General features: G+C 48.9%; 1 protein-coding gene across 2 annotated transcripts; it reads right to left on the reverse strand.

Moving 5' to 3' along the window:
• Window positions 1–14521: 14521 nt before the first annotated feature.
• WSCD2 (WSC domain containing 2) lies at window positions 14522–116602 on the reverse strand. Of its 2 annotated transcripts, none has more exons than XM_081036651.1 (9): window positions 116254–116602; window positions 61082–62011; window positions 53188–53302; window positions 48930–49114; window positions 39633–39754; window positions 37450–37624; window positions 31968–32132; window positions 23520–23720; window positions 14522–16604 (listed from the first exon to the last, which is right to left on the reverse strand). In XM_081036651.1, the coding sequence occupies exons 2-9, from the start codon at window positions 61461–61463 to the stop codon at window positions 16252–16254; spliced, it is 1698 nt and encodes a 565-aa protein (XP_080892777.1). In that variant the 5' UTR covers window positions 61464–62011; window positions 116254–116602; the 3' UTR covers window positions 14522–16251. The 2 variants fall into 2 exon arrangements, with proteins under 2 accessions (XP_080892777.1, XP_080892778.1); XM_081036652.1 differs by having other exon boundaries at window positions 116111–116336.
• Window positions 116603–144179: the final 27577 nt, after the last annotated feature.

The raw sequence follows: 144179 nt of genomic DNA on the forward strand, positions 1-144179 counted from the left end.
AAGTCCTGGTTCTGGTAAAAAAGCAGCTTTTATTTTCTTCTCCCCACGTTACGTCCTCCTAGCACCTGGTGGTAAGCCTCAGCGTTGTAGAGGGAAGGGGGTCTGCACTTCATCTGGCAGAATCCAGGAGTGGGGCTTCTGGGCACAGTATTTTGTGTGTGCTGAAGAAATTGAAAACTTCTCCCCCAGGTCAATCGCTTGGCTTCAGCCCCTAGTCTTGCTGCACAGTCCCATTTCTCCTGTCGGCAGAATACCACATCATTCTTCCCCTCCTATAACAGCTCCTACTCTCCTCCCAGGCACAGGGGCTCATGGGGCCAATTGGACAAAGATCTTGTATTCAGAACACCAACAGCTTCCTAAGAATTTCCAGAGGAGTCCCCTGATTCTTGACTTTTCATGCTGCTCCCGAGAGACTTTGGCTCTTAAAAACTGGAATGAAAGCGTCATCATGATCACGCTTAAGATCAATACGAACAATTCTTCCGTAATGATTGACAATGATTCTGCCTCTCACAGAGGAGCAAAGCAGGCTCAGAGAGGTGAAGTCGCTTGTCTAAGGGGACCGGGCTGGCGAGACAATGGTGAGGGGAGTTGAACCCACCTTGGTCTGACTTCAAGCTGATTATCATTGAACCATGAAGCCCAGGAGGGTTTGGTGGTGCTGGAATCAGGCTCTTACGTACAGTCACACGTGATTTTTCAGCTCACTCATGTGAAGTTGCTTCTCAGATTTCTGAGAACCTGGGGATCAGCTAGCCATGGGGGTAGAAAAGCTCCATGGTGTGGGTGGGGTGTGGGTGGTGCTTCGTGCGATCCCCTGAGGTTGCTAATGCATCTGTAATAGGATTGGCATTGCCCGGAATCCTGGGTCTGGATTCCTGCTCTCCCTGAGCTGTGTCCCCTGGGTCTGAGCATTGCCAGGAATTAGAAACCCATCCTGGGTCGTTACAGATGACGAGAACAGACGCGCATGCTGTTCCCCAAATGTTCCTTGAAGAGTGTTGTTTATAGGTGGTCCTGGCTTCCAGAAGACTTTTCAACTGCTGGACCTCACTCCACCCCAAACGTTCACTTGGACAGGGCTGAGAAGCCCCATTTTTAAAGAAGAGGAACCAGGGGTTAGTTTAAGACATGTGCTCAAGCAACATAGCTAAAGAACCGCGGTGCCAAGATCTGAGTCCAGGATGTGGTAGCTACTGAGATGGGGGCCCTGGCCACTGAGTGCCTCTTACACATTGTGCCTCAGTTTTTTCATCTGCAAAATGGAGAGGCAGTGCAGGGTCTGACACAGAAGCCAGACCAGGAGACAGTTTGAGTCCTGTGTTCAGTTTGTGTTTGAGTCCTAGTTCTGTCAGTGTCTCTATAACCTTGAAGAGGTCGTGTTGCCTTTCTGGGTCTCAGCTTTCCCCTCTGAAAGATAGGAAGGGGAAGGAGTTGGGTTTTGACAGCAGTATAGTTACCGGAAGTTAGCATATAACAAGTACCTACTGTGTGCCAGGTACTTAAGACACACATCATTTCATTGACTCCTACCCAAACCCTGGGAGGCTGGCATGGTTAGGTTTTAAGGATATGGAGACTCAGGTTTGTGTGTTTCCAGAGCCTTCCTTTTGGCCAGATGGCCTCTAAGGACACTTTAAGCTCTGAGAGTGCAAGATTCCAGGCAAAGGGTTTAGACAGACCAAGGCTCAAATCCTGTCTCTGTCACTTCCCAGTTCTGTGACCTTCTGGACAAGTGGTTTCACCTCTTGGAGCCTCAGTTCCTTCATCTGCATAATGGGTCCAATTGCGCCCACCCTGCACACTCACTGAGATAATTTAATGACACACCATAGGTCCCGCACATGGCAAATGGCATCTCTTTTCCTACCCACACTTGCAATGCTTTGAGGGGAGCTGGCTAAGTGAGGAGACTAGATCTCTTCTCTTCCTGGCAACATCCTGCCCTCCCCTTTCTGGCTTCTGTTCTGCTCTACCACACTCAAGTTCCAGCAGCTGCATTTAATTTGATTTAACGTAATAGTTTTATGGATGCCTTTAGTTCAGGGGACAAAGAGGCCTCTGGGTAATTTGCATGTTTTTAACAAACCAAATAAAGAGCTGATAAGCATAAACAAGTCCGTTTTAATTGGATTAAGGGGAGGCTTGGCTTGGGGACTGCAAACCACAGAGGAGCTGGAGAAAAAAAGGGCTTTTAGAGATTTCAGATTTTCTGCTTCTTTGGACCCCTAGAGCACTCAGCACGAGGCGCTGGCTTCTAATAAATTGTGCACTGGTGTATTTGTGTCCGCGTCTTATTTCATACATGACATATTCCTCCACCCTCCTTCCCCACCAGCAGGAGCCATGGGAAACAGAAACATGGTTTAATTCTCTGGCTTTGGTCTCAGACCCATTGATGTTCCAGTCTCAGCCCTGCCTCTTCCATGCTTCTCTTTTTTTTGGGGGGGCGGGGGGAAGGCAAACAGGACTTTGTTGGGGAACAGTGTGTACTTCCAGGACTTTTTTTTCCAAGTCAAGTTGTTGTCCTTTCCGTCTTAGTTGTGGAGGGCGCAGCTCAGCTCCAGGTCCAGTTGCCGTTGTTAGTTGCAGGGGTTGCAGCCCACCATCCCTTGTGGGAATGGAGGAGTCCAACCGGCAACCTTGTGGTTGAGAGCCCGCGCAGCAACCAACTGAGCCATCTGGCACTGGCCCATGTGGGAATCGAACTGGCAGCCTTGGGCGTTAGGAGCACAGAGCTCCAACCGCCTGAGCCACCGGGCCGGCCCTGTTAGATGCTTCTCTTGAGCAATTCATTTAATCCTCTAAGCCTCAGTGTCCTCAGCTGTGAAACAGGAACTAGTGGGTTTTATCCTGTAGCCAGTGTGAGGATCTCATGCTGGTAAGTTGCCTGCTGGTTGATAAAGTCACCAAAATGGTAGCTAGGAATAACAGGAGTCAGGAAGAGGGATTACAGTTCCTGCTCCCATGGGGGCTGTCATCCTTCAGGGTCCCACCCAAGTAAAGAGGCAGCTGCCAGCAGGTGTGATACTTGCTAAGTAGACAGGTCCAGAGCCCTCTTCCCAGAGGAAGAGGGGCTAGAAGAATGACTAGGGGTTGGCGAGAGCTCTGCTTCCCAAACTTGACTGTGTGTGCAAATCCCCAGGCATCTTCTTAGAATGCAGATTCTGATTCCCTGGGTGTGAAGGGGGAGCCTGAGATTGTGCGTTCCTAACCCCCCAGGGGCCATGGGAGGTGGAGAGCGGAAATTGACTGCAAGGGGCATGAAAGAACTTTTTCGGCACATGGTAATATTCAATAGCTTGATAGTGATGGTGGTCACGTGATTGCATCATGACTGTTAAAATTCATCAAAACATGTATCTGACGTTGGCAAACTTTGTTGTATGTAAAATATATTTTAATAAAGCTGGTGAAAAAACAAACAAGAAAACCCCACTAAGCTCATAGTGGAGAAAATACGAATATTGACAATCATAATAATTAAATCCCTTCAATGGGTCTGGCACTCCACACATGTTTGTCTCCTTTTTTAGACTAGGAGAATGGATACTTAAAGACGTGAAGCAACATTCCTAAGGCCACACACCTGGGAAGTGGTGGAGCTGAGACTTGAACCTGGGAAGGTGGAGGCACAGATTTTCCCCTTTCCGCAGCAGCCCTCACGCAGCTTCCCAGGCCAACCAGCCTGCCATCTTGTGGCTCGGAAACTGGGTGAATTGCTGGAGAAAGATGCAGCCCTCGCACCTCGTTTGCTTTTAAAGGTGTATTTAAGAATGAAACACTTTTCACAGCCCTGGGTGGCAAGAGAAGGGTGGCATGGCTGGCTTTCCAGGACAGCCAGCAGAGGGGAGAAAGTAGGTGTGCTTTTCCCCAAGGACAGGTTCCTGCCAGCTTCCCGTCAGGACCCAGTGGCCTCATTCCATGTAGTCCACATACAGAGAAAGAATGAGTGACTGTTCTCTGAACCACCATTTTGACGACAGGGAAAGTAGGTGCGAGATATGGAGAGCCTTGGGCCCTTCCCCTCTCTCGGCCTGCTCCCCCAGGGGGGTTGGTTTGTGTAATTCTAAGTCCTACCCATGCCCCCAGTCTTCCCACTCTGGGGGTGATCGAACCCTTAAGGGTGCTTCAGGTGCAGCACCCTGGTTGTATAGAGGGAGAGACAGAGCCCTAGAGAGAGCGGGGCCTTATTCAGGTAGGCTTTCTGAAGCAAAGTTCAGTTCTGTGATGAGGAAGGGAGAATGAATGGATTTGGGATGAAGGTGGAGTTGCTGAAAAAACCACTCTGGTTCAGCCTTCATGGGACAGCCTGGTTCTGAGGCAGGGGTGTGGACTCACTTGTGGAGTATGTGAGCTAACCAGCGAGTGAGTGAGATGTGGGGATGGGTAAATGGGTAAGCCAGTGAATTGCCAAGGAGTGGGTGAACGAGCGAATGAATGAATGATGGATGACAGACGAGTGAATTAATGAGTGAGTGATATTGGAGAGGCAGCTGGCAGTCTCAGGCTCAGTGAGAATCCGTCAGTGTCTCAATAGGAGGTTAGGATATTTGGAGGAAGGTTTCATTGTAAAGGGATATTTACACAGTGCTTACTGGGATGTGAGGACCCACAGAACAGTGGGGTAACCTGGGACTGGTACCCGAGAAGCTGTTACCACCTTCAGGCTCAAAAGAAGGAAGGAACAGGGCAGGTCTCGGAACCTGGCAGGAGAGTCATTTGAAGAAGCAGAAGTCCTGTGACCTAGAGATTAGCCAGCCTACAGCCATTCCAGGGGAAGGGGCCAGGAAAAGTAATTCCTTCCTCCTTCTCCTCCCTCCTCCCTCCACTCCCCAACCCGCATCACCGTCTCCTGCCAGTGCTCTGCTTTGGTTAACCCAGATAGGGGAGCCTCTAATGCACCCCACACAGGTCAGCCTCCAGGGCTGACAGCAGGAAAGAGACGCAGGGGAATGACTCTGTAGGGGCAGACAAATGGCACCCAACACCTCCTGGAAACTGGCCACCACTTCCAAGCCTCCTCCGCCTCTGATTTTCACTCCTACTCCTTTGAAGTATCTTGAAGCAAATCATAAGCCAAGCCAAGGGTGAACGCAGGAGCCTTGCCCCAGCGGGGATAGGCCAGTTCTCTCCCTCATTCAACAGTACAGATTCTGGCAGTCAAGATGCTACCTACACCATCATCTCCCATCCCACGTGCTATTCCAACCATGTGATGTTGATGCTCTATTGAGTGGTAGGGTCTATGTCCCCTCCCTTTGAATCTGGGTGGACCTGTGACTGCAGAAGAAGCGACAGTCTGTGGCTTCAGAGGCACACAGTCATAAAAGTGGAGACAGCTTCTGTCTGGCGCCCTCTCTTGGGACATAGCCTTAGAAGCCCTGACGGCCATGGAAGAAGTCCTGTTCTGAAGCTGCTATGATGGAGAGACCACGTGGAAGGCCACAAGGGGACAGAGAGATGCTTCACATGGTCCAGCCCTTTGACATGTGAGGGAGTGAGCTTTGCGAAGATTCCAGCTCCTAATGCCTAGTGGGACAGAGGTGAGCTGTCCCTGCTCAGACTAAAAATTCATAAGCTGATAAGGGCACAGATCTGGAGCCAGCCTGCCTGGGTTTGAATCCCATTGTTGCTGTGTATTCCCTTTGGTTAAGTGACTTCACTTCCCTGAGCCTCAGTTTCCCCACCTGCAAAATGCCATAGGGTTGTTGTGAGTCTTCAGTTCATTCATCGACACAAAGTGATGAGCAGAATGCCTGTACTGGTTCAGTTCTTGATTAATGTCAGCTATTCTTTATTCATTACATTCACTGATTTTCCTCTGAGCAAGTTCTTCCCGTTTTTAGGACGCCAGTCTCTCCCCATAAAATAAAGGGTTTGAAGCCAGTTTCCCAGTTTCCCTCTGGCTTTGATTTCCTGGCTCTGGGGACATTCTCCATGCTCACCTGCCTGGGGGTGGGGGACTACACCCAGACCCCACAAGTCCCTCCCAGTGGCCACATTCCAGCCCCTATGACACGTTTTTGCAAAATACAAAAGGCACTCCTTCTTCAAGACATTTCAGTGCTATTTCCCAGAAGAATGTCCAGGTGCAGGCAGCCTTGATGTCTTTTGAGGACTCTCTTCCTGGTTTGCAGACGCCTGCCTATTTGCTGTGTCCTCACAGGTGCAGAGAGACAGAGAGAATCTAGTTTCTCTTCCTCTTTTTATAAGGGCATGAATCTCACCCTGAGGGCCCCACCCTCATGACCTAATGTGATCCTAAACACTTCCCAAAGGCCCAACTTCTAACACCATCATATTGGGATTCAACACATGAATTTGGGGAGGACACAAGCATACAAGTTCTGACAATTAAGTTCACAAACTGGTTGCAACGATGCTGCTAACCTATTTTGATATCAGAGGGATTATTCATTATGAATTTGTACCCACTGGACAAACAATTCACCAAGTTCACTATTTGGAAGTGCTGAAAAGGCTGCGTGAAAAAGTTAGACGACCTGAACTTTTCACCAACAATTCATGGCTCTTGCATCACGACAATGCACCAGCTCATCCGGCACTGTCTGTGAGGGAGTTTTTAGCCAGTAAACAAATAACTGTATTAGAACACCCACCCTATTCACCTGACCTGACCCCCAGTGACTTCTTTCTTTACCCGAAGATAATGAAAATACTGAAAGGAAGACATTTTGATGACATTCAGGACATCAAGGGTAATACGACGACAGCTCTGGTGGCCATTCTAGAAAGAGTTCCAGAATTGCTTTGAAGGGTGGACTAGGCGCTGGCATCAGTGCATAGCTTCCCAAGGGGAGTCCTTTGAAGGTGACTGTAGTGATATTCAGCAATGAGGTGTGTAGCACTTTTTCTAGGATGAGTTCATGAACTTGATTTTCCACCTCACATCACGCATAGCAATCCTTGATCCCTCAAGTTAGCCAATGGCAGACACTTTCCTGAGTTATTACAAACTGAATTCCTCATTTGTGAAATCTTCCACAACACCATTAATAAGAATAGTAATGATAATAAAGACAATAGCTTTGCTCTTTTTCCCCCTGTGTGTGTAGTAACTGTGCTCCGTACAATCACCCCAATACTTATATTCCATGATAATCTTGATGTTAGAGGTGAGGAAACTAAGGTTCAGAGATGTCTGGCAGCTGGCCCTGGGTCACACAGCTGAGTCCAAATGTAAGTCAGGTCAGTCTGACGCTGGAGGAGCTCCATCCTCCACTCCTTGCCCATTTTACCGGATAAATGAACGAATGAACGAATGAGCAGCTCCCCTTTTATCATATCACATCAGGGTTTGTCAGCATTGGCACTACGGATATTTTGGGTCAGACTGTTCCTTGTGGTGAGGGCTGGTCTGTGCTTTGTGGGATGTTGAGCAGCGTCCTTGGACACTGAGCACTAGGTACAGTAGCACCTCCCTCTCCCCTAGTTGGGAAAACCAAAACTATCTCCAGACATTGCTACGTATCCTGGGTGCAAAATCCCCCAATTGAGAGCCAATGTATTAGAGGTTAGGGTTTCACATTCGGTTTTGATTGAACATATGGTTCTGCTGCCCTAATTTTGAAACCACTGGATCAGAGGGGTTTTTAATTTCCTACTTTTGGTCCCAAGGGGTCTAAATATTCCTTATAACTATATGCAAAGCTCTGTGTGCATGGATATTTGGACACATATACCCAGCTGTGGACACTCACATTTTTCTGGGGAGACAGTTCATGGTTTTCACAAGATTTTTAAGCTGATCTGAGAACCCCCTTGTGCAGTCCTTTCCCGGTCTGACGACTGGACGTTTGAGGTTTGAAGTCCCCTTTTCTCTTTTTTCTTCGCCCACGCCCCCCAACTCAAATTTCCCTTTTCCATTGTCATTCTGAAAGGGACTTAGGTCATCTTTTCTCCTCCAACACAGTCTCTCCTGGGGAAGAAACTGTCACCTTGCCTCCACTGGCTGGGAAGAGTGGCAGTGGAAGCAAAAAGGAAAGAATTTCTAGAGAGTCACTGAGCTGTGGAGTAAGAGGTCATTGCTTGGCAGTTGCCATGGCAACCTATAAACCAACCTTGCCGCTCAGAACCCAAAGTCACTGGAACACCAGCTCCCGGCCTGCTTCATGAGTGATGGCATTGTCGCTACTTTCACCTCACTCCATGGGTCCTCAGCCCTGGAGAGACCAACTGTTTGCATGATTATTTCCTTCCCTACAGCAGCCTTCTCCATGTTGCTTTGCCAGACCCACCCTTTCCTTCTTGTCTCTGGGTTCATTTCTCTCCCTGGGATGCAGGGTAGTGATTAAACATACGGACTCTGAAGCTAGACTGCCTGAGTTCAAAGCCCAGTTCCATCATTTCCCAGCTGTGTGACATTTGGTGAATTACTTAACCTCTCTGAGCCTTGGTTTCCGTGACTGTAAAATGGGGACACTAAGTGTCCCTGTCTCCCAGGGTTCTGGTGATGATTTAGTGATGTGATAGATAGAAAGCTCCTAGCATAGTGCCCGGCTTATAATTAGTACTTAGTAAATACTAGCTGCTATCATCACTGTGAGTAGTTTCTCATTTCCCTTTCTTCCTGGCCATTGTCTGGGTAGGTAGATCCTCCTGCCCATTCACCCCAAAGTTTGTGAGAGCTAAGAGGTTGGTGCATGGTGTTAAATGTAATTGATGCATTCATCCTTTCCTTGCCTAACCTTTGCTCATCACCTACTCTGAGCCAAGAGACATAAGGAAATCTAGAAGTGAAGCTGTGGTTTCTGCTCCAACATAGCTCCTGCCCTGGTGACAGAGACACACACCAGATTACCGAAGTGACCACAACAATGGCCTTGTCCAGAGCTGGGATTGAGGAGGTCACAGAAGTCACTGAATTTAGTCTTTGTGGATGGGGCACGGGGAAGCTGCCTGGAAGAGGAAGAGCCGGAGTCTTAAGGAGATGAAGACGTTAGCCAGATGAAGACTTTCCAGGTAGAGGGGACGCTATGAATAAAGACACGGAAAAGAAGAAGGAGCACAGTGTGTGCCTATGTGCTTTGGGCAGTCGTGTGCTGGTAAACAACAACTGGCTCTCTGAAAACCAAAAACCAAAAAAAAAAACAAAAAACAAAAAAAACCAAACTGCCTTATTTGTAGCATTTGCCATTTTCCATGGTGTAAATTTTCTCACCATGACCAATTTCAAGCTACCCATGTGACATCACTGAATGTGAATTTGAGAAGAGATTGGCTCTCGAGAACCAGTATGAGGGGGGGCTGCACCACACCATTGGCTTTAGAGGTTTAAGCAGGAGGTGAGGGATAAAAAAAACAGGACAAAACGAAACAATTCAGTCTTACTGGAGAGAAAATTCAGGGCAGCAAAGAGAATAACTCAGGCCTACTTCAGTGGATGGCTTGTGGCTTTTCTCTGAACATCCTTTAACCGTCCCAGTTCACTTCTTCAGAAAATTGACAAGCATCTCCTTGGCACCTACTATGTACGTGTCAGGCCCTGTGCTAGAGCTAGGGAGGCAGAACTCATAATGCATGAAAAGCCATACTAGATGCAGGGAGGCTATTGACAATCCTTTGCAGGCTTCCGCCATAGAGGTGCCTAGACCAGAAGTTATCAACAAGGCAAGTGTGTAAACACACTTTTGTCTCACAGTGGGCCCACAGGATCTCTCCCACCAATTCCTGAGCTCCATGTTTTGGAAACTCTGATTCAGAAGGTCAAGGATGGGACTTGGGCATTCCCGGTTGGGGAAGTTCAGGTAACTACGATGAAGGGTTGGGTGCCTAACTCAGGTCTCGGAAGAGAATTTGGCCCCTGAGTTTTCTCCTTGTCCCTCTTGCCCCCCACTTTAGGACACACAAAAGTCCTACCCATATCGACCGACCGTCTCTCTCCCTTCTGGCTGACTCTTCATTCCCCATAATTGTTTAGTAAATGACTCAGAATACACAAAAATCGTTTCGTTGTAACATATTCCATTCCATAATGGCTGTTCATTTCAGTTAGCTCTCGGTGGCCTGAAACAGAGGCGCAGGGCCCCACTCGATAACTCACCACCTTTGTTTGAAATTGGATTTAAGGCAGCCTGGGTATTGGGGGTAGACTGAGGGGATAAATATTTTATCATTTCTTCCTCCTCGACGTTCTGCCGGATTGTTCTCATTTCCATGTTTCTCCCCCTGCGCACTGGCAGATTGCAGACTGTAAATTTGAGGGGAAATTATAAATGTGCAAACATGATAAATAAACATGTTGCTTTTACGAGGATGGATATTATCACCCAGATTTACAGCTCTCCTCGCCTGCACGTTTTATTGCATTTTGGAAAAGCTGAGCGAGGTTTTCGTGTGTTAACGTTGATCAACTTTCTGCCCTTCACTCGTCACCCCCTCTGAGTCATTTAAATATCAACCTGGAATGGGACACAATTCGTCTCCCTGGAAGTGAATTCATCTTGACAGGTGTTTTCCTTGGGGACAGTTATTTATAGCTGCAAAAGCTATCATACCATAGGGCGCTTTTGTCTCCTCCTCCCCCTTTCTCCTTTCTCTAAAATTGAACATATTTTTGTTTTCCCAGTGGGAAAAAGTACCAAATCAATGGTTTAAATCTCTCCTCTCTCTCTTTCTCTCTCTCTCTCTCTCTCTCTCTCCCCACACACCCTCCCTCTCTCCCTCTCTGTCTCTCTCCATATTTTCTACCCTCTTCTGTCTTCCATCTTTGGGACCAGCTGTGGGATTTTCTTAGGTTCAAATGCCAAGTGTTGCCACCGACTCTTGTGTCACCCGAGCCAAGGACGTGCCTTCTCTGAGCCTGTCACCATCCTCAGGGCTGTGCTTGCTCTCCCGTGTTCCTTGTCACCAACTGATAGGGAGAATTGAATGAGATATTTCTGTGTCTGTCTCCACCTTCCTTCCCCCAATGTCTCTCCAACTAAATGGTGACTGCTTGGGGACAGGAACCTATGTTGGCTTCCTAGTTGGAAGGACAGTTGGACAGGAACCTATGTTGGCTTCCCATGGTTTCTCCCTCCCTCACCTGCTCCTCTGACCCAGGCTCTCCATCTGCCAAAGGATCTCCTCCCAGGAACTGCACAGGCAGACTCTTGGTGGTCCCTTTACCTTCTCTGTCACCTCCCCCCACCCCCAATCCAGTCTGTCACCAACTCCTGTGAATTCCTGCCTCAGCTCTCTCCATGCTACATGCCTCTCTCTGACCCCATAGCCCGCCACTTCTCGGATTTTTGAGTGTCTTCAAAGTGCCAGGTACTGAGCTGTCTCAGACCACTGCCCCCTCTCAAGAGGGTCACCGTAGCAGTGTCTTTACTGATTTTCCAGTTGCCGGGCTTGCAACTCCCCCTGGCCCCTCTCAGTACTTACTGTAATAGCTAAGGATGGGGCAGTGCAGCGCGTGCCTGCAGATTCTGTTGCTAAGGAAACCACTTCCTTGGTTACCAGCCTGGGTAGCATTTGTCTCACTGTGTCTGGATCCTGCTGAGTGGCTCCCACTCTCCAGGAAGATGAGGAGGAAGATTCAGAGAAGACAATAGGGGTGGGGAGGAAGGGAGGAAGGGAGGGAGCAAGAGATAGGCGGAGAGACAGAGAGCTCACAGATCATGAGATATAGAGAGATGTTTACACAAGCAGAAGCAGAAATCAAGAAAGAGATAATGATGAAATGAGGGAGGGAGAGGAAGGGAGGGAGGGAGAGAGAGAGAGAGAGAGAGAGAGAGAGAGAGAAAGAGAGAGGAAGAGAGGGAGAGAGAGAGAGGGAGAGAGAGGGAGAGAGAGAGAGAGAGAGAGGAAGAGAGAGGAAGAGAGGGAGAGAGAGAGAAGGACAAGAAAGAAAAGAGGTTTATGAGCAGCTGGAGGAAATAAAAGAGACCAAGAAAAGGGAAATTGAGAGCAGGAGGTAGTGTGAAGAAACAGTGAGAAAGGGGAGAGGGATGGGGAGAGAACAAGCCAATGCAAGAGAGAAGGGGGAAGGGAAGAGAGACTGGGCCTTGGGGAGGAGAAGGGTCCAGGCAAGACCTGCCCCCAGCACCCTGATTCGCCCCCCCATCCCCACATTGCCTACTGGGAATGTGTTGGCGGCTGCTTCCAGGGTTACTGGAGAAATCAGGAGGAAATCCCAGGCCCTGCCTGTTATCTCCGCGTTCTGGGGCCACAGTGCACTGGAGACAACCGCAGGATGAGGGCCAGGTGTTCTGGCTTCCATGCCAGCCGGGCACGGCCCCATCACCGGGATCCAAATCTTTCCTTTCTCCTGAAGTGCAGGGTGCTGGCACTCTCTGTGTGTGGACGGGACCTCTTGGAGAGGGCACCAGTCGGCCCCAGTCTCTGTGTGACTCAGGCCAGGTAGCACTAGTCTCTGCGAACCACTGTCCCTGCTGAAAGGAGTGACTAACCTCCTGGGGGTGGTCAGGGGCCACCCAAGTCCTTTACCTTCTTTGCCCCACCATCATCTTCCCAGAAGCTTTCTGATCATGTATAAGTATCTGCTCGGTACTTGACAAAATGCAAACTCTGCAGGAATGGGGCGTTTCATCTGCTTTGTTCCTTTTTGCATCTTTAGGATTCGGGGCAGTAGATGCTCAATAAAGATTGTTGAAGAAATGGAAATGAAGGCGTGGAGCCTACTTTGAATGAATGAACATATTTAAATATATTTCTTCTGGGCCTGAAACATAAAGATTTGATTCCGGAGGATGGCTAACGTGTGGATGAAAAGGGCCAAGATGGGCCAACGAAGAGGCGGCTACACTGTCCATCTCAAGCCAAGCTCTGGTCTAAAGGACGTCAGGTCGGTGGTGAGCAGGAGGATATGGCACAGTCTGTGAGAGCCGAGGAGGACAGTCCAGGGGAGCTTGGAGCTAGATGTTCCATGGCTTTCCTCACTTCTGGTCTGGGAGGGTTTGGTTAGAAAGATACTATTTGGAGAAACGAAAGGATATTGGCATATTGGTTCACCGGTGCCGCTCAGCCTGGGACCGGAGTCAAGGCTTGATTTGAGGTCAGGCAAGGGTTCAGACTGAGGCCAAGTTCAGGGCTTATCCAGGGTCAGGACTGGGGCTTAGTCTGTGACCAGAATCAGAGCTCAGTCTGAGTCCGAGATTTGGGCTCAGTCAGGAGACACCCTCAGTATTTGTTTTGGGCAGGTCATGGCTCAGCCTATGGCCCAGGTTGGAATATAGTTAACGACCAGGGCAAGTCTCAGTAGACAGATGGCCAGATGTGGGCCAGATGTGGGCCTCTGGCTAGGGTCCGGGTTCCATACAGGGCTGAAATCAGGGGTCAGTGTGAGGCTAGGATCACGGTTAAGTCTATTCCAGGATCAAGGCTCAGTTTGTGCTCAGAATTAGGGCTTAGCTGTGACACAGGCTCAAGATTCTAGGATTGGGGCTCAGTCTGTGACCAGGTCAGACGTGGCTTGAGGTTGGGGTCAGAGTTGAGCCTGGGGTCCAGTGAGTCCCCGGAGAAGGATTTCTGGAGCCACCACAAGCCGCCAGAGGAGAACGCCCCTGCCCTCGATCCTGGAACAACCGCACGCTCTCCCCTTTCTGAGCCCTTTCTTTCCCATCGCTACTTTCGTAGACCCAGGACTGGAGGAAAGAGCTTCCCTGCCACGAGTCCTCCTGAACTGTGTCGTTGGGTGGGGAGGAGCCCCTCCCTTCCCTTCCCTTCCCCTACCTGTACCAGCTGTTTACCTCCCCTCTCCCCTCTGCTGTCCACGTGGCTGTATGTAAACCCATGTCCCTCCTCCCGCATCCCTCCTTCTGCTAACACTCCCTGAGGCACCACAGAAGCCCCTCTGTCGTGTGAGCAGAGAGGACACAGGGCCCTCCGGTGGGGTATTTGAGATTCACTCCACCCACCAGGGGACAGAGGGGCCTTCTCTGTCCCCTTGTACTCTCACTGGCTGCCCTTCTGCACACGTGTGTGCCCAGCACCACACACTCAGGGACTCTCTCTCTCACACACACAGTCACAAATATACACAAAAGGAACACTTCTGATAGATAACCTCTTCCATACCCATGCACAAACCCAAGCAGGGACCCTTACACCTCACCCTAGTAATCCCCCACACCCACACCCCCTCCACACACGCGCGCGCACACACACACACACACACTGGCCCAGGACAAAGGCATAGAAGACATCTCTCCACAATAAACAGGCACCTTCTCATGCATGGGGTTCATACACACCACCATCTCCTCCACACGTGCACAATTCCACACACGAACACACACAGACACAGCAGAAATGGGACGGTATCCATGCCAGTGTGGGGGGGACAGTCTTACGACACAGAAGGGCAGTTGGACACAGAGACGATTTTACACACAGAGGCACACAGTCCTTCACAGGCAGTTAGAGTTACCAACACAAAAGCAATTAGGTACCCCAGAAATGCTCTGTCTCTTACACACACACACACACACACACTCCAGAGTAACATCCCATTTGTGAATTCGCCTTACACAATACTCAGCCTCAGTGGTAGAATTATCAACAAAACTCACTTTTAATGATGGTGTTGACCTGAGGAATCTTCAGACAGAGGCTTGTGGCCTGAGGGGACCACCAGTGAAGAACTGGCCCAGGTCTTGGACCAAGAGGCTCCCAGAGAGAGCTGGCCTCTGAGTGGGAGGGGAGGCCAAGCCCTCTACTGCTTTGAGAAAGACTAGAAATCAGCCTGGGGGAAAGTAACATGGTACAAAATACATTCAGAGCCCCCTGGCTGGGCGCTGGGGTGGCCCAAATCCTACAGATGAGGGGATCAGGGGGAGAACCACAGGCATGATTCCTGGGCTCTTCTCTTTGCATGGCCAGGTTCCAAGGGGCGGAATGTATTAGTCGTATTCCTCTTAAAAAAATATATCTCTTTATACTCGCCTTCTCCATAGTCTCTTGGCTGTTTGGGAACGAGCATTTACCTGCACCCCAAGGCTTCAGAGGGGATGCTTGGGGTGGAGGCGGCTCCAGACAGAATATAAAGAGCTGTGACCTATGGCTTTTGTGTCTACATGGTGGGGCATGGTACAGGAGCACAGGTGAGGGCTGGGTGTGACGCCACTGGTCTCCAAGGTGGGGGAAGCAATGGGATCCCGGATCAATGCTTTCTAAGATCCATGATCAGGGAATCAGGTCCTCAGGAATCCTTTGGTTTGATATCTCAGCATCAAGGGAGCAGCGTTTGTATGGAAATGAAGAGCCATCCCATTCATTTCACTCCTTCCCCAAGGGAAGCTGGCTCCGCTGGGCTGTGACCAAGGGAAGGTCGTGGGGGTCTACTTTTGGGTTTGGTTCCACCTGATTTGGGGCACCCTTGCTCTCTCACCTAGACAGCAGAGGATCCATTCGTAGGGGTCAGAGGGCAGTGTGAGACCCATGTCGGACCCCACAATGGAGAGATGGGTTACTGGGGCTCTCATTTTTGACTCCGATTCTGCACATGGTGTAATGGTTGGTGTCTTGAGGAACCCTGGGAAGTGGGGTCAAGCATCCCAAGGTCACCTCCTGGATACAGCAGGGGAAACAAAGGGCAGAATTCCAGCCCTGGAAGTGGATGGGCAACCGGATGGTTCCTCAGGAGCAGTGTGACCTGGGGGTGAGCTCATGATGCCAGGGACCCCACATGGTGCTGACAATGAACGTACTGTGAGCACCAGTGCTTCCCCACCCCACACAGAATGCCAGCAACCTAAGGCCACAGAGAGACTTCCCAGCAATCTTCCTTCACACAAGCGGCCTGCACCAACCTTGGTGCCAGCGCTTCCTGGGGGCGGGGGGCAGAAAAGGGGAGGCTATGAAAGCTCAGCCCAGGCGGGAAGGGCGTCTCGGGCTACTTTTTTACAACAGTCCCTTCAGCTCTTGCATGGAGGTCCCCAACACCTGCGGTGAGGCACCCATGTCTCAGGGACACCCAGGAGCCCTCCCTCCCCCAAGGGGAACCCAGAGTGGTGGGGGCAGGGACATGGGAGACAGAAGAGGGTCCACGTGGCTGGAACTCCCCAAATCAGTTGCCTCTGCCATCTCCACAGGGGGCTGTAAGCAGGTGGGGCGTGCTGGACAATCTCTCCCCGCGAGCCTCCTTTGTCATGCGGGAAATTTACTGGAGGCCAACAGCAGCCAAGGGGACTGTCCCCTACCAACGAGGACAGGTGGGCAGGGGTCCCGGGGTCTCGAGTCTCCTGCTGGGACACGCCTCCCAGAGCCGCCCCCAGTGCATCATCTGGGGTAGTAGTCGTCGGGGACGCCCGTGAGGTTCCTGCCTTTGAGGGCCACATCCACCATCTTGATGTAGGCGGAGATGGTCTTCTGCATGTCCGCCGTGTAGGGGTCGTACTCCAGCTTCCGGAGCCCCGAGCGCTTGAAGTTGCCATCCTTCTGGCTCTCCACGCACAGCAGCCGGTCCTCCCGCACGGCCACCCCCAGCAGGCTGACCATCCGGCCCAGCTGGACGAAGAGGTCCTGCTTCAGGTCCTCAAAATGTACCACCAGCACCTTCTTGCCAAACTTGAGCCAGTCGAGCGTGTGCGTGGCCCACCACGGGGCATAGTTCCTCACAAACTCGGGCCACTCTGTGGAGAGGGGAGGGACGGCACAGTCAGAGGGCGGAAGGCTCCAGGGACACAGGTCAGAGGGCGCTGGCGGTGGCTGCAGGGATTCACAGCATCTCCAGATTCCTCCCACCTCAGGGCTGCGACTCCTGCCTGGAATAGTCTTAGCCCTTCCTTCTCTTTGGGGATAACAGTGACATCTGTTTGGTGCTTTACTACACCAAAGACAGACTAGTAACATACAGAAATGTATGCTACTAACATTTTATATTTTAATATATACTTATACAGAGGGTGCCAAAAAAAGTCTACACATTTTAAGAAAGGAAAACACTGTATTAAAATTGTAATACTCAACATATACTGATAATAAAAGGTGAATACAAGGCACGTATATACGTTTTTTGGCACCCCGGTATTAATATATAATACAAGAAACAGATTAATATAGCTATTAATTTACTTATTCCTCACAACAACTCTATGAGGCAGGTATTATTTTCTTCATTTGTTAGAAGAGGAAAGTGAGGCACAGAGAGGTTAAGTAACTTGCTTAAGGTCACACAGCTAATAACTGGCAGGACCAGGATTTGAACCCACACAGTCTGTCTTCAATGTCTGGACTTTTCACTACCAAAGTATCCTGTGTAGTAATAGTTGTCCTGTGTAGTAGTAGTAGTAGTATCTGCTTATAGGATAATAATAGGGCCACTGTACAGAGTTAGTGGGTAAAGCATATCAAGTTTTTAGCATGGTACCCTGTAGCCAGAAGGTGCTCAGTATACATTGGCTCTTATTACTGTGAGTATTCTGGTCGCAGGTAAAATGTTATCTTTCCTGACTCCCCAGCCTCAGGCAGGTGCCTTCTCTGGACTCCGCTGTACCTCCAGGCATGTTATCTGTCTCCCCAACATACTTTGGAGCTGTGCATAGTGAAGTCAGATTATTATTTATATTGTCATCTTTCCACCTTTCTGTTCTACCTTTTTTTGCTTTGTATTGGAGAATCATGTACTGTTTCTTTCTGTTGTTTGTTACCTCGCTATGGTAAAATGACAGGAGGAATTGTCACCAAAATTGGGAGGGTGTGTTTGGGATCCTCTGACTTGAAAGACAGGCTACAATAGAATTCGGGAGATTCCTCGGGGAGCCATGGAGAGGAACTTGAAGAGACAGCTGGTCTCTTTGGAACTGGGCTGCTGGAACTCGACAGAAGCCTAAAAGCTGGGGTTACTGGGGGGCGGGGGCGGCTGGGAAGATGGTGGGGACAGAGAAAGAGACTCCTGCTTCAATTCTGAGCCTTAGCTGGAGAATTATAGGGCAGGCACACCGAAATCCTGAAGCCAGACCCACTGCTTTTCATGGGGACATCACCACCCTCCAGAAGGTTTTGTTTATTGAACGAGGGGCTGTGTGTCACCCCAGCTAGGCTGGGGAGCCCAGCTGGTTCTTAATAACTAAATCCCCACGCCTTGCTGGGTAATGGATACCCATGATTTCATTTAATCCTTACGACCACCCTGAAAGGAAAGGACTAATGTGCACTTATCCCCAATGAAGAAACTGAGGCTCAGAGAGGTGAAGTGACTTGCCCAAGGCCACACAGCCAGGAAGCACTATCCTGACCTGCCTGACTCCAGGTCCTGATCTTTCCCAGGCACCAGCAGCCTCACCCCCACTTCTTCCCACTGCCTTATACCCAGCAGGGCCTCAATAAATGGTTGTTGAACTAAATTGAAATTCCCAACTGCCAAGTTGCAATGTGATAAAGGACTCCTCTTTCTTGGCAGAACATATCGAAATCTGTGGTGGGGCTCCTGCTCCCCCAGGGGCCCCCTGGAACACCATGGCTGCTTGGGAAATATTTATGCTGGTGACAAGGATTTTTTTTCTCCTTAAAATATATTATTTACAATGTATCTAGCTAATTGGGCCCATACTGCTATAATGGGTTAAGACCAGATGTATCTGTGTGATCAGAAAAAATTTAGCATTGTACACGGATAGTCTATTCTATTATTTTTTAATTTTTTGTTTTTTAGAATTTCTCCACTACTGAGTCACCTTACAACATTCCTGGTGATTCAGGACAACTGCTCCTCCCATGGCAGATGGTCGGGTGGATGGATATGGTGCTCAGACACTCAGTGAAACACAGATCTATCTGTACCCTTCTAGGCCTGGCCCCTTCTGACCATCGCAAATGGTAGCTGGAGGAGGGCTGCAGGGTGGTCCTCAAAGACAGGGAAGGCCCCTTCTGCATGGTGGTCGGCGTCCCCCAACTGGTATCCCTAGCCCTGGATGCAGGTGGGATTGAGATGACAGGCATCCTGCTGACTGCAAACCTCCCTGGGATGGGAAAGTAAGTTCCCTGAGCACCTACTGTGTGTCAGGGCTGTGTTGGGCACTTTGCATGCGTTATCTCATGCAGTGCCCACAAGAAGACTGGAGAGTAGGAATTCTTAGCCTCATTTTATCCACAGGGGGAAAGGAGGCTCAGTGGCATGAAACCACTTGCTGAAGGTCACACAGTGGGCATCCAAAGCAGGATTTGAACCCGTCTATCCCAGACTGAGCCAGGCTCCCACCCTCCTAGCACACCCTTTGAGAGCTCCTGTTCTGATCAACTCAGGCACCCTTCTTGCTCTAGATCCTACTCTACGACTGCTCACATCGTCTTCGGGTGTTGTCTAAAACCTGGGGTCTGTTCACAGATGGCTTTAGAGTCCGACTGCCAGTGTTCGAAACTCAGCTCCCTCTCTACATTTGCTGTGTGACCTTCGGGACATTAGTCGATCTCCTTGAGTCTCAGTTACTCATCTGCAAAATGGTGACTGTGCTAAGAACTGCACCCTAGAGACTGTGCAGATGGAATGGAATCAGATTTGCAAAGACCCTGGCACAGGGCCTTGGATACAGGAGGTGCTTGATAAATGCTGGCTCCAGTTACAATTATTCTTGATGTTGGCCCCCCAGCACCTCCGGGACGTCCTGCAGGCCCCACCATGTTGGTCAGAGCTTCCCTCCAACACCATATTTGATATCCAGGATATTTCAGCAGCAGATGTTCCTGCCCCCACCGGCACAGATTCCCCACTTGAAGCTCCTCAATTACTTCATTGGAAAGGAGAAGAATAAAAATTAAAAATAAAAGCCCTCGATTAGCTCAGGATTTCCGGGAATTGATTGCTGCCTTCAAATTGGGTAATAAAGGCAGCTGAGCTGAGACCACCGCTAACCATGGCTGGTTCCACCGGAACTGTCACCCACGTGGGCCTGGCAGGGCACAGGCTGGCCACTCTTCGCTCCATCTTCCTGCCCATGGGAGGAACTGGGGTCTGATTAATAGCTTAACTGTACTTAATTCCCCACGGAATCACTAAGCACAGTCTCTGTTTCATTAAACAGATCCAGGACAATTCACCTTGTGTAATCATATCACATAAAACTTTGCTTTGGACGCACTCCAGGGAGATTGTAAAATTAACGTTATGGAACAAAAAGTCGGGGTGGGGGAGGCCAGTGCAGGAGCCTCGACCCACCTATAACTGGGAGAGGACCGGGCAGGGTGGGTAGACATGCTCAACAGCTGGGAGACCTCTGCTCTGGTGGTGGTGGGGCGACCCTTACATTCTAGGTTGAGGGCTTCCAAAAGCAATTCTCAAACTTTCAAGTGCACACGAAGCTTCTGGGGGAATCTTGCTAAAATGCTAATTATGATCCAGTGAAGCCTGGGGGTGTGGGGGCCTGAGATTTGCTTTTCTAGAACTCTCCCTGGTGAAGCCCATGCTGCCGGTCTACAGGCCACACTTGGAACAGCAAGGATTTAAGCGAGTGGTTCTATTATAAAACTGGAGGTTGCGTCAAAAATACCTGGAAGGATTGCTAAAATACAGACTATAGGGCCCCCTCCTAGAGTTGCTAAGTCATCAGGTCTGGGTGGAGCCTGAGAATTTGCATTTCCTACTAGCTCCCAAATGGTATTGACATTGCTGGTGCAGCGGCCTGTCATGCGAGATGTCATGCAGGGTCTCTGCTCCCACTCCCCACGTAAGAACGCAGGACATGGCGAGGCCAAAACGGAACACCCACGGAGCCATAGGTAGGGGAGTCACACCACTATAGTCTCACTGGCAGCTGGGTTGGAGACACAGGAAGCAGGAGTCACACTGTTCGCAACCCTCACTGCACCGCTTGCTGGCTCAGCCACCATCTTCTTGCTAGCCCCCGTTTTCTGCTAGCGTAGCCACAGCAGTTATATTAGTAGCCAATGGTTCACTGGTTACAGCTAACAGCCCACTAGCCACAGCGGATGGCCATCCAATCACAGTTGATGGCCATTTACTACCCGCGTGAGCACCTTTCCATGCGAGGGCGAGAGCTTGGAAACTGTACTCCTGGCTCTGTCCCCACAGGGCCCTACAGCAAAGGTCTCAAACTTAAGTGCCTACGGGATCCAGATGTTAACAAAATGAGAGGAACGGGCTGGGTGGGGACGGCGGGGCTTGGGTTCTTCGGGGAAGGCTCTCAGCCAGAGCACTTGAAGACTTGGGTCAGGCCCGGGAGGGGGCACTGGGAGAAGCACCCCCCCATCCCAGATTAATGTGGGGACCCCCACTATGACATGCCTATGCTGGAACCCCCTCTCCCCCATCCCCTGCAGCCTCTTGGCTCAGCCTGTTCTGGCGCCTCCTTTATCTTTGGTTTTAAAGCTCCCAGTAGTCTTGAAGAAGGAAAAAGAGGTAAGGCAGCTCCCAGGAATTAAAATTGTCTGAACATGAGACAAGGGGCTATGCCAGGAGAGGAGAACCTCTGAATGGATGCCTCAGAAAGTCAGCGACACCCCCAGGTAAGAGAGAATAGCTAATGCCTGAGTTTGAATCCCAGCTGTATGGGGCTGGGGCTTTAGCCACGGGACTTGCTCCCTTCCTGGGATGGTTTTCCCACCTGGGAAATGGAATGGTAGGATGGTTGTGGCCACTTTCCTTACCTCCTTGGTAATTGGAGGGTTTCAATGAGATAATGAAGGCTAAATGCCTGGTCCCCCATGAACTTCCTGAGTCCCCTTCCTTTTCACTTGGGGCAGCAGGATGCCTGGGAAATGGAGAGCTGGGTTCTAGTCCTGCCACTATGGGCCCAAGTGACCCTGCCCTCTTTATGGGCCTGTTTCCCCACTAATAAACAGGATGAATCAGTGGTTCTCAGTCCTGTGTGTACACTGGAAGAAGCTGGGAGCTTTAAAAAATACTGATGCCCGGGCTCCACTCCAGTAATGGTCCAAGGTATGGCCTGGGCACTGGGATTTTCCCATACTGCTCTGGGGACTCTGATGTGCAGCTGGGCAGAGGACCACTGGGTTCAGTCATTTCCCAGGTCCTTTCCAGCTCGACAAGCAGAGTCTCTGCTCCCGGGACTGGCTCTTGCCATTTGCTTTTGCAGAACTTCTCTGCCTGCCCCTGACTGGTGTTCACTGTCAGTTGTTCTACAAATAAATAATTCAGAGGCCGGTTTCTTCCTGGGAACAAGGGAACAAATGTCACCACCTGTCCAACTTCCACCTCCTCAGAGAGGGGGAGCCAGGCAGTGGAGGGACAGATGGGCCTCCTTGAGTGACAGGAAACCAGAGCACAGTTGGTCAGGCAGGCCCAAGAATTTTAATCAATGACATCAGTGTTGAGGGTGTGATTGGTGGGTCGCCGAATTAACATCATCCTGCCATGCTCAGATCCTCTCTGGGGAGGGGCTGGAGCTTTGGAGTAGCTGGGAGCCGGGGATACGGTTTGAAGGAGCAGGAAAGACCCCTGGGCTTGAGGCTGGATGAGGTGGGAGGAGCTCACATTTACAGAGCACCTCCTGGGTGTCAGAGGCTCTGGGCTGGGTGATTCATATCCATTGACATTTCACCTACTCCATTATTATGGGTTTGCACAGTGGTTAAGGACATGGGCTCTGGAGCAAGACTCCCTGGGTTCAAAACCCAGCTCTATCACTTTCTAGGAAAGGTCCTTTACTTCCCTGAACTTAGCTTGTACATCAACGTAGCTTGTCTCTTCTATTTAAAAAATGTGTTAATTTGGGGATTTAAAATACTCATGGGTGTTTCTTGTGATGGTGATAATTGACATAGGCTTTTACGACCTAGGGGGCTTAAAGGTACCCAAGATGGCAGATGGGTCAGATTCCAAAGTTTCTCACCACCACCCTGGGCTGCCAGCCTGCCTTGAGACATTCATTCACACAGCAGTCATCTATCAATAAGTGTCAGAGTTGAATCTCAAACCTAGGTCATCTTAATGAAGTTCAGTGCTCGGGGGCCATCACTGTCACTTCCCAGCTGTGTGACCTGGGACAAGTCACTTAACTTCTCTGAGCCTCCCAACCCACAGTTTTTGAGTTTTCATTAAAATGATGCTCTGTTAAGTGATCATTTGGGACCTCACAGGTGCCCTCAGGGCCACTCAGCTGCTGACCTTGGGCTGGGCTGGATTCAGGTCTCCTGACTCCCTCCCAGAAGAGGGCTCTTGAACCTGCTTCAGTCAATCCCACAGGAGGGTCTCCATTTCCATAATGAATCACATCTACTGACTTTAAAGGGTTAAACCTTTAGAGCCCCACCCCAGTCATTATCCCCTACTCTATAGGTGGGACAATCTAAGTCCTGGGAAGTAATGGTGCTTTTCCTGGAAGTGGTAGAGCTGGGGTTTGAACCCACATAGCCTTGCTGGAGGGCCGTGTTCGTTACCACTGTGCTACCATAACAGCCCAGCTCACAGAGGCTGATGCTGGGATGTGGGAAGTGCACCTCCTTGGCTACCAGCTGATAAACCGGAGCCTGACACACGTGCCTGCAAGGAAGCGCTCCTGAATTCCGAGAAGCCAGCTCTGGGCACCGCCCCTGCCCCTCCCAAGGCCGTGCCCACCCCGCCCCAGCAGTACCTTTGCCCTTCCAGTGTGCATGTGCAGCAAAGCCGATGTGGCCACCGTATTTCCGGTTGAACTCCGCCATGAGGGCCTTGTAGGGGTTACGGATGAGCAGGATGGCCGCGTCGAAGGCCTCGATCTCCTTCTGGCCGCTCTCGTGTGTCTTGATGCAGATGGTCCTCCCGCTGCGCCAGTGGTCCCGCTCACCTTTAAACCCTTCCCACAGCCAAGGGGGTGGGCAACATGGCAGGTAAATTGGGGGAGGCAAGAAGTCCAGCCCACCCCCTTCTGAGCCACTTCAGGAGTCCTCATATGTTCACTCGCCAACTCCTTCATTTACTCACGTATTTATTGAGCACCTACTATGTGCCAGGCACTGTGCTGGGAGCTGGGGATAAAATGATTTGCATAAAGTTCCATGGTTCTTACTGATTTTGAGAGTCAGATTATTCAAATAGTGACACAGATGAATGTTGGCTGAGGCATGATTGATTTGTCTTTGGGTGGAATCTACATCCCTCCCCCCCCCCCACTGATGTTGGGCATGGCCATATGACTTGCTTTGAATGAGGGTGGAGGTGGGTCTTTGCCAAAGTCTCAAGTTACAGCACATGTTTCTGTTCACTCTTGTGTGCTTCTGCAAACACGCTGAGGGCATGCCAAGGAGGGCTGTTGGTCTCAGATGGCGAGAGACACATGAAATTGATGTGGATTCAACCTGGAGTCTGGAGCTGAGCAGCCTAGCCCAGATCACAGCCCTAGTCAGGTGACATCCAGAAAGGTTTTCTGGGGGGAAGAAGTGCTTAAACTGAGAACTGAAGCATGAGGAGGAACTTACTAGCCCAAGAGAGAAGCGATAGGTGGTGGGAAGAGCAGGTGCAAAGGCCCTGTGGTCAGTGGGAAGAGCAGTGTCACCTCGGAGTGACTGCTAAGTGAGAGCAGAGAGCAAACAGGGAGTGTGAGGCTGGGAGGGTTGTGGGGATGTGATGAGGAGTTCACTCCTAGACAAGAAAGAATGGGCAGCCCCTGAAAGGATTTAAGCAAAAGGGAGGAGGGACATGATCAGGTTGGAGAGTAGGGGAACGCTTCAATTGCACCAAGTCTGTGCTGGACACTGGTCTGAGCCCTTTACATGTATTAGGCAACTCAATTCTCTCAACAATCCTATGAGGAATTTTAAAGATAAGGAAACTGAGGCATAGAAAGATCAACAAACTTGCCCAAGTTCCAGAACTAGTGAGAGGAAGAGCTGAGATCCAAACCCAAGCCATCCAGGCACCCAAGACTGTGTTCTTCACCATCAAAGCCTCCCACTCTCGTGAAAGCTAAGGCATTTGTATGGTATCTTGAAAGGCAAGTAGAAATATCATAGCACTAGTCGTTCAAGAATACTGACTTTGTTCTCAACTCAATGAGTGATCCTGGACATGATGTCATCTCTTTGGACTTCAGTTTCCTCATCTGTAAAATGGAACCATTCAGCTTCTCCTTCACAGGGCTGATGTGAGAAATCAGGGAGGTACACAGTAAGATTTTAATAAATGGCAGTTAGTGTGGAACAAGTCTCGAGGTGAAATCTTGGGCTGAGACTTCATCCTGCCTCATCAAATCTGGAGTAGGTTCTTCCTTCCTTGCCCACTCACAAGAGTTTCAAAGGCTTTGTGCTCTGGCTTTTAATGTGGATTAAGGTGAGGTTAGCATGGAACCTCCTCCTGTTCCTGGAGATCAGGGTTCAGAGAGGTGCAGCCCTCCTTGCAGGGCCACAGGGCAGAAGAGCCAGGAATGGAATGTGATTTCCTGAGTCAAATTTTATCCTGGGACTTGCCACGCTATAATACGTTGAAAATTAACACTGCAAATTAACACTGGCCCGTATCCATGAGAGAACATTAACCTACAATCTTTGAGGCCTGTAGGAAGCACAGTATCATGGGATAAATTGCTGGGGGAAAATTGCTTCCTGAGGGCAATGAGGAGTGGGCTATGGGAGCTTGAAAGAGAGCTTGGGATATAAATGTTTACCCACAAGGCAGCACTGGAAACAATTTCATGTCATGTGGTCATGCATTCCATTGGTGGAGCTCTTCATGACATAGACAAAGGACTTCCCATCTATGATTTCATTTTATCTTCACCAAAATCCATTTCACTATGAGCACAGCAAGGTAAAACATAGGGAGGGTGTACACAAGAACCCATGCGGATTCTCAGAGAAGGAAAATAGATACATGACAGATTAGTCAAACTAGTTTAAACGGGTTCCATGCGTTGTGAGAATCACTTCTCTTTGCTCCACGATGGGGTCAATCTAGCACAGCATTTATCAAGATAAAAACAGAAAAACTGCACACCGGGAGAGATCTGCTCCAGATTCTAGATTTTGGTTGCCTGGGGAGTTAGTCAATAGCGAGCACTGGAAATGTAGGGAGGTAAGGAAAATTCCATTTAGCAGATTGTCTCCCAGGAAGAGAAGAGTCCCATGTCGGGAAAGCAGGCTTTGAGAAGCTACATGGAATGAGCTTGCCTGAGAAACAACAGAGGGTTGTTCAACTGTCCCCTAAGCAGGCCCTTCTAGGTGACTGCAGTGGAGTCAGGTATGCAAACTTGGGGCCAGAGCGGAATCGCTGAACCCTACCACCAGGGGGCTGCCATCTCCACTTTTCTCTGACACAGGACCCATCACCTCCTTCACATAAATGTGGCATGTTTAAATCATTACTTTGAAGGGTCACAAAGACACAGCTTATCTGGGGCACCCACATAGCCCCCAAACTCTAGGGACTAGACAATTCTCCTAGGATTTGGAGAAATGACCTTGCAGGTTTAGGCCACAGGAAGAACAAGACAGGTTTTCTCCTTCTCTTCTCCCCACCCCCCAATATTATAGTTGCCTATGCATTTTGCAGTTAGGGAAACTGAGGCACAGAGAAAGGCAGTGGCAAAGACTCCACATCTCTGCATGCCCTGGAGTTTACTGGGGCAGGAAAGGCCCACTCCTGGTTTTGGACATGGGCATGCTGGGGGCTGGTGGTCTTCCAGGAACAATGGGGTTTGTTTTGAGGCAGTCCTCGGAAATTCTTGTCCTGTGTCAGCTGAGAAGCTGCCTCATCTATCCCCTGCCCCATCTGTAGGCATCTGGCAGCTAAGAAGGGCCCTGCCCAACTCTGGGCTGTTGTCCCAGCCCCTTCCTATTCAGACATTCGGCTTCTGAGACCTGACAGGCCAGAGCTTGAGCCTGGACTCAGGGATGTGGGGTCCCCAAGATGCGGAGGGGGACAGAGAAGGGATACAAAGCCCAGGGAGAGGGGGAGAGGGAAGCGGAGGACAGAAACAGAAGGATGTCTGGAGAGACGGATGGTTGAGACCAAGCGAGGGAGTAGAAGGGGAGAGAGAAACAGACACAGAAACAAAATAAGGAGACAGGACAGAGACACAAGATAGAAGGAAATAGAGGGAGACAGAGGTACGTATAACAAGACAGAGAGACACAGAGAAGCGGGGGAGGAAGAGAGGGGGAGAGAGAGAGAGACAGACAGTCACAGAGAAAACCGTGCTTTGCACATGGCCAAACTCCCTCGGTCAGGGAAGAGAAGGCAAAACTCAAGTGGGACACGCACCTGGATTCTGGGAGGGAAGGGTTCTTTCGTTCGTTCATTCATTCATTCAACTCCCTCCCTCTTTTACTCAACAGCCCTTTGGTGGGGTGGGTCTTTTGCCAGAATGAAGCAAGAAAAGGTTGCCGAGAAAGTGGAGGAACAGGAGGACGTCAGCAGCCCTGCAGACCTAGAGGGCCCTGAGGGGTCACCCCAATGACACATGCTTATAACAGAGGAGGGAATGGAGGTCTCAAGTAGAAGGGGGACATGACCCCAGTTCTCCAGCTAGTTGGTAGCAGAGATGAGGGAGGAAACTCTAAAGGGCTTATATAAATCAGCAAGAATCACTGGAGGATCAGCTCATACAGAACCACCCTCCCAGGCCCATCACTGAGGCCCCCTCACTTCTAATCAATGACCTAAGTGCCCCTCCCCACTGTCCCCTCATCCCCACCATGTTGTTCCCCTAGATGATCTTGGAGGCTAAATGTCCCCTATCCTACCCCTGTGACCAGACGGGTTATTTCACACCACTTTTCTGCTTAAAATTCTCTATACCCTTCTCCCCACCCCCACCCACCCATTGCCCCCAGATAATGTGCACAGCTCTCAGGAGAGCATTCCAGGGGCTTTGCGTGTCCAGCCCTGGCTGCCCCTCCTGCCTCATGCCCCAGCCCCCACCCCCTTCACTGCCCAATATCGTCAAACTACTGCCATTCACCCATCATGCTGTGTTACTCCCCCTCTCCTTGGCGCCCACACCATGGCCTCTGCCTGGGACTCCCTCCTGTCCTTTTGGGTAAGTCCTACCTACCTTCTGTGCACACACCCCAAGACTGAGTTACAAAATATATAAATCACCTGTCACAGCGCTGGGCCCATCACAGACATTCAATAAATGCCTGCGATTATTAGTATTATTAACAGTGACATGAATACAGGAATAATAAGAACGGCCGTGATGCTGGAGTGCCCTGGGTCCAAGGACGATAAAAGAGAAGGACACCTAAGTCCGCCAGAGACTTTGCAAAGGGGGCCGTGACCTGCGGCTGCGGGAGCAGGTTCCAGGCAGATGAGTGAGAATTAGGGTGGGGACAGGGCTGATGTCCCAGGGAGAGGAGACAGCAGCTGCCAATGTCTGGTGTGTTTTTCAACTACAGATTGCTTATTATGCCCAGAGTCTGATGCATGAAAGGGGCAGAACTGCCGCCCAGTGGGGGCAAATTACCCCTCCCTCTGGCACCACCTCCCGCTTCCCCCATGCTCCAGGACCCATCAGTTTGAGGATTTCATTACCTTAAGCATCTCTCAGCTGCAAAGGGGATGGCAGAGGGATGTGGGGGTCGGCCAGATTGACTGAAGCTACTGGGGGGGCAGGAGTCCCTCTTTGCCTGCTCCCCACTGTCAGCCCTGAACTCCCAGGGAGAGCTCATTGTTTCCTGCCAGGGTTCAGGCCACAGGAAGTATTTTTAAACCCCTAGTCAAAAGGCAGCTCCACTCAAAGCTTCAGGTGCCTGTGACCTGCCCGCAAACCTCCGCCTTTCCTGTGGGACTTAAGGAAACATTACACAGCCTGAGCCAGGGGAATGGTCAGGGAGGGTTGATGCTTGCTTTTTCTCTTCCTTTCTCTTCTTTCCTTTTTCCCTTTCTCCCTCCGTCCCTCCTTCCCTCCCTCCCTTCCTCCTTTCCTTCCTCCCTCCCTTTCTTTCTTGTTAAAATTTTAGTAAACAACTCACTCGATTAATTATTGACTCTTGATATTCCCCAAGACTTGAGTAGTAAAAATATAGAACAAAGACCAATTTTTTGAATGTTGTGGGATACTGGGTTCCTAGTCTAGGGCCAGGGGTCTCATTTCGACTTTGCACCAAAGTCACCTTGGGGTGATCACCTGGGAGCTTTGAAAACATACCGATGTGCTGACCACTCCCAAGAGTCTGATGGAAACAGCCTGGGCATCAGGACGTCAAAAGCTCCCCGATTCTAATGATGGGACACATGTGATTCTAATGTATAGGGACACATTATAGAGACCGACCCCCTTGGACTTTGACAGAAAAGTTGCCTGTCCTGGTTACATGTCATTTGAAAAATCATGTATATTTTATAACACAGAATCACACATTATCTTACTATATTTTTTCAAAATCTCTGTAGCTTCTCTAATCTCTATATGATATCCCCATATTATAGATGAGGAAACTGAAGCTCAGAGAGGTGAAGAATCTTGCCCGAGGTTCCACAGCTCATAAGTAAGAGAGTTCAGATTGAAAATCTGATCTGATTTCATCTTGAGATTCCCTGTCTGAAGTTAGGGGGCTGCGTTAGGTGAGAGGTGTTAAAGACCTGGCCTGTAGGCTACCATTCCCCCTTCTACACCCGCCACTGGTGTCACTACTATAATAGATTAAGGCACTTTGTTTCTGAGGGAGAACAGAACCTCAGAATCCTTCTTAACACATTATCCTGAGGACAGATAAGGGGACACAAGTTAAACCTGACAAGGGGACAAGCTCAGGAGACTGAAAATAACCACATAAGATGGCGTGAGCATAAAAAATTTCATAACTAGGTGAGCCATGGTGGGAAGTCACATCGTTAGCTTCCTTCATAAAGTTAATCTGTGCCTTTCAGGGGGCCAGTCTGTTGTCGTTTTGCACCCAAGATGACATCCTTGGAATGTCAGTAATCCCTTTTTCTGGGCCAGAGGAGGAAAGTGCAGAATCCCTCATTATTATTCTTGTCCCTTGATTACCATCTCTGTGTGAACTATTAACTATCCTGTACCCTCCTATTGAAAGAAGTACCTGTTTCTCCTGTTTACTTTTATCCAATCCCAGAGATTTCCCCGCTTTGTTTTCTCCCACCCCCTTAATCTATCACCAAGGATTTCATGTAACCCTCCTCCTTTGATTTTCTGTATAAAATAAGCTGCAAACTGCCATTTCGCAGAGCATTTTTTCAATCCATTGTGATTTTGCTTCCCGGCAATTGTCGTCAGTTAGGCTCAAATAAACTCTTACATGTTTTCTCTTAGGCTGGATGTTTTTCGTCGACAAGCCTAAGCAAGAATTCATTGGAACTGACACACGACATGGAACTACTTTGGATCCCTGAACTAAATGATCCTTAAGGACCCTTCTGTGTGTGACATTCTAGGTTTCCATGAGGAGGGTGGCAGCAGCCACAGCCAGGAAGGTTAGACTGTAGACCAGACACAGGACGCTTTCTGAGCCTGCTTTCCCCAGCCACTGCCCCAGGACGTGCCAGAGACATTCTAGAACGTGATTGGGCTGCTCCCATAAAGCCAGCGCAGCTTAGGTTAAGAGCAGAAATACTGTTGACAGCCAGGCCTGGGTTCAAATCCTGATATAAACATGCAAAACCTTCAGCTAGGAGCCTCGTACACAAGAAACGCTCCACGAATGATTGCCTAATTCAAAACTGAAAACTAATAAATATACAAAAAGTCAGGACTCTAAGGTGGACCCTATACCCCACCCCTTGCCAACTCCATCCTTTGACCCGTTCCTTTCCGCCTTTCTTGCCTTTTCTCCCTTACTCTCTGTCTCCCGCCTGCTTTTCACCCTCAGATAAACATAACCCGTGGCTCTCCCTGAGCTGGGGTTCGGGGATGCTCTTTGTCAACACCTGCTCCTGGCCAGTGCCTGGCATCCAGACCATAGAATTCACAGCCTACATTTATGGACACTTACTAGGTATTAAGCATGTTACATATACCAACTCATTAACTTTCACAACAACCTCACCAGGTACATACTGTTATACCTAATTTGTGCATGATGACACAGGATCAGAGAGGTATAGTAACTTGCTCAAAGTCACACAGCCGAGAAGTGGTCATTATCTAGTTTGCAGACACAAAGACTCATGGCCTAAGGCTGCTCCACATGGAGACTCAAAACTCCTCCAGAGTCCCTGCTTCCCTGATAACCCCTACCCCCCCCCACCTTGTCCGGAAGAGGGCTTCACACCTCATGGTCATTTCATCCAAGATTTCCACTTCCCCAGTAAGAAACTCCAGGGATTTCTTGCCTGTGTGGTGGAGTAATAAGAGTGTGGGCTTTGAAACCAGGAAATGCTAGGGTGTAACTGTGGATCAGCCCACTGAAAAAGATCTGTGTGACTCTGGGTAAGTGACTTCTTCTCTCCAGGCCTCAGTTTTCATATCTGGGAAATAGTACTATCACCCTACCTCCCTACTGTGCAGGGTTAAACAAAAATGGAGCACCTGGCACAGCGCCTGGCACGTCGTAGGTGGCCAAGAGAACACCTGTGGCAATCTGACCTACACAAACTACCATTCCACACAATCGGCATTCCATAAATGCCTGCTGGGAAGCCAAGCTTAGGAAGTGCATCAGAACCCAGCAGTGCTCAGTGAACACCTGTGAATGGAGTGAAAATAAAGCACCCGCATAACAACTATCATTGGCTTAAATGTAAATTAAGATACCTGATGAGCAGTAGTAGGTACTCAATAAATGGCCCCAAAGTGACCACAGTTATTGGACCTCTGTGTACAGCACAGTTGCTGGTCCGTAAATGTCTGTGATGAGATGTCTGCACAGGGGCTCAAGGAATGTCTGTAGTGATCTAAATGGAGGGCAGGTACCAGGTGCATAGCAGGTGCGTGATCAATGTCCATTATTGAACAGATGCCAGTGAGGTACCGAGGACAATGCTCAGGAAGATGTTTGTGGATAGAAGCAAAGAGAAGGCACCAAGCACATAGTAGGTCTCAATAAACATGCCCAGGCGAGTTGAGCAGCACACAGTAGGTGCTCAGGAAGGGTATCCCCATGCCCTCGTAGTGCGTCCTCCCTGCTGCCCTCCGCCTCCTTACCTTTGTTGTAGAGAGAACCGTCGAAATAGTAGCTGCCAGTGTAGAAGCCGGTGGCCAGCTCAATCAGGTGGCGAGCCCACGTGTTGCCGGCACCCGGGAAGCTGGCCAGTGCGATGAGCTGCTTGGATTTGGCTGGAAGGAACCTTCTGTCCATGCAGCGATTGTCTGCAAAGGGCAGGACACAGACAGGGGGCAGGGGCAGATGGAGTCTGGGTGTGAGTCCCACCCCTGCCACTACCCAGCCATGAGACCCAGTGCTCATGACGAAACCTCTTCTGGGCCTCAGTTTCCCCATCTGTAAAATGGCGGAAATGGTTCCTCCCTTACAGAGTCGATGTGAGGATTAAATGACATAATATTTGAAAAAGGGATACGCACATAGTAGGGATTCAATAAAACTCAGCTTGGAGGATGAGTCTTCTCTACTGTCTCCATTTTCTCCCTGGCACCATGAGTCACTTTCTCATACCCCCACCCCAGAGTCAACCCTCAAATGGTGTCCATCTACATGAGATGCAATCCAAGGTTCCTATTTTGGCCTTCAAGGCCCGCGTGGCCCAGCCCTTACATCCTCCCAGGCTCATCCCACCTACCTGCTCCATCCCACCCCCACCGACCAGTTACCTGGTATCCCTTTACTTCCTCATCTGTGCTCTGTTCCTTCCTTTAGGCCTTCACTTTTCTCAGCCTTCACTGCCTCCAACCTGCCTTTGCCAGGTAGATTGCCTCTTATCCTTCTACTCTCAGCTAAACTGGTACCTCCTTCCTTCCTTCCTTCCCTGACTCTCTGGGGCTATCGTTAGTATACTATATCGTCTCCTTCATGTCGCTTATCACAACTGTAATTCAAAGAATAATCTGTTTAGTCAGAAACCCTGCCTGTATTGTTCTTTGCTGATTCCCCAGTCTGGCATGTAGCAGAGATAATAAAGGTTTCTTGGATGGATGGATAGATGGATGGATGGATGGGTAGATGGGTGGGTAGATGAACGGGCGGGTGACAGATGGGTGAATCGGTGGATAGATGGATGCAGTGGTGGTTGGATGGATGGGTAGGTAACAATAATATCTACTTTGTAGAGTGCTTGTAAGGATTAAATGAAATAATGCATGTAATATATTAATACACTAAAGTATTCAAAAGGTGTAGATATTATTTTTCTCTAGCCCTCAACTTCCACATCTGTAAAATGGGTTGGGCAGATGAATACTCTTCTGATATTCTTGATTCTCTGCCTTCACAGAGACCTCAGGATGCCTCTACTATCAGAGCTCATGGAAAGTATGTGCCTTCACACCTCCCACTGCAACCCATCCTGGAGCTGTGAGAGCACAGTGGTGATTTCTTTTGGTCCCCACAGATGTAAGGGCGGCTGAGGGAAGGCCCTGTGTAAGTTTTACTGTGGAAAAGGAAGAGGGAATCCTGGACTTTTGGTCCCAGCCCTGCTTCTTCATTCTGGGCTGATGACCTCACCTTATTCACCATGCTGGTGATGCAAGCAAACCTTCTTCCTCTCCTGCCCTTTGAGCTCCCAACACTGCTCTGCATCCCATCCTCTTCCATGGAAGAAAGGGCCATCCCCCGCTCTAGTGTCTTCATCCTTTCTGCTCCCTTCTCCCCAGTCTCCTTGCTCCATTGATTTCCCTATATCTTCTCTCTCTCTCGGCAGGCTCCAGCACATGAGTATTTAAACATGAACAAATAGCGCCATCATTAACTCCCCTACCTCCAGCAACCACTTTCTCTCCTCACCCATTCCCAGGTGTACTTCTGGCAGAGCTGTCCACACACCCCATTCCATGTCCTCCCACTTGCTCTCAACCCTTGCACTCTGGGTTCTTCCCTGCTCACTATACAGAAGCAGCTCCTGCTAAAGTCACTGGCGTTCAATTTGGCCTCACCTCGCAGAACTACTCAGCAGCATCTGATACCACCCATCACTCTGCCCTGCTTACAATTCCTCCCAAGACGGCCCCCCACTATGTCCTGTTCTGCGTGATCTGCCATTTTTGAAATCTTACTTTGATTACATTGATTTCTTACAACAGTCCTTTGGGGGAGAAGTTTAAACTCCTAGATTTAAATGACAATTCTGCCACCTGCTTGCTGGGCGACCTTGGGAAAAATGATGGACGGAGCCTCAGTTTCCTCACCTGTGAAATGGGACTATTGACAGCGATCGCATCCTGGGTTTGTTAGGAAGGTTAAATGCGAGAATGTGTGTTGAGTGTTAGTGCAGGGGTCACTTGCTGTGAGTGCCCATCAACTGTGGCTACCAGCCAGAGGCCCAGCTCTCCTCCCACCTGCCATGTTTAATCTGTTGGACTGATGGATAGATGGATAGATGGATGGGAGACAGGTGGGTAGATGAATGGGCGGGTGACTTTGGAAATAAGAAACCAAGTCTTGGTCTTTGTTGGAACCAAGTGCTGTCTGGGAATGGTTTTCATGGGAACACACTGCAGAAAGGAGCCTAGATGTAAAACCTTCTGGAGTATGGTTATGTGTTTTATTTTGTGCATTTTTTGCTCTATTGTAAATGTGACTTCAAACAATCATAAGCGAATATCAAATTGTAATTAATGATACGCACACTGGAGTGTAACAATGTTTGCAACTTACTTCGAAATGCATAAAAAAATAAGGATGGAGAAATGGAGAGATGTATGAAAAAGTAAATATAACAAATGTAAAATCTATGGGATAGTATATGGGTGTTCACTACGTCATTCTTTCAAATTTTTCTGGAGGTTTCACATTTTCTCATAATAAGATGCTGGGAGAGAGAAAGAACCTAGCATTTCAATTTCCCTGGAAAACAGAATTCTCCGTTGAAATACTGCCTGGGAGGCCAAGACCAACTTCAAGGTAAAGGCAGCTGTTTTCAGCATGAAAAAGAAAGTTTATTTGGTTCTGAAGCTCCACAAATCAAAGCAGATGCTGGAGACAGTAGTGTGTATAGCTTTGGAATCAGACTGACCTAGGTTTCAATCCAGGATAAGTATCCAGGCCTAGATGTGTGACATTGAACAAAGCACTTCACCTCCCTGAGCCTCAGTTTCCCCACCTGTAAAATGGGGCTAAACTCTTACAGGATTAAATGGATAGTGTGTGTGAGGTGTTTGTGGCATATGTTGAAAAGCTGTGGGTAAGAGTACAGTCTGAAGACCCAGATTGTCTGGGCTTGAATCCCAACTCTGCCCTGTTCCAGCTGTATGATTCTGGATGAGCTACTCAATTCTCCATGCCAAGTTGCCTCCTTTGTTAAATGGTAATAAAACCAGCACCTCTATCATTGGGTTGTTGTGAGGGTTAGGTGAGTTAATTGGGTCTAAAGCGTTTAGACAGTACCTCGCACATAGTAGTGCTCAATAATTACTTAGTTCTTGGAGAGAGCATCTGGGCTTAGCACACAGTAGGTTTTCAATAAATGGCAGCCATGGGGGACCAGGCTCTTGGCAGCATGACTCTCAAACCTCCCGGGTGTAGAGACTATAAGCGTGACATGGAAAAATTGAACAGCAGTAATGGCCTGGGGGCAGGGCACAGGGGAGAGCAAACCAATCGATTCGGCGCTCTTTATTGGCTATTGAAAAGGCTCGGGGTGGCCGGTTTGCTCAGTGGTCGGAGCACAGTGCCCTTAACACCAAGGTTGCTGGTTCGATCCCCACATGGGCCAGTGAGCTGCACCCTCCACAACTAGATGGAAAACAACAACTTGACTTGGAGCTAATGGGCCCTGGAAAAACACATTGTTCCCCCATATTCCACAATAAAAATTAAAAAAAAAAAAGGCTCCGGTGTCTGTTTTGCCCACATCACAGCCGTTCACGGCCATGGGATAATTAACCTGTGCGTGACCCACCCTGTAGGTTGAGACAACCCAGTTCTGCACAGACTAACCAACATTTCCTGAAAACTAACAAACACTCATCCGTCCTCACTGGAGTCTAAACAAAGCCAAGGGCTGCACTTGCTAAGAGCATTCCCACTCCCTGGGCGCTTAGCAGGACTTTCGCCACCAAGGCAGCAGCCATATTTGGCCACCACTGCTATGCCCATCAGGCCAAGCAGGGGATGGGCTATCGGTGGGGCTGCCACTAGCTCTTACAGCACCTTTGTGCAAATCAGAAAAAGGTGCCCTCCACTTCCTCTGGGCAGATGTGCTGCCATCCAGCGTGCGTGGCATGACAGGCAGAGCATGGGCTGGCTTTCAGGCACTATTTTTCCTGTTGGTTGTGCCTGTGCAGTCAGTGCCCAACCTGCCCAACCATACAAGGCAGCCTGGTTCCTGGGAGATGAAGAAGAAAAGAGGTCTACCCCATGGTGGTTGTTGGCTCTCCAGCCTTCAGAGGGTATGGGGGCGTGTTTTTTACACTGTGGGCAGAGGTTTCTAGCAGGGGCTTTGGAGTCAGAGAACTGAAAGCAAATCACTCTAGTAGGTGTGTAATTGTGGGCAGTTCCCGACCTCGCTGAGTCTTGTTTCCCCCATCTGTAAGATGGGGACGATATTGACCCAATCATAGGCTTACTGTGGGCTTCACACCATTAAATGAGGTGAGGCTTGGCATAAGACTAGTGCATAGTTGGTGGTTGGTATATTCACATATTGGGTAATCCTTCCAGGGACCCTTTGGGCTGAGTGTCCCAGCAAGGCCCCTCTCAAATGCCACCCGCTTTCTGCAATGCCTCCCTCAGGAGAAAAGATTTTCATCTAGAAACTTTATAAGCAGAGTGACCTCAGGCAAGTCCCTTAAGTGTCTGAGCCTCAGGACCCCCACCTGTAAAGTGAGCATAATGACTGTTACCCCCTCATAGGATTGCTGAGGGTTTCAGGCAGAAAATGCAAACAAAGGACTCCACGCCCAAGGAGTCTGGCCCAAAGAAAGTCCTTGAGAAACCCCAAGTGCCACTGCCACCACCACCAGCACCATCATCTTTATCACGGTCTGGTGCCCCAAGAGACGGAAGAGGACACAAACAGTGAGTGTGGGTTCCACTAGCAAGAGAAGGACAGAAATGATGACTGAGATGGAAAGAGAAGAAATTACAGATAAACACACAGAATCCTAGAATTGGGAGGGCCCTTGGAGGTCAACAATCTATAGGTGTATTTTACAGATGGAGAAACTGAGGCCCGGAAAAGAGAAGTGACGTGTCCAGAATCATACAGCGAGTCTGGTGATCCCAGTCCAGATGTCCTTCCACTCAATCTCAGTGCCTCCCTTACAGGAAAAGAGCCACTCAGGGGGTCCTCCGTATGAGGGAGAGAGAGGAAGGTCTTTAGCACCCAGACCCATTGTCTGGGTCCCTCTCTGTTGCCTACCTAGGATCGCTAAGCTTGGCCAACTTCACCGGCCCTGCCCTTTGCCCTCTGCCCTGCAAGGCATGGGCTGTATGTAATGGACTGACTGGGGCTCCTCTGGGAGAGTGGCCACTGGGAGAACATCTGGGCATCTGCCCGGGGGAGGCCTGGCTTACCTTGGACCTGTGTCTGGTACACGATGAAGTAACTGGGGGTCCCGCAGCTCTCAAACTCTTCTGCGCTGCACTTCTGGGCACAGAGTTGTTCATCTTCTCTCTCGTGGAGGGGGAATCGCGTGGTGGGGAAACCACAGTGGCAGGCGGTGCCTGCAAGGGCTGCCAGCGGGTATTCCTGCGGATGGAATGGGAGACGAAGAACAGTCGCTAAATCCCTGGACTGCCCAGACTCTCCATCACTGTCTCCAACTTGAGGATCCCCAAACAGTGAACCCTCCTCTTATGATTTTGCCCCATCTGTGTACCTCCTGCACTATTACACAGAGGGTGCGAAAAAAATGTATACACATGTTAAGAAAGGAAAACTGTATTAAAATTGTAATATTCAACATATACCGATAACAAAAGATGAAATCAGGTCATGTTTGACCTCTACAATGACAATCAGTGTCCAGATACTTCTGATTACGGCAAACTACTGCTTGAGCAACGTTGACCAAAGTGTCCTCTTGTATACATTTTTTGGCATCCCCAGTATATTTTCCAGCTTTATTGAGGTATAATTGACAAATAAAAATTGTGTATATTTGAGGTGTACAACTTGATGTCTTGATATGCAAGTATGTATACACTGTGACTTAATCATCACAATCATGCTAATTAATATACCCATTGCCTTACATAGCTACCATTTTCTTTTTCATTTTGCTATACTATTATTTGTTGATTTGTTTCCTTTAACTCGCCTTTTGGGACTTAAGTTTCAAAGGAAACGTTATATCACTCCCACAAGTAGTACTTATGGACAAGTAGCACTTCCATACATTTCCATACTGGAAATGCAAACACTATAGAAGCCAAACAATGTAATTACATTCTAACTAAGGTACTCTGCCTGCCAAGACTCTGAACTCCGTGGTAGGCTCCATTTTTCCTGCAAAACAGAGATTAGTTGAGGGTAGAGAAGTGTTAAAGACAATTTAGCACTGAGATGAAGCTTTCCCCTAGAGGACTTGAAAGAAAACTGAAAAAGAAATGCCTTTCTCACACTGTGTAACTCACCACGGTCAACACCCCCTGGTCTAACATTGAGACGAAGCCCCCGCTTTGGGAAAAGCCGTCTGAGTCCGTTCTTTTAAGCCAAGGAGGATACTGGGATCTACATGCCTCCACAGTCTTTGTTGGGAGAGCAGCTTCTAATTACTTTGTTTCATGGAACAGCTAAGTGGGAGCAGGATGGACCTGAGATTTCAGGGCAGTGGACTGTCCTTTGTCCAATCGGCTTCTATTCCAGACCCAGAGCCCTGAATTCTCCCCGCGGCTGGATTGGGAGGAATTTGGTAACAAACAAGGTCACACCTACATGCCTGGATCCAGCAGCCTTTGCCAGAGTAGGTTTGATTTCTTTCTTAAGAGGTATTACCGTGTTTCCCTGAAAAGACCTAGCCAGACAATCAACTCTTAATGCGTTTTTTGGAGCAAAAATGAATATAAGACCCGATATTATATTACATTATATTATATTATATTACATTACATTATATTATATAACATCCAGTCTTATAGTAAAATAAGACTGGGTCTTATATTCATTTTTGCTCCAAAAGACGCATTAGAGCTGACTGTCTGGCTAGGTCTTATTTTTGGGGAAACACGGTAGCTCTGTCCTGAGTATTGGGGGGTGGCACAGAATGTTTAAGGCACAGTCCTTAGTTTTGTGGAGTTCACTGCCTGGCCAGGGAAGAAAGATACACATAGTCAGCCATCAAGGATCTCGGGTTGAGAAAGGACCCACAGATCATCCAGTCCAACTGCTATCTAATGCCCAAAGTTCTGGACACCATGCCTGCCTCAGCTTGCACACCTCCAATGACAGGGAACTCACTCCGTTCCAAGGTGGAATTGTCCTTGCCTTTATTTGGCAATCTTCTACTTATCTTTTAGCCCCAGTTCAAGGGTCACCTTCATTCCTGAGCATTCCTCACTACTGGAACAAACACACTTCCTCAGAGGGAGAGAACTCGACCCTGTGTAACTCCTATGCCTTGGATCCACACCGAACAGGCATACCCCTCCCCCATGTCATGGATTATAGTAATGACCTCCCTCATCCCCTCTGGGCTGCTGCTTCTCCAGCCAAGCATCCTGTTCCAAACTGCCCCTCCCCGGAGTTCCGGGCTCACCTTCTCTGTGCAGAGGTCCACACACTTGTCCACGGACATGTTCGGCATGGCAGCCGTCATGGGCAGGGCCAAGGAGAGGTTGTCGGGCCTGCGGAAGCAGCCTCGGAAGACCGCACTTCCATCTGGAGAGCCAGCGGGAGAAGGAGTCATCAGATCCAGGCTGAGAGAACCACCTTCTGATGGAAGCACTTTCACACTGAAGCCCAGAGAAGGCAAGAGTCTTGCCCAAGAGCACACAGTGAATCAAAGTGGAGACTAACGGAGCTATGTCCTTCGATATTCTCCTCAATGCTGGCATCTCTGTCAGCCATCCAGGTCACTGAGATGTCCCTGCTGGGCCACATTTCCCCCTTCCTGTGTCACCTTCCTATATCTGGTTTCCTCATTCTCAACAGTGGCAACTCCCCATGCCCGCCGATGAGAGACACCATGGAGGGTTTTCATGATCTCATCAGGAGAGGGCCGAGCATGTGGGGATTGTGAGGATGGAGGTAGACAAAGGGCCCAGGGCTGTCCTGCCCTTCCTCCCATCATCCTGGGCTTTGGGGGAAAACTCTGGGCCCCAGGAGTCTCTGCCCACCCCGCACTGAGCACCTTCAGGCTAAAAGGGACCGATGTGTCGGAGGGACTCCTTTTAGAGTCATCTAATTTGGAAACATTCCGATTGTTGACGCTAAAGAGCCAAAGGAGACTTCCTGCCAAGATGTGGGTGGGCCTTGCCCAATCAGTTGAAGGTCTTCAGGGCAAAACTGAGGCTTCCCAGAGAAGGAATTCTGCAGCAAGACCGCAGCAGAAACTCCTGCCTGCATTTCCAGCCTGTTGGTCTGCCCTAGAGATCTCAGACTTACCAGCTTCTACAACTGTGTGAGCAAATTACTTACAAAGATATACCTCTTTTATCTATCTATCTATCTATCTATCTATCTATCTATCTATCTATCTATCTAATTTCCTGATTCTGTTTCTCTGGAGAACTCTCAATTGACAGAGTAGGATTATCAACAATTTCTATTTCCATCATTTTTGTAACGCTTTTCTAGCTTTTTCTAGAATGAATATGTAGTTTTTTAATGTAATGAAGACACATTTTTTTTTTTTTTAAAGTGGCTCCTGTCACATCTATGAAAGGCTCATAAGGCTCGTTTACAATTGGGTTCCGTTGTTCTCCAATGTGAGTTGCACATACCTTTCGAGAGGCACAGCTTTCACAGAAAACAAAGGATGCTCTTGGCACCGCATAAATCAAAACCAGGAGCACTAAACAGGTACATTTATTGAGCACTACGTGTGATCAGCTCTGCTGAGAACTCTACAAACATCATCTCATTGACCTTGAAAACTCCCCAAGGTCTGTAGTCAACTCTCATTTCACAGATGAGAGAAGCAGGGCTGAGAGAGAGGCGGTTACGTGACAAACCTGAGGGCTCCCCGTTAGCAAAAAAACGTACTGAGGATTATCTCAGGGGGAAAAAAAAAAAGTTAACCTTTGGGAAAAAGGAGGGGGCAGAACGAAAGGAGTTTAAGAATGACAATTTTACATTTCAGCTGTCAAAAGCATCCCAGTGATTACTTCTACCACCTGGTACCCAGTAGCCTGCAGTTGTTCATTCTGCGAAGGCCAATCTAGCAAACTAAGAAGACATCTGGAGTTTGGGTAAATGGCTAATTTCCAGAACACGCTGCAGGCTTGCACACACCCAGTGCTATCTTTCCCCACTGTCCCCATCTCTGGCTCCAGCCGGGTGAGGGAGGCAGTAGCAATGTTGGTGGTGGTTGGGGGTGGTTAGGAGGTTGTTGACTCGCTGTGGGGTCCTCCAGGCCTCAGTTTCCCCACGTATAAATGGCGAGGAGCGGGACTTAGACTATGCAGCGATTCTCTTCTGTACAGAACAGCCTTGACCCCCTAAGTGAGGAACTGACACACTCCAAATGCCACCAGTGCCACCAGTCTCCTGTCCCGTGGCCGGGGTGCTCAGAGGGAAGCCCTGTAAGTTTATCAGCCACCCCAAAGAAGATTCAACGATGCTCACAGAAGGTGCCATACAAGGTGAGGGCAGGGAGGGGATCGAGCATTTGAGCTAAAGATTCCCAGCAGTGAGGGGGGGAGGCCTGAAACAGTGTGGGCAAACCTTTACTTAATCAGAAAACTCAGCCAGATGCCAGCTCTGGTTACAGAGTGATGAGATGCTGGCTTTGCTCTCAGAAGACCAGCAGCCGGCAGCCAGGAGCTCTGGTCCTGACTTTGCCTCTCTTCCCTGGAATGCAGTGTCTACATCTGTCAAACAGGCAGCTCTCCTCCCCCTTTGACCCTTTTGATCTTGGGCAAGTTTCTTCTCCTTTTAGAGCCTTCGTGTTCTCATCTCTAAAATGGAGGCATGAATATTAGGTGGCTCATTCAGAGATGGACAGGGATGAGCCTTGTGAGCTGTGAGTACAATGGAAGGGGCAGGCAAAGGTCTGCGGATCTGTCTGTCTCCTTGCCGGCTGCCTTCAGACTTCAATGGAAAGGAAGGGAAGGAGGAAGCTGAGTCCGTACCCTGGCATCTCCTCATAGGATTTTTCTCTTGCTTTCCTGGACGTCAGGAGGCCAGGCTGCAAGGATGGGAAGAGGAAGGTAGACTTCGTAAGCTCGCTCTGCTGAGGTTGGTCTTCCTGTGACATTTCAGCATCTGCTAATGAGTCTCTGACCCTCTCAGTTGAGAGAGGAGGACTGAGCTGAGTGCCCTGAATACCAAATAAGGTGAGGTTTTTCCGAGGCCTTAGAGGGCCAGACAGGAATCAGGAACTACTGTTATGAATCTCTCTTTGGCCAAGGTGTATGCTGGGGGTGGGGGTGGGGAAGGAAACAGGTTTGGGAAGTTGGTTCCAGGAGCAACCAATTTGACCTGCGGGATGTGGGGTCTTCCTCTAGTCCTGCCTTTTCTGCTTTTGAGGGAAACCAGAAGGTCTCCGAAGACTCCCAGGGATCTGAGGAGAGCTCTGAAGCCCATTTCTTTTGGCAGGTTGATCTCCATTGTGGCTTGGTGATCAAGACACTGAGAATATACATGGTGGCCAAGATACTTCATCTTTCTACCCTCATTTTCTCCATCTGTAAAATGGGCCACCTGGCTCTCCCCATCAGTGGTTAGAGGCTCTCTCATCTCTTATGTCTGAAAGAGAAGTGGCCAGCCTGGATCCCTTGACCTTCCTAAGGACAGAAATAATTTGAGACTTTCACAGCAGTGGGAGACACCTGCCTGTTTGCAGAAAGCCCAGGTGCCCAGTGGAAAGGGAGTTGGTTTTAAATTCAGATAAGATCCGGATCACCCACTTAGTCAGCGGTACGTCCCCGGCGGGTGTCTTCACTTCCTGAGCCTTGGTTTCCTCATCTGTAAATGCGGATCATTATATCTACCCTGCACAGTTGGGCCGGAAGTTCTTGCGATGACATTTACAGTGCTTGAGACCTAATCAGGACTCAGCCAATGTCTCTTCCTGCTGCTTTCTCCATCATCTGTCCGTGATATGTGAAGGGTGGCTAAATCCTACGTGGTAGACACTGTCAGTGCCCCATCAATATGCCCCTGGCACTCACCATCCCAGTATAGCTGACAGTGACCTATAATAAACACCCAGGACGCCGCCTTAAGGTCCGTGAGGGAGTTCATCTCCCTGGGAGCCACCTTCAGCCAATGATGGGTAAGAGCGCAAAGATAAATAGTGCAGCTTCCTGCCCCTCCTGTGGGATACCTCTGAAGTGCGGTCTCCACCTAGGGTTTCCCAGTGGCATTAAGCTTCAGTTGTCCTCTGTAGTGACCTGCTTTTTAAAGACCTTGTATTGGCTCCTTCGTTTCCCTGTCTCACTTCCCCAGTCCCTTCCAGGTGTATCCTGGGGTCACCTCCCAAGCAAACCAAGGTTCACGTCCTTGGCTCTGGGAGAACCCAACGCACAGTATCTCGGGTCTTTGAGCATTTTGAATCCACAAGGGAAATGCTGCACGGAGTTCAGGGCCACTGTTCTTCACATGCAGGGTCTGAGAATGGTGGTGGTCCCTGGGATCATGCAGTCCACAGCCCGTGGACAATCACAGTGACCCTGGGTAGTCTTTCTAATGGCCAACACTTACTAAAGAAGAACAGCAATGGTAATGTCATCAACTGTTTCCTGCATGTCTTTAGTGCTAAGTATGTTATACATATTGTATGTCAATTAACCTCACCACAGCCTATGAGGGAGACGATACCTATTATCCTGTTTTGCAGGCAGAGACCCTGAGATATAATAAGATTCGGTCATTTCCAGGCCACGCAGCGGGGAGCAGAGTTGGGATTTGACCCCAGTCGTGTTTGACCTTGTATCCTAGTTTCCCACCTCTCTGCTAGGCTACAGGAGGCCTGCCCAATTCTAACACGGTTGAGCTCCAGAGACCCCATGCCAGCCACCCAAATTTCCCAGAATCCCTCTCAGGCCCCGCAGTAGGGGGTCCAAGGATCACAAAGGCCCATGCCCCACATTCTGACAATGTCAGTTCTCCATGGCCAGGCCAGCTGAGGTGGTGCATGACCTCAGCAGCTTGGGGCTTTTATCAGCAAGAGGCGAGCAGAGAAACTGCTCATCAACTCTCTTTGCTGGGGGCAGATGAAGAATAGCCCAGAATAAGCCACAAGTAATCTCTGAAGTTCTATCATCTCTTTATTCTGGGGCTTCACAAAAAGGAAGTAAGTGGCATCGGGCCTCAGCTTAAAGGCAGGTGTGGAAGAGTTCTCCTTGGTTTGAAAGAGCCCCCCCAATCATCCCCCCGGTAATTAGGCCAAGCTCCACTGCATTCAAGATGCCAGTGAGGAATGAAAGCAGTGAGCTGGAAGCTGTTAACAGCTACCTATAATCAGAGAGAGGCTGAATTACACAAAGAGCTGAACTCTCTGAAGAGAATTCAAACCAGCCATTTTTAGGCATCACCAAAGCCTCCTGTGGACTGGTGGAAATTCAGGCAGCTTGAATTAGGTGCTTCTCAGAGTAAATTGAAGAGTTTTCATCTTAGGAAGAAGAGGGCATCACAGCTACTCTGTAACAGGCACTGTACTAAGTGCTTTCTCGATTTTATCTCACTGGGAGGCCATAGCCACGTTTAAAGGTTAGAATTGTCCCCATTTTACAGATGAGGCACTTGAGGCTCCGAGAGAATGTGTAGCTTGGTCAAAGGCAACACAGCAAGTAAGTGAGAGAGCTGACATAGAAACAATGTCTGCCTGATTTCAAAACCCACATTGCTCCCACACCCTTCCTGGACTTTCTTAGGAGAGAAGAGCAAACCAATTCTCCCCCATCATCATGGAGGAGAAAAAAACTTCTAGCTATCATCTTCTTGGTTCTACCCAGCATAATTCATGAAGGTCCATATGTATTATAAAATTCAGCAATCCCAGACATATATCAAGGGCAAGGAGAGGCCTCCAGGCCTGGCAAAGAAAGAGCTAGAAATGGTCTATCCATCAAAATGTGACTTTCCATGATCATCTGAGGCTCCCCTCAGCAGAAGTGGTTAGAATGGAGTATCGGTGAGCTTAAAGAACAAGCATTGAACAAAATTTCCGTCCTAACCTTTGAAGACAAAAAAAAAAAAAGTGCCAGAACTAACAATGGTACACAAACACTACGTGAATTGTAAACCATAACTCAAGGATCTATTTTCTTCAGTGATAGTGCAAGCTTCATAATACTTTCACAAAGATAGAAAAGAAACACGAGGATAAAGCGTTGGGCCCTGGGAGAGACTGGTCTGCAGTCATGGGGCTTTAGGCAGCGCCAAAGGCCGGTCAGCACCATGGACAGCCACCCACGGGAGCGGTGTGTATACGTGGCTGTAATGAACCGTGCAACACAAATCTTGTAAAAATCTTTCAGGCAAACGACATGTCTTGCAACACCCTTTAAAGCCATAATGCTCTCAAATCTCTGGCAGGTCTCTGGCCCTGGGAGGAGAGCTACACTTGCCGACACATTTAACGAACTGCTGTGAAAAATGTAATCCAACCAAGAAGGAAATCCGTGTCTCGGTTCTTTTGTAACAAGAGCAATGAGTGCATGTGCCTGAGAGTCTGTGTCAAGGCAGAATAGCAGGGTGCCTGCAGACACTTGCTCTGCCAACTTTTTTAACGCTCTGGCTACTGTCGGGGCATTTCAGCACCTCAGAAACACGAAGGCTGGCTCCCTACACAAGGTGGATCTCCCCACCTGCCCGAGTGATGCTTGGGAGATAACAAACCTCCTTTGAATCTTCAGTCTTTGCTTCAGTGCCACTGCTCAGGGAAGCACAATTAGGCACAGTGTTAATACCAACTGAAGACACTCCAAACGGAACCTGGTTTCCATCCCATCTGCTTCTTGGGTGGCTTGCTCACTTCTCTGCCTGGTGGAATATAGGCGAGTCTCATGTGCCAGTGACTTGGAAGCCTCCTTTTTGGATTTATTTGTGTATAAATCAGATCCCAGGAATGGGAAGCCAGGGAAGCCACTGAGTCAGAGCAAAAACATTGGACATTCTGTATTGTTTAGTCAAGAAACAAGGCAGAGGAGAGGCCAGGGGTCAGGGAAGGAAGGAGGTAAGCTGGAGACAAGGAGCTGCCCCAGAAGAGAGAGGATGGGGTCCTGAATCCGGTAGAAGCGTGTCTATCGCACTGTAGTGAGTGAGCACCCAAACCAGGAGTCAGACACCTTGGGTTCCAGGCATGCTCGGTCCCTAAGAGGCACCGTGGTCTTGGAAGAATCATGCCTGCCCATCATTTCCTGAAATTACACCTAGGCTTTTGCACACACTATTTCCTTTGCCAACATCTCTCTCCTACTGCTTAGTGACTTGTCTTGCATCTGGATAACCTCCTCTTCTACACCAGGCAAAATCCTACGCATCTTTCAAGCCCCAGTCCAACAGCCTTCCCCAGGAGGCTCAATTTAGCCACTTCTGCTCTCTGGGCCTCCGTTTTTAAAACTGTAAAATGGAACATCAGCAAGGAAGGTGCTTCCAACACGGCATTCAACACATGACCTTTGCTGACCCTGGGCTTTTGCTCATGGCTGGATTACATGGCTCTCCCTTTCACCTAGACATCTCCTTAGAGTAAGATTCAGCGCCAGTGTTGCTCCCTTGGCTCCTGCAGACAGAGATCCCACAACCCCTGTACATACTCCCCATGCTTGAACAGATCCCACAGGCCCTGGGTCTGTCTCTCCACTAGACACCACAGGGGCTGCTCACGAGCAACCACCCAGCCCTCCCAATGCTACAAGGGCAAAACACACCCTATCGTAACAGGTCTAGGGGTCTTGGGTGTTGAGAGATATATTTCAGCTGATTGAAAAATCTCTGATGGTCCATGGGAGTATTATTATAATAGATGATATGAAGTGTGTGTGTGTGTGTGTGTGTGTGTGAGAGTGTGTGTGTGTGTGTCAGAAAGGGAGAAGGGGGAGGGGCGGGGGAGGAAGGGAGGCTGGGAGGGAGGGCTAGAGAGAGAGAGACCAGATTATCTAGCCAATCTGAACCTTAACCAAAAGGACGCCTGGCTAATATCTGGCTAATGACATACACAGCTCAATTCTTCTCTCACTCATCCTCATCCACTAGAATGTTTTAGTGGCAGCAGCTTTCCCTCAAAATACCCTGACTCTAAAGCCATCTCTTCACATGGTAAAAGTCACCATCAAAATAACATAAATATTGGCATAAAGGGATCAGTGATGAGGATGATAAATCTGCCATCAAATTAAAACCTCATTGCACTAACAGCCAAACCAGGAACCCTCTGTGTGAACCTTCTCCAGCCTGGATTTCACACACCACCCCTGTCCTCTGCCAGCGAGGCCTTCAGATCCATCGGGAGGGGGATAGGGCATCTCTTTGCGGGCATTAGCCCCTTCGCACACTGGCAGCCCTCTCAACCCTGTTGCAGAGCAAAGCTTGAATGGGGCTTCAAAAATATGGCATTGGCTAAACAGAACACATTAGTAAGCAAACCAATGGCGAATTTTTATAAATAATGACATCCACAGGTCATGGATGAGGTCTCTCTCTACCTGCAGATGGAGTTAGTTTCTGCCAAATCCACCTGTGTGGACAGGCTTACTTTCCAGGGGGGCCTTGTCAGTGTCACTGAGATCTAAGGGCTTCTTATTCAAAGTGTGACCCCTGGACCAGCGTCACCTGGGAGCCTCAGAAATACAGAATCCCACCCCAAGCTGCTGAATCAGAACCTGCCTTTTAACAAGATCCCTGTAGGGTTCACTGGCACATTCAGGTTTGGGAAGCGCTGGCCTCAGGGTGAGAGATGCAGTTGCCAGATTCCTGTTGCTGCCTCTGGATTGCATCCAAAGGGTACTCAGCCCTCCACCTTTGGTCAAAGCCATTAGCTCTTTATGTAGGTCAGAAGGTCACCTTTGATTAGACTGTGTGGCCGTGGGCAGGCTTACTTAAATTTGTTAAGCCTCAGTTTCCCTACTAAAATGGGAATAATTCACAACGGTAACATCCCCGCCTGAAAAAATTGTAGGGAAAATAAATGAGATCAGGCCTTCAGTGGGCTTAGCGCACAGCAGATTTGTGATAATCAGATATTAACTGCTATTAGACCCCCAGAGAGGGGACAAAGGGACAGTGTCCACAGAAGAGGGCTAGCTCCTGGCCTTTCCTATTCATCCCCCTTCCTCCCTTAGTTTGGAAACTAGAGAATTTTTTCAACAAGACTGAAGCACTGACAAGTGAGAGATAAATTCCTTCTATAGGAACATTAAAGACATAGGCGCTGGAATTGGTTTCAATCCTGTTGTTTATGTGGCATTGGGCCTCAGTTTCCTCATCTGTGAAATGGGAGTAGGTAAATAACAGTGCCTATTTCGAGGGTCAGTGTGAGCATTCGATGGACAATTCCCCATAAGGCACTGGAAAAAGGACGCATTGTTTGCTGTTGTCATTGTCATTCTGTTAGACACAGTCTGCTTTCAGAAAGGACAGGCTGAGCTCAGGCTCTAGCTTCGCTTGAAGGAGGAAGAGGGGTGCAAATGAGGACTGCAGGTGGTCCAGGAGGCAGCTGAGAAGGGGAGAAAAGAGGGCATGTGGAAACATGCCAAGTAGCTGGAGCCGAGGGCCCTACACGGGGTGGGGTGGGAGGCGAAGCTGGGGCAGGATCGTGGAAGGCAGCCAAGGGCTTGGGAGTGATGGGGAGCCATAGAAGGTGCAGGGCAGGTGTACAGGTAGGGGAGGGCTGTGACCGGCTGGCCAAGGGAGGAGCAGCGGAGAGGGCAGGGGCCAACTCACGTACACCTGCGGGCCGACTCCTGCGCCAGCTGCAGCCGGTAGACGGAGAGGCGGTTGGCACCGCCGCACAGGCTGCCCCTCTCGCCCTTGCATTCCATGTCGCACTCTGCTTCGCTCACGTTTGCCGCCTGGATCTTGTGGCCGCAGTAGCACTCGGCGCCGAACTCCAGCCCGGCATACAGGTAACCCCTGGGGGAGGCTGGTGTCAGGCCAGGGCAGCTGCCATGACAGACATCCCTGCGACAGGGAGACTCACGCAGCGTGGAGACCTGGGGGTGGGAGGGGTCTGGGGACCAGGACCACCAGGGACCACCCACCTGCCTTCATCCCTGCCTGACATCTTACACCCTCATACACCTATCCATATGTCATTCACGGTGTCATACAAGGTCTCTTCTGGGGTCTCTGGTCCCGCTCCCCGCATAAGAACACAGGACATGGTGAGGCCAAAAAGGAACACCCACGGAGCCATAGGTAGGGGAGTCAGACCACTAGAGTCTCGCTGGAGGCTGGGTTAGAGACACAGGAAGCAGGAGCCACACGATCTGTAACTTGCTGTCCACTTCTCTGCCAACCAACTAACTTCACTTGCTAGCTGCAATCTGCCCTGCTAACTGCAATCCGTGCTTGCTAGCTCAGCCACCACCTTCTTGCTAGCCCCCATTTCCTGCTAGCATAGCCACAGCAGCCATATTAGTGGCCAATGGCTCACTGGTTACAGCTGACGGCCAAGTAGCCACAGCTGATGGCCATCCAATTACAGTTGATGGCCATTTACTACCCGAGCCAGCACCTTTCTACGTGAGGCCGAGAGCCTGGAAACTGCTCTCCTGGCGCTGTCTCCACTCCATATTTAGACACACCATGTCCATATTGACTCCCATCTGTATACAACTTCCGTACATGGCACACTTCACACATACACACACACCCCTCACATCCCGTGGTACCCCCACCCGACCCCACTGTCTTGCTCCTCCCTGTCTAGAGCCATGAGCCAAATATCTCCCCAGAATCCAGCCCTTTATTCCAGGAAGCATCCTCGGGAATGACACTATATGTCCCTTGGGAGAAGCTGAAGCAAGAGGCGGCGGCAGGGGCCCTCGTATCCATGGAAGATGGCAAAATCGAGGTCACTTATCCAGCCAACAGTAAAAAATTCCTTCCCCTAAAACAAAAAAGTCCAAGCACTGCAAAGTTTTCCTTTTCTTTCCTTTTTTTTTTTCATAGCCATGGAATCTTTTCCTAAACAGGCCTTTTAGGGGACACTCTCCCTGTAAACAGGTGAAGAGGGTGTTGCTTGCTCTGGCTGCAGGGAGTGGGACGGAGGGCGGGGAGGAGGATAAGCCCAGCTCAGCCCTCACACCCGCCAGCCTCTTCGGGACCTCTGAGAGGTTCTCCAGGACCAGGAGGGCTCCTGAGGGAGCAGCAGCGGGACACGGGGCACACGAGGCAGAACCAAGGGGCTGCCAGCTCACACCTTCACTTCTGGGGGCCGGCTGGAGAGACAGACCCAGCCAGACTCAGACCTCTCCCCACCCCGGCTACTGACCGTCATGCTGATAGCTTTGCCAGAAGAACCTCTCAGAAATGAAAACCGGTCACAAAAATAACACCCCCGTGTTTTGCACTGCACTCAGAAAACACCCAGATGGCTTGGCCTGGCCTACGAACCCTCTGACAGGGGTTCTTTCACCTGGATGGCTGCTAGAATCACCTGGGGAACATCTATTTAAATGCCACACCTGGGTCCCATTTCCAGGGGGGTTTAGTTTAACGGACTCAGGTGGGACCTGGGGGGGGCAAGAATTTTTAGTTTCCCAGGTGATTCTGTTGTGCAGCTGGGCGTGAAAATCACAACGGCGATGCTCCGTCCATCTTCCCAGGACCCTTAGGGTCCAGATCCCCTGGGAACTTGTTAAAAAGGCAAATTCTCGGGCCCCACCCCAAACCTGCGGGATCAGAAAGTGGGGGTGGGGCCCAGCAATGTGTGTTTCGAAAAGTTCCGCCGCGGTGATGCGATGTACAGTCCAGGTTCAGAGGCCCTGTTCTCGGTGATCTGGGCCCCTCCTTCCCCCACCTCCCACCTGCCTTCCTCTTCATCCTCATCTCCCACCATGCTGTTCTTCCTCTGCCAACTCCGCCACCTGTCCCGGGCTTTCTGTTCCTTCCACATGCTGAGCTGAGTCCTGCCTTGGGGCCTTTATCCTTGCTGTCTCTGCCTGGACTCTGACTCTGCTCGTCACCTGGTTGGCTCCTTCCTGCCTTCTGGGTCTGAGCTCAGTGTCCTTCCTACAGAAGGACACCCACCTAATGTCACCCTGCTGCCTGGCACTCTCCCATTGCCCGGTTTTATTTCCTTACAGCTCTTATCACTTTTAAAATGATCCAGTTTATGTCTTCATTTCTCTTGTAAATGGCCTGTCTCCTGCTCTCGAATATCGTCTCCAAGTGGGCAGTGACCTTGTGGTGGTGTTGACCTCCCCATCCTGGGACAGGGGGCTTCTGGGGAGACAGACCCACCCAGGCTGATAGCACACCCCCTGGCTACTGGCATATAATGGGTGTTCTGTAAATATTTAATGAATGAGTAGTACACTCACCCGATTAATAACCCCTCCCAGTGGTTCCTCATTGCCTTCAAGGCCAATCCAGATGCTTTGGCTGACATTCGGACCCTGGGTCTGTGGACTTTAGCCAGCTCTGCAGCTTCCCCTCTTGACGACTCCCACTGGGCCTTCTGTGCACCCCCAAACTGCCTACCTGAGGACACTGAGTAGTTAGGACGTTCCCAGAGTTCTGGTCTTTGAGCATGCTGTTATTTCTGCCCTCCATGATTACCTAGGAAACTCCTATTCATCCTCCAAAACCCAGCTCAAGATTTCACCTTTGCAACTCTTCTTGAGTCCTCCTCGTGGAGCCCTTCATTCCTTCCACCTTCACAACCCCCTGCACATCGTACAGCACTCCCAGCTCAGCACCCATCACTCTTGATATCTCCATATCCCGGTTTCCCCCTCTGTGGAATGTGGATCCTATAACATTCCTTTCTCACAGGGGCCCTGTGGGGGTTAAATAATTAATCTTTGCAAAGTGCTGAGAACAGTGCCTGGCAGAGAGCAAGCACCCACTAAGTGTAAGCTGCTGCTATTCTATTGCCCAAGCCTGTTCATGCCTCTGTCTCCCCAGAGAGCTGGGGCTCCCCCCAAGGGCAGGGCTGTGGCAGACTCATCTCTGCGTCTTCAGCACCTTTCCAGGTCCTGGGCTCAGGACTTCAGTGGTGGATACTCTCGAAGCTGATTATAGAGGGGACAGCATTTCCTAATAAGGGGCAGAGGGAAGAGTGCCTTGGTCACCCACTTGCCCATTTCCTCTCCAGCCATGGAGCCGAGGTCCTTCAGAGTTTGTGACCTCTGGAGCCAGACAGATAGAGTCTGAAAGTAAATATGTTAGAGGCCTCTTCACAAGTCACATAGGTTAAGGGACCCAGGACACAAGGGAAGGAGAAGGTCAGTGTCGCCTCACGGTGCCCCCAGGGCAGCAATGTGGGTGCCCAGGCCTGGATGGAGGGTTCCGTCCCTGCTCGCCAGTCCTTGGGGGCCTCACCCACTCTGGGAAAGTCAGCTCCCTTCCCCAATGCACATTTGAATCCAAAATATCCTTTTCTTCTTAGGTTAAACAACACAATCTATAAGGTGAGTGTTTCTCCCTGGGAGAACAACAAGGGGTTTCTCTGCTGGGGAACCATTAAGTACCCAGAATACCCAGGCTCCCAGTTCACCTTCCCAGGACGTCTCCTGGACAAGCTTCCTGCTCAGACTCATGCGTGCATGCACATGAACACTCACTGCGCTTTTCCCACACACAAGCAAAATTCTAGACCCTCGCCCACGTAGTCACAGACTTCTGCACACACAGCCACCATTATTCAAATAGAACTGTGTGATGGCATTAAGCTCACAGATGAAACCAGCTGACCCAGCACACTGTGCATTGCAAATTCACTCCTACACACAGTCTCAACTATACACTCACAACCCCCATAGACCAACTCCCAAACAATCCTGCTCCTTTACATGCATTGTACACACACACACACACACACACACACACTCACACACACCCCTGGCATCACCCTTTCCTTCTGGTCACGTGCTGGCTCTCCATCACATCCTTCCACAGAAAAGGAAGCAACAGTACAGGTAGGAACCTGAGAAGGAAGGGGTCTGACATGAATGGACCCTGGGACATCGGGGCTTTACCGTTCTGCGCAGTTGTCCTGGCAACGGAAGACGGTCATCTTTTTGTAGTCGAAAAAGGACACGCCTCGCAGAGCCCGATTCTGGGTGTCATCCAGGTAGCAGCCGATGTACTTGGCTTTGAGGAAAGGAGAAAAGTCAGATTTGGCTGGGGACGAAGCTGAAAGGTTTACAGGAGTAACCAGTGTGGCCTCTGTCTGTGTGGCCTTGTTGACCTTTTGGTCCCAATTCCTTCCTCTAAGCAGAAAAGCGGAACCAAAAGAGACTGAAAGCCATGTGCATTAGCAAAACCTGCCAAAAACTGCATAAAGGCAGTGGAGTCCAATGGGTAAGGCTGTGGGCCCTGGAGGTCAACAGAGTAGAGAAAAGGACCCTCCTATGGCCAGGGTGAAGGTCAAAGCCTTGGCCTATACTGGTGACAACTGGGCTTGCAGGAACCCAAACCAAGGCCAGTCCCTAAGCACCAAGCTGATGAGACCCATATTAACACAGCTCTGAAGAGTTTGACATTGGACAGCATGCTCTCCTTTCTAGGCTGAAGATACTTATTTTTCCTTGGGAGGGACACTGGACTTGGATATCTCTAGGTCTGGGTGTTCATCTTACTTGTGTTACATTCTAGCACTGGCTTAGTGAGTTCAGGCTAGTTGACCTCCCCGAGGCCTAGTTCTCTTCATCGTGGGGATGAAAATACCAACCCAGTGAGGTTAAAATGGAATGACGTGTGTAAATGCTTTTACCAAAGTGTCTTGCATAAAACAGGCATAAAGTGAAGGGGAGTGGAGTAAGAAACTGGTCATTCACAGGGCTGTGTAAGTACTTTACAGTTTACCTATATTGTGAGCCAAGGTGAATGCTTCCATCCAAAGGAAAATTTTAAAGTCTGTAAAACAACTATCCTGTTTTAAACCATACACTTCATTTTCTTCAAGTAGTCAACATATTCCTGTACTTCATGGTGAATAGTAATTCTCACACATGAAGATGGCACTTCACAGTTTGTGAGGTCTTTTCTTGAGACCTATGTTCTTAAAATTATTATTAATTTGGACAGGCACTTTGCTAAGTGCTTTACACATCAAATCTTTACAAGGATCCTAGGAGAGAAGTACCAATATTGCCATTCTATACAGAAGAGGAAACTGAGGCCCAGAGAGGTTAAGTCACTGGCCCAAGGAAAAACAGCAGCTTGTACGTGTGGAGCCAGGATTGGCCCGGGCAATCTGATCTATGTTCTGAACTACTGCTTGCTTCTTCTTGGCTCTGGCGATCTTTGCCATGACCCACGTGAAGGGTGAAGCACTGGCACGCTCACGCTCTTTTTTATAGATGATTGAACAGAGGCCCAGAAAGATGAAAGGATCCACCTGAAACCTGCAGCTAACTGATGGCAGAACAAAAATTTAAATCCAGGTCTGTGGAACCCCCAAACCAGTGCTCTTTCCTCTGCTCCACTTGGAAGTAACTGGAAGTTGGAATGAGGATCCAGCCAACCCTTGGAATTTAAATGGCCCTCATAGGGAATGACTGAGGCAATTCTACATGCCGTTTGATCCCTTTCCCTGGCGAGGCTGCCGTTTATTAAACTGTGGGCTTCTTCCCCCCCATCCCCACTCATGGGGCAGAGCAGGGTCTAGCAGAGGATGCAGGCTCATCACATCGTGCCCATCAATGCTGCCCTGCTAAATGCAGGATTTGTCAGCCCTCCTGGAGATGTACCTCAACAACCTCCATCACCTTGAATTTCTGGCGTAAGACAGAGGGGATTTGGTCAACTAAGAACAGTCCATCTTTAAAAGAAACATCACCTCCCTGGAGTGGGCACATCAGAGAGTGACAGTTCTGGAGAAGCTCACGTCTTGTCATTATGCTTGTTCAACAACATATGTCCCTCCTGTCACAGATGGAATCCTGCCCTGTGACCTGCAGCATGGATGCCGTTTGCACCTGAGCAGGGAGAGAGGACATCCATGGGCCTTGTTGCTAAGGGCTTTACACCAGCTTCAGCTCAACAGCTCACTAGAGAACAGAGTGTCCAAGGATGCATTGTAGGGTGGCAGAAGGAGGAAAACAAGAGGGACGGGGAGGGAGAAACAGAAAGGAGAATGGGAAGGAGGGAGGGAGCGAGGCAGAGGAGAGGGACAGAGGGAGGAAGGGGGAAAAGGGTTAGACAGCATGAGGTCTTTGTCATCAGACCCACAGGCTGTGTGTGTGTGTGTGTGTGTGTGTGTGTGTGTGTGTGTGTGTGTGTGAGAGAGAGAGAGAGAGAGAGAGAGAGAGAGAGAGAGAGAGAGAGAGAGAGAGAGAGAAAGGAACAAAGATGGAGAGACAGAAAGAGACAGGAACAAAATTATGTTTTGAGCACGTACTATGTGCTATCAACTTTACTATGGGCCATGCCTAATGTTTTTTAATTCAACCCTAACATCCTTCTTATTAACCCATTTTATAGATGAGGAAACTGATCCTAGCGCCTATTCCATCTGTCTGCCTTAGAAGTGAATCATAATTTTGGCATATAGTATATATTCTAACAGGTAACCCCTCATGTTACTTCATGTTACACTTTTCTAAGTGGAATTAGAAGCTACGTAGTCTGCCCAAGTTCCTAAAATGTAAGCTCAGGTCTATCTTCCATCCATTTAACATTTGGGGAGGTGCCACTTCTTTTTGGCCCACGGGCTTCAGGATCATAAAGAGCCACACTGACCCCCGATGGGGAGGGATGCTCAGAACTTACTGGGCTTGGTAGTTGGTGTACAATGATTTCGAGTCGTCTCGACTTAGGGTGAGGGTAGGTACATTTGGCTACAGGTGCAAGAGTGGACTGTGTTAGATGAGATTTTATGTAATCAAATTAACAGGAGTGAGAGTATATGTCCCAGGCTTGTCCATGGTGGAGGGAAGGTGTGGACCGTAATGTACTGTGCGTGCTTTCAACGCACTCTTCCTCCTACTTTTCTGTTAACGGACCTCACCTGCCATGACAATGGGGAGACACTGACACTGGCAGGGCCGATCATTATTGTCCCTCCCACCCGCCAGTAATTGATTGCTCTTGGGAAGGGGCATAAGACCCACTCTTTGGATGCATATAGATTAAAGACGGGGGGACGAAATCAGTTTCTCTTGGCTTATGACACTGGCATTCTGTAAGTGCAGAGATACCAGCCAACAGCCACAATCCCTGGCACCAAAATTAAAAAGTGCTATAATGGGGGAAAGCTGGATACAATGCTACATATATACAATACATGCTTCGGAAATAAACACATAAAGGGAAAAGGCAGGAAACTAATACACCAACAGTGTTGACGGTGGCTGTTGTTGGGTGGTGGGGCTCTGTGTCATTTTTATTTTCATCACTCTCTTTTCCTAGGTATTATAATTTTTCTACAATGGGCATGTATGATATGATAATCAGGAAAAAGTTATTTTTTGAAAAAAATAATTTATCTTTTTACTTGCCTGTCTTCCTCCAGAGGGCTATGAATATTCCTCAGAGGGCAAAGCTATTTGAATCATTCCTCTGTTTCCACCTCCCAGCACAGGGTGGGGCACATAGTAGGTGTTCAGTAAATATGGAACGAAGGAATGAATGAATGAATGAATGAATGAATGAATGATGGGAGATGGTGATTGTATAGCTCAGTGGTTAAAAATAAGGACTTTGGATTCAGACAGAATTGGGTTGGAGTGTGCTCTGCCTCTCAGCAGCTGTGTGACATTGGGCAAGTTACTTAACCTCTCTGAGCCTCTGTTTCTTCATCTCTGAAAGGAGCTCAAATTCCTACCTCATGTAAGGCTTGAAAGAAGAGTATGGATGCACAGTCCCCAACCCAGACCAGACCCTCAATAAGCTGCAGAGATTACATCTTCAGCTGAAGGAGGTGGGGAATGGGTACCCTGCAGTCCCTTCCAAAAATGCGGACTCATCTCCCCATGTCTTCCTTCATGCCCAGCCCACGCCTCTCTGTAATTGGGGGGAGAATGGAAACAGGCCAGGCTTTGAAAATCAATCTGGATTTAGCTTCCGTCCGTGCTCCCGACTAACTGTGTTACTTTCGGCAAGTCACATCACCTCTATGTGCCTCTGTGTTCTCCTGCAGAATTTCAATATTAATAATAATAGCTGGCGCATATTAAGTGCTTACTTCATGCTGGACTCTGGGTTGAGCACTTTCCATGCACTGAGAAGTGAGGTGAAGCCGAGGTTAAGGGTCAGGTGTCAGACTCAAACCACCTGGGTTCAAATACTGGTTTACTCCCTCCTCCAGCTTGATAACCTTGGGTAAGTTACTTAACCTCTCTGCCTCAATTTCCTTCCTGTAAGATGGAGTTAATATTAGAGTTGCTATAAAGATTCTGTGATAGAATAGATGCAAAGTGTTGAGAGCAGTGCCTGGTACTCAGAGAGCACACCATCGATTTATCTCATATAATCATCACGACAGCCATCTGATATTATGTACTTTCCCCCCCAAGGGGAAACTGAGGCTCAGAGAGGTGAAATAATCTGCCCAAGGCTGCACAGCCAGCAAGTTGCACAGCTGCAAGCTGAACCCTGATTTGGCTGCTCAGAGCTTAGGCCTGGAAATGATGGAGGAGGTGAGGGACCTAGCTAGGTGACTGACACATGGCAGGTGCCAGCTCCACCCAGGCAGTCAGACTTCGTGTCCAGCGCCAGCAGCTCCGCCCTCCCCTTCCTGCCCCCCCGCGATGGGCTCTGAATCCCTTACAGCTTAAATCCCGCACCAGCATTAACTGCATCAAGCAGAGAGCCCTCGCCAGCTTCAGAGGAAAACCAAATGTGTTTTAGCGTCAAGTCGGAGAAGCGTCTTGTTTTTATTAGCCTTAATCTAATATGTTGCCTTTCTCACTGAACTCTGAATAAGTTAACCAAGGACAGGCTGGATTTGGTTTTCTTAATAATGCTTCCTGATTCCAAAGGCTGCCTGCTGAGAGCTTTGAGCTTTTGGTCTCCTTCCTTATTTTTTCATCCTTCTCATTACATTGTACATACAAAATACGGAAGATTTCCAGGGACAGGAGGGTCAGCATGGTATACGAGACCACAAGCCTTGGAATTCAGTGGGCTTTGTTTCCAACCTCAGTTCCTCCACTCACTACTCACTGTGTAACCTAGGGAAATTGACTCCTCTCCGAGCTTTAATTTTTCCCACCTGTGAAAGAGGGTAACAATCATCTCTAACTTTTTGGGTTGTGACCATCATAAAAGACAATGAAACACTTAGGACAGAGTCTAGCCCATAATAATTCATTCAGGAGACATTAGCTGTTATTACTACTCCTGATAGTAACAGCAACTAAAGAGTGGCCTATTATTCGGAGCCGAGACGAGATGATAAGCATCTCGTTGCATACAAATCATATATGAAAAGCAAATAGGACAGTGGCTGGTGTGAAGTAAATGCTCAAGAAATGGTAATTATACGAGTGGCGGCTGTGGTCTTTCATTCTCCTAACAAATGGGGTGTTGTTGTTATTGTTGTCGTATGTATCAATTGTGCCAGAAGGAATTTGCATTCTATCAGCGGACCTGGACAAGCCCAGGCAAGTACCACTCATAGAAAGGCCATGACAGAGGAGGAGCATTTGATCATGGCTGGAGGGGGATTGGGGACAATTTCCTGCAGGTGAGCTAAGCTGAGACCTGGAGGAAGACACCCTTGAAGGCTGTCCATCCAGAGGGAGGGTCATTCTTTCAATTGTCCATTCATTCATTCACTCATTCATTCACTCATTCATTCATTCAACAAGTAGGTATTGAGCACCACCTTTATGCCAGGTGCTGTCCCAGGTTCTGACAGACCAGGACAGGCAACCTCCCTGCTGTCGTGGACCTGAAAGTCTAGTAGGAGAGGCAGATGATAAACAAGGAAGCAAACACATAAACAGAATGCTTTCAGATTGGGAGAAGTGTGACAAAAACAAAATGGGGAATGTGGTTGTGACCAGGTATGAAGTCAGGCGACGTTAGTTAGGGCAGACCAGGAAGGCCTGTATGGGGAGGCAAGGTTGGACCGGGGACCTGAAGGAAGGAGGAAGGGAACCATGCAAAGATCTAGGGGATGTGCCCCCCCAGGTGAAAGGGACTGCCTATGCAAAGATCCTGAGGTCGAAAGGGGCTTGGTGTAATCAATGAACGGCAAGATCCAGGACAGTGGGGCGGGGTGTGGTGAGCAGGGTGGAGAGTGTTACAAGACGAGGTTAGAGAAATGGGCCATGATAGAAACTCTGGAATTTATCCTAAAGCGTAATGGGAGCATATCCTAAGGTTCGAGCTTGTGACAAACTTGGGGGCTTGCAAAGTACCAGATGGAGTTTGGAGTGCTGGGTGGAGATGGAGCTTGGTGAGTGGAGAAGGGGGAGACAGAAGCCACGTCACGATTTCTCCATCGATGTAGCCTACAAGCTGAGGTCCCTTCCCAGGGTAGACCCAGGAGGATTTCCTGATCACCTCTAAGAAACTCCTATATGCTGACATTGTGCTAGGTGTTTTCGTAACTGTTGTCCTATTGAACTCTCAGAGAAGCCTTGGAAAGGTGGAGTCATTATTCCCATTGTACAGATGAGGAAACTGAGACATGATGAGGTGAAGCCAGTTGCCTGGGCCACAAGTCCCCTAATTGGTTCTGCCACTTCTCACCTCTCTATCACCTGTGCATACTGGGTTCTTAAAGACACAGATTTCTAGGAAATGCCTGGAGGTGGGAAGGTAAGGTCTTTTGGATGCCTTCTGAGCCAGGTGCAGAATGGGCTGAAGTAGGGGAACGGGCTGTCCAGGATGAGTCCCCTGCATTAATCCTGCTTCCCTCCATGGAGGGAGAAGGGGTCTTCCACGACTTGAATCACAGCGGAAGTGTGACATGTGGCAGGGAACACCAACGCTTGGGAGGTTTTCCTTCTGTTCTGATTGGTGATGGATCCTCCCAAACCATCTGATCCACACTCTCAAAACGTCCATTCGTGTTAATCTCATGGATTGCAGGGGTTGGGGGGGTCCTCCCCAGCAAGCTGGTCAGAAGGGCAGAGATGCCAGCAGACTCTGGGAGGCAGTCCTAGAGTCAAGCATTCAGACCAGAGGATCTGATTTGAATTCCAGCACCGCCACTTACCAGCTGTGTGGCCTTGGGCAAGTGTCTTCACTTCTTCAAGCCTGTTTCCGCCTCTGTGAATTGGGCCTAGGATCACACTCCTTGCTCAAGTCCATGAAGTGCCATGAAAATCAAGTAAGGTAATGCACTCACAAAGAAAAGCCCTCTTTGACTGTGAAAGGCTAAGAAAATGCAACAAAATATGCCCGGGGCAATGATGTCCCCACGCGCCATCACCAAGGGAACCAGCAAGGTAGACCAAGAAGCAATGTGGTGGAGCAGCTCTGTCACTCACTAGCTATCTAACCTTGGGCTCTTGGTGCCTCAGTTTCCTCTTCTTTAAAATGGGAATAATAGCACCTTCCACAGAGAGTTGTGGTAATAATTCAATACATGGAAAGTGCTTGGAACAATACCTGGCCCATAGTAAGTACTTAATAGGTGCTAGCTGTTTTAATTTTCATGTGTATTTAATAAGGACTGGAAAAGGCTGCAGGGGAGGGCCAGACTTTGAACTCGGACAGATGTGGGATTCAAATCCATGCTTGGCTAGTTACAGGCTGTGTGACTCTGGGCAAGCTACTTAATTTCTCTGAGCTTCAATTTTCTCCTCTGTGAAATGGGGGTGATCACAAATAATTACAGCTAATGAATATTTATAGCTGTAATTATCTGACGGCTGATTCACCGTAAACACTGAAAACTGACGGCGGTTATTACATTATCATCTCCCCTCCCTTCTTCTCCGGGGTCCTTGCCCAAATGCGCACCCCTCTTACCTCGCTCCTCCTCCTTCTCCCGGACGACCCTCCCCTTGAGGGCTCGGCTCCAGGCTCCTCCTCCGTAGTCACCCAGCTTGGCTCTCTCGGTCCCATCCTTGCCCTTGAACCAGGGTCCGTACCTGCGGGCGATGCTGGCGACCTCGCCCGTGTCCCGGAAGCCTCTGCCCAGGTGCAAGTCGCCCAGGAAGGGCAGCTCAGCGCCCTCGGCCGGGGCCCCCGCCGCGGGGTTGGCCTGGTTCTGGGAGATGGCGGGTTGGCCCACAAAGCCAGAGTGCAGGAAGACGAGGCTCCCGGCTGTCAGGTAGAGCACCAGGAAGGTAAAGAAACGCACAGGTTTCCTGCGGAAGTACCGCTGGAATTTGAACCAGAGCTTGGCCATAGTGGGATCATTCCGGCCTGGCTGGGGTGGGGGTGAGGCTCCGGGAGGGAGGGAGGGAGACGGCGGCCTTTCCCAAGGACCCCTTAGCGATGGCACCCCTGGGGGGTTTCAGTCTTATTCCCTGTGCGCAGGCGACCGCCAAGACCAGAGCAGGAGGCCAAGTCCAGCACTAGGCTCTGGCCAAGAGAAGGGAGGACAGAGCCCACCAGCCCTCCCGAGATCAAGGTGAGCTTCCTTGGGCCACGAAAGGGGTTTGGAGGCTCAGGACATCCGGGAGTTGGTCCCATTTTCCTACATTGTTCTTCGCCTCAGAGAGTCCCCAAAGAACTTTGAAAACAGCGACCGTAGGACAATTCTGTGAGTCACCAGCACCCGCAGTGCACTTCTTGCCCTTTCTGGGCTCCTGATGCTTGTTGGGGCTGGACTATTTCACGGAGGCCATTTCTGGCCTCTTCCCCAGCTGGGGACCAAGCTTGGAGCGTCCACCTCGTGGAAGCAGAAGCTGGCGGGTTTCCATCTGGTCAAGCATTAGGGCTCAGGGCTGCCACCTGCAAAACAGTACAGACACAGCATAAGAGGCTTCCTCCCAGAGGCCACAGCTCCAGGGGTTCTTGAACATTCTCAAGGGGCATTGCAGAGTCCACAGAGGCCCGAAGCACCAGCAAGGCTGGACAGAAGCCCAGTCCTGAGTCTTCCAGAACACTCGCCTATCCTTTAAACGACACTGGGAATTTGGGGGCTTGCATTCTCCTGGGTCCTGGTTTGGGGACAAGCTTTATCGTGGACAAGCACAGCTTCTTATGCCCACTTCCTACATAGGTGTCAAATACACATTGATTTGTGGGTTACTTGAAGTTCCAAAAGTACTTCTCGGTTCTTGCTGAACTGACTGCTGGACCTGGCTGGTAATGGGGCCAGATCAAATTAATTTTTTTTTTAACAAATATTTAGTGAGCACCTACTATGTAGCAGGCACTGTCCTAGGTGCTGGAGATAAAGTTGTGAACAAGAGAGACAAAGTCTCTTCCCTCATAGAGCTCACATTCTAGTGGGAGAGTTCAAATTCATAGCCTCTCCCCTCTATCCAAGGGGAAAGCAAGGAAAAGGAAGGAAAAACAGAATTATTTAGCAACATATTCATTCAATCAGTATTTATGGAGTGTCTACAGTATGTCCTGCTTTGTGCCAAGCCCTCTGCATATATCTCATTTATTCTTCCCCTCTTCTTATGGGAGGTAACTGTTTCCCCATTTTACAGATGAGGAGACTGAGGCTACAAAGCTACTGAGTGATGGCATTGGGATTTGAATCCAGAATGGTCCAAACACAAAACCACAGCTCTTAACCACTGCCTTTTTGACTTTGTCCTTTCCCCACGTGGTTTGCACATCACGTGGGCATTCAGAGATGGCCCCTGAGGCAGCAGCCCATCTTCACTGCCTCCCAGTCACCAGCAGTGGCTCACCCTTTGACAGATGTGGTCTGTGGAACATCTGATTCAGAATCACCTGCAAGCCGGGTTCAAGATTCCTGACCTCTCCAACTAGAATCTCTCATCGAGGGGGATACCTCCAGGTGGAACAAAGTGCCCTGAGGTGATGGCAATGCGCACAAAGGCGTGAGAACCACTGCTTTATGAGTGAACGTTCAGGATCATCAGCCAGGAAGAAAATGGAATGTGAATTAGAAAACAGAAAATTCCGTTTGGCTGATGCTGTTTCACATTACCACCAGCAGGGGGCCCCCTGACAATCTTGGTCAATGCATAGGATTCAACTGTCCGCCCATGGGGGACCTGAATGGTAACAGCCCCTCCACACCCAGACAGCAGCATGGGAATTTAACTGTGGTTCAAGGTAGAGTCCTCCATATGCCTTCCCATTCATGCAAAACTAAGCAGTGAGCACCTACTATGCACCAGTTATTGTTCGAGGCACTTAGAATAAATCAGTGAACAAAACGGCCAAATAAATATCCATGCTTCTGTGGGGTCAAGCTATCCATTCATCCATCGATCCATCCACCTACCCATCATCCTTTAGTCCATCCATCAGACCACCTACCCATCCATACATTAAGTCACAATCTATCCACCCATCCATCACCCATTTCTTAATCCATCCATCAGTGTACCTATGCCTCCATCCATCCATCATTAATCTATCCATCCATTCATCCATCAATTCATCTGAACTGTAGCAGCCCATTCATCCATCTGACTCGCCACCTATCCATTCATCTATCCATTCTTCCATTCATTTAAAAACATGGTGTTGCTTGCCTACTGTGTGTGTGCTTGGGATGCAGAAATAAATAATTCAGAGTCCCTGCTTTCAGAGAATTCAGGGTCTACTGAGGGAGACAATGACATAAACAAGTATTATACCAAATCACTATACTAGACAGACAGCGATAAATCCTGCAGTAAACGTTATGTGTAAGACATAAAACAGCAACTAATATTAAAAACTCATGTTTGTTGAGCACTTACTATGTGCCAGACACTGCTCTAAATACATATTGACTTAATCCTCATAACAATTTGGTGAGGGAGATCTGTATTTTACAGAAGAGAGGAATGAGGCTCAGAGAGGTTAAGTAACTTGTTCAGAGGCACACAGCTAGTAAGCCACAGCTGGGTTGTTAACCCAGGACCACTGGACTTCACAGATTGTTTTCCTAACCATGGGTCTAGTCTGGTCTTGTATCCCTTTGAGAATCTGATGAAAACTACTGATGTATACCCAGAAAAGAGCTCTGGTACCTAAGCTTCCAGATTTGGGCTTATCACATCAGGGAGTTTGTGGACCCTGGGGTGAGAAGTCCTAGAATATAGGATCCCAGAGAAGTGAGGGTCTGACACTGTCTGGGGGGGATCAGAAATGGCTTCCTCAGGGAGGGTTCTTTGAGCTGGCAGGTGTCAAAAGAGGAGTCGAAGTTTTTGGGTGAAGACACCCCAGGGAGGAAGGACAGTACACACAAAGGGAAGGTCATTGGGATGGAAGGAGCAAAGGCGCTTAGGACACGGTAGGAATGCAGTTAAGTAGTGGGAAGCGGCCAGACCTTGGGGAGCCTTGAACGCCAAGCTCAGGAATCTGGACTGCTCTAACAGTGTGTGTGGGGATCCACGGAAGTTTCATGGTCACACCGACACTTTAGAAAGACTAGTCTCTAATCAGCTTGAAAACCTCTGGGCAGTGGGTGGTGCCCTGTGTTATGCCATATAGATTACACATGTGCCAGATGTTTTTGCCGCGGGGCCAGGATGAGAAAAGGCTAGCAGCCCTCATGGGGATGGGCAGGGGGACACCAGCGCTTCCAGGCACGCAGGCAAAACCACAGACTCTGGAGGCAGGCTGACCTGGGTTCACATCCTGCCTCTTCCACCCACCATCTGTGTGACTGGGGCAAGACACCTCTTCCCACTGACTGAGGTTCCTCACTTGTAAAGTGGACCGAAGAATCTTGACGCCCCTCCCCCCCAAAAATATATTGCTGGGAGGACTGAACGGAAAATTGCACGAAGTGTCTGGCACATAGTAGGTGCTCAAGAAAAGCACCCTCCCCCATCCCCACCCCTCTCATGGGCACATGTGAGCAGCCTTTAAAGCCATTTGCCACAGCAGGACAGTGCAGCCGTGGAGACGACAGAGATTTCAGCTGTTGTGCTCCTTGAGGTTCTTTGTCTCTCTGAGGATATTTCTCATCCTTTTTTGTTGTTCCATTCTCAGTCTTTTCTATTTCAACACATCTTTTCTCTAAGTGGGTGCCAAATGGGTTTTAAGAGGATAATGAGCTCATTAGGAGCTGGCAGGGATCAGAAAGAGACTGAGGCTTTGGTGGCATGGGGAGTGAAGGGGGCCCTACCAGGAAGGGACTGTGAGGAGGAGGGCTCCCCCTGGGCATTGGGTGCCGACTTGGGCCCGCCACACCATCCTGACACTGCTGGGAGGTGGGGAGCTCATCTAGAGGCAGAGCACCCAGAACCATGGGGGTGGGACCATGTTTGCTCTCACCGCGTTAGCCCCAGCATGTAGCACGCAGTAGGTCCTCAAGAAACACTGGTGGAGATGAGTGAAAAGAACCAGGGGACTGGCCTCTCCACTGAGGCTTAAACAACCATGGCTCCATGCCAGTGTGCTGGAACACTCTGTGACAGCCTCGGAGAACTGGACGTTCAGGGCTCCGTGGAGGCAGCATCTGGTAGGACTCAGTCTGGTCCTGGAGTTCAGGGCCCCTGCTGGTTCCCCAAGGGAACCCCAAAGACTTCTCTGCCTCTCGTGCCATCCATCATTCATTCTCTCCCCACACAAGTCTCTCTCTCCCTCTCTCTCTCTCTCTCCCTCTTCCTCTCTCTCTCCCTCTCCTTCTCCCTTTCCCTCCAGACAGAAATTCTATCAGAAATTCTAATGGGGAAATGAAGCTAACTGTCATTCGATGAGCACCTATTTTATGTTGGACACTGTGTATAAAGGTTTTACAAACATTCTCACGAACTCCTCCTTCCCGGCAACCTGCATGGTGGGTGTGATGGTTCTCCCCACTCCACGGGTTGTGTATCTACAACCCCGGGCGGGGAGCTCGGGGTGGCCGTAGCAATCTCCTTCGCCTCTCTGTCTCCATTTGTTCCTTTCATGTGGGAAACCATCATCTCATTACCATCCTGTCCTGTCACTCGCAGCTATGAGACCCTGGCAGGTGCCATCAGCTCTCTGAGCTGCGGTTTTCTCTCTAGAAAGTGAGTCGACCATAGAATCTCCCTCCTGGCGTCTTAGGTGGATTCAATGAGATGATCCCTAAGGCAGGAAATGGTGTTCGCTGGTGGGCATCACTTCGTCCCTCTTCATTTTACATGAGACCCTTCTGAGCCTCAGTTTCCCCACCTGTTGAAGGCGGCAAATGACGCCTAGCCTGCCTCCGTCCCAGGCCTAGCATGAGTTTCCACAAGGATGAGGCCCAGGGGCTCCCTTTGCGGGAATGGCAGCGTTCGGTTTACTGCCTTTCGTGTTTCCAGGCGGAGCTTCAGAGTGTCTAAACACAGCCTATTTTTAGCACCACAATGAACCTCTGGTGTGGAGCTGCCAAGAAAATGACTGGCGGTCAGAGCTGCCCTGCGGAGAGGGAAAACAGAAGGTGCAGCCTGCCCTGAGGCTCCCTCCCCTGAGAGGGGCCACAGGGCTTCTCCTTGGAGATTCTGGGCCAGGCAGGTCTGGCTGCAAGCCCATGAGGCCGGGCAGAGGGCTGGCCCACCCTCCATAGCCCCCTGAACTTGACTTGAGGGCAGAATCCCTGGGACCAGCTGACCCTCTGACCATCCAAGCTTGGGTAAGAAATAGCTGCTGAGAAAGCGGGTTTGTGAAGGTTTGATATCTTCACAGTTCTAGGTAGGAGACCCAGCTGGGGATCTCCAAGACACTGAGAGCCCAGGCCGGAAGTGAAATTTTAGCCTTGGTCTAAGGATAAAAATATCGGAAGTCACTGGTATGTGTTGAGGATTTACTGCATGCCAGGCACTACACTGGACATCTTATTTCCATTGGGCCATTTAATCCTCACTGGAACCCCCTGAGGTGGTTATCAACCTCTCAATGCCTCAGTTTCCCCATCACGGAATGGGGAAATAATAGTATTTATCTAATAGGATTGGTGTGAGGACCAAATGAGTTAATATATGCAAGTGTTACTTCTTACTATAATAACTTCTAGAGAATATGTGGTTTTGCCTGCTCAGTGCCCCTTTTTTCCTGGTATAAGGACCCCATTTTCCTTCACAGAGCTTTTTCATCATCAATTCTCAGCTCATGTAGCTTGGGCAAAACGGAATGCCCTCATTAGCGGCTGCAAACACATACCTGACTCCTGGTACTTGTGCATAAGAATTACTGTAGGGGTGAAATTGCTTGGTCCTCCTGTGTGAGCATCTTACGGCATTTCATGCCGACTTCTCACCCAAAGTGGCTATAACTCCCTTCAGTAGTGTATGAGCATGCCTGTTGCTCCAAATTCACATCAGCACTTAATGTCGTCTGCCTGTTTCATGGGTGCCAGCCTGGGAAATCTGTTACAGATGCTGCATGGGCCCCCCCCATAGAGTTAACTTCCAAATGCCAAGTGAAGGCAGCCTCAGCGAGTGACTGATGGGAGGTGGTGTATAACTGCCCCAGCTCCCTCACCTCCTAATAGACTGTCAGGCTGTGTGTACACAGGCTCCCTGAGTTTCCCCAGAGGGGTTAAGTGTCAGTCACGGTCAGGGGGTGCTGACTGGACAGCGCCCCGTGTATTGGTTTCTTCTCTTTCCTGTCTCCCTTCCCCACTCAGAAGGAAAGGAGTCAGTGTGCTCTTTGCCTCCTAAATAAAACCACTTACCGATGATATCGATTACTTGGGATATGCGGGGATTTGTTACACCTCATCCTTATCATTAGACATGTAAAATATTTCCAGTTTCCCTCCCTCATTAACAAGTCATGTAATGATTAACCTACTGCATGTACCGTGTTTCCCCAAAAATAAGACCTGGCCGGACAATCAGCTCTAATACGTCTTTTGGAGCAAAAATTAATATAAGACCTGGTATTATATTATAAGACCTGGTCTTATAGTAAAATAAGACCCGGTCTTATATTATATTATATATGACCCGGTATTATATTACATTACGTTATAATTATATAAGATCTGGTCTTATATTACAGTAAAATAACACCAGGTCTTATATTAATTTTTGCTCCAAAAGATGCATTAGAGCTGATTGTCTGGCTAGGTCTTATTTTCGGGGAAACAGGGTAGCTCTTTGTCCAGATTCCTGGAAAGTGATATAGAACCTCTCAACAATGAGATGTAGGTACGTTTATACCCATTTTACAGATGAGCAATGTAAGGCTCGTAGAGATTATGTACCTTGCTCAAGGCACAGCTACCAAGAAGTGGAGCATGAATCCCAGTGCAGAACTAAGTCTCAATGTCGTGAGACATGGCACACACCGAGGAGACCACCAGCACAGCTATTCCTCTCTTACCCACTACATCTCTCACTTGAACCCCAGCCTCGAGGGAAGGATCCTTCCTGAGCTTGGAGACAGGGAACACCATCCCTCAGGCACCTCTTCTCCAGGGAGATGGACCCCTCAACTCCTCTAATCCAAGTCCCTTCTCACCCTTCGTGCTCCTGGAGCAACCACTTTGAAGTGAAAGAGGTAATAAACTAGTCTGAGAAATCCCATTATTAATGCTAAGCTCGCAGTGTCCACTCACAGGCTTTAGGAACCCAGAAGTTTATTAACCCAGCTAACGCTGGGGGAGAATTCTGCACCCCACATGGTGTGTGGACCTTTCCACTCATGGGCGTGTCATAGTGTAATGACTGTGCCCACAAGGGACGTGTTGTGTTGTTTTCCCAGTTTTGGGCCACTCTGGGCAAAGCTGCAGTGGGCACTTCTGCACATACAGACTTACTTCTGGGTCAAACAAGTGGAATTACTGCGTGTGCATATGTGTGTGTGCTCACAGAGGAATCCTGGCTCCAGACTCCTAATCGCAGGATGAGCTGCCTCCTGCACCCTCACACACCGAAAGAGTCCCCAGCACCCCCACACTTCCTTCTCTCCATTCTTGGTAGGGGGCTTACCAGCCACCACCCAGGGCTCACAGCTTGCCTTCCATATCCATTTTCATTCATCTTTCCAAAACTCGGGAAAATAAATGAGAAGGCCAACTGCCATTAGCTAAATGGCCTTTAACACCCAGCCATCTGCCATGATGTAATTAAATAAAAAAACCAGAGGGAGCATATGGCGCCCATTATAAATAAATATTAAAATTTTGTTTTCCTGGGTAATGACTCCAGTGCCTCTTGGACAAATTTTATGGCCATCGTCACTGATTTCAGGGAATCAGGCTGGACCTCAGTGAGTGGAAATGACTGCCAGGAAGAAACAGGGGAAGGGGTCAGATTTAGTGTTAGACATTCCTAATTTGAACCTGCCTCGGCCACATGGTGGCTGTGCGATCTTCAGCAAGAGGTCTCTTTGAGACTCAGTTTCCTCACGTGTAAAATACGACCAATCCACCCAGCTTGTAGGGAAGGTATGAGGGTTAAATGAGCTAATGCATTTAAAATACATAACACCATAATAATAGCATGGGTTAGTATTTATTGAGCACCTACTATGGCCCAGGCACTGGTCTAGATATTAGCTTATTTAATCCTTACAACAATCTTGTGTGAAAACTCTCATTTGTTAGTCCCATTTTACAGATGAGAAAAACTGAGGTTCAGAGAGGTTATGTCACTTGTGTGAGGTCACACAGCTAGGAATGGTAGAGCAGAGTTTGAATCCAGGTAGTCTGGCTCCAGAGGCTTCACTTTGCTAAGACTGACATAACAGTTTCTCAATAGATGGTCATTCTGTGCCCCAACTTTGGTCAACTAAACAAACCATCTCTTTCCTTTTCACGACAATTATCACTTGCCCAGACTTCATCTCAATAAAAGATGGAGATTTGATGAGTTGTGATGATTAGAGACCACCCAAGGTATATGTGGGAGATACATGGGGGGGGTCCATCTAGTGAGTAGCCTCCCACCGCCTGCTCACAGGGGTAGGCCCTAGGGTTCATGTTTTCACCACGTATCCCTGCCCACTGACACTGCTGGTGGACCATAGGTGGATTCAGGTATAAAACTAGTCAACTAATTCTTGCCCTCGGAATATGGAATTGAGACTTGAGACATTCTGATCTCTGCTGGTTCATTTAGACTAAGGACCTGTAACCTTAGGAGCTGTTATCATGGGCCCAAAGAAAGAGCAAAAGTTAGTCTGCAAAGAGAAGACAAAGAAAGCAAATAAGCAGAGGAGAGATTCCAAGATCGAGACGCGGAGAAAGCTCTGGGTTCCTGAGAGCCAAATACTGGCCTTCCAGGGTTCGGCAGCACCGAATGAGATAACATGGCTGCTTCTCTTACCATGGTGCTGGGTATCCAGCCGGGACTCACTAAGAGTTATCTACAGTTAGTCTTCAAAGGACAACCGTACAAAAGGAAACATACTCTAACCAGACGATCCAACACTTACGCTCCTTGGTATTTACCCAAAGCAGCTGAACACTTATGTCCACACAGAAAGCTGCATGTGGATGATTATTGCGGGTTTTTCAGAATTGCCAAAACTTGGAAGCAACCAAGAGGGCCTTCAGTAGGGGAATGGGATTCACCTAATTCGACTGTGGGACAGCCAGACAATGAAATATCATCCAGCACTAAAAAGAAATGAGCTATCCAACTGTGAAAAGACATAGAGGAACCTTAAGTGCATAAATAAAAGTGAAAGAAACCCGTCTGTAAAGGTTACATACGTGTGATTCCAACTGTATGACATTCTGGAAAAGGCCGAACTCTGGAGCCAGGGAAAAAATATCAGTGGTTGTCAGGGGCTGAGGGGAAGGAGGGATGAATGGGGGGAGCACAGGGGATTTCTAAGGGCGTGAAACTTCTGCACGAAACTGACCGTGAATATGTGTCATTACACGTGTCCAAACCCCCAGCATGTATAATACCAAGAGTGAACCCTGATGGAAACTATGGACTTGGGGTGAGAATGGTGTCAGTGTGGGATCATCCACTGTGTCCACTGTAACAAACAACTGCTCTGGTGAGGGTATTGACAGCAGGGGAGGCTGTGTGTGGTGGGGGCAGGGGCTCGATGGGAAATCTCTGTACTTTCTGCTCAGTGCTGCTGTGAACCTGAAACTTCTCTATAAAAAGTCAAGTCTGTTTTAAAAACTAGAGAGGGCCAATCATATACTTGAAAAGGCAGGAACCCCCTGGAGTAGATGTCAAGGAGACACCCAGAGAACCATCCACACTCTGGGTTGGGAGGAAGGGACCGAGCTGTGGGAAGGGACAGGGGTCCTGGATGGGGGTAAAGGTGTAAAATGACAGTTGTCCCTTGTCCAGCGGTTTCTGGGATGAGGCCCAAGGCGCAGGCCACCTCATCCATGGGCCTTCCCTGCTGCAGCTGGCAGCCTTTCTCTGAACCCAGATGGCTTTTCCCCTGAGAGAGACTTCTAAAGAAGGGCCCCAAATCCCTGTGACTAAGCCGTCTGAAGTCACCCGTCTCCTGCAGGAGCGGCTGGGTCATGGCTCAGTGAGTGCACACTTGCTAATTGTCTGGGGGAGATAATGGGTGGCTCTGCTGGTTCTGGGAACAATGTTTACCCACAAGGTGGTGGCAGAGAAGAGGGGGAGGGGGGAAGAAGGGAAAGAAGGGGGTGGGATGGGATGGAAGGGAGGGGAATGAAACAGAGTGAACTACTGCTGACTCACATGCGGAGGAAGTATTATTTAGTGAACCTAAATAAATCTGCTTTAGTTGGGGGTGTGTGTGTGTTCTGGATGACCACGCATTGTAGGTCCATTACCATCATTTGAAAGCCCTAGTGTTGGAGACAAGTAGGGGAAAACTACTTTGGGTGGGGTGGGTGCAGAAGGACCCACTGAGAAGGAGGCATCGGAGCTAAGGAGGCAGCCGTGGGAAGACCTAGGGTGAGAATATCCTAAGCTGAGGGGACAGAATGCAAACTGGCCGGTGAGGAAGGGCCCAGCACATCCCAGGAACCGGAATGGAGGGCAGGGTCAGCGTAGTGAGAGTCGGGGCTGGGGAGTGGGGGGACCCCATTGTGCTCAGGGCTTTCCCTTTCATGTGCAATGAGCAGGTGGAGGTAGTGCAATCAGCCTGCCCTAAGGACCCTTCCTGTCCCAGGGGGCTATGGCCACGATTTGCTGGCTCTTGGAGGCTGAGCTGGGGGTCAAGAAATGTTGGTTGGTTGGAGGAGCTGAGAAGAAGCTGAGGGCCGGGGCCTCCACAGGGGTCAGTGGTGGTTCTAGAATTCATTTCTGGGTGAGGCTCAGGGGAAACATCTGAGGAATGGGGCTCACCCTGACGCCAAGGATGATGAATTCTGGTGACATTCGTCACTCGCAGCGGATGGCAAACTGTGACGTTGGCCACATTAGCCTGCAGCCTGGTTTTGTAGTTCCCTAGAGCTTACGGTGGCTTCTGGATTTTTGATGGGTTGCGAAGAACAAGGATAAGGTGTGGCAGCACAGCCTTAGCTTGCACCTGGCCCTCGAGGCCTAAGATATTTACTGTCTGGCCCTCTACAGAAAGGTTTCCCAACCTTGATCTTTATCAGCAAGGGAGGCTGACAGTGAAGGTCACAGGAGAGGGGCTTAGGGCCATCGAGGAGGTGGCCCTGTCCAGCCCCAAAGACCAATGTCTGGTCTCTCAGCAACTTCCTTAGAGCAAGTGACAAAGAGCCAGAAAGAAGCCTGGAGATCCATTACCTAGTGGAGGAGCCCCTTTTACAGGAAGAAGAGCAAACTGAGACCCAAAGAAACTCAAGTGAAATCACCCCCAGCCAGGTGAAATGCTTCGCAGTGACCAGGACTCCAGTAAGCGCTCAATGAAGTTTTAGCTGTTGCTATCGTTATTATTATTAGGCTGTAGTATCTAAGAGTTCACAGTCCCCTTAGAAACCAGCTGGGACAAGACTGATATTTTGCCAGTGAGTAACCTGAGGCTCAGGGTCACACAGCCAGACCAGGGCTGAGTCGGTTCCAGGACCAGGCCTGCTGCCCTGTAGGTTTCGTCCCAGGGACACAGCTCTCCTCGCCAGCCCCATCACCCCCCGGCCCCAACCACAAGCGAATTGCCACAGGCTGGCTCCCTGCTGGCCGTGGCAGATTAAACTCTAATTTAGGAACAGTGACAGCTCCTATGAGAAACTCTTCTCCAGAGAGGAATTTTCCACCAGGAGTTTCCCCAGCAAGAACCGTTGTCCTCACCCTCAAACCACTGAAGCCCAGTCTTTCTGTCCAAGCCACTGTGGTGTGTGTGTGTGTGTGTGTGTGTGTGTGTGTGTGTGTGTGTGTGTGTGTGTGTGTGTGTATGTATGTGTGTGGCCTCTGCACAAGTTCAAGTTCTCTTCCCTCACAGAGCACCCAGTGTCCTTGGGGCGAGGGGGTGGCGCAGCCCCTGCAGCTGGCTCATCATACTAAGTAGCCCATCATAGCTGGAGGGAGGCCCCTTCCCAATCCACAGGCCAGTTACCTCATTGACAGACGGGGAAACTGAGGCCCAAAAGGGCAGGTGGAGAGGCTCCCCATGGTGGTGCAGTGACTACTCAGACCCAGGCCTCCTGGACCCCAGCCTTAGCCTTGGCACCTGCCCTGGGAAGGAAGGATTTCTACTTATTGCACACCTACTATGTGCCAGGCCCTTCCGTTTACACTATGTCCTTGACTCTCCCCAGTGGCTGCACTTGACAAACTGGTTTTATTCTCCCTTTGCAGATAAGGCAGTCGAGGCGGGGGAGGCCAGGTAACTTGCCGGAAGTCAGAGTTGGTGAGTGGCAAAGCAGGACTCGAACCTAGGCCTGCCCGACTCCAGCACCTTAATCGTAACCCGTGTGTGACATCATCTCCTGCTGTAGCGCCATCCCCTGACCTCTGCAGGGTAAGTGGGGTGATTTGAGGCCCTCCACACCCGGGAAACCTCTCTTTAGGGCATCTGCTCAGCAAGCGGGGTCTTGAGACCCCTCAGCTGGAAATGAGGGCAATGAGCCCCTTGTAGCAGGCATAGGGGGTCCTCTGACCTCTGTGGTACCTTCACCATGTCCTTCAGTGGCCCCAAAAGTTCTGCTAGCATGCAACAGAGGTGTCCCCTCCCAGGAGAGCAGAAACTGACTGATGCTTCGGTCCCTTGGCTCACCATCTGGACACCATGGAGAAGGTGGCATGCAATCACACGTACAAATAAACATGCCAACAGAGCCACACACATGTGTGAACATGCGTGTCCCCAATGCCTGCCAACAGCCCCCCACCCGGCCCAGCACATACACATATGTACCGGTCCTTATTTGTCCATCCCCACTGACAGCACGTGGCAGGAATCCTTCAATCCGCCTCACAAATGAGAAGCCGCGGGGACTCTGTCACTTGCCTAAGAAATATGTTTAGTGTTGCAGGTAAAACTGGCACGGAGGCTTTCCATTCTCACCGAACGTGGCGTCTTATCACCGAAAGAATAAATCGGCACACGTCTTCCAGAGTCTAGACCAGGGTTTCTCAACCTCAGCACCACTGACATTTTGAACTGGGTAATTCTTTGTTGGCAAGGGGACGGGGTGGGGGCCATCCTGTGCATTGTAGGATGTTAACGCAGTATCCCCACTAGATGCCAGTATTGTCCAATCCCCCCCCCCCCCGTTGTGACAATGAAAACCCTCTCTAGACTGTCCTAGACCTTGCCCCGGTGAACGCACGGAAGAGGAGACCAGAATACTGCTCTTGGACCCATCTGACTCCAGATTTACAACGTGTTCGTCTCTGATTGCAGAGCTCAATGCTACATTTGATCCGAGTGCTCTAGGTAAGATTTTACTACAAGGTCCCATGGTAGGACCCCCAGCTTCTAGCACTGTATGCCAGGGTACCAGGGTCGGTTTCAATGTTGGAGAATTCTCTGATTCGGGAATTCTGTTCTAAGCTCCTAAGATGCTATCTCCTCCCATGGCAAGGTTAAAATTCTTCCCAGGAGACAGCCACGCCTCGCTGACTTCCAGTGACCAGGATAAAAGATGTGCCCATGAATTATATATTTCAAGTCTTCTTTAAATTGCTCGGCAATTACAGAACACCAAGGGTCAGTGGCCGGGAGCAAGAACCTCCCTTCAGCAGAGGAAAACAGTGGGGTAGAAACACACCAAGAGACACACAGAGGTGTTACCTCTTGCGGGGTAGGTGGAGGAATGATGTTTTTGCTTTTTTCATTTTGCTTATCTGTATTTTCTTTTTTTCCCCCATGAATGGCTGTGGTGTAAAGAGAGACGCAGAGAGCATGCATTTGGATGTCAATTAGACTTGGGTTGGAATCTTGGCTTTACCACTCACTAACTCCAGGAAGGGGAGGGGGCCACTTGCCCTAAGCCGCAGGTTCCTCATCCGTAAAACGGGATGAGAATGATGGTGCCCATGGGGTGGGTTGTTGAGGGGGTTAGTGCAAGTAACACATGTAAAATGCTTAGCACGGGGCCAGGCACACTGGGCCTCAGTGGTTTCTTAACTTCACGTTCGAATCAACGCAGGCAGCCATGGCCTGGCTGACGGCATATGGGTTCTGGAATGTGTTGGAGTCGCCTGAGTCTTATAGTTCAGCTCTGTCACTTTGTAGCTCAAGACCTCGGGAGGGCATGTCCCCTCTCTGAGACTCTACTTTCCCCACTTATAAAATGGGCACAAAGCTGTCACTTCTCAAGGTACCCCACAGACATCTGGCGTGCCTGTGCCAGAGGGTTGGCAGGCACAGAGCTAGGCAGGGTGGAACCAGGCAGAAGGTGGAACTGGAGGCGGCCCCTTAGCTCTCAACTTATTTGTGATTCTTCTAAAAGAAGAGGCCTCACCAGCCCGAACATTAATAAGTCCTTGCTATCATGTCTTTAAATTTAGATGAACACCCCACACACAAACACACGTCCACCCACGCATCTCCAGGAATAAATCTGGGAGGGAAGGTCTGTCTCCTTATATAGCCCAGGAAGGAGAGGGAGCCAGGAGCTAGCTTCCTGCAGCAGTCAGGTGCCTGGGGGCAGGGGACTTCCTGTAGGTCCACAGGGGCCTGGGTGGGGAGTGGGGACACTTGCTCAGTGGTGGTGGTGGGGTATTCACAAGCAAGGTTCGTACAAGGAAGGGGTGGACTAGATGACCCCTTAGGTTTGTGGGTTCAAATCTGAGTGTCCAAGCGAGTGTCCTGGGTGAAATCCGTAGCCTCTGGGAGCTGGGATTTCCTCATCTGTAAATGAGGTGGTTGCGGGATCCTCTTCCTGGTCACACAGGGCTCTGCACTTGATGTAATGCCCTGCTATCGCTTTCTTGAAATTCTTAATTTTTGAGCAAGGGGCATTTTTATTTTGTACTAGGCCCTGCAAATTCTGTAGCTGGTCCTGGATGGTTGTGAGGGTTGGAGGGGTCCCCTGATGGTGAACGCCCCAGCCCCCTGCAGGGCAACCAGTGGAGACTCAAGCCTGGTCTCTCACTTCCCTTCCTCTTTCCGCCCCACTTTTCAAGCTCATTCTGACTGTGTGGCCTGGGGCAAGTGGATTACCTTCTCTGTGTCTTCAGTTTCTGTTTTGTAAAACACAAAACTGAAAACTGCTGCAAAATTTCTTCTGGCTCCTACTTATTGTCCTTCCCCCACCCCATGCAAACTACAATTCATTCATTCATTCATTCATTCACTCACTCAATGACCTTTCACTGAGTGCCAGCCACCTGCCAAGTCTGGCCGGCCCGAGGGGATCAATCCATAGGAAAAGTTTATCTTGCACAAACTTCACAAATGCATCGTCTCTGGAGAAAATTTCTCTTTCCCCATGTCAAGAGACCTCAGCTCCAATCCACAGGGGCCTAGGATTCTCCCTTCAACTCCAGTCTAGGCGTGCGGCATATTTTTATCTCTTCATTCGACAGACATTTATTGAGTGCCTACCGTATGCCAGGTGCTGTGGATATACCCCTGAAGATGTGGCCTGGGCCATCAGCAGGATGACCAGCTTATTTTTTAACTTTTAAAATCTTGGGGTCTGTGTTGGTTCTAAGCACGAACAATGGCAGTTTCACTTGTTGAGCTTCTAGACCTAGAAATGCATAATGCCTCATGTTCACAATGACTTCATAAGGTGGGTGCTATTCTCCCCACTATACAGATGAGAAACTGAGGCTCAGATAGGTGAAGGACTCACTGAAGATCACACAGCTTGTAAGTGGCAGGGCCGAGATTTCGCCCCAGGGCTGTGTGGCTTCAAAGGAATTTTTGGTGACGCCACTACTCTCTTTGTATAGAAGTTTTTATCTCCCGAAAGGGCAGTGAGCTTCTCAGGGCTGGGGACCTGGCTTCGAGTCTCCCCCTCACTTCCCTACCTCACTTGTCCCTTGGAACATGGCGTCTTCTCCCAAGTCCTGGTAGAGTGTCTGGAGCACATCATTCCTGGAGGAATCCTGAGTGCAAATGCCAGCCCCACCAGATAAAAGGGAGCCTTTTCTGTGCTCCTCACAGAGCAAGATGGTCCCTGAATTTTCCGGAATTGGACAGAGGAAGATATTCAACGTCAGAGAAATCCACTGGCCATGATCGGCCCGGGGCTGAAGCTTTAGGTTCCAGCTGGGATCTGACACGGCCTTTTGATCAGATTCAGTTAGGCAACTCGGGGCTTCAGTTTGATCCTCAGTGAGGGACCCCTGCAGGACTTCTCCGGCAGGAGCAGGCATGGAATCCTCCAGAAGTGGCTGGGCCCCCCCTCAGAGTTCCTGAGTCAGCGGTCTGGGGTGGGGCCTGACCATGTACATTTCTAACAAACTCCCAGGTGAGCAGCTGCTTCTGGTTCAGGGACCAGCCTTGTAAAACTTCCTGTCTAGGTAATTAGAGCAGCCCACGTGGAAGTGATTAGAGGAGGCTGGGAGAAGAAATCAGGATGGGATCCTCTGGGACAGAGCACGACCTCTGGGCCCAGAAGACCTCAATTTAAATCCCAGCTCCACCATTGGTAACTGTGAGGCACAGGGTGTGTGCAGGAGCCTGTCTGAGCCTCAGTTTCCACATGTGAAGTGGATAGTGACTCCCTCCAAAGTTGTGGTGAGGATTAAATGAGTGCTACCTTATAATACTAACGAATGAATGCTCAGAGAGTGCGTCTATGTGCTGTGATAGGTTGAATTGTGCCCCCCCAAAAAAATTCGTGTGCTAAGGTCCTAACCCCCAGTACCTCAGAACCCAGTACCTAATTACCTAGACAGGAAGTTTTATAAGCCTGGTCCCTGAACCAGAAGCAGCTGCTCACCTGGGAGTTTGTTAGAAATGTACATGATCAGGCCCCACCCCAGACCGCTGACTCAGGAACTCTGAGGGGGGGCCCAGCCACTTCCGGAGGATTCCATGCCTGCTCCAGCCAGAGAAGTCCTGCAGGGGTCCCTCACTGAGGATCAAACTGAACCCCCAGAATTTCTTAGGAGATAAGGGTCTTTACAGAGGCCATCAAGGGAAAATGAGGTCATCGGGGTGGGTCCTAATCCAATGTGACTGGTGTCCTTATAAGAAGGGGAAATGTGTATGTAGACAGGCACACAGAGAAGACAAGGTGAAGACACAGGAAGACGACGGCCCTCTATAAGCCAAGGGCAGAGGCCTAGAACAGATCCTGCCCGAGGCCCTCCCAACACCTTCCTTTTGAACTGCCAGACTCCAGAACTGTGAGACAATCAATTTCTGATGTTTAAGCCACCCTGTCTGTGGTTCCCTATTATGGAAACCCTAAGACACTAATACATAGGCTCTCTGTGGAACACCTCAGATTTCTTTCTTTTTTATTTTTTTATGAGGAAATGTACATATGGATTGGTAAATGCACACATTTTAAGTACACAGGTCAACGGAATCTTACCTATGTGTACACTCACGTGACCCACCCAGATCAAGATAGAGAACATTCCCTTTACCTGTAGGGGCTCCCTCATGCGCCCGCCAGGTAATCCTCCCTCTCCAGCAACAATCACTGGTCTAACTTTTATTTCCATAGATTAGTTTTGCCTGTTCTTAAGTCTCATAAATGGCTGAACAGTATGGAACAGAGGAAGCCAAGCCTTTACATATAAACTCATAACTTGAGCCTCATAAAAAAAGCCAAACAAACAAAAAACAACCCTGAAGAACACATTATGGTTTTCTCCACTGTACAGATGAGAAGTCAGAGGCCCAGAGAGGTTCAGTAATTTGCCCAAGGTCACACAGCTAGGGTATAAGTGGTAAAGCCAGGATGTGAACCTGGGTAGTCTGGCTGTACTCACTGTACTTGCTATTACACAGTCTATTACACAGTAAGTGCCCAGTAAATATAATCACAGTGACGTCTTCAAGTAATAAGCTCTGACTCTGGGCCAGGCACATTATATTATTTATATACTATATAGTATTACCAGCAGTAAATACTACCAGCATCCCCCTTTTACAGAGGAGAAAACTGAGGCTCAGAGCACTTGAGACGCATGTCCAAGGTCACAGAACGAGTGCGTGGCAGAGCTGGGATGGAGTGTGGCTCCTTGCAGAGTTCGTGCTCTTAACCACTGACTTCACCTGCCTTCTGCCAGCTCCTGCGAAGTACCAGCCCCTGGACCACAGAACTCAAAGACCTGCACCTTCAAGAAAAGCACACTGAAATACCACAGCACACACGCTAGCGTGGCTCAAATATATAACCCAACAATACCAAGTGCTGGAGAGAGGCAGAGTGACTGAAACTCTCAGACATCAGCGGTGGGAAAGCCAACGGGCTTACGGCCACTTGGGAAAGTACTTTGACGGTTTCTCATAAAGTGAAACACCCACGGATCATACAACCCAGCAGTCCCACTCCTAGGAATTTACCCAAGAGAAAGGAGAACACACGCTCCCACAAACATCGCATGCAAATGTTTATAGCAGCTTTATCTGTAATTGCCCCAAACGAAACCACCGCAGTGTACTTCAAGGGGGAATGGATCAGTGGTGCCGCCTCTACACGGAATACTACGCAGCCATAAAAAGGGATGCGCCGCTCATACGTACAACCGCACTGATGAATCTCAAAGGCATCCGGCTAAGCGAAAGAAGCCGGACTCAAAATGCTGTATCACTCCATTTAGATGACATTCTAGAAAAGGCCAAAGGAAAACTGATGGGTGGTTGTCAGGGGCTAGGATAGGGCAGCAGGGCACAGGGGAATTTCTGAGGCTGAAGGAACTCTTGATTCTGGTGGGGGTTACTTGGCTGAATGCATTTGTTAAGACTTGTAGAACTATAGACTACAATGGGTGAGTTTTATTATAGGTAAATTATACTAAATTAAAAAAAAACAACAACACCACGGTGTTTTTTCTTGCAAAGCTGGCTGACCCCGGAAGGAAGGGATGCTTCCAGGAAAATCAACACCTGCTACCTTCTCATCCCAGGCCCCTGGGTGGCTCACCTGGAGGGAAGGGGTGGCTCATGCTGGGCAGAGACGGCTCCCTGTGTGACCCTCATCTCATTGTCTGCTCTGCTCTAGGAGCAGGAGTATTAGGGGTTATTTCTGCATCCAGTAGTACCAGCCACAGGGTACTTTCTCCACAGGCAGCCGCCACCCCCCTGCTGTGTTTACATAAAAACACATTTGCACGAGGTTTTGTTTTTAAATTTGCTTCAGCTGCCTGGATTCTATCAAACGTGGGGAGGCCTGGTTATCTGGCTGGCAGTAGCTGATGGGAGAGGGCAGGGGAAGGAGGGTGGTGCAGGTAGGTGGTTCCACCCAATCCTTGGGAGCCCAGGGTCTCTGCAGAGGCAACGAAAGTGCTCGCGGTGCTGCTGTGTGCCTCAGCCTTGGTGTAACTGACATCTGGGGCTGGATGATTTGCTGCTGAGAGGACCGTCCTGTGCACTGCAGGATGTCCAGAAGCACCTCTGGCTCTGCCATCAGTCATGACTATCACCAATGTCTCTAGACGCTGCCCAACGCCTCCAGGGGGCAAAATCGCCCTGGTTAAGAACAAGGGGCACACACACAGAAAGGTACACTCACAAGCTCAGCTCAGTATCCGCCTGTCTTCCAAGACTCATAGAAAGAGCAGACTCTGTCTTCTTCACCACTGTATCCCTTCCACAGTGCCTGGCACATTCACCCACCAGAGGCTCAAAGACGTTTTGTGGGACGGCAGCAGGAGTGACGCCGATGGTCACTAGCTGCCTCGGTATGGGGGCCGTTGTCTAGCAATCAGACTCTGGCCACTGTGTGTGGATCTGTACCACGTGTCAGGCTGTTCCCACATTACCTCACCGAGCCCTGAGATCGAGGCCCGTGATTATCCCCATGTTACAGGTGAGGAAACTGAGGCACTCAGCTAGTGGGTGGTAGAGCTGGGATTTGAATTTAGAAATGTCTGACACCAGAGCCCTGTTTCTTAATTATCACACTCTACTTAACGTAGCTGCCTTTTGTAAGGACAAGATTGGGAATAAATAGCAACAGAGATTCTCTCCCTAACCAAACTCTACTCCCCTGAACTCTTTTTCATGTAGGTGTCTCTGTATTGTCCAATTTTAGCAAGAATCCTGCTGTCATGCAGGGTCTCTGGTCCCACTCCCTGCACAAGAACGCAGGATATGGTGAGGCCAAAAAGGAACACCCACGGAGCCATAGATGGGGGAATCATATCACTGTATTCTCGCTGGAGGCTGGGTTGGAGACCAAGGAAGAAGGATTCAACCAATGTGCAATCCGCCGTCTGCTTCTCTGCCAACCCACCCACCAGTGTAGCCATGGCAGTTATATTAGTGACTAATGGCTAACTGGTTACAGCTGATGGCCAACTAGTCACAGCTGATGGCCATCTATTACCTGAGCCAGCACCTTTCCATGTGAGGCTGAGAGCCTGGAAACTGCTCTCTGGGGCTCTGGTCCCACACTGACCCCTACCCGGCTCCTTGGCCCTACATTCCCACTTGCTCCTGCTGGATTCAAAGTTGAACTGGCTCTATCCTGAGGTCTCTTTCCCCTATTGCAGCAGGCTGAATAAAATCTGCTTCTATCACTTTAGCTACCATCCAGCTTTGATTTTTCTTTAACAATAGATCCAGATACATATGTCCACACATGTGGGGAGGGAATGTGGTCCAAAAGAATCTGTCAAGATTAATATGATAAAGAGTGTGGATTTCGGTGCAAGATAGACCAGCATCCAATTCCCGCTTGGCCACTTACCACCTCTGTGAACGTGGGCAAGTACCCAGGCCTTGATTTTGTCATCTGTAAAATGCGGACAATGACAATAATACAGCACAGGATTTTTGTAACGATTAAATGAGATAATGCTATAAAGTTTACTGGAGTCTGGGAAATAGCCTACGCTCAGTTAATGCTGTTTGGAAAGATGTACACAATAGGCTTTGGGGAGAATGGCCCCTGCTAACGGGGGAGCCAGAGGTAGAGGTGTGTTTACATCAAATCACCCAGCAAGGGGTGTTCCAATCCCAGACAGTCCTACACACACACACACACACACACACACACACACACAGTGAACCAGGAGCAGATGCTTCCTCAGTGACCTCCTGCTCTCTGATTGGACCAAACAAAGGCTCACTGTGCATGCTGACCAATCACAGGTCGCTAGGTTGGGTAAGAGCTGTCAGAAGGCTGCTGACCCCTTCCTTGGAAACTGCAAAGCCTAATTCAGCATCCTTTGACTCCTTCTCAACAGACATTCCAAATACAAGCGACTTTGACCTGGCCTCAGCTGAGACTGCCCTTGTGGGAACCATGAGGCACTGCTGTCCCTCCCAGTCCTCACTGGGGTACAGGACAAAAGGGGGGCCTTGGGCCATCAGCCATAGAAGGTTCCACTTCTCTGTGTTAATTCAAGAGCATCCATATCTCCTGCTGAGCAACTGAAGAGCCCTCTGGAGCCTCTTTTCAACTGAAAACAGTAATTTGCAAGAGCTCACAATGCAAGGAGCAGAGAGGATGGCACCGTTGAACCACAGCTGGCCTTTCTCACAGTGCAGAGCCCGTGGGGCCACTTGAAGGCCCAGCAGCTGCTACGGACTCATGGGAGGGTCTGGGGACAGGAGGAGGGCACATCTTGACAGCTCCCTCGGACAAGCTGGGGATTTTACAGTGACTGGGCAGCAAGCATATCATGCCTGGTGTATCTGTTTTCCAGAGCTGCCAAATTACCAAAACTGGGTGGATCAAAACAACAGAAATGTATCCTTTCACAATTGTGGAATTTGAAAATCGGGGTGTCGGCAGGGTTGGTTCCTTCTGGAGGTTCTTTCTGGAGGGAGAATCTGTCTCTCTCCTAGTTTCTGGTGGTAGCAGCAATCTCTGCTGTTCATTGGCTTATAGATGCATTACTCCAAGCTCTGCCTCTATCTTCAGATGGCGTTCTCTGCGTGTCTGTCTGTTTTCTCTTCTTATAGGACACCAGTCATTGAATCAGGGCCCATTCAAATCCAGGATGGCCTCATCTTAGCTAATGACACCTATTTCAAAATAAGGTTCAATTAGGAGGTTCCAGATGGACACGAAATTTGGAGGGACACTCTTCCATCCAGTATACCCGGTACTGAATCCCACCTCTGCTACTTGCAGCTGTGTGACGGTACAAAGGACTTAACCACACTGATCCTGTTTCCCCCTTCTTAAATAGGGATAATTATAGGACTGTTGTGATGAGTGGGTGTGATGAAACAGTACAGCAAGTGGTCATGAGCATAGACCCCGGAGCCAGATGACCTGCTACCTACATGCTGTGTGACCTTGGACAGGTTTGCCTAACCTCTCTGGTCATCTGTTCTCCTGCCCACAAGATGAGAAGGTTGAAAGAGATCATGGTCCTCTTCCCCTTCCCATGGTCCCAGGTTCTTAAAAGGACTGAAGTCACCACAGGGGCCCATGGGACCTCTTAGAATTTCTAAGACCCTAGAAATTATACATGAATCCTCAACAATGCACATTTGGCTGGAATAGGACTGACTCAGTGCTAGAGTCAATCCTTTCTGAGGATAAACAGAATTCCTCATTAACGATTGATTACCAGTGTCTTTGATAGTTTTTTTTTTTTTAATTTAGTGGGGGAATAAAAAGAATTCTTATTTAAAATCATGCAGTTTGTTTCAGAGACAAACGTCTTTCCAAACACAGGAGAAACAAACAAAAAAATAAATCAAACACAATTCATGTGGCTGGAGAGGTTTGGGATCCGTGATATCAGCTAACAATCAATAACAACAATGACAATGGGCTCGCAGTGATGAAATGCGCACCTAACATGGGGCATTGTTTTCACTACTGTCTTGTCGCTCATTTGCTCACAAACAACCCTATGAGGCAGGTACTCTTACTATCTTAATTTTGCAGTTGAGGAAACTGAGTCCCAGAGAGTGGGAGTGACTTGCCCAATTTCACACAGCTGGTTAGTGGCTCGTGGAGATTTGAATTCCGGTCTGTTTGACAGCCAGGCTGAAACTTGTAAGCAAGCTGTTCAATTGGCCTCAGTTGACTGTAAGTTGTAGAGGAGACAAATACAAGGTGAGCCATATATATGCATAACTTAAAATGTTCTAGTAGTCACAAGTGAAAACAGGTGAAGCTCGTTTTAATAATATATTTAATTTCACCCACTACATCTAAAACATTGTCTCAGCAGGAAATAAATAGAAGCGTTGTTATTAATGAGGTATTTTATGTTCTTTTTGTAGGCCAAGACTTAAATCTGGCGTGTAGTCTACACGTATAGCACCCTCCAGTTGGGACTAGCCATTTTTTAGTGCTCAATAGCCACACATGGCCGGTGACCACCATAGTGGGTGGTGTAGCTCAGGAGATCTGGCTGCGTGTGGATTTACACAGCTGGAAAAACCATCCACTACATTCTTCTGACTGCAAATCAAGAAGCGTCACTGCTGCCATTCTATGGCTTCCTGACGTGGGAGGTGAGGAGGCTGAACACCTTGTGTCTCTGGCATCCAGACTAGTCCAGGTACCAGGTGACTGATTCCGTGTGCCCACGAGCTCCAGCCACTTCCTGCCTGAGCCCACCCCTCACTCTGTGGGCAGCTCCAGGCCACCCCGGCGCAGGGTCCTGCTTGGGACTCACCGAGCCCAGCTTGCTCTGGGGCCTATCAGGGCGCGTGTGCACCTCTGAGCCCTGCCTCAGCCCGGGCACCCCGTGGATCAGAAACAGCCCTGCAGAGACAACAAAAACGCTTCTGCCAGCACACAGGACTGACAGTCCATGCCTGGCTTTGAACTCCAGCTCAGCCATTCCAGTTGGGAGAATCAGCCACCACTCTGTAAAGTCGGGGTCATCAGAATACCTCCTCCTGCACAGGACTGACAGGTGGGTCGCATGAGGAACTATGAGAATCACTTTTACCTCTTGAACACTTACAACCGTTGACTAAATATGTCACCGTGAAGTGCTACTTTTATCCCCACTTTACGGATAGGGAAACTGAGGCTCTGAGGGATGAAATAACTTGCCCAGCATCACCCAATGAGCAAAGGATGGATTCAACAGTAATAGACCCTTTCTCATGGGGGGGTTGTGAGGGGTAGGTAAATTAATAAATTAAATGAAAGCACTTAGAAGAGTGCTGGGTATGTGGTGTGTGCTCAGTAGATCTTCCTTCCCATCATCAGCGTCATCACTGTTGTCATCAACATGGACGTTGAATCATCATCGTCATCGTCACTGCTTTTGTCAGTATCACCACTGATATCATCACTGTCGCCATCACCGCCATCACCGTCATCACCACCATCACCGTCATCACCACCATCACCACCATCACCGTCATCACCACCATCACCACCATCACCGTCATCACCACCATCACCACCATCACCGTCATCACCACCATCACCACCATCACCACCACCACCACCATCACCGTCATCACCACCATCACCACCATCACCACCACCACCACCATCACCGTCATCACCACCATCACCACCATCACCGCCATCACCGCCATCACCGCCACCATCACCGCCATCACCGTCATCACCACCACCATCACCGCCATCACCGTCATCACCACCATCACCACCATCACCGCCATCACCGCCATCACCGCCACCATCACCGCCATCACCACCATCACCACCACCACCACCATCACCGTCATCACCACCATCACCACCATCACCACCACCACCACCATCACCGTCATCACCACCATCACCACCATCACCGCCATCACCGCCATCACCGCCACCATCACCGCCATCACCGTCATCACCACCACCATCACCGCCATCACCGTCATCACCACCATCACCGTCATCACCACCATCACCACCATCACACTGCTGGGTACAGATTAGCCGAGCCTACCTTGAGCAAGTTTCTTAACCAGGCTAAGCAATAAATTGTGTTAAATCCAACCAATAACACACATAAGGCTGAAAGACGATCCTTGTTTGGAACACAAACACATACGCACGCACACACACCCCTACACCCAGGACATTTTCTTTGGCCAAAGAACACTGCCAGCACACAGCTTTGAAAATGCCTTTGGGGAGAGAAAAATAAGTCACCGGCTACAGGTCCTGCGGAGTTTATTTTTTCCTTCCTGATACAAGAAGGCTCAGGGAGCACTGCCTCCGTCTTCAGCTTCTTGGCCACCCATGGGGGAAGCGGCCAAGTGAAATAACCTCCCTCAGGTCTTAATGGGCTGCTCAAACAGAGGGGGCCTTGTTTGTGTGTGGGGGGGCTTATTTATTTATTGTTAGCACTACCGCCAACAACGTTTAGACAGGGTCACTGCAGGTCAAGTTCTGGGCAGAACCAAAGACATGCTCTGGCTAGCTTGCCTCTCCCCCAGGGAGGTGGCCTCTCTGACTTCTTCTTTCCTCCATTTTTGACCCTACAAGTCTCACCAGCCCAGTGTCCGGCTCTCACACCCGCTGCTCTTCTAATGAACTCTTTAAAGCCAGTGGCATGCTAGTGATAATGAATTTAGGTGCAGATATTTGCATGTTAGCGGACTCTCCCTGTGTGGGTGGGAACTGGAGACAGCAGAGAATGGAGCCATAAAGGAGGGAACCAAGGGAGCACTCCTATCCAACTCAGGAAGCCTCTCTCCCAGATCACACTGGCCTTGCAAACCGGACATGGCCGGTGAGACCCATGGACAACCTAATTGTGCAATTCTGGGCTCCCAACAGAGCTAGAGGAATTCCCTAGAACATGCTGAACTGAGACATTCAGTCAACATATTTGATTGAGCATTTGCTGGATGCCAGGCACAGTTCTAGATAAGGAGGTAGAGAGGAGAATGATATAAAATCCCAGTTCCATGTCTTTTACACAAAAAAGAAGTAGAAGCCTCATTTCGCCAGCTTGATGTTCTACCCGGATTTCACAATCATCATTTTCTGAAACTAGCATTTACTGAATCCAGCCCTGTGCTACATGTTTACAGAAATTATCCAACGTGATTACTGCCACAACCCCTCGAGGTACTACTCATCTTATCCTCATTTGATAGATGAGGAAACTGAGGCACAGGGCGGTCGACACATTTGTCCCCAAGTCATTCATTGAGAAACCAGGAGAATTGAACCCAGGAACTTAAAGCTATAGACGACTATGGAGGGGCTTGCAACCCTACCTTGGGGTGAGAATTCAGGCTATGAACTGAGATGTGTAGGGGTTGCCTAGCCGAGAAGTTGAGGGCAGGAGGAAAGGACACTTGGGGGAGGGTGACTTACTTGAGGGCTCCAGGTCAAAAGTGGGGCAGCATGACTAGGACCCAGGACTTCTGCCTGCAGGCCCATGCTTCTGCTTTTTTTTTACACCCCTGACCTTGTGAGCCCTGCTCTCTAACCAGCTAAGTTAAACCAGGGCTCAGCAGGAGCTCAAAATAGCTATGGCTTCCAGGCCAAATGAGTGCTGAGTCAATCTTGCCCCATTCATCACTCTCACTCCAACCTTTTATAGTCAGGCAACAGGGCACTGGAAAAAAGTTGGGGTGGGGCGGTGCTCCTTTAATCCTGCAGCATTGCTGGGTGTCTAAGGGAAAATCTGTCATTTTTTTCAAAAAGGTATAAAGACACTGGTTGATTACAGCTCCAGATCTTTTTACCCCTGGCCCCCTTCTTCTGGCATCAATACTCTGCAGAACCCACATCCCCTCCTGCCAGTATGGTTTGAGGACCGACCCCACATTCAGCTCCCAAAATGGGTCCTAACTGGCCTAAGCCAATCAGCATAGCCCATGTCCCTCTCCCATTGCAGTGATTGGTTCAGGAATAGGCAGATAATCTCATTAGAACTAACAGATTGGCTGGGAGAGTTTCTGGATGCTTATGGATGAGGGCATCTGGGAGAAGTGAGTTTGGGTCCCCGGGGACATCTTGTTCCTTTCAGGGCAGCCAGGGACAGGTAGAGATGCAGAGAAACTAAGATCTGATGGTCTTTGAGCCTGGACTGAACCATGCCTGAAGTGACATACTTGTGGATTTTGATGTTGTGAGCCAAAACAAACTATTCTCGTTTTGGAAAGTCAGTTTGACTTGTGTTTTTGCCACTTTCAGCATACAAATCTTTTACCTGTGTCAGAGCTGTTGCGTTTGTGAACACATTTGTGAACACCCGTGGTCTGGGCTGTGGGGACGCAGAAATCTGGGATGGACTTGAATGTGGGGTGGGGGCTTTCTGAGACAAAGATTTGGGAGGATCATGAGTCCCAGAAGCAGAATCAGAGAATTTAAATGCAGCCCCTAGCTTCCTCAAGAAAGAATAACTACAATAATGGTTCTTGTCTATTAAATATCTGGCTAGTGTTTTGGGCATTATCTCATCCATTCCTTCTTACCAGCCGATGAGGTAGGGATAAATGTTCCCATTTACAGATGAGCAAACTGAGACCCAGTTTGCTCCCCGAGGAAAGTGGCATACTCAAGAGACAGTGAGTAGGCAGCAGAACTGGGCGTGGCATCCAGGTGAGTCTGACAGGGAAAGCACTGCCCCTAACACATTACCACCTGCCCCACAGTAGGTCCACTGAGGAGATTCTGTTTATTCTCCAGGGGGTGGGATTTCATATCCGTGCCTGCAAGCAAATGACAAAGTGTGTACATTTCACCAGGACCATTTTCTCCATTTACCTTTGGCAGGACCCCAAGGGCAATAAACACTCCCTGAGAATGGCAGAGGACTTGACTTTGCCTAGGTGTAGGAGCCCTAAAAGAATCACGATGCAGGGATGTCCTGGGTGTTCGCTCCCGCTGCCGGCCATAAGATTCGTGAGAAGTCGTCCCCATCACGACAATACCAAGGTCAGAGGCACTGAATGGGTACCTCAGAGGCTTTCAAGGCATGGACTGTGATCATCCCATTGTACAAACGAGGAAGTTGAGGTTCAGACAGGGGAAGTCACTGACTCTATGTTACAGAGCTAACACAAGATTCAAAGATTTGACTCCCGGACCAGGAGACTTTTCAATACTCCAGTGTTCCCTGGGTAGCACCAGCCTTGGCAGGACAGAAGATTCCAGCCTTAAATAACAATCGAACACTTAATTTTCTGTCAGTCCTCTGACTCCATCATGAAGAAAGTCTCCCTTGGGTATTAATACAGCGTTAGCCTCTTTTATGCTCTGCCAATCTGCCTTTATGACAGAGAAAAGCCTCAGGCTCAGAGCCCCAGGCCAGGAACAGTGTCTGGCTACAAGTGATCAACCTTGTTCTGCTTTTATAGTGTTTATCGTGATTAACCTCTAGTTAGGAAAAGTCATATTGATTTTATATTTGCAGGTAAATTAGTTTCTTAAATAAACAGTTTTCAGTAAAAGTTAAAAAAAAAAGTCGATTCCAAGAAAAATAAGCAAATGTGGCAAAAATCTTATAGGTGGTCTGCTGATGAGTGCAGTTTGGGAGATGTGTCCACCACACTCTCAGTGGAACCCCAAACTTCTGCCTCATGAACTCAGCAAATGGGAGGGTCCAACATAGAAAGAACGGGGCCCATAAAGAAGAATGGGCCCCTATTTCCTCTCCGTTCTTTCTCATGTCTCACACCCCAAACCAGGTCATGTCTCACACCCCAAACCTCCTGGCCCAGAAGGTGAAGGACCTCTTCTGACTGGTGTCCTTACAAAAAGGGGGAAATCGGACACAGACACAGGGAGAAAGCAAGTGGCAATGAAAGCAGAGATCGGGTGATGCTTCTATGAGCCAAGGAACGCCAAAGATGGGCAGCAAACCGCCCGCAGGCAGAGGAAGGTGGAGTCGGCCCCCCCACACCAGGAAGACCGCTTTATGCATTCCATCTGCCAAGACCCTATTTCCAAATAAGGTCACATTCTGAGGTATTGGGGGTTAGGACTTCAACCTACGGATTTTAAGGGGGGAGCACAATTTAAACCATGACAGTCCCTACATGCATTGTGATATTTTCTTATAACCGTGCTGCAAGGTAGATGAGAATCAATATTTCATTTCACAGATGAGGAAACCGAGGTTCAAAGAGGTGAAAAACTCACCTGAAGCCACGCGCAGCACAGGTGTGGTGGTGGCGGCACCAAAACTTGACTACCAGCCCGCACCATTCCAAACCCTGTTCTCTGCTGCACACCCAACTGCCTCCCGTGTTCGCGTCCTTCCGTCCTCCTAAGCATAACCCAGGGACGCAGCTTCTGTTAGTATTCCCACTTTACAGATGAGGAGACTGAGGCTCAGAGAGAGAATGTGAGAAAGCCAAGGGTTACACAGCTTGTCCATGGCAGAGCTGGAATTGGAATCCAGGCATCTGCCCCTCAAATTTGTGCTTTCGATCATTTCACCGCTCTGCGTCTGTGAAATCCTGGGTTTATTACAGAGTATAGTATATTATGTGTCCTGTCGGATCATATCATATATCATACCACACCACACCACACCACACACCACTTCATATCCTGTCCTATCATCATACCACATCATATCTAGGTGCATAGTAGCCGGGAAAGGATTTAAAGCAAGCTCTGTCCACTCGACCTCAGGCTCTGAAGTGAGCCCTCAGAACAACCCTGCTCTTCCCCGCCCATCCTACTAGACATCCTCTCGCATCGGTTCACCTTCACCTTGAGTCTTGAAAGAAGCCAACACGTGGCGGCCTCCAAACGCCCAGCAGCCCTCAGCCCCAGTCCCGCCAAGTCCCTAAATTAACTAGGAGGCTGTAACAAGCCACGGCACTCATGTTGCTATGCCCGTGTCCAATATCTCCATGAAGGTCCCCAGGAGAGCCCCAGCCAAACGAAACCCCTGAGTCTCGACACAGGGGGCGACCTCAGGAGTCCCCGTAGCCAGAAATGCCCCCAATGATATTGACTCGTTGGATTCCATTGCCTGCCAGGGGCAGTGTGTATTGGAAAAAAGTCAACACTGAGAAAAACAAAGGATGGCAAAGGCCTTCCTCCCACGTCCATGTTCCCTGGTCAGAGATGCTTCAGTGGCCACCAGGGGCTTTCTGGGGACGGGAGACGGATTCCTCCTTCGGCTAAACCAGCTCCAAGAGGAGTAACAAGAATCCTTTATAATCAGGTGGTCCAGAACAACTATGCACCAGGCCCTGTGTGATAAAGACGCGGAGACAAGCAAGACCGAGTCTCTCTCTGCTCCATGGGACTCAAGATGGAGTGGCCCGAGGCAACTGTAGGATTGCGGACACCCAGCAGAGCCATTTTACTCTCTGTGCCTTGGTTCTCTCATCTGTAAAATGGGCACAGAAGTGGTTCCTACCACATAGAGTTATTGTAAGGACTAAATGCATTAATATGAGTAAGGAGCTTAAGACAGGGTCTGCTATACAGAAAGTGCCAGATGTATGTTGACTGTTATCATCAGGAATGTGATAGGGAAAGAGAGAGAGCTAAGGAGGGCTAGCTGGAGAATGAGGTGTCAAGAGTGATACCTGAGTAGATGATGTCGCATTAAGACAAGGAAACCAGAGGGAGGGAAGAGCCAGGGCAAACATTCAGAGATGGGAAAAAGCTCCATTAGTTTCAGTGGCAGAAAGGAGGCTGAGGTGGCTGGTGTGTGGTGAGTTTTGATTTTATTCTAGGGGCCACGGAAGACCGCAGAAGGTCTCAAATGATCAGATTTGTGTTTCGGGAAGAACTCTGGCTCCATTAGGGAGGGTGCTCCAGGAATATTAGCAAGAGACAGAGGTGGCCTGGATCAGGGTCGTTGGAGGTGAGGGTGCAGGCATGAAAGACACAAAGAAGGAAATTGATGGGACAGTGGATTCCACGAGGGCAGAGACGGGGTCTGTCTTGTTCACCGCTGTGTCCCCAGTGCCAAGAACAGTGCCTGACCCACAGTAGGTCATCAGCAAACATTTGTGGATTGAAGGACTATGGAGGGCAAGAAAGAGGGGGGACATGAGTATGATGATTTGGGCAGGATGTTGGTACGATGGGGACAGATACAAGGCTGAGAGAGGAGATAATAGAGGAATTCCCTGGGATGTAACAACCCAGTTATTCTCCTGTAAGACGAGCATTATTGTCTGCCATCTTCTCTCTCTCTCTCTTTTTCGGTCTCTCTGGAATGGAGCCTCAGAGAGACAAAGCAACTTGCCAAGATTGCACAGCCCAGAAGGGGCAGATGTTGGACTCTGTACCTGGTGCTCTTTTGGCCACTTCTCAGCCTGTCCCGAAGGCCCTGAGCATAAGGACCACCCAGGGGCTTGTTAGGTGGAAGGATGGGGGCATATTCCCATCACGCCAGGTAGCGTTTCACTGCTTAGAGACTCAGGTTTTTTTGCACAGTAAAACCTTGCAGCCTAATGAAAGGGCTGTCTCCATTGCTGGCTGTGTCTTGATGGGCTATGCTCTGGCCTTGAACCTCCCGCTGTGTCCCTCTGCACCTGCCACCACCCACTCCAGGGGCAATTTAATCTCTGGGTGTCCAGTTCCCTGACATGCTCCAGGAAGGAGGTCAGTAGGGTGAATTGCAGCATTGGCATCAATTATTGACCCAGAGCTATGGCAGGCACTGAAGGACTTGGTGTGTAGCCCACGTGAAGACCCACCACCTCAGACAACAGGTAGGTGCAGGTTGTGTAGAGAATGCAGGGGTGATCTGCTGAACGTAGGGTGTTGGGTGACCTTGCTCCAGCCTCAGACAAGCCTGCGGCTGGGCATGTGAATGGCCTCAGATGAGCCTCCCGTGGGTGACCGGACAATTTTCAGAGGAATTAATTTGTGTTTGATTTCCTTACATGTTTCTTTCATCCCCACCCCAGGCAGGTGGCTAGTCATGTTGTGACACATGGCCTCAGGGATACATTTGCAGGGCAGGAAATGGAAATAATCCACAAGTCAAAGGCTGTTGTGGTCTTTGTAGGAGGCCGGAGCAGGGTCAAAAACTCAAATGCCTAAGGGGGCCAAGGAAGGGAGGGAGGGGTCACATGCACCAATGGGGAAGAATGAATGGGAGAGGCCACGCTCTTCTGGGAGGGCAGCATCTGGTACTCAGCTCCAGCCCAGTGGTACCTGGGATATGCCAATTTTTCAAGAGCTATTTGACACCTGGGTTTTTATATAAAATATTTCACTTTCTAAAGTTTGGAAGATAAATTAATGAATTGAAAAACATGGAAAAGGCAAACCTATAGAGACAGTAAAAAGATCAGTAGTTGCCAGGCATTGGGAGGGAAGGAGGGAAGGAAGGAAGGAGCACGGGATTTTTAAGCAGTGAAATTATTTTCATATGATCCTATAACAGTGGATATGTGTCATTACACATTTGTCAAAACCCAGAGTGAACTCTAATGTAAACTATGGCTTTAGGTAACAATAGTTGTCAATATTGTCTCATTAGTTGTCATGAATAACCATAACACTAGACATTAATCACAGAAGAGACTGAAGGGAGAGTGGGGTTCAAAGGGGATGTGGGAACTCGCTGTACTTTGTGCTCAATTTTTCTGTAAGCTTAAAATGCCCTCCCCAATAAAGTCTATTAAACCAATAAACAAACAAACTGGCACACACACCTGAAACATCTGGAGGCCTCATTCAACCTTACAACTCTCCATCTGCAAACTCTGCGGAAAGCTCTTTGATGAGCCTGCAGAGTGGTATTTCTGGCATCAAGGGTCAGAGGTTGCGAGCAAGCTCCGGCAGTGCCAGAGGGCAGTGCGTGGACCCTGGATGCCGGAAATACCCACCTGGGCTCAGGCTCCCCCGCTCCAAGCTTGCTCCAGAAGCAGCCGAGTTTCCAGACTTGGAAGAAACCCACGGTAAGTAAATGGGGTTTGATGGTGTCCAGGTAGGCAGGGTAACTCCATGCTGGTATGAGGGAGCCCCAGGAATGACGAAAAGTGGGTTTCTTGCAACTCCAAGTCCAATTTGAATTCATTAAAAGGTGTGTAATAAAGTTGTTATTTCTGGTCTGTCTGAACGGGTGGGTTTCAATAAGAGTCATTGACACCCAGCACCCACACCTGCCCGCCTCTTCGGAACGCAGCAAGCTGCCAAACCAGATTCTTAAATATGCTGGCTCCTGAAACATACAGACAGGGCTGGACTGCAACCCATTCTTAGAAAGGCTTTGCTCAGATCCCACCAAGAGTCATCCACCGATCTCTCTTCCAGCCTACGGGGAAGCTGACATCTACAAAGCTCCTACTACGCGCCAGCCACATCACAAGTGGCGTTCTCAACAGTTTTAACAGCTGCTACTGGCTGGATTTACTAGGTGCTGGTCTAACGTGATTGATGAAGCTGTGAGTGACCCATGGCACAGATGGAGAAACACCTCAGAAATCCTAAATGGCTGTCGTCTGGGGTGACCTGGTCCTAAGTGGCAGGGCCAGGGGTGCACCCTGCACAGCCTCCTCGCTCCTCCTCCAGTTCTTTGTGATGAAGCGAATCTACTGCCGCCATTTTCTCTCCATCTGACAATCGGTTCTCACAACGCAAAGCCAATGAACAATAACATTTTCTGTTCACGTGGGATTTGGGCAAGGATTTCGGAACCATCTTAAAATGAGTTTCAAAATATTACGTTTGAACAGTATTTGAACCGCACCAAATGGCTTGTTGCTGCAGAATCGGGGGCGGGGGCGGGTGTGGTATGGGCGAGTCAATGTATATTTCAAAGACTCTAATATACTTCCTCATCTATGGGGTCTTCAACAGTTCCCTACATCCCCTGTATGGCCCAGGAGAGGTACAGGCTCTTAGCGAGTCTCCTCTGTCTTCCGCAGACAACATGGGAGGTAAGATGATAGCAATAAGGCACAGTTGTTAATATTCATGGAGCCCCTATGTGCTAGCCACTGGACTGTGCACTTTGCATAGATCATGTCATTTAGATCTCAGCACAAACTGATGAATTCGGTTCTATTATTATCCCCAATGTACAGATGAGACCACTGAGGCTCAGACAGGTGAAACAGCCTGCCCAAGGTCATGCAGCTCCTAAGTGGTGGCTCTGGGATTTGAACCCAGGACCGTCTGACTCACAGACCCGACATGCTCACAGTAAGTTTTCCGGGGCAAGGAGTCCTTTGAGGGGCCTTTCAGTGAGTGCTGACCTCTTGGGACTATCACACTCATCCCACTGCCTTTTCTTCTGCCCGCCAATTGGTCATTCAACAGCTACATAACATACTGAATCCTTATTCTAGGCCGGGTGTGATGGCTACAAGGCAGGATCAAACTCGGTCTCCTCCCAAGACCATGATTGATGTGTGCATATGGCGAGGCCCAGGGAGAGCAGGTCATGCTGGTCCTGGGGTGAGGTGGATGGACCCCTCTCATGCCCGAACAGCACCTCATACTCCAGCCATCCATGTCAAAACTTGCCTGTCTCCTGTTCCAGTCTCTCATTATTAATGTACCAGTGGTACATTATAACATGTCTGAGCTAGAGAGAGCCTGAGGAACTGTCCCCGTCACCTAGACGAGGACACTGGGCCCCAGAAAAGAGTGAGACTTGGCCAATGTCACAGAGCAGATCCATAACCCAAACCAGGTCTCTTCTCTCCTGTCTTGGAGCTCTTTCCGCAATATCAATGTGTCCACTTGACCGGGCCCCAAGGTGCCTGGACATTTGGTCCAACGTTACTCTGTGAGGGTTTTTCTGGATGAAATGAACACTTGAATCAGTGGACTGAGGAAAGCAGGTGCTCTCCCCGTGTGGGTGGGCCTCATCCAATCCTTCGGAGGCCGGACTTGAGCAAAAAGGTGGAGTGAGGGAGAATTTGCTCTCGGCCGGTCTTCAAGCTGGGACATTGGGTCTTCTTCTGCCTTTGGACTTGGATTGGAACTAGAACTTACACCATGGGCTCTCCTGGGTGTCCAGCTTGCCAACTGCAGGTCTTGGGACTTCTTAGCCCCCATAACTGTGTGAGCCAATTATGAGTCTCTAATTCTCTCTCTCTCTCTCTCTCTCTCTCTCTCTCTCTCTCTTTCTGTGTATGTGTGTATATATATATATATATTTCTGTTTCTCTGAGAAGCCCCGACACAGGCAATCACTCTGCAGGCAGCAGGCTTTGAGGGAATTCGAGGCATATTTGATATCCAGACAGCCTCGCTGCCTTTTCATATGGTAACCCAGAGTTATGCACCCTGTGGTATACACATAATCATAGTATTCCACGAGGCACTTTTAGGTGGTTCACATAACAACTGTTCCTAAAATGTCAATAGTTAGGTAATAATTTTAATGGGAATAGTTAGAAAGATTACAAGTGAACATCAAACCTTGATTGTACATGTATTATCACTTAGGATGAAGCTGAGTAAAATAGTGAGTTGATGTCTGATCCATTTAAAGACAAACAGGCAGCACTGGGAAAATTCTTGAAGGGAGCCCAAGAAGTGTGGGAGTTTGGGAACATCATTAAGTCAAAAAGAGAGAGACATTAATGGAGGCGATTTTGGATTCTTGGGCATGGCAGTGGGAGGACATTTTCCCTCTGAGGAGTTCCCGAGAACCTTTTCGGTGGGCAGAATAATGCCCCCCCTCCCAAATGTCTACATCCTAAGTCTCAGAACCTGTAAATCGGTTACCTTCCATGCAGAAGGAACTCTGCAGAGGGGTTAAGTTTAGGGTTTTGAGAAGGGGAAGTTACCCTGGGTTGTCCAGGGGGCCCAATGTCCTCAGCAGGGTCCTTATAAGAGCAAGGCAGGGAAGTCAGTGCAATGGAAGCAAAGGTGACAGCGATACAATTGCTGGCTTTGAAGACAGAAGGAGGTCATGAGCCAAGGAATGTGGGCAGCCTCTGGAGACTGGAAAAGGCCAGGAGAGGATTTTCCTCTCGGGCCTCCCGAAGGAACTCAGCTGGGGAGACACCTTGCTTTTAGCCTAGTGAGACCTATTTTGGACTTCCGAGCCTCAGAACTGTAAGACAGTAAATGTGTGCTGTTTTAAGCCATCAAGTTGGTGGTGATTTGTTACAACAGCCAGGGGAAACTAATACTCCCTTCAGCACCTCTAAGGGGCCATTTAGGCACGCTGAGGCCCCCCGGGGGCCCTCCACGCTCCCTGGCAGTGCCTCTGCCATCCTTCTTTCAGTAACAAGAACGCCTTCAACCAATCGCTACCACTGTGTGTTCAGTATCACTTGTTAACTAGACTGAAGACAAGCCTTGCAGTGTGGAGGCAGGTGAGGGCACCGCCTGGTCTCCATTTGCCCATCCACACTGGCTCCTGCCCTTCTCCACTCTGCTCTCTGTTAGGGGGGTTGGTCTGCATGGACCCCATCTGTCTGGGGTGGGGGAGGGGGTGGGGAATCTGCATTGACCACAATAACAGGCTCTGTGGTTCTCTGGCTTCCACTTTGGCCAGCAGGAGGCACTGGCAGGAAATGGGAAGGTGGGTAGAGAATGGCCAGGGCATTCCTTCCTCCGGCACCCCTCTCTCTGTGGGGCCACCTGGCCTGGCAGAGCCCCTTTCCTGAAGACCAGAGTTCCTGCAGGTGGCCCTCCCCAGACAGCAACTTTCTCCAGGTTCCTGTCACTGCTCCTGCCCTTGGCTTTTTCAGGACCAGAGGCGGTAACAGCTCCCTTCTGTGACTAACCTTCAGCGCTGCACCGTCCCTTGCGAGTTCCCCACAGCACGCACCCACCATTATTAAACTCACACCTGCTGCCCACTTGGAGTGAGTCATCACTTGCTGCCAGGCACCCGACTGACACAGCACAATGCAAACGTGACACAGACACGTTAAGTCACTTATTCAACGTCAAGAACAGGCAGTGGGAGAGGCAGCTCTGGGGCCCACGTCTGTCCCAAAACCCTCGGCCAGAGGTTGCCAGCATGGCCCATAGGCTGTGGGCTGCAAAGAGCCAGAGGAAAGACTGTATTTATTTATATTTTCCTCTTGAATTCATTGCCAACAGTTAATGATGGGGAGCTTTGGAATACAAACCCAGAGCAATTGCTTCTCTCGAGAGATCAAACGGAGCAGCATGGTTCTAAGTGCTTGTGGGTTAACTCATTGAAACCTCCCAATAAGCCCAGGAAGTTAGTATTAGCATGACCTCAATTTTCAATATGGGGAAACTGAGGCACCGAGATGCAATGGCTTGTCTGAGGTTACTCAGCTAACAAGTGGAGGAGCGGGGATCTGACCTCACTCGTCAATTGACACCGATACACTGAGCCTTCAGATGTGGCGTCGGTTCCCCACGTGCCTCCGTCTTCAACAAACGTGCCTTCGGTCACGTGTCTGGCTCCCAAGGACATTTGGGTTTGCAACTCCTTCCCAGGGCTCTTCTCTGTCTCTAGCTGAAGAAAACCGAAGTACTCCCATTGGGCTTGGCTCATTCCCGAGAGTGATCTTCACCCCAGAGCAGGCCCGGCCACCTAGAGGGGGAATTTGTCATCCTCTCCAACGCAGCTCACTCTGAAAAACGCTCTCCTTACAGCTCAGTTGCCCAGCATCGGTGCCTCCCCGACCCACATTTCTGCAGCGACCTTGTGGATTTCTGATTGTATCCAGCATCTGGTTGGAGCCGGGGGGAGCCCACGGCGCACATCCCCGGGCCCATGAACACACAGAGCCCTTGTTTTCCTGGCTCCCACCCTGCCCTGCTCATGTTGGACCCTTGCCTCTGCTTGCCTGAATGGGGCCTCTAACTTTGTCCTTCTTTGGGCACCGTCCCGATCAGCCCGCCAATGGGGAAAATAAGCCACGAAGAGGCACTTTCTAAAACGTCTCTGAAATCGAAGCTGGCTGCACCTCATTCTCCTAGCCTGTCGCCTTCGGAATGGGCAGTTTTGCTGGGTTTTGTTTCTTCTCTCTCTCCTCTCTGCTCTTCCTCCGGTTTCTGCCTCTGAGCATCCCGGGGGAGGAGAGTTCGGCTAAATGCCCTCATTGTGAGGGTAACTGGAGCGTCCCAGACGCCTTGAGATGGGTCCCGGAGGGCAGTGACGCCTGTGAAAGGGTATCGATGGCTCTCTTATCGCAGAGCAGCTCTCCTGTCTGGCCCCGTGTGGGCAGGGGGAGGGTGGGGGGAGAATGAAGGGAACTACTAGAAAGAACTGCTTAGATCTCAGGGGAGGCCAATGCAATTTCTAGAAGAAAAGATGAAAAGTGTTATCTGGCCAAAGAGAGCAATTAAATTGGCCATTAGCCTATGGAGTAGGTTTTCGTCTCCAAAAGTCCCAGAGATTAGAGAGGGAACTGGATTAGTCCCAGGGAAAGCGTCAATGGAGTCCCCGGTCTGCAATTGTCACTAAATATTTATGTGGTACCTTTGTTGCAAGGCATTCTGGGAAATGCCTGGGAGGCCCACTTGGCTGGAGGGGGTGGGGTACCCGGCCGAACGAGGCCTAGATTCTAAGCTGGATTTTGGTCCTAACTGGCTATGTACCTTGGCAAATCCCTTTCCCTCTGAGCATCGGTTTTCCAAGATGTAAACTGAGAGGGTGGGTCCAAATGATCTTAGCTCACCCGTCTCAGACCAAGAAACCCTCACAAAAAGAGTGCTGTAGATGAATGGTGGTAATGATAGCACTTTACGAGCGTATGCTGCACTGTACACTTAAAAATGGTTAAGACAACACATTTTATGTCATGTGTATCTTACCAAGATAAAAAAAATTGGAAGAAAGGTAAAATTTTTTAAAACAATTCTTTTTAGAATGGATTTATTATCTATTATGTGGATAACACTCTACAAAGACAGTGGCAGACAAATATGACAGCTCCCGCCTTAAAGGAAGCATTTCATCTCAGGGAGAAGAGAATTTCTTGTTTTAATTCCAAGGGTCTGTACACTATACCCAGAGGGCCAAATCCCAGATCTGGCTGACTATGTTTGTAAATAACATAAATAAAGTTTTGTTGGAATGTAAAAGGAAGAGAGGGAAGGAGGAAGACAGAGGGGAAAAAAACCAACTCTAAATGGCAGTGTCTGGCATTTACTGCTTGTTATCTACCCTATATGCACCCCCTTTCCTCTTCTTAGCTAACAGAGACCCCCATCTTTGGAAGGGGGTAGCGATTTGCTAATTCCCAGGGAATGTGTTACGACGGGTCCAAACCAGTGGTCTCAATTTGTGGCCATTTTGCCCCCCAAAGGGACATGTGGCAATGTGTGGATACATTTTGGTTGTCACAATTTGGGGGTACGTGTTCCTGGCACTAGATGCTGCTCAATATCCTCCAATACCCAGGGCAGCTCCCACCACAAAGAATGGTCTGGTCCAAAATGTCAGTAGTGCAAGGCTGAAAAGTTTTGTTCTAGAGCAGGGGTGTCAAACCTGCGGCCTGTGGGCCAACTGCGGTCCGCAATCCATTGTTCATTGGCCCGCAGCAAATTCCAAAAATATATTTAGTTTACTTAAATAAACCAAGTGAGGCAATACATACTTCACCTCGAGTGAGTGGCCCAGCTGTTTGTGTATTTTACCGCATATGGCCCTTGGTAAAAAACGTTGAAAAAAGTTTGGACACCCCTGCTCTAGAGGGAAGAAGCAGAGAGTAAACAAAATAAGCAAGTCAATTGCATGGTAGAGTAGAAGGTGGTAAGAGCTACGTAGAGAACCACACAGTAGGTTGGGGGAATGCCAGGAACGGAGATGGAGATGGAGAGAAGAGGCTGGATTTACTGACGATCTTATGTGGGGTCAGAGAGAAAGAGAGGAGTGAAGGCTGTCTCCCAGACTTTTGGCAAGAGCGTCTGGAAGGATTAATGAACAGCTCTATCCGAAGGTCTTCAGACCCATTTTTAACTCTCTCCTCTGCTAATCCCTCCTCCATTCTCTACGCAGCAGCCAGGGCAATCTTTAAATAGAAATTTGGTACCTCCATTTCCCTTCTTGAACCCCCCAGGGCTTCCAAATGCCTGCTGGGTGCCCACCCATGACTTCACCCCTCCAGGTCCCTTTGCCCCACCTGATTCACCTCCTTAAACACACCAGGTTCTCACCTCTTCTCCCTGTCAGGAACACTGTCTCCCCTGCCACCCACTCTTCATGCCCGCCTGATTCAACTGTTCGGGAAGGGCTTGGTTCCGATGCCATCACCAGGAAACCGTCCCGGAACCCTCCTCTGGGTGAGGGGCCTCCCTTGGGCTTTCACAGAGCCCTGCCTTTTCTCCATCAAAGTGCTGATCTGCTGATTTGTCATTTTCTGCCTCCTCCACTGGGCGGTGAGGTTGGGCGTCAGAAGAGCCTTACTCACTACGGACCTGCTGTCCATGTTTGCCTAGAACTGAGTAGTTCCCAGGATGCTTAAACGTTCAGTGCTAAAACTGGGAAAATCCCGTAAAAACCCAAACCAATCAGTCACCCTGTCTCCCAAATGCTCAGCAAAGTTTAGTCCAAGATAAGCTCAATTCATGTTTGTTGAACGAATAGCGAGTAGAAGATTTACAAACATTTCTTAAATGGATGGATGGATGATGTTCATCAAGGAGTTAATGATCCAAAACCATGAGCTAGACTTCTGGAAGCCCCTGGAACATTCCAACACCGGTCCATCCGGACATGTGCTCCAACAACCTATCAAAATCATGGTGTTTCTGCTCTCTAGTGAGAGCCTGCTTTCAAGAGCAGGGGCCAGGCCTCCCTTCTGTCTGCACCGAAAGGGGGGTCAGGGCCATGGGAGAACAACCGTGGCGGGGAGTTCAACGACCTACTTTTCCTGGACCCAGAGGCCAGCCCACCCTGGGCCTGGCACTCAGCTGCCCCCCTCTTGGAGCCCCATGTCCTCCCTGTTATCTGACCCTCCATCCAGTACATCTTATCTCCCCAGCTTTCGGTAGCCTGCAAAACCAGAAACTGCTTCTCGGGTTTTATTTTTCTCTTTTTTTTCTTATTTTCTTTTTTATTTTCTTCTAAGGCAATCAACTCTCCATCTTGATCACATTCTGGAAAAAAGGGGCTAATTGTGTTCTCTGGCCAGGGGGGTCTCTGTGCCAAGACAAAAGCTGCTTAGGTTGTTTTTGCACATGTAAATTTGGATCCCTGGGGGCTTACAGGACAGAGGGGCACAGCCCACACCTGAAGACATCTGCTGCATTAGAAATAGAGAATAATTGGGCTTAAGGCAGGATGGCTGAGAGTGTTCTCTGGGCATCAAGCCGAAGTGATGCATTCAGGTGGGGTCTCCCTAGAGCTAAAGTATCTGGGGAGGAATAGATCATTGAATGGGACCCATATGCAAAAGAAAACACAAAACCAAGATATACAGTTTGACGAATTATCGCACAATAAACCCCCACACGTAGTCATCTTCCAGGGCAAGAAAGAGAGCATGGCCAGCTCCCTCAAACTCCTTCTGTGCTCCTTCCCCACCCGAGGTCACTAGCATCCTAACTATTCTGGCCATTTCTTCCTTGTTTTTCTTTATAATGTTTCCATCTAAGCATACGTGCATTCCTACGCACTCTAGTTTAGCTTCGATGGCACACTGTTTTGTAATTAACATTATCTAGCTTATGTATTTTGTGTCTGGCTTTTTTTGCTCGGCATTATTTTTCCACGGTCTATCCTTCTGTGGCATGTAGCTGTGGTTGGTTCATTTTTTACTACCGTGTACTGTTCCACGGCATGACAGAACCTCATGTCACTTTGTCTGTTCTATCAGAATGGGCATTTGGCAGTCAGCTGCCCCACCTCAGAGTTTTTTACTATTATGATGATTATAAATATAAAAAACAACAACATATCTCCATTGCTGTTGAATGTATATCTCAAAATGGCATAGCAGATTAGAGGCTAGATCGTGCTGCTTTAGTAAATGCTGCCAGGTAGTTTTTCAAAGCAATTGTATTAATTCACACTCCCGCCAGCAGTGTAGGAGGGTTCTAGGCCTCCTTTTAAATTTCAGTTAATAACTACAACTTTGTGCTGGATGCATGTGGCAGCTTTGGAGTGTCGCTTAGGAAGGGACTAAGAGGATCCCGGACCCCCCTGAAGAGACAGAGTGGTAGAGAAGACACAGGTTATTTAAATTGTCACACAGCACTGTGATCACAAACTCTAAAGGAATGACATGGTGTTTGGAGAGCTCATGGCAGGGAAAATCTTACCTGGTCCAGGAGAGCCCCAGAAGAATCTCAGAAGTAATGTTCTCCCCAAGGCCAGAAGGAGAAGCTGCAATTAACCAGGTGAAGATAGAGAGGGAAGTGTGCCAGGCAGATGGCACAGCATGTGCAAAGGGCCTGAGGTGGAAGGGAGCAAGGTGAGTTTAAGGAGCTGAGGGGGGGGGGAAGGCCCAGAGAAGTCAAGAAAGCATCCTGAGGTGACACAGCAAGTTAGTAGCAGAGCTGGGTCTAGACTCCACTGCTAACAGGTTCTTGGCACCCATGGGTTTGTGTGAACGCAACTGATTCCCTTAGGACGTAGGGCCCCCCACAAGAGGCAGGCCTAGCTCTGTGACCTCAGCAGATCCCTTCATCACTCAGTCTTGGTTTTCTCATCTGTAAAAAAGAGGACAGTGGGAGTAAATCCACGAGCCACAGCGCTGCCACGGGTAGAAATGGAGGCTGTGCTTGGAAAGGGCCTGGCACACACAGAGTGAGTGCTGAGTCCATGTAAGAAGCATGATCATCTATCTCCCTCTCCCCAGGCTGCTGGGGGTGGGGAGGCTGGTTTACAGGAGCTAGGCTTTCCTGAGTACCTACTATGTGCCTGACAGCTCCTCAGGAGGCAGGAGTTATAAGGATCCCCATGTTGCAGATGAGAGAACTGAGGCTCAGAGAGGTGAAGTGACTTGCCCTCAGTCACACAGCAGAAGAGTGGGAGAGCCAGCATGGAACCCTCCCTCGCCTGGAGGGACGGCGGCTGAATTACCTTCTCAGCCTCTGCAGAGGAAGTTTTATCCCAGGAAATCAATAGTGTGAAGCAGGAAATCAGAGAGAACATTAATAATCTCAGGCAGCAAAATGAACTGCTTTGAAGCCGCCGTTCTTGCTGAATTCCATCCTTGGAGAGTGTTACAAATGGTGCAGCTCAGAGTGAAAAGGTCTACCCATGGCCATCCGAGGAGATGTTGAAAGCAGAAAGCACATGATCCAGGTTTCAAGAACAATGGGCCGGTGTGTCTTCTGAGGTCATCCACAAAACAAGTTCTCTACGGCTCAGACAGAACAGGCTCCATGTCCCTCAGGCTGGAGGGACCGGCCTTATAACACTGGTCTGACTGAGCCCACTGACATGTTTGCTTGGTCTGTCCTGTGTTTTAAAATTGCCTGAATTGGTGGCCAACATTTACAACTGGGTGAATTTTGCATAAAACCAAGGAATTCTTTAGGGAAAAAATATTTGAGAGATATGACTACCCTGGGCTAGCATTCTCACGGGGTGGGGGTGGAGAGAAGTGGCTGGGGACTGGAGCGGGTATCCCGCAGCCCCCCCACTCTCCCCCATAAACAAGGCACTTGGTCTCTGGTTCATTACTGTTCCTCCACTCTGTCTCCCTCCTAGGGGACCCATCTACCCATGGAGGCATTTGGATTTGCAACCCCTCTCTGCGTCCTTTGAGCCTTTACAGCTTTTAGCTGGTGAAGTAACCCATGAGACGTGGGGCTTTTTAGAGGATGGCAGTTTTTAGCATGCAAAATTGGAGGGGAAGTGACAGGTCCAAGGCTTACGGAGGTCAGTGACATGTCCAGGCTGATTCTCTGGTCATGGGTGTCTCCCATTGCCCTGAAAACTTGCAGAGCCCCGGCCTATATTATCACCATGCCAAGCAGAATCATCACTGTAGTAGCAGCCGTAATAACAGGTAGCACTGACTGAGTATACTGCATGCTGGGGTCGGTGCTAAGGACCCTGCATGCCTGAGCTCATTGCATCCTTGTAACCACCTTCTGAAATGAGGATGAGATGGCCTGCTGATCAGTCATTACAGTCTGACCAGCATTCACTTCCTCATCTTCTGGGTTATCTGGGTCCTGGTTTTCCTTCGAGAACCCATCCCTCTCCCCCTATAGGTCTTTGTGACTCAGGAAGCAGCGAAGAGTGATTCAGCCCACATGAAGCACCAGGGTTGGTCACATGACCTGAATCTGGCCAACCAGGACAGTCCATTTCCCTGGTTACGGTGATTGGTTAGGGAGGCCCCAGGTCTCAATTCTCAATTCCAGGACTTGCGGGAACTGAGCTTACAGCTGGCACAATGTAAGCATGGGGCTGCGGATGGATGGGCATTTGTGCCCAGAAGAAGAGAGCCCGAGAAGGAAGCCCATACAAAGAAAATGAGACTCACGGGGTGATCTCTTCATAAAGCATATAAACGTTGAATCACCATGTTGTATACCTTAAACTAATATAATACTTTATGTCAATTGTAATTGAAAAATAAATTGTGTAAAGTAAAAATGGACAAAGAAAAATAAAAGGAGGGTCAAAAATCTTGGTGGGAGGGAGAAAGCGGTGGCTTTGTCAAGCCCCTGGATCTAGTTGCTAGTTCCAGGAACCAATATATTCCCTTCTGTGCCTGAGAAGAAGAGTGCAATGATAGTGAAGTTGGATTTTCTTTCTCTAACAACCAAAAGAATCCCGATGAATAAAAGCACTATCACTATTTCCATTTTACATGAGTAATCGGAGGCTAAGGGGATTGAAGTAAATTTCTCAAGGCCACACAGCTGTGAATTGGTAGCACTTGGATTTGAGTGAGATTTACCCGAAACCTAAAGCAGTGAGGTCAGAAAGCTTGGTCTCCTACAGGACTAACCCTCTTTCTCTAGGAGCTAAGAATTGGGGATTGTAAAAACAGCATATGTTCAGAGGTGCTGGTACATTGTGGTGTGTTGGGGAGACTAGGAAGGGAGGCAGGGGGCCTGCATCTAGAAGAGATATATAATTATTATTTAAATCAGTTCAGATGCCATACAGAGAAAAATCAAAGCTTTCTGCGGCATTTCCCCAGTGCCACTTTTTAATTGTGTCTTATCAAAAACACGGCTGACATTAGTTTTTTCAAAAAAACTCCTTTAATTAAAAAAAAAAAAAATCTTTAATAAAAGTTAAAATAGACCACAGGCTATCCAGTGACAATGGAAGGAAGACAGGGGCATTTTAGCAACTTAAAGCAGATTAAAAAACTAATCTGTTGACTCTTTTTCTAAAGCTCACCTCTCCCTTGGAAGCCTATGTGTTTTGCATAATGACTCCGAGATCCTGGACTTGCTAATGCCCACTCAGTTCCCTCTTTGCTGGGATTTCAATGGGCTCCCACCTCACATGTGGGCGAGGATTCTTCTTGTTGCTCTGGCCAAGGCTTAATTTAATCATTTCACTCCCTGTACTTAAAATGTTTACAAGGTTTCCTGCTGCTGAAGTAAAGAGCAGAACACTTATGGGGCCCACAAGGCATGGAGAACTGTCCACTTTCGTCGTGTACCAGCTCCTTTCCACGCCAAAGCTCTGGTGTCCATGTCCATGGTCCATGTCACTCTCACCTCAGGACCTTTGCCTGTGCTCTTTCCTCTATCTCTCCATCCCTCTTCTCCTGGTTAATCCTACTCACCCCTCAGATTCCGGCTCATTTCTCCTTTTCTTGGGGAAGCCTTCTTTTTAAAGGCTCTAATTTGTGAACCCCCAGTGTCAGATACTTTCCTTCCTGGCAGTTACTTCAAGTTGTAATTACATGATGCATCTCAGAGTCCTCTCTGAGCTCCCATGTGATATAGGAGCTAATATCCTGAGCCAGCAGCTAAACACAGACAGAAGGTGCTGTGGTCTCCAGCAGAAGCTTTAGCTCATGTCCTCACTTTACAGATGAGAACACTAAAGCGGAAGACTGAGACGCTGGCTGTTGTTAAGGGGCTAGCATCTGAACCCTTTGTCAGATTGCAAAGAACGTTCATTTCTTGAGTGCCTGCTATGCGCCAGACACTCTTCTAGGTGCAAAAAGATGTCCTTTACTCAACACTGTGAAAAATGAAGAGTTCCACATAAGTGAATTTTCCAGATGCCTGAGGCATCATAACAGCAACACTCGGTGAACCATGGGATCAAAATATTTTATACACTACATTATTCTTTGCCTTCTGCCCTGCCTACTGAATGGGGTTTAACTGTTTCTTAGGACCATCAACAGAAGCCAGCAACATTTTTGCTGCTCTATAACACAGCACATTGTATTACAATAGTCCCCCCTGATATTGTGTGTGGCTATCTTATTTTTCTTCTTATGCTATATCCCGAAGTTTTTCAAACTCTTTAAGTCAAGACTAGTAGTAAGGAAGGAATAGAGCCAAGTGAGGTAGGTGTCTGAGCCATGAAGTATAAGTACTACAAAATGTCATTCAGGAAATAGGGGAGATTCAAGTCATAAATTCCTATTGTAAAATCGTCACACCTGACTTACCAGGACGCACATTTTCCTATGTAGACCAGTCTCCTCTGAGTTTCTTAAGTCAAAACTAAGTGTTCCTCTTTCCCATATATTTTTGCTTGTTACTGTGTTTCTTGAGCTGTTTTCCTATTACTACACATTTCTAACTCACTGCTTCTATAGGCTACAAGGCTGGGGAATCAGGTCACGGAGCTTATCAGAATGGTGTGCAAAGTAAGAGTAAACAGGCTGAGTGAAGAAAGGTTAGCTGTTTTCTGATATGGACACTGTGGCAATTCAATGGGACGACTTTCTTTTCCTGCTTTATAAGCACGAGTTTCCAGGACAAATGGCCTGCAGGTATGGTGAGACACTTAACAGCTTTGTGAAAAGGAAAGCTAATCTGACTGTTCCACACTCTGCACTTCCTCTTTGTCCCACAAGGTAGGCATACAAACTGCAAAGAACCCAGGCCACAGACTTGTGAGTGGACATTCTGTGGGGGAGAAATCAGGGCCATCTCAGCAAAGCGGGGCTCACCTTGGGGACAACATGAGAGAGGGCGCAACATGAGTGATCTGCCATCTCCAGAAACTTCCATGTGGTTCATCACGGTAAATGTTGGGGGGCCCCAGCTTCCTGGAGGTTCAGGGACTTGCTGTGAATCTGCAAAGCCAGAGCCTGTGTGCATTGCCCTGGTGACCCAGACCCACCTGAGTCATCTGCTGTCCACTGTCCTAGAGGCCCCCCGCCGCTCAGTCCTCCTGCCACGCAGACTGAGGCCCCGACAGGCCCACGTCACCACCACTAGGCCTGCGCCGATGGACCCTGGCTTGGCTATGTCACTTCCACCTTAATAAACTAGAGGGAGAGGAACGGAAACCTTCCACCGAGGGGTTCCTGAAATAGCTCCTTCTTCCACCTGGGAAAGACAGTGGTGACACAGCGGGGATGGGAGGCAGGAAAGAGGAAGAGCTAAAAGCCCAGCTCTGCCACTTACTGGCTGTGTGACCCTGGACGAGTGCACCAACCTCTCTGAGCCTCAGTGTGTTCATCTATAAAGTGGAGACGGAGGTTCCTGAACTCATAAGGACACTGAGAGAGAATAGAAGTGAAGCTCTGATTACAATGCCTGGCACCTTACACACAGAAGCCATGAAGATGGAAATGATTTCCTTCATCATCATCACCAGAAGGGTCAGCAGATCAGGGTCCTGCAGGATCCCCTTGGAGCACGGGCCAACACATATTAAGTCTTTGGGGGCCACTCCCATTAGAAAAGTGGGACCGTAAAAGACCAGATTGGAAAAGTCCTTAGCATATATATTTTTCTCCCGTTCTACAGATGGAAAAACTGAGGCCCCAGAAAGGGAAGAGACTTGCTCAAGACCACTAAGTCAGTCAATGGGGGGCAGAGTGGAGACCCGGCTCTCTTTCCTTCCCATTCAGGGGCTCTGCTCTTCTCTTCACCCTGCACCTGTAGGACAATGCAGAGAATTTAAAGGAAACAGTAAACGTAACTTCTGGGAACTAAGCTAGAAACTTGAATATCAAGACGTGGTCAGAGCCTCCTGCCTGTGACTCCAGGACTCCCATTTCTGTGACAAGATTCATCCTTGCCTACCTAACCTCCAGGTGAGTTAAGGGAGAAATGTCAAATGTATGGAGTCGAGGCAGGGAGAGGCACACAGCTGTCCTCCCAGATTTCCAGGTATTAAGACCACAGCCACCTACTTCCCACTGGCTGGGTGGCGTTGGGACATCTCTTCCCTTCTCTGGGTCTCCATCTCCTCATCTAAGAATTCTCCCAGCTCATAGCCTTTGGAGTTGCTGCCTCTTTCCTGACCCTCTGATGCCTCACCTGTGGATGGATGTCAGCCCCACCTGTCACCTGATCCAGTGATTCACCCAAGTATGTTGAATTCTTGTCTTATGTCTCTTGGCCAAGGCCCAGGACCCCAGCTGGGCCTTTTTGCTGAGAGGTCAGCAAACTTCTTCCGTAAAGGGCCAGATAGTAAATATTTTAGTCTTTGCTGGCCACGTGGTCTCTGCCACAGCTACTCAACTCTGCAGTTGTAGTTGCAAAGCAGCCATAGACAATTTGTAAACGACCGGTGTGGCTGTGTCCCAATAAAACTTTACTTACAAAATAAGGGAGGGGGCCAGATTGGGCCTGTGGGCCACCTTTGTTAAGCCCTATTCTAACTCATTCCCAGCTGGGTGTGACACCTCCTCTGGGGCCAGCGTAACCAACTCTCCTCGCTTTGCAAGGGACTCTCCCAGTTTTAGCACGAAACCCTGGGTCCTAGAAAACCTCTCCGTTTCCAACAAAGAAGGATGGTTGGTTGACCTGTCTGGGATCCCTGGCCTGTTTTCTCCCATCTCAGCATTGCTCTGGCTGTGACCTTTAACTGTCTCTCCTCTGTAAGGAGGAGGAGGAGGAGGAGGAAGAATCAGAGGAAGAAGGGCTACTGTTTATTGTGGCATCTCAGTGCCAGGCACTGTGTGATGGGCTCTGCCAACACGATTTCCTTTGATCCTCTCGGCAACCTGGTTGGGGGCTGAGGTGACCAGAAACACTCCCAGGGGAGGGTCGAGGCTGGGCTGGATCCCAGGCTAATCTGCCTCCAGAACCGGGTTCCCCTGGTTCCTCTCCTTGAGGACAGAATTGGGGTCTCTCATCTGTGTCTTCAGTGCCCGGCACAGAGTAAGACACAGAAGATTCTGAGCGAACACGGAATGTCAGCAGCTACTGATGCCTGATGCATGAATCCATGAAAGAAAGAAGGAAGGAATGAGCAAACGCCCCCCACCCACCCCAATCCAACTGGACACTTCCCACTTCTGTGACAAGATTCATTCCTGCCTACTTAACCTCCAGACGAGATAAGGGAGAAATGTCAAATGTGTGCTAGGATGTCGGTACGTCCAGCGTGCCGGCTGGCTTTGGGAGACACTATGGTCTCTAACATCCGGTGATCTGGGTGGAAAGCCCAGGGGTGCCCTTTGGGTTGTGTGACTGCACAAGCCGATTCACCTCTCTGAGCCTCACAGATGATAACAGAAGATCATAACAGAACCTACCTCATAGCATTGTAATAGATTACACACACACACACACACACCGGGGGTGCCAAAAAATGCATACAAGTGGACACTTGGGTCAGCGTTACTCAAGCAGTAGTTCGCCGTCACCAGAAGTGTCTGGATGCTGATGGTAACCATGTTGAGCACCTCTTGTCATTGCAGAAGTCAAACGTGACTTGTAGTCATCTTTGGTTATCGGTATATTTTGAGTATAACAATTTTAATAGTTTTTTTTTCCTGTCTTAAAATGTGTGTACATTTCTTTTGGCACTCTCTGTGTGTATATATAGGGAGAGGAGGGGTGGGAGTGGGAAGAGAGAGAGAGACAGACTGAGCACCTCACACGTGGGGTGTGGTACCTGGCAAACACGATCTATTATTACTATCATCATCATCATTATTATTATTACTGCTCATGTCGGAATGAGCAGAAAGCAAGGTAGAAACGGGTTCTCCGTGGTGAGAAGTACAGGTATCCCCGTCATGCATGTCCGAATGGGCACCAGGGGTTAGATGGCAGGAGGAAACACAGAGTGCCAGTAACTGCGCTGGTGAGCAATCCCCACAATCACGGTGCGTCACGAACAACCGCCCAACCTCAGTGACAGGCAGGAAGAGGCATTTATTTAGTCACCCTGTTTGTGGCCAGCTGGCGTGTGGCTGAGCTAGGCTCTTCACTGATGTTTGGGCTCAGGGTGGCTGGACATGTGTTCATTTGGGGTCCAGGCTCAGGGGGGCAGTAGCTACCTTGTGGGAGCTCTTCTCCCAGCCGTGGCAGAAACACACAAGGCCCCCTGAGGCCTAAGCTGTAAACGGACACATGGTCATTTCCACCTCATCCTAATGGCCCAAGCTGGTCATATGGCCAACCCCTAAGTGAAGGAGCAGGAACAGAAATCCTGTCAGCCCCTTGAGTGGGCAGAACAGTGAAGTCGTCTGGCTGAGGACACGGGGAGGAAGGAGGAATTGGGGCCAGGAATGCGTGTATCCTAATAACCAAACACCAGCCAAACCTGGCAGTGGGGCCTCACACTGCCCTGCCCTCCTCCCCAGCTCTTGCCTCATCAGCTCTTGGTCAGTAACATGCCGTAGTCCTTGGGGACCCCATCCCTTGCTTCCCAACATCTGGACCTGCTCCGGGGAGCCATTCATCTTAGGCAATTTCTTTCCTCACTTGATTTGTTTATTTAAGGAAAACAAGTTGCTCCTAATTACAAACCGCTGTCGAGATGTTCGGTGCCTCCTAGGCTGCTGATTTTCAGACCTTCTGCCGAAAAGGATACCTGCGCTCTTAACATCTGTGAATTTATTCAGCAACTGTCCTAAAGTTCTGGCTTCTGGCGAGAGAGACTTGGGCTGTGGTGGAGGCTGAGGCAACTGGGGGCAGGGGAATACCCGGGCTTCGGGGCTAAGACACGTGGAAAAACGAACACGCAACATCCCGACACGCTGCTCAGAGCCGGCACCGATCGCTGAATCTACACTCGGAAGACGCGCAGCACGAGCACAATTCAGACCTGCAGAGCAGGCAGAAGAGTAGTTTCAAACGTTCAGAGGTGTTTTCTGTCTGGAAGCTCTCAGCTGCATTTACACACACACACACACACACACACACACACTCACCCCTTTACACCCCTGGGTAATACCCGCAGAGATGCACATCGTAGAAACACACACATACACACGACACACGCACGAAGGTAGCACGGCCTCACAGATAGGCAAACACATTCAGAAACACACCATGGACACCCAGAGACTTGCAAGAAAACGCAGTGCAACTCTCCAGGTGCACACTCAGAAACTCACTCACGCACAGGTGACATGCACAAAAGTTACACCGCGACATCCCGAAGCACATTCAGAGACACTCGCATGCACACGGGGATACCCTCAAATGTACACTGCAGCCAACACAGCGAGACACCAATACTAGGAAACACACATGCGCACAGAGACGCAACCAAGCATGCAATGCTACGCCCAGGCACACACACTCAGGCACACACACTCAGAAACGCACACTCAGGCACACACACTCAGAAACACAGGTGCACAAAAGGTTTACGCTGCAATACACACAGGTGCACACCCAAGGAGCACACGGATACAGTTTTGCAATGAAATGTACCCACTGACACTCCCAGACACAGATGCCCAGAAAGTCACACGTACTTGTATTCAGACACTCACAGGGGCGACGCCACGACAAACAGATGAGCACACACACGCACACAGTCAGTGTGCAGTGCCGTGCACACATAGGCACACAGACGCACACGAAGTACACTGAAAGCCACGTAGCTAGAGAAGCCTGTAAGTGCACGCCACAAGTTCACCCTCACCTGTGCGAGTGCACACACAGACATGGGCACACAGCACAGACAGCCAGCAAAGCATGCACCAGGCAGACCTGCACGGCTTCTCACACGCGGGGGTCCCTGCGCGGACCCTCGCAGCACACGTGTGCAGCTGTGCAACCATACACCTGCCTGCTCATCCCACTCACACACACACAACGGCTCAACACTCACAAGGGCACACGCATCCTCACACTCGCACGGACTCACACGGGCATGCATTCTCTTGGGGGAGGGCACACGTACACATCCTCGTAAATCCATGGACCTGGATCTCACAAGTACACACTCCGACTGACACTATTCTTACGTGTGCATACGCATTTCAGGTTTTCAGTCATACTCACAGGAGCACATGTGCCCAAACCTGCATGAGAATACACACATTTACACACATGCACCTCTATACACACCCACCTCCTACTCCAGCAAGAAAGCAAACTGTTCATTGTGCCAGTCGAGCCCACAGACTGAGCTAAGACACGGCAGAGCAGCTCCTGCCCCAGTTCCCGCTGCGCGCCCATTAATTTACTTCATGTCAGCTGAGATGAGGTCTGCCTTTCCCACGGAGGTTTCAGCACGGACCCTGGGGATCCCTAGTTAGAGGAGGGACACAGATGTCCCAAACCTTAGAACCACTCTGAAAGTAGTAACACTGGTCAACCTACTGCCTTCCTCCACAATCTCAGCAACAACCCCCTTCCCGCCCACACACACAAGGCATTTCCCCAGCATGGCTGTTCCTGCAGGGAACAGCGGCCTCGCCTGCTCAAACAGCCTCAGCAGACCCAGAGCCTGACACCCAGACACACTGAACTTCTCTGTCCTGGTCCCCGCACAGCTGCAAAGTTGAAGCCGTGGAGACAGCTTACCTCCACCTCCTGTTGTCATGGTGACACAGCAGCTGGATGCCTCCAATGCTCCCAGACCACCGGAGGAGGCTCTGCTAGGAGCTGCTGATCCAGTAGGGCTTTTATGAGGCAACAGCAAGGGGGTGGGGACTGCAGGTGCCAGGTGATTGGAGAGAACAAGCGCCCTGCTCCCACCCCCACCCCCCACCAAGAATCACCTGGTGCTCAGGTAGGATGGGGCCAGCCTCCCTGGGGAAAACAGCAGCCGATGCCCATGCGTAAGACCCCCAAATGGACAGCCTTGCTGCTGTGTCTGCAGAGCTCCAGACTCCACTATCTACACGTAGCGCTTTCTGTGCACCGTCTCAGGTAGTCCTCCCAAGAGCCTTCTGAAGTGGGAAGCATGAACTCCCTATTTTACAGCGGAGGGAGGGAGGTGTGGGGCTGACATGACTGGTCAGACTCAGGTGGGTCTGAGTCCCAGGCGTCCTAAATACTAAATCACATCGCCTCTTAGGATTTTGAAAAATCTCATCTGTGACAGCTGCTCAGGGCCATGGAGTGTCTGAGCTGGGACATCTGGGGATACACGAAATCTCTTCATTTTACAGAAGGAGCAACCGGGGCCCAGAGAGGTCTAGTGATTTGCCCAAAGTCACACAGCAAATTGAAGGCAGACTTGAAGCTCACCCTCCTGACCCAGAGCTGTGGTTTCCCCAGGACATCAAGAACCAGTCTCTGACACCCTAGAGAATCCCCAGGGTTTCACCCACCTAGGGGAGCAGCTTCTAACCTGGTCCCAGGTCAGAATCCCAAGCAAGAACAGGCAGTCCTGACTCCCACTTTATGTTTCAAGTCCTGTCCCAGAACCACACAGCGATGCTATCCTCAGGGGCAGCTGCCCAGCCCAAGCAGGTGATTACAGGGCTGAGGGAACGGTCCCACCTTCAGCTCATGGCCAGAAGCACTTCCACGGCCTGCCTCACTGCCCAACCAGTCCATCAAGACGTCCCCAGCCCTAGGCTGGAAGCCCAGTGAGGAAGCACAATGCCATCTAGGGGGCTGTGACCACCGGGGTGGCTTCGAAATGACCCTTGGAGACAACGTGGCTTCTCTGAATTATGCTCTTCATTAGTGGGGAAAAATAATCCGGCCAAACTCACGAGCCATGTGCTGGGCTCCTCAGAGCCTGTAGGGGCCTGGAGTGTGGGGTGACCACCCACATCCTCGGAGCTGCATGAGAATGCCAGGAGCCCCTTTCCGACCTTCCCTTCCAGTCCCTTTTTCTGCAAAAAGTTTGCACCTCCCTAAGCTCCAATCGAAACGGTCTCGTTGAACAGCCCAGGAAACTTCCCCCAAATCGTTTGGTCGTCTAAGGGGCTGGGAGGAACCAGAGGTGATGCCCACCTCCCCTGGTATCTCTGCCAGGGAGCTGAATCCTCTCCTGGGGTGACACGCGGGGCTGCTGCAAGGGCTTGAATGGAGGCGATCTGGCTGAATGGGTCCCCTGCTCCCAGTTCTCTCTCCCTCTCCTTGCATGCACACACACACACACACACACACACACCAGAATAGACATAAGCAAGCCTGCAAAGCACCAGACACACAGCCCATCTTCCCGGCAGCCCTGGATGATGTCTCCAAATAACGGGGAGCTTTATTCACCAGAGTATCACCGTCAACAAACACCTCGTAAAGCCAACTTGAAAATACGACCAGCTCCCTCTCCCTCAGAACTCTGAACTGGCCGAGGAGGTGGTGATTCACGGACCAAATTAAAGGGGCCCCTGCCTCCCCCTTGGCGGAGCTCAGCCTGCCAAGCCCCTGAGTGCCTGCCTTGGGGTCCCAGCGGGATGCCGGGGAGAAAGGACCCCTGGCTGAGCCAGGATGTCCCACTCTCCACCAGAGGAGAGAAAGTTTGTCATTCACCCGGAGCCGGCAAATGTCACCACTCTGGGTTCCTCACTTACCTGGCTGTGCGTTGAAGCCCCCACCTTGCGGAGGAGCGGCTGGAACTGGAAGCCTGAATGGGGGGCAGGAATCGTTTTGCAGCAGCTGCGCGCCCCGTTCCCTTGCGGAGCCCCCTTCCCCTCTGCAGGCCGCTCAGCCTTACCTGGGGGGGTCTCAGCCACTTGCCAACTCTGCCAGCGGAGCCCCGCGGAAGCCCGGGGTCCCTTTCTGCGACTCCTGCGCCCCGCGTGGCGTGCCCGCTCTGTGGCGCCTTCCCCGCTGCCAGCTGCTGCGTGGCACCGAGGAGAGCGAGCGTGGGTGTCCTTTCCCTCCACCGGGGCTCCCCCGGCCGGGCCCGGGGGCTGTCTCTCCGGGTCGGGGGCGAGGGGCTTCCTCCGTGCCTCCAGCGGCAAAGTGGCCGTGTGCGCGCCCCGGATTGCAGCAGCGGCGACAGCGGTGGCCGCGAACGAGGAGGCGGTGGCGACGCCAGCCGGCGAGCCGGGGAGGCGGGCGGAGGCGAGAGGAAGTGGCAGCCGGGCTCCTGCGAGGGGGCGCTCGGGCGGGCGGCACTGCGGGGACCCCGCGCCCCGCGAGGCCCCGCGCACACACCCGCCGGGGGGGGGGGAGGGGGGGTCGCGAGCTCGGCCGCCTGGCCTCTCGCTCGCCGCGCGGCGCCTCGCTGTCCCGGACTTCCCGTCCGCAGCCCCAGCTCCCCGCGCCGCCGCCAGCAGCGCCTCAGCCCGGCGCGCTCCTCGCACGGAGCCACCGCACTGCCTGCCGCTTAACTCCTTGCGCGCCACCTGGCCCTCCCGCAGCCTCCCGGGGAGCGGGGCAGGCCTGCTGCCGGGCCTGCGGCGGAGCTTGGGCGGGGCCTCAGCCTCCGACCCTCAGTTGCCTCGTCTGGAAAATGGGCTCAAGAGACCCACGTCCTAGGATCGTTTGGAGAATTAACTGAGACGTTTATGCCGAATGCCAGGCTGTCCGGCATTGAGTAGGCACTCAATAAATGGCAGAGGCTTCCTTGCTGCGGCTGTTGTCCAAAATGCTTAACAAATGGTGAACACCAAATAAAGGGCAGTTCGTTGTTTTTTTTTTTGTTTTCTTTTTTTGGTATTTAATTTGTTGTTTTAACAGGCAGGAGGCGTAAGCTGTGTGGCCTCTACTGATGACTTACCCTCTCTGAGCCAGTTTCAGAGGATCCCTTCCAAGCTCTGTGACCTTGGGCATGTCTTCGCACTCCCTCTGAACGTCTGTACCTTTATCTGTAAAGTGAGAATGAGAGACAATAATAGATTACGCCCACCTTCAAAGGATCTACAGTGAATCTCTGAGAAAGGAGCACATCTTCTGCCATGGCATGTGACAAGAGCCACCAGTGACTGAGAGACTCCTAAGTGCCAGACACCTCGTTATGTACTCTTAAATGCCTTATGCCACTACATCCTCTAAAACACTCAGAAGGCAGTTAGTTCCATCTCCATTTCACAGATGCGAGGACTGAGACCCAGAGAGGTTCAGAGGCTCACCCTGGGTTGGTGAAGCTAGAAAGTAGCAGAGCTGGGGTTTGAACCCTGGATTTTCTGACTCCCAAACCAGTGTCTGTTAAGCTTGGGACGCAAGAAAAGGCTCTAACGTGGCCATGAGCAGACTACTCTTTCTTGGCACTAGCAATAAAAATCGGCACCCGCATTTATGTTAGTAAAGCCCATTGTTTTTCCAACTGATTCTCGTCTGATGTAGGTAATTCAGGAAATACTGAAAAGTACAAAGAAAAACAAATCAACCCTATTCCCACCTCTCAGAGTTAATGGTTATTAACATCTTGATGTAGTTCCTGCTACATCAAGGACCTTTTTTTTTAAAATATATACTATATGGAAAAGCTGTTGGCTCAAAGAGAATCTCTCTAATCCCCCTTACGAATGGGAGCTGGGCTCCGTGTGAAAGAGCCCAAGGCTTGGAGTCAAGCAGGTGAAGCTTGAGTGTTAGCCAAGTGTCCGTGGGTTGGTCATTTGCCCCATTCAAGCCTGTGCTTCATCATCCATGAGAAGACAAATAGTGTCTTCCCTGCCTGCTTCGTAGGGTTGCTGGAGAAATGATAGGTTGGAAAGCAGGCGAGTGGCAACAGCTGTAAAAATGTAATGATGATGTCACCATCTTCCTTATCACTGTCATCAAAACCTCAGAGGACAGAGCAACATGGCAGCTTGTTGTGGTTAAAAGTGGGAGCTCTGGAGACAAGTTTGCTGTTCCCTATATGGCTGTCCAATTGATCCATCATGATTTATTCAAAGAACTGTCTTTAGCCCACTGCTCTGTGAGGCCACCTTTGTCACAAAGCATTCGAGGTCTGACAATTAAGTTCGGGAACTTGTTGCAACACTGGCGCTAATCTTATTTTGCTATCAGAGGGATTATTCATTATGAATTTGTACCCACTGGACAAACAGTTCACCAAGTTGACTATTTGGAAGTGCTGAAAATGCTGTGAAAAAGTTAGATGACCTGAACTTTTCGCCAACAATTCATGGCTCTTGCATTACGACAATGTACCAGCTGACACGGCACTGTCTGTGAGGGAGTTTTTAGCCAGGAAACAAATAACTGTATTGGAACACCCTCCCTACTCACCTGATCTGGCCCCCAATGACTTCTTTCTTTACCCAAAGATAAAGGAAATATTGAAAGGAAGATATTTTGATGACATTCATGACATCAAGGGTAATACGACGACAGCTCTGATGGCCATTCCAGAAAAAGAGTTCCAAAATCGCTTTGAAGGGTGGACTGGGCACTGGCGTCAGTGCATAGCTTCCCAAGGGGAGGACTTCAAAGGGGACTGTGCTGATATTCAGCAATGAGGTGTGTAGCACTTTTTCTAGGATGAGTTCGAGAACTTAATTGTCCGACCTCGTATGTCCCTGTGTGTGGAGGGGCCAGGTCTGTGCTCTCCATTTAGTTCCGTTGGTCAATTTGGTTATCTTTGTGCTATATTTGGTCATCTTTATCACATGGTCTCAATTACTACAGCTTTATAATACTCTTGATATCAGTAAAATACTTTCTTTTTCTACCTCCTACAAGATTATTCTTCGCCTTTTGCATTTGAGTGTAAATTTTAGAATCAGTTTGTCAAGTCCATCACTCAACAAAACAACAAAAGACCTCGGAGGTTTGGATGGGAGGGCACTGAATCTACAAGTCAATTTGAGGACACTTGACATCTTTATAATATTGAGTTTTCCCAACCCCACTACCTCACACCATACACACAAATTGATCCCAGCTGGGTTGTACATCTAAATGTATAAGGCAGAACAACAGAGCTTCTAAAAGCTTATAGAGGAGACAATCTTTATAACCTTGGGGTAAAAAACGATCTCTTACACAATGGAAAAAGCACTATCCATGAGGGAAAACAAGGATATATTTCATTACGCTAAAATCAGATGAACCTCTCTTTATTAAAAGACACCATTAAGAAGAGAGTGAAAAGGCAAACCATAGAAAATAGATGTTTTCAAGACACATAACTAAATAGGGGCACCTACCCAGAATTTACAAAGAACTTCTACAAATTGATAAGTAAAAGGCAGACAACCCAAATGTCAAGAAATTGGGACAGACACCTCACAAAAGAGGATGTTACAAGCCAGTAAATTCATTAAAAGGTGCTCAATCGAATTAGAAATCTGAGACATGCCTATTAAAACTGTGAGGCCATACAACTACACTAAAATGACAAAGACTGACAACCCTAAGTGCTGGTGAAAATGTGGAGCAACTAGAAATCAGATATGCTGCTGCTGGGCATGTAACCTGGTACAAATGCTTTGAAACACGGTGTGGCATTCTCAACTAAAGCTGAAACAGACACCCTCCCTAGGGCCAGCGTATCCACGACTCAGCATACATCCCACAAAAATGAAGAGTTCTGCCACCAAAAGACATATACAAGAATGTTCACAGCAGCCATTTTTGTGGCTTATAATAGTCAATGTTGAAATCACCCCAAACGACTGAAATGTTTGCCAACAATAGAATGGGCTGTGTACGCATACGTTCCTAAGGAGTACGATCTAGCAACAAAAACGACTAATTTCTAGCCACACACAACCACAGGGATGAGGGCAAGAAGCATCACGTGGACTGATGAAAACTAGACACCAAAGAGTGCTCCCTGTATGTATGTTTTCCCCTACATAACATTTGCAGGCAGGCAAAACACAACCGGCGTGTTAGAAGCCAGAGTGGCGGTATCTCTGAGAAGGACGAGAGCTGTCACTGGCAGGGAACACCTGGGTTTCTGGCATAGGGGAGATCTCTTCCTTCTTGATCTGCTTGGCAGCTACGCAGGTATTCGCGGTACGTCATAGAACCATGTGCGTACGTATCGAGCACTTTTCTGTACATGTGTTAAATCGTAACTTTCATAAAAGCTGGTTTTTAAGTGACAGTGCTTGAGCAAAACAGAACTGGGTTCAAACCTGAGATCTGCTCATTTCTGGCTGTGTGGCCACGGTCAGGTTATTTCATCTCACTGAGTCTCAGTTTCCTCCTCCATAAAATGGGAACAATAATGGTACCTACCGTGTTTCCCCAAAAATAAGACCTGCTTGGACCATCAGCTCTAATGCATCTTTTGGAGCAAAAATTAATATAAGACCCGGTCTTATTTTAATATAAGACCAAGTCATTATAATATAATATAATATAATATAATATAATATAATATAATATAATATAATATAATATAATATAATACTGGGTCTTAATTTTTGCTCCAAAAGACGCATTAGAGCTGATGATCTGGCTAGGTCTTATTTTCGAGGAAACACGGCACTCAATGGGGTTGTGTGAGGAAGAAAGGGCTTCGAGTGAAATAACAGATGCAAAATGTGGAGACTTCACTCAAGCACTATTGGCTGTTGATGATCACACATCACATTCTACGGTATTGTATCTGTCCCATAGTCAAGGATTGTTAGGGAAATATCTGAAGGAACTGAGTTTGAACCTCATCGAGGGTTGCCAGGTAAAATATAGGAAGCTCAGTTACATTTTTAGTATAAGCCTATAATGTTACATGGGACATGTTTACACTAATTTTTTTTCTCATTGTTTATCTGGAATTCAAATTTAACTGGGTCTCCTAAAATTTTATTTACTAAATCTTGCCATCCTGACCTCAGAGTTTCCAGCTGTGTGTCTTGGGGTAAGTCACTTGACCTCTATGGCCTTGATTGCCTAATCTGTAAAATGGGAATAAAGGTCCCTTCCAGTGTTGACAAGAGCATGAACTTGATTAAAGCAGAAAGGTGTTCCCAGCACATACCAAGCACTCTGTATTTGTTCCTTTCACTTCCCTCTTCCTCTTCTGTTCTTTTTTTTTTCCCTTGCCTAAATCTTGCCAGAGCTCCCCACAAACATTGTTTAGTCCCAGTGCTGGCCTTTGAAACTAAGAGATTGTGATTAACTATAAAAAGTAGTGAAGTTGTAGGATTTTTGTCTAACACATAGTCAATTTTGGCCAGAAAGGACGAAGTCAGCTTCCTCTAAACTTAAACCATTGAACAAACTCTTAATTTTTGCCGAGAGCTTACCCCTCCCACTGCTAATGCCAGGCACGATCTGTGTTTCAGATTTCTGAGAGGAGCCTCATCCCTTCTCCGTGCCTTCGAATTCAGCTCAGAATTTTATTGTTTCTGGCCAAAGTCTATTGCAGGACTCATGGAGAAGAGAGAAGAAACAAAGCGATCTTTGAAATAAATCACAGAGATCAAAACGGGGTGATGTCAGAGAGTTTCCGAGCATAAGCTCAAGTAACACCTCTAAGCTGTGTTCATAAGACGAGTCACTAACCCATACATCACTGTCATTTGAACCACAACATCTAAAAATAGGATTTGCTCTAATTTCCTGAGTAACTGGTGCAAATGGAGAGAATGAAAAAGTAGTGAGCGGGCTGTGTCAGGTGGTAAGTAACTCATTTTGATGGAATTTTTCTAAATTGGACAGGAGGGTATTTGCTCCAGAAATGTCAGGCAAATCCTGGCAGAGCTCAGAGGGATAAAATGAAGGCTGCTGGAGTCAATAAGACCTGGGATGGAGCCCCGGCTCTGCCACCTCTTAGCTTGGGTAAATTAATTAACCTCTCTGGGACTCGTCTTTAAAAACAGAGAGAACAGTATGTAGTTCTAACCTTGTGAGGATTTTATGCAGGTTACAGGATAGGTGTACACGGACGGTTGACCACAGCGCCTGCTGTACATGTATTATGCACATCCAGAATTCAAGCACGTGTGGGTTTCCCACTGTCAGATTTCTTTTCAGGCACTACACACTGACTCACACGTCACTGTTCATGTGTGGAAGAGAGAATAAGGTTGAGAAGAGGCAACTGCAAAGGTCACTGTGACATTGTCCTAGGTGCACATACGCGATCCAGGAGGTCCTTTAATTGCAAGGAGTTGGGCATGATGCCCAGGTGGGCGGGCTGCTCCTTCTAAACCCTGCATTTCTGCTTCCTCTAGGGAATCAATAGTGAGTTCCCAGCATCCCCCCAACCTGTCTGATAGTGGTTGGGGCTTGGTCTGCCATGCAAACTCCAGGACATCAGAGCTGTCTTTTACCCACTCTCCCTCCCTAGCACTCGACACAGTCCTTGACACTTAGTAGGTTGCTTAGTCCACTGAGGCCGTAATAACAAAGATACCACCGCCTGAGTGGCTTGCAAACAACAGAAATGTATTGCTCACAGTTTTGGAGACTCAGTCTACCATGAAGGCGCTGGCAGATTCAGTGTCTGGTGAGGGCCCACTTCCTGGTTCACAGACAGCCATCGTCCTGCTGTGTCCTCATATGGTGGAAGGGGCGAGGGATTTCTCTGGAGTCTCTTTTAGAATGGCACTGATCCCACTCATCAGGGCTCTATCCTCATGACCTAGTCACCTCCCAAAGGCCCCACCTCCTAAGACCATCACATGGGGGATTTAGGTTCAACATAGGAATGCTGGGGACACACAAACATTCAGCCTATAGAATAGGTGCTCAGGAAAAAAAATAATGAAGGAATAAAATTGTCCAGGATTACTATAGATATATACAGATGAAAAGAAAACCTGGTATGATCAGGAGAGTTCACTCATTAAAATTCCAGTAAAAGAAGCTGAGGTACATAAATGTACAAGAATGTAGACCGCAGCACATTTTAACGGCAGAAAACTGGAAAGACTATATGCCCATCAACAAGAGAATAGATGGATCAATTCTGGTACATTTTTAAAGGGGTGCACAAGGCAGCAGTGAAAATTAATGAACTAGAACTCTATCATTGTGAATAAAGCTCAAAAATTATAGTGTTGAGTAAAAAAAAAAAAAAGCTAGTTGTAAGAGGATATATACAGAATAATACCACTGAATGAAGTTCAAAAATTTGAGAAACAATTCGGTGTATGAGTACATACATATATAGTAAAAGAATAGAAACACGCATGGGAATGATTAACACCAAATTCAGTAGAGGGGTTACCACTTCCGGGCAGAGAGTGGGAGGGGAGGAGTCCAGAGAGTTTTAATTGTGCCTTTAATGTTCTATCTCTAAGGTAATTTGGTGGATACGTAGAAATTCTATTGTGCTCTGCATTGTTTTGTATGCCTGAAACATTTCACTAAAGGGAAAAAAAAATTGAGGCAGCAGTTGAGAGCGAAGGCTAGCGTGGAACTGCCCTAATTCCTACCACCGTTCAGATATCTGCTGTGTGTCTTCGATAAGGAATTGAACCTCTCTGAGCTTCAGTTTTCTCAACACTACAATGAGGCTAGTAAATCTTGGAAGAATGAAATGCTAGAATGCATATAAATGACTTACAGCAATGTAAGCACTCAACAAATGACAACTATTCTTCTCATAATTAATTATCAACAGTAGTCAATTTCAAATTACTAGAGAAGTGATAACATCTAAGAAGAGTGCCCATTTCTAACCTTTCTTCACAGATGAAGCCCCTGAGGCTGGAGAGTTTCTTCATTCCTCCTCTATGTGCAGCGCTCGGTCCCCAACCTGTCTTGGAAGAAGTGGTCTGAGGTCGTGGGGTGCGTGGGAAGCAGAATTGAGGTGTGTGGAGGGCCCCCTTGGAGAAGGCACTGTATGGGACCTCCCCTTCAAAGCTCTTCCCACAGAACCTACAGAAACCTCCACTTTCTTCCAGGGGACCAATGATGGTCATATAGGGACCCTGTTAAAACTGGATCCCAGGTCTCAGAAGCCGCAGGACACATCCTAATGTGGCTGTACCCCTTTCTCTCCCAGTCCCAAAGCATGCTTCTATCATCACGAAAGAGATTGAAAGTGATGTTACAAGCTCATCCAATTTTCATCTCTATTTTTTAAATAATCAAAACTCTGATGCCTCACACAAATACGCATATATGATCACAAAAATACACATGACAGAATGCACTATTTGTAACAGCCCCAAACTGGAGACAACTCAAATCTCCATCAACGGAAGAATGGATAAATAGTGTCGCATTTAACGGGATATTATCCAGCAATGAGAACGAACAAACAACAGCTTCCGTGACGACGTGGATGACTGTCACAAACATAATGTGAACAAAAGATGCCAAACCCAAAGATGCCATTTATATAAAGTTCAACAATTGCAAAACTAACCAGGCTGCTAGAAGTCAGAATAGTGGTTATGCTTCAGTGGGAGGGTGTTGCTGGAAAGGCCTTGGGGGTGTTTCAGGGGAGTTGGTAATGTTCCTTTTGTTGATCTGGGTGTTGGTTACATGCCTGTTCTCTGTGAAAATGCATGAGCTGTGCACTTATCATTTGTACTTTACGGGCATATATTACACTTCAATGAAAATGGTTTTTAATGTAAAAATTAGCCAGTTCCAGTAATTTTAACCTTTATTAGCTACCCATGCCTATGAATCAAGCCACGTAATAAAGAGGGTAAACGTAGGCCTCTAAATTAGCCTCGTCTCCTAAGACTTGACCTTGAATATACCCACTGAAACCAGCTTTCATTTCAGGCTCATTGAAAGGGGGATTGTCTACGCAGGACCTGGCCAAGTGGAGATAAGGGCCATTACTCAGGACATCTGATCCAGAGAGACAGGCAAACCACCCAAATTATCTGATTTGGCAGTTTCCTGGCATCAAGTGACCCAGATAATGGTCAGACTGTCATGGTGACACACACGTCCCAGCCAAAATACCTATGTGGTGGACCCTTCCCCTGGGGCCATATTTGTGGGTAGAAAGGAGAGAGGGCTGTGCCACCCCCGGCGTCTAATTTCTGCAAGAGGAGCTGTGGGAGCTCTCTGAGAGTCTGCAGAGGCCCCAGCAAGGAAGGCTGCTCTAGAAACCAAAGGGGTCCGGGCAGGCTCCCTCCCCATCCTGCGGTGAAGCTCTCCCATTGTCTCCCCAAGACCCAGTCTGAGCCACTGAGCATGGATCTCATTTAATCCAACAGCAGGAGGAAGGAGGTAATATCCTTATTATTATTCCCATTTTTCAGGGGATGAAACTGAGGCACAGAGGAAGTAAGTGAGTCACCCATGTGTGAACACCAGAAAGGATCAGAGTCATTTATTTCTGGGCTGATACACTTCCTGCCACACCCGGAGCACCATTCCATCCCAGCTCTCGTATCTCAGGCCTTAGTGAACCTCACTTCCACAGACTGCTCAGTGAGTGTGGGTCCTCTGCAAAGCAGGTACTGAGATGGAATCAGAAGGGCATGGATTTATTGGAGGAAACCCCTGTGGAGATTAAAGAGAGAGGCAACAGGATTGAGCTGGCAGAGCCTTCAAACTGTGATGTGGGTCTGACACCTGGGAAAGGAGAAAGGGAAGGAAGACTGCGCAGGAAGAGCCTTAGATGAGAGGCTGGGGAGCCTCAGCACAGCTCCAAGAAAGGCTCAGCTGGCCCAACAGGAGCCCCAGAGCAAAGATTGTCCATTGGTGGAGTCCCAGGTTGGACAGAGATGGCCCAGGCTGCTAGTCTTTAGTAAATTGCGGCATCAGTCAGCACATGTTACAGAGGACAGAGTGAGAATCAGTTTATTTGATGCATTGGTTATGAGCAGCAGAGCTGAGTGTTTCCTAAGAGTGTCCACTATAATTATTATTGCATGGCTATCTTCTCCTCTGGACTGTAAGCTCAACGAGGGCAGGAACCGGCCTGTGCAGAGAGCAAGTCTGGAATGTAGTAGATGCTCAATTAATATTTGTGAACTGACAAACTCTCCTTACCGGCTCCTCGGTGTTTGTTGATTGCCATACATTTCCTGAGGATGTTCCATGCAGTGTATTTTAGTGACAACGATGAGGGATTAGATGTCGGATCTGGGTTTAATTCTTAGGCTCAGCTCTTCTGATCTATGTGCCCTTTGGCAAGTCCTCTCACCTCTTTGAGCCTTCGTTTATTCCTCTGTAGAATGGGGACAATAATATCTACCTATTAGATGTGATTTATCTGTTTCGAAGATCAAATCAGATACTGCTATCTCAGCATTTTTATCATTATTATCACAACAGCAGACTTATGTATAGATGGTTACTTTCAGTGTTTGTGATGATTCAAATAAACTGTAGGGTCCTATTCTCCAAGACATAAATATGACTTTGAAGTATATCATTCCTTCCATGGAAAAATCACATTCCACATACACTGGCACTCCTGTTATAGAGAGACTGTCTTATATCGTCATTGGTGGTATGTTCAGTTATCTGTACCCCAAGCCCGCCCCTGAAGCCAGAATCCATATCTTCCTGTCTGTGTATTGTTCGTACTTAGCAAGGGGCTCACCATCATAGGGACCAATACATGCACGTTCCTAATCCCCAACTGGAGACACAGCCATGTGACCATATGCCACATGCATTAGTTGATTTAATCCCCACAACAGCCCCACATGGGTGGTAATGTTCCCATCCTCCGAATGGAGAAACTGAGGCCCACCAAGGTGAAGTGACTTGCCTGAACTTGGGGATTTCCAGTTTCAGGCCTGGGTGGTCCTGGCTCCACACTGGGGTTTTTCTATGAGAACATGTAGCTGTCAGTTCTGCCAAACAGGTCAATCTAAGATGCAATCTAAAATGTAGCACGATGCCCTTATTCTCCCCAGAGACTCCAGCCTGGCCTCCAGGGAAATATTCTTGGAAACCAGCCTCTGCTGACATGTTTCAATTTAGACACATGAGTCTCGTGGGAGGACAGAGCCATGGGCGTGTGGGCCGGAGGATTTTTACCTTGGAGTTCAGGAGAAGTCAGACTGACCTGATTACAGAGCTGCTCCAAGAAGTTTCAGTAATTGAAATGTCTTTTTGCCCCCCATGTCTTCATTGTTCAAACTTTTTGCATGCAATACACCCAGTAGCCACAGTTCATTACAACAGGAACATTTACGAAGCTCTTTCTATGTGCCGGTCTGGGATTTACTGGTCTGGGGCCATCACATCCATTTTGGCCTTGCAATCTCCCAACGGCCATGTAAGGTAGGTATTCCTGCCCCCATTTTCCAGGTGGGGAAATTGAGGCTCAGGGAACTAACGGAACCTGCCCAATGTCACAGAGCTGGAAAGTGGCCCAGCTGAGACCAGGATCCAGCTTGACCAAGGTCTAAACATGAGACGGGGAGAGAGTACACCAGGAGCCAGAATAGAACTTGGTGTTCCATCGCCCACCTCTGAGACAGCAGTTCCTTAAAGACATATTGGGACAGCTTCATGCTTGGCACCCTGCCTCCCCTCACCAGCTTGTCCATCCTCCAAACCCACCCAGCCAGAGCAATCTTAGAACACACACAGCTCTGACTACAGCACCCCTCTGCTTAAGATCTCCAAGTGGCTTCCTGTTTCCCACAGCTGAGAGCCCAAACTCCTTCGCTCGGCACTAAAGGCCTCCGGCAGTCTGGCCTCAGGTCCACCTCCTGATCCCTTGCCCACTGCTCCTGTCCACTCTCCATAGCAGACCCTTCATTCCTCCCCCACATGCAGTGCTCGGTCCCCACCCTGCCTTTGCGTATGCCATGTCTCCTCCTTGGAATGTTCTTTTCTTCCTTCCTTCCACTTCTAGGTCCAACAAACTCCTGCTTAGCTTTCAATATCAAATGGAGCCTTCCCTTGGGATGCCTTTGTTTCTAGACCCCAATGGCCTCACTTACATAGCAGGGTCAGGGAGAGTAGAAGAAAATGGGTTTGGCCAATGAAATCTGACCCTTATTACGCCTTTTGACATAATCTGAGAAGCCAACTCCCTATCTTTAGTCTAGTTCAAAGAAATACATTTCAACAACCATTTACAGAAGCTAGAAACCCTCTGTTCCCCCTCTCCCCACATTTATTATTCCATTTGCCCCAAAGAGGACACCCCATCTTGGTGAGAACTGCTCCTTCCCCCTCCAATCTTGCGTGTTTGGAGGAAGACATCCCTGAATATGGAGGGACATCCTTGAATCTAGCTGGGCCACTCTTAGAATCCCATTGCCCTGGCCACAGTGATTGGTCCGGGAATTGGCACATGACTCAAGCTCAGCCAATCAGAGAACTTGCCTGGGAATTTTCTGACTCTTGTTGGTTCGAGGTTTGGAGGTCCAGAGCTACCTGTGATGCTGGTTTGAGTCTAGTGTGGACAACTAGCTCAAGGGAATGAACCAGCATGCAGACAAAAGCTAGAGAAAAAGTATGCTGTTGAATTACTTTCTGGCTCCAACACTTCCCATGATCAGCTACACTTCTTTCTGCACTTGGAGCAGAAAAGCCAATAAAACCTTGGGTAGGTTCAAGTTCAAGGTGGGTTTTGGTCACGTACAACCATAGGGTTCTAAGAAACACAGTTTAAAACTCCTTGTCCAATTATATTATGTCATAACCTGGCCAATAAACATTTACTAAGGACCCAGTGTGGACCAGGCACTCTGCTAAGCGATGGAGACCCAAAAGTGAGACAAAAATATGGTCCCTGCTCGTACAGAGCTCCCTGTCTGGAGCCGTGCAGTCTGAAGCAGGAGCCACCGGCCTTATACGGCTGTTTAAATTTGAAATCATTAATATTAAGTAAAGTTTAAAATTCAGTTCTTTAACTTGCCACATTTCAAGTACTCAATAGCCCCATGTAGCTGGTGGCCACCATATCGGGCAGCACACCGGATACAGAACACTGCCATCGGCACAGAACATTCTATGGGGCTTTGATAGAATGGTCCAGAGCCTTGATAGTGGAACTGTTGTTCCTAAGACCAGCCGCCTTAGCCTCCCCTGGGGACTTGTTGGAAACGAAGAATCTCAAGTTCCATCACAGAACTACTGAGTCAGATCGCGTTCAATAAGATTGTTATGACTTTGTTCAGTTAACATTTTAAACTGGGGGCAGGGGTGGGGAGGGGCTGTTGAACCACAGGTAAAAGACCCCAAGAGAAGCAGAGAATTTGATTTACTCCCACGTCCCGGAGGAGGTCCCAGTTGACTCAAGGGGCCATGTGGAGAGCTCAAGGCAGAGAGCAAGGGCCACACGCCTTTCGTAGGGTCTGAGGATAGAGTGCTTTGGGGTGCCCAGGCTACGCCTGGGTTGGTCAATTCAAACTAAAAAGAGTGGGATCTTGGTAAGCTTCATGGCCCTGGGAAGCAGGGAGAATGCTTATCACATGGACCTCTGGGGGAGTCATGTCAGGAGCTCACATTTCTTTATGACCCTGCAGACTGTTATCTGGGGCTTGTGCTTATGGAAGGGGCTGGTGTCAGTTCAAGGACTCTGAAGGCCATTTGGATTGCAGGCCACAAATTTGACTCCGAGGCAGCAATACATGCAGCAGTGTAGCTAAACGCGCAGCAAAGGTGGCCACGTGACTCACGTGCACATTACAGTTTAAGAAATCATGGCCAGGTGGCCATTCCTAGTTTAGCCCCCTTGGTCTAACTGTCACATGAGCAGTAGAGAGAGTCCCAACCTTGAAAACAACATGCAAGCTGGCCTGGCTATCAGCTCACTGACCTCTCCCAAAGCCACAGACTAAACCTGGTGTCTGTCACAGAGCAAAGGCTTGAAGGAATGACACCAGTCTTCAGCTCAATAAACTCCCCATTGCCCTCGCCAAATCCATCCGCAGGATTTGTGTTAATAACGACCATCGGACTAGGGTGTGAGCTTGGCGGCAATCTCACCCCAGGGACGATTTTTCAATGATTCGTTTCTTCAGGGTAAAAACCACTGCAAAGGGCAGGAGTAACCAAGGGTTTGTGCTGCGTTATATTTTTATTTTTCCAGAAAGAGGAAGAAGGCCCTCACTCACTGTGCAGCATAGAGCTCTGCCTGTTCTCATGCTGTACAGGATTTGCCCACCCCTGTGTGGGTTTGGAGGCTGTCGAGCCAACCCAGCCTGATGGAGAAGCCCAAGGTGCTCTTTGAAAAAACCTTTACACACATGCAAGCATGCACGCACGTGCGTGCGAGCGCACACACACACACACACACTTTAATTAATTGGTAGCACCCACCCATAACCAAGAAAAAAGGCAACAAACGATCCATTTAAATTGCAGATTGTGACCTTTATGCTTGAAATCGGTTCAAACATCCTGTTTATAGCTTTGGGGTTCTGGCGCTCAATAATCCTCTAAATTATTTTTCTCTGTTGGTTTTTTTTTTTTTTAAATGGCTGTGGCTATGCATTGCATTGCCCCAATTCCTGGGCCTCACCCCCAGTTTGTTTCTCCTAAGGGTCAAGTAATTTGAAAATGCCTGCAGTGGGACTTTTTCAAGTTGCTGGTTTGTTTGTCCTCAGCTGAACCAGCTGTGGAAGCTGGTGTGCAACGCTTGGCCCCCTCCCCTCATAGACAGAAGGAGGGAGGTTTAGAAAAGGTTGGGGGTGGGTGGGGTTGAGGAGAGAGAGAGAAGGGCTTTCTATGCAAGCTGTAAAACTCCTCTGTCCCAAAGATCTTTAATGCATGGTCTAGGCTAGCATTGATCTTAAGTGCTAGTAAATTCCAAGGGAAGATGTGAGGTGTTACAAAGTAACTCTGGGTGAAACGGAGAGGAAAGGATTCCCTAATGCAGGACTTCTCAGGGCCTTCAGATGTCACAGTACACAGGGAACTGTCTTGTGTGTGAGGTGGCGAGGGGTTTACGGTGCAGTTTCCCAAGGTGATTTAATCAGAGTGTACCTATGTCCCTGGATGGTTTCACAAAGAGTGGTCCAGAGCCCACTTGGGAGACGCTGCTTGTTCTGGTCACTACTGCAGCAGTCTGCTTCTGACCCAGACTTGGGTATCCCAGGGCACCACTTCTGCCACATTCTATTGGCCGAGCAAGTCACCGAGGCCTGTCCAGATTCACAGGATGATAAATGGCCTCTGCCAGTCAGGCGGTGCCGTCTCTTCAATCTACCACCCTCCTTCAGGTTTCCCAAAGGAGCCAGGTGAAGAAAGAGTGGAGTGAGCCCTGCTTCCTGGCATCATTTATGTGTCCATTTGAAGTACCAATTCACCTCCCATTCCCCAACTGGACCCCCAGACTTAGGAGTTGGTGTGGACATCGTTATTTCTGCCTTCCTGCTCTCCTCTCCCCTTCTTCTTCAAACAAACCCCTCTTTCTTGAGGACACACACAGATACTTAGCATTGGCCTGTTGTGGGTACTAGCATGTTTGATTTTTTTCAGAGCTGATGCCTGAAGTACAAGAAGTGTTTGATGACACTGAGTCAAAGGATTGATGCAAAAATAAATAACAAATCATAACAAAAATAAATAAGTATTGTGCATTTACTGAGTGCGAGGCCCTGGGCTAAGCAGTTTCAGTCCTTATTACAACCCTATGAAGTGACAGCTCCGATTAATCCCATTTTACAGATCAGTCACTTGCTGACTCATTGCTACAATCTTCGTCATAGGCTACTAGGCTAAGGAGTACGGATATGTCTTCCTTCACATCTGGTATTCTAAAACTCCCTACAAAGGACTGGATGGTTGGAAGGAAAAGCAGCCAGTTACTATTTGGTTACTAGTTACCACGATGGTTACTATTTATTTATGGAATATGTTCTGTACTCCAGGCTCAGGGGTTACTATTTGTTGAGTAGTTTCTTTATGTCAGGACCTGTTCTAAGAACTGTACTGACTCATTTAACCTTGTCTCAACCTCGTCATGTAGAAATTATTATCAATCGAGCGAAATGCGGCACAGCAATGTTATATCATCTATCCAGTGCCACGTAGCTTATCAGTGATGGAGTCAGGATTTGAACGCAGGCCTCTGAGTCCAGAGCCTGTGCTTTTCCCCACTCTGCTGCTCTAGAAAAGAGCCTTTGTTCAAGCTCAGACAGGCGACAACACCTTGGACAAAAAGGCCAAATCTCAATTGCATCCAGCTCTTCCTGGACCTTTGAAAGCTGGACCTTCAACAAGCGTTCTGTCTGCCTCCTGCCTTGGTTTGGAGGATGGGGAACGTTTCAGCTCCACTCGTCCTCCTTGGGCCAGCCCCATCATTCATCAAAGCGTTCAGGCAGAAGGAAAACCACAGCCAGGCCAGGAGCCTGAACTTGGGGTTCGGCCTGGCTGGCCTCTCTGTCTGAAATCCCCCTTTACGCCTGACCACTGCTCTGATCCCAGAGCCGAGAAATTTTAGTTAAGGGGTTCTGAAGGCCCTCGCGGGCCCATCCCGAATTCCCCAAATTCTCTACTGCCTAGGGTGGAAAGAATTTCCGACCAAACTTGGCAGGCCGTGAAGGACTGTGGTCTGGCTGCTCCCTCTGGAAGGTGCTATGCGGCCCTGGCAGCCCAAAGTGAGTCTCCCCCCTGAACTGCTAAGAATAACCACCCAGGCCACCTCCACTCCCTCTTCCCCGGCTGCAGCCTTTTCTGAGGCCTCCCTTTGCTCAGCGGAAACACCCTTTGGAAGGAGAGGCAGTAGATGGGGATCCCCAAGACCTGCCTTCTGAGCCCAGGAGGGGAGGTTCTCGAGCACGTTCTCTTGCTCTGTTTAGGGGGATCATCCATGCCCGGGGCATGTCTGGGGAACGAGCTGTTTTCCATTAGGACTGCATTTGTGGGGCAGGGAACAGACCCTCAGACCCTCCGTGGTAGGGGCTCTCTGTGCCCTGCCAGGACAATTTTGCCTCCAGGGATCATTTGACAATATCTGGAGACGTTCTTGGTGGTCACAACTCAGGGGTGACAGTGGTATCTAGTAGACATCCAGTACAAAACGTCAACAGTGCAGCTGCTCAGAAACCCTGACCTACGTCAGTGACACAGCACTGAGCTGGACACAGAGCAGGTGCTCTCAGCACATTACTTCCTTTGTATTTTCTTTATTTATTGCCAAACGTCAACCTGCTGTGGTGATTCTGGGAGGTGTCTTGTGAGAAAAAAAAAACAAAACTTAATCAATGTGGGGTGATGAGAAAGCAGTCGGAAACAGGGTGCCAGCCTCAATGCAGGTCACACACCATTTTAAACTTTCTCTAGTAGCCACAGTAAGGAAAAATAAAAGGAAACAGGTGAGATAGTATATTTAATGATATTTTAGTTAACCCAAACTCTCAAAGATAGCATTTTTTAACATGAAATGAAGATAAAATATCAGTTTATTTATACTTCGTGTCTAAAACATTTTTTTTTGCACTGAGTCTGCAAATTCCAGCATATGTGTTACCCTTGCCGACCACCTCGGTGCAGATTTGCCACATTTCCAGGGCTCCACAGACACCTGTGGCTTGTGGCTCCTCTACTGGATAACACTAAGGCTCGACTAAGACCGTTCCACGCACAGATGCTTGACGAGACACAGGGCAGGACGGGAGAGCAAAAAGATAAGGAGAAACAGGAAGAAAGGAAGAGCAGAAGGGAATCTTTCAGAACACACAAGCAGGAAACAGGATCCTACATGTACATCTCCAAAAAAGGCCTGGAGCCCTGTTCTCTGCCTCCACCCGCTGGCAGCCTAGACAGCTTATGGACACTGTCTCTTCTCTCCTGGTTAATCTTGGTCCCAGGCACCAGCAGGAGGACGCATGGGAGTTTGTCCTCTACCCACTGCCTATAGCGGGAACCCAAGGCCCCCAGGGAGAGCCCAAAACTCGCCCTCATCAAATCACAGACACTGAGTAAGCCTCATCCAAGGCTGGCTCTTGCAATATTTTTAAGTCACCTTTGGCTGAGGGAGGTTGATTGCCTGCTCGTTTCATCAAGCGACGAGATAAAGTCCATTTCCACAGCTAATATGACGGAGCATTTGGAGAGTGCTGAATCCATTAGGAACCAAAGTGGTTTCCCACTGTCATCAGTTGCAATAGGATGACTATACAGCTCAGGGCCCAGGGGGCTGGCCCCGGATCAGTGCATGGATTCCCAGACCGACTGCAAAGCCAGAGCAGCCCCGTTACAACCACCTACAAAGTAATTAAGGGCACAGGTGCTGGGGTCAGGCTACCTGAGTCCAAATCCCAGCTCTGCTACCTGCCATCTGACAATGAGCAAGCGATTTAATCCCTCTGAGCCTTTCTTCACTATAAAGTGCATTAATAATTGTTATTCCCACTGGACATCTTCCTCCAGACATTGACTTGACTCTCACACTCACCTTTCTCAAGTTTTTGTTCAAATGCTACCTCCTCCAAGAGACCTTCCGTCCCTGCCTTGGCAGAAATCACAACTCCACCCCTTGGCACTCTCCATCTCCTTTCCGGGCTTTGATTAATTTTTTTCATAACACTTGTTACAGAATATATTCTATCATGGATTTATACAAGTTGTTTGTTATCTATCTCTCCCCAGTAGAATTTCAACTCCAAGAGGGTCTGGGTTTTGTCTGTTTTGTTCACTGCTGTAGTCCCAGCACCTAGAACAATGTCTTGAATGAGTTAGACGCTCAATAAACATTTGTTGAAATAATTTCATTAAATAAACACCTAACAGTGCCTGGCACACAGCCGTTCATTATTAATGCTCACATATTGGTCACAAAGCAGAGAAGTGCCGCATGGCTCCTACTTTCATTTTGATGACCAGAAGTATCAAAACCAGCGATAGTGATGCAATCCTCTTCCCGCTAAGGATTGGCTCAGGGAAGGGCACGTGACTCAATCTTGGGAGCAAGTCTGCCTGAATCTGCAGGGAAAGGGTTCCTGGATTCTCAAAATGAGACATGAGGGGGAAAAAAAATCTCTGATTTCTCTGGACGTACCTGGGTCTGGATGTGACTCTAAGTCTTCCGCAGACACCTTGCAACCTGTCTGGGGTAGAGCTTACCCAACAAAGCAATGGAAGGGATGAGGTCCTAGAGGATATCCATTGAACTGCTGCGTCAACAAAGCCAGGACTCGCCTTCCTCCCTCACCTCTGGAGTTGCATTCATGTGGGATATCAAATCAGGTTGTACTATGGGTTGTGCTGCTTTGAAAAAGGAATTTCTATTACTTGCTGCTAAGAACTGATACGGATAAGAGTTTTCTAGACGAAGAAGGAGGGAAGGTCGACCCAAGTAGAGGGAATGCCTTGGGAAGAGGCATGGATGTTTTTGGAGAAGGACCAAAAGGGGAAACCAGGGGCCAGGTCACGGAGGGCCTGCCATGCCAGGCAGGGGCACAGCTTGTCTATGGATTAGTGAGTACCCCGTAGGAGGCAGAGACTCTGGAGTCAGACAGATCTGCGTTCCAATCCTAGCCTCTCCACTTGAAAGCAACTGATGGTAGACAATTACGATAAACCTTCCCGAACCTCTGTTTCCTTTTCTGTAAAATGAAAAATGATAATAGCTACCTTGCAGAGCCGTTGTGAGAATTCAATGATTATACTGGGGGTGCCAAAAAAAATGTATACAAATTTTAAGAGATGTTATCTATGCTCAAGCAGTTCGCCATAATCAGAAGTGTCTGGATGCTGATAGTAACCACTTTGAGCCCCTCTTGTAATTGCAAAAGTCAAACGTGACTCGTATTCATCTTTGTTATGGGGTAAATATTGAGTATTACAATGAATACAGTTTTTCCCTTTCTTAAAAGGTGTAGACAGGGGCAGCCAGATGGCTCAGTGGGTTAGAGCGCGAGCTCTCAGCAACAAGGTTGCCCTTTCAATTCCCGCATGGGATGGTGGGCTGCGCCCCCTGCAACTAAAGATTGAAAACAGCGACTGGACTTGGAGCTGAGCTGCCCCCTCCACAACTTGATTGAAGGACAACTACTTGGAGCTGATGGACCTTGGAGAAACACACTGTTCCCCAATATTCCCCAATAAAATTAAAATAATAGCAAAAAATGCGTAGACATTTTTTTGGCACCCTCTGTATATAATCACTTTCACAGTCCCTGAAACAGCTCTTACTATTACCACATTTTTATTATTTTCATTCTATTGTCATCATACACACACTGTATCCGTTAGCTGTTGCTGTCTAACAAATCACCCCAAAACTCAGAGCTTAAAACAGGAAGCAATTATTTTGCTCACTGTCTACAGGTCAGCAGGGGTTCTTCCCGCCTCAGCTGGGCTCACTTAAGTATCTGAGTGAAGTTAGAGTCAGACAGGTGGCTCTGCCGTGTGAGCTGGGCTGAGCTTGCTCACATATTAAAGGGTCAGCGGGCTGCAGGTTTATCTAGGATGACCTTGGCTGACATACTGGGCTCTCCTCCACAAGGTCTCTCATCCTCCAGCAGACGAGCCTGCCTGGGCTGGTTTTCATGGTGGCTGGGCAAGATTCCAAAACACAGCAGAAGTGTTCTAGTCCTCTAGACCCATAAGCTGGGCACCATCACAGTCACTTCCACCAATTCTATAGGCCAAACAAATGACAGAGCTAGCCCAGACTCGAGGGCATTAGGGAGATAGACTCCGTTTCTCAATAGGAGCTGATGCAAAAGTACATTGGAAAAGGAGTGGCTAGAGGGAAGGGTAGAGAATTGTGGCCACTTGTATCTATTACCCGTAACTCTGAGTCAGGAGTTAGGAATGTTCCCCTCAGGTTTTGCCTGAGTCAGAGCCCCCCAGCCAGCAAACACCCAGAAAAGGCCTTGGCTCTCTCTCCGAAGGTGTCCCCAGCTCTCCCTTGGCTGGATTTGCATAGTTTGATTGGTTCCCCTACTTATCATCTGTCCCAGCAGGAAGAGCCTTTCTTGTCGCCAGCCCCTGGAGAATGATTAAAATCCCACACTATCATCCAGACCTTAATATGAGATTCCTGGAGGTGAAACCTGACTTGCCCTAATTTTCCATAATTAACTCATCAAGACACCTGGTGTGGCTGCTGCTCTCTTCAGGGACTCTCTGGCTTTCCCCCAAACTGCCCGGTGAGTCCCTGCTCGTCTCGCGGGGGAAGGGAGACTATGTTTAGAGAAGACCTACTGTGAGCCCAACCCTAAAGTGGGGGTTTTATGAGTGTGAACTCATTGCTTCTCTTAACAGCCCCTGCCACGTGGCTAGAATGGTTTCCACATTACAGATGAGCTGACTGAGGCTCAGAGAAGCTCACTGGCCCCAGGACACACAGTTGAGAAGTTCCGGAACCCAAATTCATGGTTACTGGATTACTTAAGGGGCCCACCTCTGGGCGGACGCCAAAGAAATTGTGACTTAAAGCCAATGCAGGATCCTTTCTCTGGGCAAGGGAGGCCTCCTCATGTGGCATGGCTTGACCGTGGCTGTCTCTCCTACATCCTGTCACAACCCCTGGAATCCCTCTTTAGTCCTTTCATTGGGTTAATTCCTTTTCCACCACCATCACCCAAAATTAGCACCCGGCAAGGAGACCCTGTTAAAATACAAATATCGTGGAGCAACAATTACTTAAAAACACAGGCTCTCAAACCTCCCTTAAGACCTCTTAAAACTGACTCTTTAGGGATGAGGCCTAGGAACATGCATTTTGATATTTTTATTTCTAGACGATTTTGATGTCCAAGCTGCTGACTCTACCGTGTAGAAAACGCCCACATGGCTGTTAAGTTAAAGAAGTACCCCATATTTGTTGTGTCAAGCATGACCCCATATTTAACCCCAAAAAAAGGCAGATCTCAAGTGAGCACAGAAAAAAGTCTGGAAGACTATGAGTGGGAAGTTCCTACTCAGAGTGGGGTTCTAGGACTGGCAAGGTTATCTGTATTGCTTGAGAGTTGTGCATACGTTCCTTTGTAATCAGAAAAAGCAATAAGGATCTTTCAGTGCAAATACCCTTGAAAGCGAGGATGGCATTAGCAGCTGGAAGGCAACATTTCTGGCCATGGTAACTAGCTGAGAACAAAGCCTTGTGGGAAAACAGCTTAGTCACCAAGGGGAGCTCTTAGGGAGATAAGCAAATGCCAGCAGGGACAGGCAGCAAAATCCAGGTCTTTCCATTTCCACAACCTGTCATCTTGATCTCAGTGTTAGACCATTGTGGCCAATTGCAATGATGGCCCCGCTCGCTGCTCCATCCCTACCTGTGCCCTTGCCCTTGACCACGTGACTTGCTTTGGCTGATGGGATTTTAGCTTACACACATTCAAATCACTCCAGAACCCTGTACCTACACCAAAGCTTGTAAATAACAGAAATAATTTATTGAACTATATACCAGGAATTCTGCTCAGTGCTTTAATCCTCACAAGACATGCAGTGGGAATCATTCTTATGAGATGAAAAAGAACAAAAGATAGTTCTAGAAAAGAGCTGTAATGCAGGTAAAAGATAAAATCCATACTACATTAGGATAATGTCCAGACTGTAGTAAAGAGCTCTCACAAACGAACAAGAAATACGACAAATGACCCAATAGAAAAGCGAGCAAAGGATAAAAATTCATGGAAGAAATCTTCTTGGCCAACAAATAAATATAGGAAAAGATACTTAAGTTCTCCAAGAGTTAGGGAAATGCAAATTAAAGTAACAATGAAATATCACGTTAGACCCACTAACTGGCAAAAATTAAAAAGAGCTGTAACACCTCCTGCTGGCAGAGACGAGGGTAAAGGAAATTTTCAGGAATGGCTGGTAGATGACTAGATACTGGCCCAAGAAGTTATCAGCTTCCCTCTTAACTAAGATAGTTCACGTCAGTCATCATTGAAATCTGGGTGGATTGAGTCCCAAAGCTTATGCTGTCAACCACTGAATAAATGGAAAGAACTTAGTGGTCTGATCGAGAGGTTTTTAAGTTTTTAAAAAAGAAATCAAAGTAGCAGAAGCCTCTCTTAAGAACACAGAAAACCCCAATTCCACGAAAGAAATAACAAAAGAGTCGCGGTGTTTCAAGCTGGGGGTGGGGGGTCCAGTCCCTCCTGGACCCCTTTCTCATTCATTACAGACCCAATGAATGTCTAGAGCTTCATGGAGCAGTGTCTGAAAATAACTGGTCAAGTCCAACCCCATCATTTTACAGATGGGGGCAACTGAACGGCCAACAAGAGCAGGAATTGCTTGGAGGGACACAGCTCACCATGGCAGCGCTGGGAGTAGAAACTGGGTCTTCTTGCCATCAGAATAGCACTCTTTCTGCTATGCGACTCTCCAAGTTCTTAATAATCCTAATTGTCATAATCATCCTCGTACTTATCACTCACTGAGCCTCTTCTAATTACCTAGCAATGTGCATACGTCACGTCCTCTCCCCCATACCGCCAGACTTAGAGACGTGGTGACAGGACATACCCAACGCCACAGAGCTGGGAAGCAGCACAGACGGGACTAGAACGCAGATCTGTCTGAATTCAAAGCAAGAATGCTTTCCACTGTACCAAGATGCCCCAGGAAAAGTGGCTGTAGCTATGGAGAGTGTGGGGATGGGAGAGGGGCTTTAGCCCAGTGGAGGTGGCCCCCACCCCCACCTTCACCACCTTTTTCTTTGGATATCAGCTTCCTATCCCCTTAGCGTGCAGCACTACGCATGGTGGGTGCTTACTATCTGTTATTTGCCGAATGCTCACTATTAGGGGCCAGCTATAGGTCACCTATGGGGAGAGGAGTCTGGAGGCAAAGAGTCCTGGGTTCACGATCTAATTCAGACACTCCCCAGCGGTGTGACCCTAGACAAGTTACCCCACGCTCTGTGCCTGCTCCTTTAAGAGAAATCAAGGTTCTATTAGGTGGGTGCAAAAGGAATGTGGTTTACAAGGTCATACACAACTGCAAAAATCGCAATTACTTTTGCACCAACCTAATCGGTAACTAGTGCTGCATGGATTAGGACGCCTTGGGATGCAGATAACAGAAATGCCAACCTATACTGGCTAAAACACCGAGGAAGTCTATTATCCTGCATAACAGGAAGTCTAAAGGTAGTGTGGCCTTTGGGGTTAGAGACTCACCAGCTGAATAACGTCAACGAGGATGTAGGTCCACTCATCCTTCCACTCGGCCATCGTCAGCTATCTTCGGGCACATAGCGAGATGGCTGTCAACGTTACAGTCGTCACATCTGCACATCCTCCAAGCCACGGAGAAGAGTGTCCATTCCTTCCTGTAGCTCCTTCTTCGTCATGGGGAAAAGTTTCTCAAAAGCCACGAACAGACTTTTCCTCACTTCTCATTGGACAGAACTGGGTCACATGTGAACCCTTAGCCCAATCATTGGCAAGGGAATTGAATTGCTGAGATTAGCTGCAATCAATCACCTGGAGTGCAGTGACTGATGGAAAGCCAACAATCTACCTTGAAAATATACATTTAATGAGGAGCTGGTGTGACCAGCACCGTGGAACGTCTGCTTCTTTCAATTTTGAATCTCCAGCCCCTAGGACACTGCAGACACTCTGTGACTAGTGAGCAAATGTGTGAGTGAGAAAGTGAATGAATAGATGAAAATGTTCTTTCCTCTTCCTGCTTTCTCTACTTCCCAACACAGTCATCTCTCGATGACCTCAATGCCCAAAGGAAGCCACAAAATAGGGTGTATCTGGAACAAATTAGGAAATAATCTGGGCTCTGGAAAATGCTACTGAAGAAATGAATGTACCTGGGCCAGGCCCAAGGTGTCTATATCTAAAAATACTCATCAACTCATCACCAGGTTCCTCTAGGTTAGGGTGGAAACACATGCCTACATTGATTTTGTTGGTGGTGGTGAGGTTGCTGCTATTGTTTTAAATGAACTGCTCCTGGGATTGAGAGGATGTTGGAAGCTCATTTATAAATATGGTTTGTAACAGCCATTGGTATCCAGAATAAATAGCCAACCTGGGTTTGATAGTGGAATCACCAAAAGATACAGCCAGAGGAAACTGAATGGGCAGTGTTGGGCACTCATAATTGAAACTTCGGTGGTCAATTTCATGGGGATGTTTTGTTTTCTTCCTTCTCATTGGACCCCCAGTAGGGGTAGGAGGGTGGCTGCCTTCACATTCCAGCAGTAAATAAGGCTTTCTCTGGGAATTCACGCTGGAGGCTACTTATTAAAATCCCCCACTGGAATAAGACGTACAGTGTTTTGTGGCACTTTGCCAATCCCTAAGATCCTTTGTGACTGGAGACAACTAGAGGAAGGGGCTCAAACCTCAGTTTCCCCATCAATGAGTTGAGAAAATTTGGATGAACTGCTAAACCTTGAGAAATACAGAAGGCAGAGTTGGGTGGATGATGGAATCATATTGCCCAGTCATGCTATGGGTTTTGATAACTGTAGGGGTACAATTTGCTCAAAAATCTTTCTCCTTTTTCCATCCTTACTATAGTCCACTATGGGTGGAGTGGACCTTCCTATCCCAGTGCTACTGGGCTGGACCAAGTGACGTGCTTTGGCCAATGGAATAAGTTGAAGTAACTGTGGGCCACTTCTGATCTCAAACCTTAAGTGGAGTCTGTGCTTTCACTCATTCCTCTTGAAATTTGTTCTGTGCCTTAAGGAGAACATGTCTGGGGGTGGCCCCTGGTCCAAAATGAAAGACACGGGGAGCAGGCTTAAACCCAATCTGCACAGCCACCCCCAACTGATCCATGGAACTCTGAGAAGAAAAATAAATAAGTGCCCTTGTACATCACAGACTGTTGGCATTACTGATTATTACAGCAAACGCTGACTCATCCAGAAATATAATCACTAATAATAATAAAAAATAATAGCCAATAATAAATATTGGGCATTTACTATATGGCAGGATGTACCCGCCATCATCACGACCCTGTGACAGAAGAATCGTCACCCCCATTTTATAGATGAGAAAACTGAGGCTCTGAGAAATGAGGGGACTTACCCAAAGTCACACAACAAGAAAGCTGCAGAGCTGGGATGTGAATGGCCCCCAAAGTCTGGGCTCTCCCCGTCTTCTATGCCCACCCAAGTCAACGATCAACAATGAAATGTAATTCTTTCAGAACACAAGACCACTGTTCTGCCATCTGAGCACATGTGGGAAAACAGGAGCCATTTCTGGAATGCCCCTCTCCAGAGACCCACTGGAGCTGACCCCAAACTCGAAACTCTTTGGAAGGCCTGGAGTGGTCCCAGGTGGACGAGTCATTGTCACCTGCTGCTGTGTGAGCTTCCTGCAGGGGCAGCCGACAGCAGACTCGCTGTCTGCTGTCCTATTGCTGGGCTGGCCTGTGGCTCCTGGAAGCATTTATTGAGCACCTACTACCTCCCGGGTGGAAATGGGATGGCATGAAAAACCTGAGGCTTTAACTAGGTAAAGGAAGGAGACACATTTTGTAAGTCCTCTGACTCACATCCCAAACTCTTTTCCTCTGGCTTCAAACAAACCCCACTGTCATTTATGACCACCCTTCCCTTCCTTCTACCCCTCACTCACCCTACGCTCAGGCCTATGGAAATTGTTTTAATCCAAGCCTTTGCTTACCGTGTTCCTGCTGCCTGGGGCGCTGTTCTCTCTCTCCCATGCCAATGATCAAATTTCTGTTCATCATTCAAGACCCAGCTCAAAGGTCACCTTCTCTGAGGCCCCTTCCCAGTCCCCTCCTCTGGACTCTTTGCCGTCCGCAACAGCCCATCATACCAGCTGACTAAGATGGAGGTCTGTCTTTCCCACAAGCCCACGGATTTCCCAGGACGGAGACTGCCACTTGCTCATGTTACACCACTTCCCAGCCCAACATGCAGCACGCTGTCAGGCGCTGGGTAGACAATCTATTTGGAAATCACGCCTTGCATATTATGGAGCACTTTTCCGTTTAGAAAGAGCTTGCCAGTCAGCTCCACGTCTTCCTGGCCCTGTGACTGTGGGAAATGGCTCACCTCTTGGAGCAGCTGCCTGATGGTATTGTCGGAGGAGTCCAGGAGATCATCCACGGAAAGCAACTAGCAGAATGCCTGGTTCACACTCAGCACTCAAGAAGTGCAATCGCCTCGTGGGAGTATTGTTGTCATCTATTACCCCCAGATTCTGGGATAATAGATGAGGATTACTCCAGATTCTAGGAGTCAGGAAACTTTTACTCTAAGGATTGGAAAATAACGAGTGCCAGCTTTGTGGGTCCTATGGTGTCTGTCGCACCACTCAACTACCTTTTGTAGGGTGAAAGCAGCCTACATAAGCAATGTGGAATGAATGAGCGTCACAGTGTGACAATAAAACTTTATTTCCATAAACGGGTGGTGACCTGAACTTAGGCTATGGGATATAGTTTGCTGACCTCTGCCCTAGGACATTGGAGGAAACCTGAGATGGACGTCCCCTGTACCTATTCAGAGCTGCGGTTCAACTTGCATCTCAGATGGTTTACCATCAATTGTAGGTAAAGAGAGACGGGGGACAGGGGAAGGAGCATTCTTGACTTGCCAACTGGAGGAAGAAATTATAATGCATCAAAGCATGGACTTTGGATTAAGAGAGATGTGGGTCCAGAACCCAGCTCCATCACCTGCTGTGTGTGACTTTGGACAAGGGACCCCTCTCTGTTTAAGCCTCCTCATTTATAAAATGGGAACAATGACAACCCTCATTTCACAGGCTTGTGGGGAGGGGATCAATCACATGAAATGATTAGCTACCTTGCCAGAGTTTTTAAGAACATCTTCAAAATGCTGAAAGGAGCATTACCTAAACCCTGGGCAGCGGGAAGGGAAAAAAATTGAAATGGAAAATGCTGACCTTCTATTAGCTTCTCTCGTACATGGAATTTCTCAGCAAGACCTTGTAAACCGCTTAACTTTCAGTAAGG

The sequence above is a fragment of the Rhinolophus hipposideros genome, assembly GCF_964194185.1.
Source record: "Rhinolophus hipposideros genome assembly, chromosome: 24".
Lineage (NCBI taxonomy): Eukaryota > Metazoa > Chordata > Mammalia > Chiroptera > Rhinolophidae > Rhinolophus > Rhinolophus hipposideros.

Bases quoted from the DNA above. Each gene is read 5' to 3' on its own strand.
- WSCD2 (XM_081036651.1), bottom strand. From the start codon at position 61,463: ATGGCCAAGCTCTGGTTCAAATTCCAGCGGTACTTCCGCAGGAAACCT. The intron at 53,303-61,081 runs GTAAGAGGGGTG...CTTTCCTCAAAG, and splicing joins GGAGAAGGAGGAGGAGCGAG to CCAAGTACATCGGCTGCTAC. The intron at 37,625-39,632 runs GTGAGCCCGGAA...TTCCATCCGCAG, and splicing joins TGGACCTCTGCACAGAGAAG to GAATACCCGCTGGCAGCCCT.